Source organism: Lactuca virosa, chromosome 8, assembly GCF_052849685.1.
Source record: "Lactuca virosa cultivar CGN04683 chromosome 8, Lactuca_virosa_CGN04683_v6, whole genome shotgun sequence".
Classification (NCBI taxonomy): Eukaryota; Viridiplantae; Streptophyta; class Magnoliopsida; order Asterales; family Asteraceae; genus Lactuca; species Lactuca virosa.
The window spans coordinates 77,487,899-77,632,077 of record NC_136433.1 but is presented as its reverse complement, the minus strand read 5'-3'; the positions used below and the strand labels follow the sequence as shown (position 1 = coordinate 77,632,077).

Sequence of the window (144,179 nt, the reverse complement as noted above, 5' to 3'; positions counted from 1 at the left end):
CCCTTAAGTGTTTACCCCTCAATCGATGTGCCGGTTAACCACACACGCTCCATCGATACTATGATAAACATTAGGTTACCCTTTGCCTACCTTGTTAAATACGAGTTAGTGTGCCGGTTAACCACACACGCTCCACTAACCGACTTAAACAAAGTGCAAAGTGTAATTTCATGGATTAGCACCTTATTCACTTTTTCCTAAGTAACTAAGATTGGGTATTTATAAAAGGTTTAGTTACTTAGTATTTATCATTAATACTTTTAATGAAGGGAGAATTATAGTCCTTGTCCTACCCGTTCGGCTAACGACCCTCCACCGGTCAAGGAAGCGGTGGGTGAGAGTGGACACCCATTAAACTGCCATTTTATAGGCAGTAACCTTATACCCCCCTTATAGACCGGCTTCGTGAATGAGGCCTAGTAACGGTAAGACTGACTTTGTTCTTATACATATATATATATATATATATATATATATATATATATATATATATATAAGTATTAACTATTAATATTATAATAGTATAAGGGTGTATTTTAAACATTTAAAATACTTGGTGGTTTAATCTATTAATTAAACTATACTCTTAATTTAATTAAACTTAAACCATGTCTTTATGGAATTATTAACTCTTTTAATTAGACACTTTAATTAATTTAATGAAGTCCATAAAGTTTGAACTTTAACTTTTAAAATTCTTGGGTTTGGAATTAAAGTGTATATGGGGTTTGACTTTACAAATTCCAAAACTTGAGGACAAGTTTTGAACAATTCAAAAAACTTATGGTTTCCATAACTTATGAATTTTAAAGTGGTTTAATGGAAAAAACCCTTCAAGTTCCATAACTTGTAGACAAGTTATGGAAGACTTTAAAAGCATTAAAAATGTGACTCTTCATTTTTTCATAACTTATGGAATTTTTATGGGTTTTAAAATTCATAAATGTGACTTTTCATGTAACTTGAGGACAAGTTACAAAAACACATATTATGAACAACTTCAAGATTAATTTGGATTGAAAACAACTATCTCATAATTTTTCCTATTAATCTAAACAAACTCATAAACATGAACATTCATAATCAACATTTTTTCAAGCATCATATAAACATGTATAAAACTTGAAACTTTGATTATTATCCTTTATTTGGATGAGAATAAACATTACCATAGTATCAAAAAACAAATTTTATGAACAAAAACACTTTGCGGTAATGATTCTAATCCAAAACAGGCCAAAAAACTCGAAGATAAGTTGTCAGGGGGTCCAACTCGTCGAGTGCATGAACCAACTCGACGAGTTGGATGAATTTGTTCATGGACTCGTCGAGTCTGCTGTCCCGACAGCAAAAAATTCGATTTTTTTCAGTTTTTTTTTCAGCAACTTGCATCAAGTATAATTGAAAACAACCCATGGCTCTGATACCACTGTTGGGTTTTGGTATACTACAACATCCTATGGTGCACATACAACCCTAAATACCTTGGATCTATGTTTTCACTAATTATACATGCAAATGGTTTCCAAGGTATTAATCTTACAACTAGCATGCATTTAACATAAAATTATAATATACTAGTTAGCATGACATACCTTTTGATGGAGCTTGAATTCTTGGTGTATTTGGCCTTAAAGAGCTTAGCCCCAATAGTGTGGAAGCCTCAAATGGAATCACAACACACCATGGACAAAGGATGAACTTGAGAGAGAATTCCATGCACACAAAAGACACCATGAACTCTAAAAAGATACAAGTGGCGATTTTGGGCAATGAAGTATCTATTTATATGTGGGATTTCTAGGGTCATGGATATAACCCAAATCCATACCCATGGGTTTTATGATCCATGGTTCATGTGGCCCAACTCTTTATGTATCCATACATAAACTTGGTCCAACATGGATCATAAGCCCAACACATATAAATATAACTAATTATCATAATTAGTCCCCATAGATTTAATTAGTCTCTTTCGACCACTAAATTAATTCCAAATTAATTCTTGATCACTACTAATTAAAACATATGATTTCATATTAATATATTATTACTTATAATATATTAATAAACCATAAATAACCTTCTCTCAAAAGTCCATCCTAACAAATTGTCCTGATGATATGCAACCCAAATGGACCATGCTACTCTCGGGTCGAATCCATACCAATAATAGTTATGGGCTTAGACACCTAATCCAACATTTTTCACGAATAACACTGGAGCTCCCCAGGGTGATGAACTAGGTCTAATGAAACCTTTGTCCAATAACTCCTGAAGTTGCATCATCAGCTCCTTCATCTCCGTTGGTGCTAATCGGTAAGGTGCTTTTGCTATTGGCGTCGTTCCTGGTAACAAGTCGATACGGAATTCTACTTGTGGATCAGGCGGTAATCCAGGAAGATCTTCGGGAAATACTTCTGGATAATCACACACGACAGGAATGTTCTACACCTCCTTTTTCTCCTTCTTTGAGTCAATCACGAATGCCAAATATGATGTACATCCTTTGGCCAAACACTTTCTGGCTTTCATTAGAGAAATGATTCCAAAATTTACCCTGCGTTTGTCCCCATACACCATAAATGACTCCTTCCCTGGCGGGTTTACTTTTACTATCTTCTTCCGGCACAATATTTCGGCATCATTGGCGCTAAGCCAATCCATTCCCAGCACGATGTCGAAACCATTTAGTTCGATAGGCAATAATTCCTCATGGAACTTATTCCCATTCAGGTCGATTAAGATGTTTTTCATACGATGGCTAACAGGTACAAACTTGCCACTAGCAACTTCAACTAATAAAGCATTATCTAGTCTATCGACAGGCAAAGCTAGTTTTCTACCAAATTCATGCGAAATAAAAGGAGTAGTTGGCTCCAGAATCAAATAAAATTTGGGCAGGCAATTCGTTTACGAGAAAGGTACCTGAAGCGACATCGGCTTCTTCTTTAGCATCTTCCAGTGTCATCTGAAAGGCTCTCGCCTTTGGTTTTGGTGGATTGTTGGGTCTTGCTGCTTCCTTCTTTTTCGGACAATCCCTCGATATGTGCCCCTCCTCCCCACACCCATAACAAACTTTCTTGGTGAAGGTGCATTCGTTGGCATAGTGCCCTGGCTTTCCACATTTGAAGCAGGTGACTTCCCCGTCATATTTCCCATGATGCTTCTTCTTGCATTTGTCGCACCACTTCGCTTCGCCTCCTCCTCCTCTCGAACTAGACTTCGAGAATTTCTTTTTCTTGTTGGACCCTGAAGGCCCATCAAACTTCCTCTTCTCACCACCCTCTGATCTCTCTAGACCCTTCTCCCTGATCTGAGTCTCAATATTCTTAGCAGCCCAGATGGTGGCTTTCAATGTGGTTGCTTGCTTAACCATTGGACCATAGTCTGTTGGTAGTCCGAGGGAAAACTTATTGACCTTTGAGAGTTCTGTTGGAACTAGGTATGGGATAAGCTTCATCTTTTCTGTGAAACTTGCAGCATATTCAGTAACGCTCATTTTTCCCTTCTTCAAATTCTGAAACTCATTATTGATTTCCAGAAGCTCCTGCTCGCAGTAGTATTGCAATTTGAGTTGCACCATGAAGTCTTCCCAAGACATCTTGCTCGCTTCTCCCTTGGGCATAGAGTCAGCTAACAGCTTCCACCAACTCAACACGCCAGATTTTAACAAAGGGATCGCAAGAGCGGTCTTCTGCCTGTTGCTGCATTCGCAACTTTCAAACATTGTCTCAATTTCGGAGACCCAATCCATAACTTGCATCGGCGTCGGGCTTCCGGATAGACACGATGGCTTAGATGCCATAAAATCCTTGTATTTACATCCTCTTCCATCATTTCCTCCATCACGATTATTTTGTCTAACAATCGGTGGGTTGGCTTAACCAACAGTCCCACTGAAGTTTCCTCCATCCGACGGCTCTCCATTCACTTCGGGCTCTTCAACTTGAATTGAAAGTTCTTCACGATTTTGTTGAAGCAGACGTCTAGTTTCTTCCATCTGACGATCCAACATCGTCTGAATCATCAATTGTACACCAGCGATTGTCATTGGCTCGGGTGCTGCTGCTACAACAGGTATTTGCTCAATCACTGGTGGTTGAGGCCGTTGATTCCTGTTTTCGTCTGCGTTTCCAAAGCCACTTCTTGTTCTTGCCATCGTTGATCTATACACCGAACAAGGTGAATTTAGATCCTCATTCACGATAGATAATTATCCAAATCACTTCGAAATGTTTACATGCTAGTTCTAATATCGTCGACGCACGCTTAGAATCCTAAACACATAAGGTTTCCAGATCCGGTCGGCAACAGACCATAGATCCGAACAAATAATATCATATATGGCAAACATATAACATTTAGCACGTAAAAGCATCTTAGGCAACTTTCCTAAAATAAACTAGTGCTCGTGTCTTAAATATAACTGACACTCCTCACAATCTTCACTTAGCATTCTAAGTTTAAGTCTAGGAATCCTACAATTTCTAGTTCGATTAAACTAATGCTCTGATACCAACTGTGACATCCCCAAAATCACGGCCAGAAAAGACCGATTTAATTTATGCTTTTAAAATAATTTTCAGAGTAATCCTTTGATTAAAAGAGTTGCGGAATTTGTCCCCAAAACAATACATGATAAAATAAAGTTTTATCAAAGCATTTCTTAAAGAAATGTATTTTCATTAGATATCAAAACTCGGGATGTCATGTTCCGATACAGAACAAAAGCATAAACAATACAAAATAGACCTTACATTAGTTACATATAACTACTGGTCTATAATCCAAAAATATATTGACAATGTCATCCAACTTATGCTCTCGTGCCACTACCTGTAATACAAAGAAAAACTGAGTGGGTCAGGCCTGAGAGCCTGGTCAGCATATAGGGTTTTCAACCCACAATAAATAATTATATTTAGTTCATCAACCAACAATAACCCGATTACCTATTCCCGTTATCCTCACTTTATGTCCCTAAAACAACAACTATTACAAGGGACCTAATCTAGGATTTTCATCGGGACAGACATTAATGCAAAGGGGTTTCCTTAACAATAGATGTCCTAAATGCAACCATGAGGGGGATAGAGTACACCGGTGAACACATCGTTCACAACACCTACAGGTTATGAGCCTGCTAGTGTTCCACTGGACTGTCTAGAAAGAGTCTGTGGTCGTCATCCATACTCCGCTAGATGACTAGATCAACAACAACATCGAGGCCTCTCATCATTTTTATTTCATCACACACCAACTGTCTACCCATGTTCTACCCAACATATTAGTAGATAAAATATATACATTTATACACAGCTTAAAACCTGTACAAACATCCATTCAACAACTAGTTCAAATAAACAAATAATATATACACACATAGCACATATTTTATAAAGAATACTTCATATCTATGTGTTAGAAGAAAACGAATATACACTCACATGATCAGAAGATGATCGGACAGCACTACGACTCTAAGAGTAGTGTTCTTCGGTGAAACCGGGATGCTTTCTTGAAAACCGGGCTTTACGCGGGCAGAGTTTCGGCTCGGAAACTCTTTTCTTCTCGGGATCTTCGGGCTTCGGGACTCGCTTCGGGTCTCAGGATGATACTGGGGCTTCGTGGGGTTAAAATAGGGCTTAGAGAGAGTATTGGGAGTGAGAGAGAAGGGATAGAGCAACCAAAATCGGCTGACCCTCGATTTTTATTTATAGGGCCAACATCTGGGATTCACGCCGTGAGTTTCCAATGCTCACGTCGTGAGCCTAGTAGGTCGCTGCATTCGTCACTCGTCCACTTGCTCTGGAAGACGTCCATCACTTGCTCACGTCGTGAACACTGTGCTCACGTCGTGAGCTCCGATACAGCCTCGAATTTCGTGTTCCGAACTTCAGAAATTCATATCTTTCGCATACGAGCTCCGTTTTTGACGTTCTTTATATCCACGCGTAGGTGAGATCATGCTCTACAACTCTCGTTTAGACTCTGTTGGCTAATTTTGAATTTATTTTTATTATATTATTTTTAGTAGGCTGGGACAGGAAAACTTCGTTAGAAAATCATATCTTCTTCATCTGACGTCCGTTTTCGTCTGTCTTTTTACCGTTGCACTACTATTGACGAGATCTTCGATTCTCGTTTAGATTGTTTCGGCTAGAAATCACTCGATCTCAAAATCGAACTTAAGGCTGCATACTATTAAGCTGAAACTTAGAAAAATCATAACTTCCTCGTACGAAGTCAGATTTAGACGTTCTTTTTATGCACGCTCTTAGTTTAACGTATTCTACGACTTTCGTTTAGATCACTAAGGCTAAATATCGCTCTATCTTAAATTCATATTTTACGTCATTCAGCGTCGTGTCAGTTCTGTCGTAAAACTTCGACATGTCATAACTTCTTCGTTATAACTCGGATTTCGGCATTCTTTATATATTCGGAAACCTTGTCACGACCACTTCGTCTTCATGTATCGATATTGGTTCTATCTAATATTTCATTTTTACGCTTATTTTTATTCTTAATTCAATTAAGCATAAAACACATAATACTCAAATAATACATTCTTGTTATTTCAAAACGAGTTACAAAGGTTAACCTAGACTATTACATCAATATTAATGCCTAGCCTAGAAATGCGGGCGTTACAATTATTCAATTGTTATGATAATGTACATGAAAGTCATCCACCCCAGACGTTTCCGCAGTTTTACTCGGTTTGGGGGGTGTGACGTATTGTCATGACATGAGCCATATCATGGTCTTTCCTTGCCAAGCCCGGGGACAAAACCTAGGTCTTACAAATAAGTGCCAAGAGCCACTTCCTTGTTTTCCATGCAAGTATCACAAAGACAACTAGCATCCTACATATAACTGGCAGGGCCCGGACCCTGGTCTTGCATACAATTTGTCGGCAGCTATATCAAGGTCTTTCATATAATTTCCAGGGTCACCGCTATGTCTTCTTACATAACATAATACAGTCGGCCAACATTGGTGCATTCGAACCACGAGTACAGTGAGGAGACTCACCTGAACTATTCAACAGAAGCCTAACAGCTACCTCAGCAACATAACAACCAACCAAGCTTCCTAAGGACAAACTGGAACCAATCCTTAGTCAAATACTCAATTCTACCCAAGTTTGACCAAAAGTCAAACTGGTCAAAAAGTCAACAGTCAAAGCTAAGGTCAAAATTGCCAACAACAGCCCACCACGTCGTGGGCAAAAAATGCCAAAACATTCATTGATTCCCCAGCCGCCACGTTGTGGCAGCCTAAGGCCACACCGTGGGGACTGGTCTGAACAGGTCAAACGAGCTTAATCAATTTTCTTCCGATGTCAAGAGCTCCAAAGCTCATATCTAATCCTTTCCAAGGTCTTAATGGATAAAGTTTCTAACTTTATCCATTAAAAAGTTCCAAACCACCAAGATCTAGACTGTAAGTCTCAAATGGACCCAAAAATGCATCTTTCTTAACTTAATCTGTTAAGTCCAAGTCTTCAACCTTTAGATCTGAATCAGTATGATGTTTATATGGATAAACTTTCCAACTTTATTTATAACAAGGTCACAAACTTTCAAGATCTAAACTTTATGCACTAAAATGACCAAAAAGTGGCAATATGAAAAACGAGTAGTGTGAAACCAATGAGCAAGTTAGAAGCTTTTTACTCACAATGGTCCATGAATGATGTAATCTTGTTGGATCTATACTTGAATTCTTCTTCTATACACTTTGCCACCACCTTGTTCTTTAAGATTCAACCTTTCAATGGATAAATAAGCTCATAAATGATGTCAAGGCTTAAAAACAAGTGCGAGGAGGCTAGGGATTCTCAAATATTGATCTTAGGTGACGGACGTCGGTAATGAGAGGGTTTCCCATAAGTTAGAGCCCTTAAATAGGGCTCCAAACCGAAGATTTAGGGTTTTGATCTGCCAAGATTACGCCCTGCGTAACATAATTTACGCCTTGCTTAATTAATTAAACCCTCGTTACGCCCTGCGTAACTTTAAATTATGCCATGCGTAATCAAAAGTCTCCATTTTCCCTTCAACTTCAAACAACCATAACTTCTTTGTTTCAACTCCGTTTTTGGTGTTCTTTATATGCATAGAAAAGGTATTGAAGAGCCCCACAACCCTAGGAAGTTACTTTTGGTTTATCACATACCGAACTAAAACCATAATCCATGCAAGAAGCCCGATCTATAACTTTTCCCTTTCTACTCTTCGTTTCCAACACAGAATCAAGGGATTAGATATCACCACCACATTATCAACCTTCAATAAGGTCCAACTTTACTTTCTCAAGGCCTAAAGCCTTTTCATGATCGGATTTCGGTCCACACCCCCGAATTAAGAAACAACCCGAAACAGGGTGTTACAACTCTCCCTCCACTTAAATCAGATTTCGTCCTCGAAATCATTCCTTACTACCTCCACTGCCACACTAGTCGACTCTCTTCCAATACTACTATCAAAGCCCATTCTTAGCAGAAATCACTCATCCTGAAGAAGAAATGAACCTTATCATTTTTTCCTCAGCCAACGAAAGAAAACCCAAATGCTCTGCCCAAAAACTGAAAACCCTAAACAAGATCTGAATTCCCAACAGACAAAATCATCTCATCCTACATCCATAAAGACTCCAATTCATAACCTGAACTGAATGAAACACTTCCGACCTTGAATCATCTTGTTGATAACTCGGAAGAATAAGATCCCTGGCCATCCATCACTGCTGAAACCTAGCACTTGAATACAAAGTCGACTCCTAACACGAGTCTCAATCATTGGTGCCATGCCAACATAAAAACACATTCTGCTAACCAGCATTCGCATTTTGATTTATCCAAGATCTCCCAGGTCTCGTACTGACCTACCAATTAACTGAAGTATCATATTCCCAACCAGTTGTTGTAGCTGATGCCTCACATACGACAACACCACGAGACTCCAACCTAGAGTCTATCTGACAGAAATTATCCTATCCTGCTTGCCAATATAGCTCCAACAACCTTCCTGTTCGAACAAGGGACGACATAACCAACCATCACATGAACATTAGATAGTCCACTTCATTCTAGATGAATGCTACCAGCCTAGCCATAGTCTTACATCACATTCAACCCCAAATCGGCCTGCAACCTTCCTCAATCCCATGAATGTTGTGGCCCACTCACAATCTCCTAACCCTTACTGCCATGGTCTTACTCCACCTAATGAAGGCTACGAGCCAAATCGTAGATTCACAACATTCTCACAACTGATCATCGTCCAGGTGAATGTTACGGCCCATACCGCATTCTTATAACACTTCTATACTGCCTGCCAGCCTAGTGAATGCCACGACCACTCCACAGTCTTATAACACTTCCATACTGCCTGCTAACCTAGTGAATAATACGAACACCCCATAGTCTTACAAAACTTCCACTACTGCCTATCAATCTAGTGAATGCTATGGGCCACCCTACAGTCTTACGACACTCCCATACTACCAGGGCTCCAGCTCATGGTCTTGCCAGCTATCCATGAGAAAACTTAGCCATGAATCAATACAAACCGAAACTCTAAACTGCTGATCCTCAATAGGCATTCGGGTTGTGCTTCGAATCTCAAGGCCTTCATCAGATAAGAACTGATGGATTAATGTCTAAGTCCATAACTATATTTGGTATGTACTTGACCCGACCCGGCATGGTCCATTTGGGTTGCACTTCACCGGCACAATTTATATGGATAGTCTTTTGAGAATAGTATATTTATGATTTATATTAATATATTATAAGTTCTAATATATTAATATGGAATCATATTATTTAATTAGTATTGATCAAGAATTAATTTAGAATTAATTAAGTGATCAAAAAGAACTAATTAAATATGGACTCTTATATATATGGAATGGGCCAAGTTCATTTAGGTTGGGCTAGGCTTTCATGGATGGTCCATGGAGCTGTTAACCCATGGATCCTATGTAAATGAAAGGTCATGGGTATTAGGGTTTACATGGATGTAACCCTAATCCTCCATAATATATAAAGGGGTCCTTGGCTCACAAAATTGGCATAAGTGTGTGAAAATAAGAGTGGGCCGATTTTAGTGTGCATACATATTCTCTCAAGTTCTTCCAAGGTGTTTTGGTGATTGGTGATTCCATTTGAGGCTTCCACACTATGGGGGCTAAGCTCTTAAAGCTTGAAGACATCAAGCTACATCAAAAGGTATGTCATCTAACTAGAACTTTGTAGTACAGGTGCTTCATAATATGCTAGTTAGCATGAAACCTTGGAATAGTTAATATTTGCATGTCTAATAGAGAAAACATAGATCCAAGGTTTATAGGGTTGTATGTACACCATAAGAGTGTTAGAATGCTCCAAAACCCAACAAGAACAAGAAGAGATTTCCTAACACAACCCTCAACCTGAGACTAGCTATGAATTCGCCATGCGCCACTGTCGCTGCTTCATGCCTTTAAATGAGATAACCCTGAATCTTCAATCTTTTCTTCCATGGTTACAACTTACCACTGTCATTATCCCTTGCATAATCCTTTACTCATGCCCCATCCTAATTGGCTACTCATTTGTCCTTATTTATGGAATTCCATGTTGACCCTTATTTGGAAATATTTCCATTAATTCCCAAACTTTTCTCCCCCACTTGGATTCAACTATACTCTAATAGTCTTCATAACCATTCGAACTTCCTAGCCAGATCAAAACGACACCCATTTGATCCTTGACACCCGTTCCTACCTTTACTGGTCATAAGAGAAACTGGATTCCTCGAACAATCTCAACCGCTGAACAACTTCATGCAAAAAATGCATCACCCACACCCAGAAGTTGACAGATCACAACACAATCGATCTAACGAGCTAACCAACCCTACAACTGACATCCCACCTGAGCGACACAAGCACCTCTGGACTCTATCTCCATTGTCCCACAAGGGACAACTGACTACAACAAGATCTTTTCCTAAAATCCTACGATGCGAGGACCATATGCACATCCCTGAAAACATGAATCAGACAAAAACTCATCCTGAACCTGTGTGATGACCAATCCCTTATACCTCTCAACCTCGAAATATCCCAACCATCTCGAATTTCAGAATATGATGAATTTACACTACAACCACCTCCGGCCCATTGCGCCAACACCATTAAAATCAATCTGGTTATTGATCCTCCAAACTAACACTTAGTTCACTCCCACCTAGTGCTCACACCATTACTTACCATCACCTTTCGACCTGAGCAACCGGTTCAACCCGATGCATACCATCCGTGGCCTTCAGAATGTATAACACAACGCAAGATGATCCTACAGATAAAGTATAACCAACCTTAAATAGATGTAAAATCTCAGATGAAGACCTTGAAAACTTCCCAAGCATAACCTCCCCTAACACCAAGAATCCCTTGCAGATGCACAAGCAATAATTATGACGGTCCATTCACAACATCGATTCTTTATCTAAAAACAAATGGACTACCACACACCCCACCTATAAATCCCCAACAAACAAATCATCACAAGCATCATTCATGAATACCAGGAGCATCGTTCTCTTAGTCAAGACACATCAGAGACAACAAAATTTGTCTTTCCCAATTCACTTCCCTGATCACCTGAAACAATCAACTAGCACCTTACCTGACTATATTCAAAGAAAGCAGACCCTTGATCCCATCTCAAGGCAACCATACTACAAGAGTCCTCTTGTGCATTCCCACACTGCCATACATGCCACCAAAACCGTAACTATCTAGCCCCATGTTGGGTCTACATCCCTGCTCTGAAAATCACATGTCTACTCTCTTTTCCTCCGAACACGAAAAGCTAGAAGAACATAACCCCCTTTCATAGACAGTGACATCCCAATCCATCCATCAATCTCTCAGCCTCCGGCTGCAATACTCGAGCCGATCATCACAATCGCTTCCTTCTTGAGTCCTGCGACTCAACTGGCACTACCTCTTGCAAGGCCCTCGAGACCTCAAAATCATTAACTCATCTAGTTTTGCACTATTCAACCCAAGATGATATGACCACTAAGTCCCAAACAATTACCAGAACCATCCTCAGCCTGAACAACCATAACCAATAAACAAAATACGACAGAAACACATTGCAATGAATCATGGTGCTAAACCATACAATCTACCCTCAATCAGCTCCTTAGAATCCTCGAGATTTTCCTTGATTCAAGTAAGGATCCTATGCTTTCAGTAGTACGGTCCCAATACTACCTTCTACACTTATCCATACTTTCCTCAGGAACTATCATGAATCCTCTAAGTCACCATCTCAAGCTGGTACTACAAATACCTGCTAAACAGTGCATCCAATCCACTAAAAACATTTCCTAGGCCCTCTTAGATTCCTCACCTCACCCTGCCACCAACTGCTGAAGAACTCCCACTTATGTCAGTTAACTATTTCATAAATACAATTACATGCAACAAAGCTTAGATAATCATTCGACTAAAACACTAAACCCAACAATGGTTAGACTCAAATGAGAGTTGCGCAATAGGGCTAAATCAATCACTCTAAGATTATTTAACCTTTGCATCATGTAACTTAATGTATTCACTTAATAGTTAACTTACATCAACAAGAATCTCACAAAGCACAAAGCAAGAAACATTCATGAAGTAACACTCAAAAGCCACAGAACATAAAAGGCATCCTCCAAACTCACTTGCTACTACAATGCTAGGAACTTCCATTAACGTTGCCGGTTTCCTTATGCATGCAAATTATACACAATACTAGATCAAATAGACTGTCGAATAAATGATTCTACCCTAGGACCATAACCATATGAGGAATAGGAAATACGTATAAGTTAGTCATTATAGGGCTATATGATTCTAATCGTATACAATTTTAAAGCATACACTTAGCAATCACTTCCACCAATATAGATTCCAATTCTAACATAGCATCCAATTCCTCCTAGGCTACAAGGTATCACAAATCAGACCAATATATCATGCAATTCCTGAAGGTATCCTTAGCCTTATCCTAGCATGCAAACATTCCATATCATATAACATATTAACATGTATAAGTACTCTAGGAATCACTTACTTAAGCTTAACTGATTGCACGCATCAGACCCCCTTCTTATTTATAAAAAATCTTTTTAGAAAACTTATTTTCTTTCAAAAAGACTACCAATCCATTAGTTTGAGTTTAGACACACCCGAAAGTGTACCCGAATCCCTCAAACCAAGGCTCTTGTAACCAACTTGAAACGTCCAAAAAATTCATAGTAAAATTTTCATTTTAAAAACATTAAACCATACAGACGAGTTGTTCCAAAACCAATCAAAGTGAATATATCAATTAAACATCAAAGTAAAAATCACAAATAACCAGTGCAGAAAACTCTGGGGGAAACTGTGCAGTCACGACAGGCCCTTCCCTTTGGAACCGGAAGTAACTGAAACCATAAACATGAAACCGTAAGCACAAAGCTTACTGAGTTCCCCAAAATACCACATACCATACATAGAATAGAGAATGCTATGTGACAACCATAGTCTTATAATTACTGTCATGTCATGAGCATGGTCTTTCATTGCCAAGCCAGGGGCCAAGTGTAACGTCTCAAAAATCACAACCAATTTAAACCTTTCAAAACAACCAATTTACTAATAAAAGTGTTTACAAAACCATTGTTTCCAAAACATTATTTAAAACTAGAGTCTCCCACGATCAACAACATAAAATCCAAGGATGTGTATGGTCACGCCTTCGCCTTGCCATGGTCCTCAAAATTACCTGAAACAAAAATAAAACTGTAATCCAACGGTTAGTGAGCTCCCCCAGGGTACCACCACACAATACACATATCATATACAACCAAGAATGTTGGGTCCGATCGATCATCAAACTTGAATACCCACAGGTCCACAGCCATCGAGTTGGATTACCCCTGGCCCAATCAGTCATTGGACTGGAATGCCAATATAAAACAGGTCCACTCAGTCATCGGACTGGAATACCCCAGTCTGTTGACTCACGCACAACAGTAAAGTCTCAACCCAACACAATATGTCGACATATAACAGATAAAAAAACATATCCAACAGACAGATAATCATGCATACATAAATCATAGGTAGTCCTATAGATCTACCGATCTATGCATATGTACAACTATCATATAATCATATAGATCTACGCCATACTCAGCATATCATCAATCAAGGTATATTAGGATAACAATCCAATTGGGTCGGCCTTGGTGCCTTCGACCCACAAGTACAGTGAGTAAAACTCACCTCACAATCTGACGAATAGTTGATCAATACTCTACTCGTAAATACTAGCTTACTCAAAACCTAAATGTCAAAACATTATCCATTAATAATATTTTCCCCAAAATGCCCTTGGTCAAACTCATGGCTGTAAAAATCGGTCTAGGCGGCCGATTAATCGGCGCCTAGGCGCTTGGCAGACTCCAACCGCTTACGAATAGCTGTTATCGGGTAAGCTAGTCGGTCTTCGTCAATATCGGTCAAAGAAGGTCCAAATCGGACTAATTTTTCCCAACTCGGACCTAAAATCGGACCAAAATGACTCCAACCCGCCAGCTCAAAGGAGCCCGCTTGCCCAAAATATAGTTGGGTCGGGTTTTCTTAGCCACCAAGTAGTTGGGTTTGATTTTTTGAAGGAACTAACTCTCCTTTTATAAGATATGTGTGCCTTCATCTATTGTCCAACCAACGATGTGGGATACAAACATGAAACTTCCTTCTTCATTGGAAACATGAGTAATGTGGGATGCAAACACAAAACTTCCTTCTTCACAACTCCATCGAACACCCTCTACACCACCCTCCTTCCTCACTGGAAACACGAAACTTCCCCATGATTAGGTCGAGATGAAATTCGTCAGTTCGGAATCCAGGATTAGGTCGAGATGAAACTTCCCTAAGATCCGTCGAACAATCACCTTGAAGAAGATGATCGTCGGCCATGGAAGCGTGGTGGTCGTTGGGATTTTCTTTAATCGTTTATAGTCTAAATTCGATTTCGTTTACATGATTACATCTAATGCGTCGACGACCTGATTCCAACACTGCCCGCCTGTCGACCTGATTCCTGATATCCTCAACGACCTGATTCACACTTCACTGTGGCCTTTTGATGACTCTCTGCCCCCTTCAACCCTATTAGAAGATGTATTGCCTCATAAGCAAATCTACATAGAGCCCTATTAGCAAATTTGCTTTGTGGGTAAGCCATCTCTTACAAATTGGTTTTTTAATCTTAGTTTCATATTTCTTAGTTCTTCAATCTTGATACATATTAGTTTTATGTATGTATGGTGGTTTAGATGATTAGGAAATCGCTTGATTAGTGTATGAAACCATCTGCCCACCAAGTGTTCGATCAATTGCCTGAGTGAATCTTGTAGTCTCGATTATCAAAGCGAGGTATTGGTATTCATGGGTTCTTGATTAAAACTTTAGCAATATGTATTGGGTTTAACTATTGTTGCTGGAATATATGCTACATATAATAATGGATTGGTTATGCATACAAACAATGATAGAAAAAAGGTAATATGAATTGATTGGTGAAATCATGCCTCACAAGAACGGACTGTGCATTGCAGGACATAAGAATGGATTAGTTATGAACTCACAATGAACGTGTTAATGTTGATAAGGTGCAAAAACATGTTGATAAGGTGAAATCATGCCTCACAAGAATGGATTCTTCTTGTTTTCATTTGATAACTTAGATCCAAATGCAGTAGTTGGTTATTTAAATGTGATGTATTAAGGACCAAATGGGTTTTTTGTAATCATAGTTTGTTGTTATAATGCTAACTTTATTAGTTTTTTAATAAATTTTTTAATTGATACAGTGTTATATTTATTAATGTTGTATTTAATGTTATATTCTTAGGATCAATGTTATATTTATTAATTTTTTTAATAATTAATGGTCCCCGATTAATCCCCGCCTAGCCGATTAATCGCTTGACCTCAGTCCACCGCCGAGCGATTTCTGCAACCTTGGTCAAACTTGGTCAACGGTCAGAAGTCAATTCAACACCTGGCCGAGTCAACCCAGCCGAGCCAACCCAACCGATTACGATGGGCGTACTCTTCTGTACGCGGGGCGTACTCGGTGTTTGACTAGATTACGGGGCACTGACCGCATACGCGCAATGTACCACTTGGTACGCCTAACGTACGTGTGAGTTCAACCTTTTCCCCATTAAGAGCTTAATACTCCAAATCTTCACGTCTAAACTCAGATCCAAAACCAAAATACCCTCAAGAGTCATAAAGTTTCCAACTTTATGACTTTGCATGCCCATTAAGTGCTTAATACACAAAATCTCAACATCTTAATGCATTAAGACCTTCTATAGCATGCATGGAGCAAAACTAACCACTAAGACCACATTTTTATGACTTAAGACCCCTCATAAGGTCTGAAAGGACGATTTATTGGGTCAAGAACATGCCATGCTCAAGAATCACCATATTTAGGACCAAAAGTGCCCTAAATGAAGAAATGTCTAGATCTACAAGATGGAGTGATAAAGTTGTCAACTTTATGTTGGATTAATGTCTAAGTCCATAACTATAATTGGTAAGACTTGACCCGACCCGGCATGGTCCATTTGGGTTGCATGGCATCATGCATTTGGATAGACTATAATGAGAGAAATAACACTTAAGGTTGGTTAATATATTATAAGTTCTAATATATTAATAAGGTTATTTAATTAGTATTGATCAAGAATTAATTTGGAATTAATTAAGTGATCAAAAGGAGACTAATTAAATATATGGGTTGGTTGTGTAAATCATTCATTCTTATATATGTGGGCTTGTGATCCAAGATTCCTTATGTTGGACTAAGTCCATGGGGTGACCCATGGATACTCCATGGAGGTTAAAATCCATGGAGCATAAGGAATGGGTAAAGTTATGAGTTACATGGTGTAACCCTAATAGCCACCATATAAAAGAATCCCATGGCTCAAGAAATCATGCACTAATGTGTGAATATGAGGGCTAGACGATTTCAAGGAGTGTTCCATTTCTCTCAAGTCATTCCATGTGCATTTGGTGTTGTGTGAACCATTTGAGGTGTCACACTTGGGGCACTAGGCACTCAAGCTTCATGGAGACAAGCTACATCAAACAAAGGTATGTATTATATCCATTTGATTACCCAAGTATCAAGTATTGTATGCTAGATAGGGTAATACCTTGGAAAGTTCATAATTGCATGTATAATAGAGAAAACATAGATCCAAGGTATTTAGGGTTGCATGTACACTTAGGAGTGTTAGATTGCGCAAAACCCATCAGTGGTATCAGAGCCAAGGCTTGTTTTCTTGTTATACTTGCAAAATTAGCTGAAAAATCGAATTGTATTAGTTTAAAAGTTATGCTAATTACTTGAAAAAATTTGATGTGAATTATCTTTGTTCATATGAGTTTATTAGATTAATAGAAAATTTAATTGATTATGTGTTTTCAATCCATTTTAATCTAAGAGTTGATTCTAAAATGTGTTTTTGTAACTTGTCCTCAAGTTATATGAAAAGTCACATTTAAGTTTCATAAAACTCATAAAAAATTGGCAATGGTTACAAAAATGAAGAGTCTTGTCCTCATTAAATGGTTTTATGACTCCATAACTTGTCCTCAAGTTATGGAGGTTCAAGAGTCACTTCATTAAATGATAAAATGTGTAACCTTAATTAGTTCCATAAGTTACAAAAATAAAGAAAAGTTACATTCTTTTATTAGTTTAAAGTCTTCCATAACTTGTCCTCAAGTTATGGAACTTGAAGAGTTTTTTTTTTAATTAAAACTACTTTAAACACATAAGTTATGGAATTAATTAGTTTTGAATATTTTCAAAACTTGCCCTCAAGTTTTGGAATTTGTAAAGTTTTCCCCATGAATACTTTAATTCCAAGTTAGCCCTTAGAATTTTAAAAGTTAAAATTCAACCCTTATACTTTATAGTATTATAAGTTAATAATAAATATATGTATAAGAGCAAGTCAGTCTTACCGTTAGTAGGCCTCATTCACGAAGCCGGTCTATAAGGGGGGTATAAGGTTACTGCCTATAAAATGGCAGTTTAATGGGTGTCCACTCTCACCCACCTCTTCCTTGACTGGTGGAGGGTCGTTAGCCGAACGGGTAGGACAAGGACTATAATTCTCCCTTCATTAAAAGTATTAATGATAAATACTAAGTAACTAAACACTTATAAATTCCCAATCTTAGTTACTTAGGAAAATGTGAATAAGGTGCTAATCAATGAAATTACACTTTGCACTTTGTTTAAACCGTTAGTGGAGCGTGTGTGGTTAACCGACACACTAACCTGGATTTAACAAAGTAGGCAAAGGGTAACTTAATATTTATCATAGTATCGGTGGAGCTCGTGTGGTTAACCGACACATCGATTGAGGGGTAAATATTAAGGGTACCAAGTATATTTGCATGGTTACTTCACACCTTGTTTTGTGATCCTCGGCATCCCAGTCACAAAACCTGAAGGGCACACTCGAGATTGAAACATGCCATTGAAAAGTTCAATGAATCTCAAAAGATCTAGGAGTTTCAAATCCAATTAAAAACTTAATTACATTATTTCGTTTTTCATGGTGGAAATTGGTAAATCGTCATTTACCTACCTTCAACTATTTTATAACTCGGATTACGGCATCCCTCTTCCAGTTATAAATAGGTTGTTGGATCCTAGCCTTAATATTTCATATTGGGTGTTATATTAAGGACTTTAGATCAACTATCTTGAATATCTCCCAAAAGATGTCTAGTTCAGACATCTATGATCTTCCCAAATCTCTTGGAACTTTACTTCATCCACCTCCTCCAATTATTCTCCCTAACCCACAAGTTCAAGGTCACTCAAGCCCTAATGGCAAGCAAGGTCTATGTGTGATCACATCTTAGAGATGAAGTCACATATTGACAAGCTGGGAGAGTTGGGTGTCAAAGTCTTGAGAAAGTTGGATGTTCAATCACTTTCTAAGTCACATAGTGAGTTCCTTTGGGACTACTATGAAACAGACTATGACATGAACCTTAATGATCATATCTATTTGCTTGGTGCTGCTGAATCAGCAATGATTTGGAACGATAGTAAAGCAAATTTGATTAAAAGATCAACTTCCCAAAAACTTTATGGACGGTGACAATGGTGACACTGGAAATCCAGAAAAAGCATTCTCTTCCCAATGGAAAGGGATTGGCCATAGTCAACCCGGTTGACCAAATGGTAAAGAGAAAGGCTAAGTCTGAGATAGTCCCATTACCAAAGGGTCCATATGTTTATTTTGCCAAAGGAAGGGGCGTTGATTGCAAAGCTGCCAAGTTTACCTAAGGATGTTAAAGTCAATAAGTCTGACTCTACTTCAGGTAGAGCCTATTATCTAACTCTGTTAAGTTTCTATTCTAAGATCCTCATTACATGATGTGACTGGGTCACATGTTGATGTTTTAAGAATGAAAGAATAGAGAGAAAGCTTAAAGGAAGTATATGCTGATTCTGATCGCGTAGGTGAATTTCGATCGCATCAGAATTTTGAATCTGTTACTTAGGAGTTATGATATATTGCTTAGGAATAGATAACAACAAGTTTTTCCGTATGCATTTGCACTATAAGGATAAGTTTTTTCCGTAAAGTTTTGAAATAAAATAAAAGTTTTTAATTTTATATTTATTTTAAATATCCTTACAAGTGGCATTTGTGAAAAATGGTTGTTTATATGATTCCATTGATAGCAATGTTTGAAAAAAAAATGGACTTGATTCTTTCGTTTGTGGTAGTGCCATAATTTACCAAATAAGGAAAGATTCTCATTCCCAAGGCTTCAGTTGGATAGAAACTTGGAATCATGCAAGTTGAATAGTATGATGAATGAGAACTTTCAAGCATTGGAAAATTAAGACTTGTTCACATGGATGTGTGAGTCAAGTTAAGGACTAAAGGGATCGAGTACACATTCTTGTGCATTGGTCAAGTCCACCACAAAGCTCGTTAAGACTATTCGTCATGATTTACTAAATTTTAGTAAATATGGTTATACTTACAAGTTTAAGTATAATTCTGAAACATTGGAAAAGTCTCAATGTATGGCAGAACGAATGAGAAGAATCAAATTAGGCAGAAAGATAAAAGTTTTCTCAAATCTGAAAAGATGGGAGAGTACTTTAGTATCATGTTTTGTGATCATATTAATGATTTAAGAACCACATCACAATTGGTCCTCTAAAGGTCATCTTAGTGCATTATTATGACTAAGAAGAGGAGTCATGAATTGTTGAAATGGTTAGATCAGGAAGATGAGTCATACTTCGTTCCAAAACAATTCTTAGAGTCATACTCCAAGATTGTAACTTGAGTGACATATCTTAAAGAAAGGTTTAAAACACTTGTCAAATGTAAGAGTAAAAGTGTCCTACTCTTGTACATTTGAAATTGGTAAGTTGTGATGTTTTGGATAAAACAAAGACCAACTAAGGCCAATTGTGTGAAGTGTTTGTCTTGATAAAGAATCCGCACTATCTCTTGAATATTTGGCAAGATAGTCTTATATGTCAAGAGGATAGTGGGAGTCTTAAAGATCCTAAAAAGAATTTCAAGAACTAATCAAGAATAAAACCTGAGGTTCTTCACTAGCACACAACTTGAGGTTTATAACCTATCATGTTGACATATTCTGTGCCCATTCCAGTTAAAGTTGGCTTTGCATAGGAGTTCTGAAAGTTCTCAATTGGTTGCATAACAACTTGGAAGCAATGGCAGGCCCTGTACTGTCAGGTGGCAAGAAGTTAAGATTGCATAAGTTCAGTCCATATGAGTTTGGATTTGTCATTATCCTTGTCTTGTGACTATGGTTTTGACGATTCACATGGATAAGAACACATACACCATAAAATCTAAGGGTCATAAGGTTTCTCTCCGATTCATGAAAATGATGGTGAGGAAACACTTCCACCAAGTAGATTTGAAGCAGATGGCAAAAGGTCTAAACAATTGAGACTATGATTACGGCATCCCTTTTCATAGTTCTGAAATTGTTTAGACACACATGCATGCTATCTAAGGAAAGGTGTATGATTTTGATAAAGTTTTATCAAAGCATCTCGTATCAGAAATCTGAACTTTGGTAAGAAAGTCAATAAAGTATTGATTTGTAGAAGTCCAGCTGATTTCTGAGTACATGTCTAAGCTAGTGGGAGCATAAGTGTTATGCTAATAATCATCATGTTAGTGGGAGCATGATAATTATTGTTAGTGTTGCAAGTTAGCAATGTTAATTATAGAAAACAAAAGTTTCAATTCGTGAGGCTGCAGGGATTGAAAAAGTTGTTTTGCTATAATTAAGGGAGAGGATATACTTCATTTCAGTTCTAAAGGCTTAGATTGAGACCTTAATCATCTTTAGTCAAGAATATATATATGAATTTCATGTTGGATTGGTTCAACTTAAGGAAATTCTATATATTGCGTTCTCAAAATTCGATTATGATTACGGCATCCCTCTTCATAGTCAAATTTTGAAAACATGGCAAATAAAAATATTGTAGCAAAAGACTGGTCTATAATCATGTCTTTATGTGAGACATCATGAATCGTGTACCATTTGCTTTGGGTACAGGATCGATTGGATGTGCTATAATATTTGTTATTTCTAAATTTTTCCAAATGCCCAGAGGCATTAAGAAGGGAAAAGGTCTAGAATTGGATATGACTAAAATGATTAAGCAATTGTCGAGGACAATATGAGGTTTACCAAAGATTGGTTGCTCAGGGACAGTTGGAAGTATAGTGCTAATTTTGGAAGGACCATATTGACATATTCTGAAAAGAGGCATCTCTTATTCAGAAGTGATAGTCAAAATGAGAATATGGAGTTGTCTCCATAGGTGGAAGTTATCTGTGTAAGATTAGAAAACTTAATGCAAGAAGCATGTCCAAAGCAATGTACTTTGAATATGAGACTTACTTTCCATGGAGTTGATCTCCATTGGAATACCTTATAATGACTGTTGACAAGACTTTGTGACTTTGTACATATTCATTACAGGAAGGTCAGTGCATATAAGTTTAAAATCTAAACAGATTTCGATAAATGATAGGAATTTGAAATTCTCACATTTTTCGATAAGGATTTGGGAGTGTGAAATTAGAATCATTGAAATTATGTTCAATTGGTTTATTTCACAAAGTAAGGATCATAGACAAACATAGAGTGCATACTTGGTGTATGGCAAAGCTATTGTTTAAGAAAAACATAGTGTACATGCTTGGAGCATGAGACAACTAGTGTTTTTAATTCAAGTATAAAGTTGATAAAACCGAAACAATGAATAATGAGTAATCAGTATGGTGATAAATAAAAGTGTTTATTTATATTCATAGGGTTTGATACCATATTTGATTCATTTATTCTTGTGTTTCACTTTGCATGTTTTGACTTCCAGAATAACTAAGTCGCTCTTCCTAAATGATTAAGTTATTCAAACCATCCACAGTCGGTCATATGTTGGAAGTAGATATGAATCAAGACTGTCATGGGTTGGTTTGTAGAGGTCCAAGTTGGTGGACAAAGTGGTGCTACAACACTCATGAGTGCTCATAAGTTCTGAGTATTGGATTCAACCCGCGCTCATTTGAATCACTTCATGGATTTTATCACGAGTGATCATGAGACGATAATATCTTATATTCTTCAAACCTAGAGATATGAGTTGTTACTATGAGTTGGTTGTACATTGATTGCACGAAAATGCATTCGGTAACTCGAGGTTATAAAACGTGCCTTTGTGTATGATTCAACAAGTAGTAGAACAAGCCACATGAGTCGAAGTTTATCCATTCCTTTTACCTTCGGGATAAAAGCGATATCTGTGGGCCCCTCGATGATTTAAAGATGATACATGTGAGTGCTTGGCCAAGCCAGGACTGATTTGATTTGTTCAATCAGTCAGTCATCATGAATCGGAAATCGGGAAACAACAAATGGACAGAGAGAATGATTGATAATCCATGTCTCAGTCCATATGATATCTAGAATGGAGGAATATATGATCCCTTATCTAATGGACAAGTCATTGACAAAGGTCAGAGTTCATCGACAAGGTCAGAGTTCGACAGAAGCTTTTGAGAGCTACGATTGCTGATCGGTTCCTGAAGTCATACGCAATAATAGTTTTAGACTTATCCAAGTGGGAGACTGTTGGATTAATGTCTAAGTCCATAACTATAATTGGTAAGACTTGACCCGACCCGGCATGGTCCATTTGGGTTGCATGGCATCATGCATTTGGATAGACTATAATGAGAGAAATAACACTTAAGGTTGGTTAATATATTATAAGTTCTAATATATTAATAAGGTTATTTAATTAGTATTGATCAAGAATTAATTTGGAATTAATTAAGTGATCAAAAGGAGACTAATTAAATATATGGGTTGATTGTGTAAATCATTCATTCTTATATATGTGGGCTTATGATCCAAGATTCCTTATGTTGGACTAAGTCCATGGGGTGACCCATGGATACTCCATGGAGGTTAAAATCCATGGAGCATAAGGAATGGGTAAAGTTATGAGTTACATGGTGTAACCCTAATAACCACCATATAAAAGAATCCCATGGCTCAAGAAATCGTGCACTAATGTGTGAATATGAGGGCTAGACGATTTCAAGGAGTGTTCCATTTCTCTCAAGTCATTCCATGTGCATTTGGTGTTGTGTGAACCATTTGAGGTGTCACACTTGGGGCAATAGGCACTCAAGCTTCATGGAGACAAGCTACATCAAACAAAGGTATGTATTCTATCCATTTGATTACCCAAGTATCAAGTATTGTATGCTAGATAGGGTAATACCTTGGAAAGTTCATAATTGCATGTATAATAGAGAAAACATAGATCCAAGGTATTTAGGGTTGCATGTACACTTAGGAGTGTTATAATGCGCAAAACCCATCACTTTATACCTCCTAGAGGTTGCTAACAAGAAGATAATCTCAGATCCAAAATGCTTCCAAGCTCCAAGCTCTTCTCACCACCTTCTTATTCTTCAAGAACACCACCAAAACACTCAAACGGGCTCAAAATCCACACTTCTCACTTAGGGCTTGCTTGGGGTTATTTTTTCACAGAGGGAGGCTGATGAAGAAATGAGAAGTGAGGCTATAATGGTGTTTAAATATGGACCAAACCCTAAAAAGTAGGGTTTGCACTTTCTTCACGTATCCCCCGCGTACGAGGTGTATGTGTTGGATTAGGTGTCTAAGCCCATAACTATTATTGGTATGTATTCGACCCGAGAGTAGCATGGTCCATTTGGGTTGCATATCATCAGGACAATTTGTTAGGATGGACTTTTGAGAGAAGGTTATTTATGGTTTATTAATATATTATAAGTTATAATATATTAATATGAAATCATATGTTTTAATTAGTATTGATCAAGAATTAATTTGGAATTAATTTAGTGATCAAAAGAGACTAATTAAAACTACGGGGACTAATTATGGTAATTAGTTATATTTATATGTGTTGGGCTTATGATCCATGTTGGACCAAGTTTATGTATGGATACATAAAGAGTTGGGCCACATGAACCATGGATCATAAGATCCATGGATATGGGTTTGGGTTATACCCATGACTCTTAGAATTCAACACATATGTTATGACCTAAAACCGTGACCCCTAGTCACACCCTAGAGTGTGTGCATGTTCTTGGAGTTCATGAAGGTTTTAGAGTGCATGGAGATTCTCTCTCAAGTCCTACCTTTGTCCTTGATGTGTTGTGACTTCATTTGAGGCTTCCACACTATTGGGGCTAAGTTCTTAAGGCCAAATACATCAAGACCTCCAGCCACACAAAAAGGTATGTTACAATATCTAGCATTTTATGTAGTTTGTATGACAATTGCATGCTAGCTATAGGTTCAATACCTTGGAAACCATTTGCATGTATAATTAGTGAAAACATAGATCCAAGGTATTTAGGGTTGTATGTGCACCATAGGATGTTGTATTATACCAAAACCCAACAGTATGCCCAGCGTACTAGGGCACGCCATGGTACGTCTAGCGTACACAACATACGCTCAACATACTACTCCTAGACAAAATTACCATATTTCCACTAAGGGACAATTTGCAATCATTTCGAATCCAATGAATAAAATACAACATTATTCAAACATAGGGTTGGAATTGAAATTACCTTGACATCAGGATGTTACACCAAGACCCGGGTCTTACAAACAAGTGCGAAGAGCCACCTCCTGGTCTTCCATGAAAGTATCAGAAAGACAACTAGCATCCTACATATAACTGGCAGGGTCCAGACCCTGGTCTTGCACGTAATTTTCCGGGAACCATATCAAGGTTTTTTATACAATTACCACGGTCACCGCCTGGTCTTCTTACATAACATAATCCAGTGGGCCGGCATTGGTGCCTTCGAACCACGAGTTTAGTGAGAAAACTCACTTGAACTATTCAACAGAATCCCAACAGCTACCTCAACAATATAACAACCAACATAAGCTTCCTAAGGCTAAACCGAAACCAATCCTTAGTCAAATACTCAATTCTACCCAAGTTTGATCAAAAGTGAAACTGGTCAAAAAGTCAACGATCAAAGCTAAGGTCAAATTGCCAACAACATCCCTCCACGTCATGGCCTTCCTTGGCCACGTCGTGGGCACAAAATGCCAAAACAGTCACTGATTCCCAAGTCGCCACGCCGTGACAGCCTAGTGCCACGCTGTAAGGACTGGTCTGAACAACTCAAACGAGCTTAATCCATTTTCTTCCGATTTCAAGAGCTCCAAAGCTCATATCTGATCCTTCCCAAGGTCTTAATGGATAAAGTTTCTAATTTTATCCATTAGGAAGTTCCAAATCACCAAGATCTAGACTTTATGTCTCAAAGGGACCCAAAAATGCGTCTTTCTAAACTTAATCCATTAAGTCCAAGTCTTCAACCTTTAAATCTGAATCAATATGATGTTTAGATGGATAAAGTTTCCAACTTTATCCATAACAAGGTCACAAACTTTCAAGATCTAAACTTTATGCACTAAAATGACCAAAAAGTGGCAATATGACAAATGACTAGATCTATGAAACCAATGAGCAATTTAGAAGCTTTTTACTCACAATGGTCTAGGAATGATGTAATCTTATTGGATCTATACTTGAACTCTTCTTTCTATACACTTTGTCACTACCTTGCTCTTCAAGATTCAACATTCTAATGGAGAAATAAGCTCATAAAGTATCAAAAACAAGTGAGAGGAGGCTAGGATTTCTCAAGGAATGATCTTAGGTGATGGAGGCTGGTAATGAGAGGATTTCCCATTAGTTAGAGCCCTTAAATAGGGATCAAAATCAAAGATTTAGGGTTTTGATCGGCCCATACTACGCCCTGCGTAATTCAATAAACCCTCTTTACGCCCTGCATAACTTTAAATTACACCATGTGTAATCAAGAGTCCCCATTTTCCCCTTCAACTTCAAACAACCATAACTTATTCGTTGCAACTCCGCTTTCAGTGTTCTTTATATGAACAGAAAGGTATTGAAGAGCCCCACAATCCTATGAAGTTACTGTTGGCTTATCACATACCGAACTAAAACCATAATCCACGCAAGAAGCCTGATCTATAACTTTTCCCTTTCTACTATTCGGTTCCAACACACAATCAAGGGATTAGATCTACTACCACATTATCAACCTTCAATAAGGTCCAAATTTACTTTCTTAAAGCCCAAAGCCTTTTCATGATCGAATTTCGGTCCACAACCCCGAATTAAGAAACGACTCGAAACAGGGTATTACAATATGAAATAGATTGAATGATTCAAAAATGTAATTTTCTTTTTGCCTCCGACCGATTAAGAGGTGCTTGCAAGCCAAACATGTTATTGCTTAACGGTTTATACATAACCTAACCTCTTAACCGAATGGTTAAGAGGTGATTTAAACACACAATCGGTTAATTGTGTGTGTGTGTGGGGGGGGGGGGATGGGGTGATATGGGATGATAGTAAGGATGTTATTCGGGTCAGAACCAGAATAAACCGAATAAGATTAATTGGAGGAACCAAAAACCAGACTGATTAAACTAATACGAGGCCGGTTCCGGTCGAGTATTAATCGGTTTGGTTCGGTTATTACCCGAGTAAATCGAATAACATTTACAATATGCTTAGGGACCGAAAAGAACCGAATAAAACCGAATAAAGTAAATGATAGTTTAAAAAAAGCAGCTTTAATATCCCTTGTTTAGGAGTCTTTATCTCATTGAATATACAACCAAAAAATGCATGTAAACTATGTAAACAATAGTTTAAATTGAGAAATACAAGCTGGAAAAAATATTGGTAAATCGGATAAATAACGAATACGTTGTGATAGTTCTAAGTTGCTTTAAAATTCTGCAAACATGAAGAAACAAAAAACTCAGCTTCAATACCTCATGTTTAGGGGACTGTGTCTCATTGAATATATAACAAAAAAAATAACATATAAACTATGTAAAGTGTGTTAAATTGTGAGCTACAAGCTAAAAAAAATTAAGCAAATAACAAAGTCGCTATAAAAGTTCAAAGTTAATATAAAATTTTGCAAACATGCTGAAAAAAAGAAAAGAAATGGATAGCTTATTCGGGTCCGGAGCCTTTAGAACCGGTTAAACAGTTATTCGGGTAACCCGAACCGAAATACCCGAGGACCAAATAAGCCTAAAATACATACCTGCGAACCGAACCGTATAACTTATTTGGCCGGTTCCAGTTCGAGTATTCGGTTCAAACCTTCGCCCTAAATGACAGCGAATATCCAACAAAACTAAGGTCCTATATGTTTGTTTTTTTATTGACTCTTAATAAGAAGTCACTAGCGTTTGTTTACTTCTTACTTGAATCTGAAATAAACATCTTAACCGAATAAGACTTGGGAGGAATCTGAATGTAAAACACACACGCTTGACCATTAGGTCCTTACGCTTCTCCTTCTCCTTCAATCGACTCCACCACTTCATCTGAGCGAATCACACCTGCTTCTCCTTCCACCACCACCGGCCCTCTAATCCTTCAATTGATGGTCGGCGGCTCCTCTGAAATCGACATATCTGAAAAGACATCGCTCGCCATCTGTTGCCCTCTGCTACGCTCCTCCTTCAGTCACGCCTCTGCAATCATCTCCCTTCCAATCGACGCACAGATTCAGAGCCGACCCTCACCATCGGCGACAGCAACCACCGATCGCCGCCTTCCTCCGGCCATTCCCTGTCGGTGAGTTTTGTTCCTCCAATTTTGAAATCGATTTTCACAGAATCAAGTTTTTGAAATTGATTTTAACAGAATCTAGTTATTGAACTCGAAATAGAAATCGAAACCTGAAATTCGTCTGAAATCGAGATTTTGAAGAATCTATGGAAAAAAATTATTTGTATAAAAATTCCTAACATTGTTGTGTACACGTACCAAGTAGCGTAGGCGTTAAAACTCAAGCACGTCGCTTTCACGCGTTTCACGTGCAGGTGGCCATTGTTGTCAAATTTAGCGTAAGCGTTTAAACCTTTCTTCAATTGTTTGATTGATTGTAGATACAACAATGGTGAGATACGTATAATTAGGGTTCCAAATTTTCGGAGAAACCTCTCTCTTCTCTCGCAATTAAGTTTTCTCTCGAATTATTATAGAGAATTCATTGTAGCGCTAATTGATTGGTCCGATTTGTTACGAGCTAGTTTCATAGGTTGCTTTCTGATTGTTATAATTTGAAGCTCGGTACAAACAGTAAGTTCTTGATTTTTCTGGTGTTTTTCTATAGTTTTATTGATGAAATTCGATTCTGTTCAACTTGTATAATCGTTTCCGTGCTTTTGCTTCTGATTATTTGCCTATGTGTTTGCTAGTTAATTCTGTTTTTCTTGTAGAAAGTTAATGAACGATAGCTAGAATTGGGTGTAATTATGTTGATTCATACTTGATCGGTCCTTCCTTGCACTATTTTTGTGCATTATAAATGCTCATCTCTTCTCATAGAATACAGTTTGTCTATTTTGTGCCTTTTGGCTGTTATTGTTATTAATGATTCAGATGTTATTAATGATTCCTGCATTAATATATCGTCCTTTGAAGGAATGCTAGGTTTTAGAGACTTATAAGTATAAGAAATTTAGAAACTTTTTTATCGAAATGATGCCTGTTTTATAAATTTACAAACTTTTTTATCGAAATGTGAACTGAATTCAAAGTTTTTTATGGTAAATTTAATACTTATTTACTTCCACATGTTTCCATTTATTCTTCATTTTTCAATTCCATAAACCTATTTCATCAATACACTTGCAAATCACTCATAAAATTCAAGATATTCTTGCTCCTAGGAGCTGGTTTGATCATTGTGGTGCAGCTCATGGTTAGGTAATGAAGAATATACATGAGAGGACTGATTCTTCAAAAAATTCTTATACAAGTTCAACTGATTCTCCAGATCATAGAATTTGTGATTCTTCTTCTTCTTCCAACTATTCTGAAGCAGGATCAAGCACTCACAAATCCCCAAAATCATCATCATTGTGGTCAGGATTCTTGGGATCTGCCTTTTCAGTTTTTGACACCCAAAAGAAGGACTCCACCACCACCAACAACACTAGAAGCCATGGTTGGACTGCAGCTGTGAAGAGAGTCATGAATGGTGGCTCAATGAGGCGAATTCAAGAACGTGTTTTGGGTTACAAAACCAATGTTTCTAACTCAATAAGTGATATTTGGCTTCTTGGAGTTTGCTACAAAATTTGTCTACAAGACCCTTCTCAAGAACCTGTTCATACCACTGGATATGCTGCTTTTTCTCAAGATTTTTCTTCAAGAATCTTGATGACATACCGAAAAGGTTTCTTTTTTCACTTTATGGTTATTAAACTTTCTACATGATTACATATATAAAATATAATAGCTTTTCTTTCATCTAGGTTTTGTTGCTATTGGTGATTCAAAGTACACAAGTGATGTAAATTGGGGTTGTATGCTTCGAAGCAGTCAAATGCTTGTTGCTCAGGTTTTTATTTATTTTCATTTCCACTCAATTTTGAGCAAATTTGATACTTGATTTTTGTATATTTCTTTGTTAGGCTTTGATAGTACATCAACTAGGAAGATCTTGGAGAAAACCTTCACAGCAGGTGTGATACATATAAATATATGTATATATGTATATATATATCTAATCATTTATAAAAAGTAAAACCAGTGGAATACCATTTCTACCCTTACTCTTTTTGCTAATAATGCAAATGCAGCCATATGAAGAAGATTACATTTCAATACTACACAATTTTGGTGATTCAGAGGACTCACCTTTCTCCATTCACAATCTTCTTCAATCTGGAGAGGGTTATGCCCTTGCTCCAGGATCATGGGTGGGCCCATACGCAATGAGTCGCACATGGGAAACACTCGCACGTAAAAAAATTGACGAAAATAACCTTCAAGATAACTCCTTTCCAATGGCTATTTATGTTGTTTCTGGTGATGAAGATGGGGAACGTGGTGGGGCCCCTGTTCTTTGCATTGAAGATGCTTTAAACCAATGTTCTCAGTTTTCAAGAAACCAAGTTGAATTTTCACCTTTGCTTTTGCTTGTTCCTTTGGTTCTTGGTCTTGATAAAGTAAATCCTAGGTATGTAAATATGTAATGTTTCCTTAAATTTCAATAATTTTATATTTTTTTATTATTATTGTATTTGACTTGTTATGTAATTATGTAAACCAGATATCTACCATTGTTAGCAGCTACATTTACATTTCCACAAAGCCTTGGGATATTGGGTGGGAGACCTGGTGCTTCAACTTATATCATTGGTGTTCAGGATGATAAAGCTTTTTATCTTGATCCCCATGAAGTTCAACAGGTTAATTTTATATTATTTTAATAATCTCAAACATAATTTCTTGAATTTTGTATTTTTCTCTTATATACCTTTAGGCTGTTAATATAAGCAAGGATAATTTGGAGGCTGATACTTCTTCGTATCATTGCAAGTATGTATTTTTATTATATGATATTAAATATTAATTTATTATAACTTTTTATCCTTTTTCATAATGTGGCATGTGACTATAAATAAAATTGTTGATTCCAGTGTTGTACGCCAAATTCCACTTGAATCCATCGATCCATCACTGGCTATTGGATTTTATTGCCGAGACAAAGGTAGAGAAGGAATGGAATCAACGATTCCTGAATTCAATTTTTGAATTTTTTTTTGTGTGTGCAGATGATTTTGAAGATTTTTGTTCGCGGGCATCGGAATTAGCAGCGGAATCGAATGGGGCACCGCTATTCACAGTGACTCAGACGCGCCACCTGGCAAAGCCAGGTGGCACAAGCAGGGGTGAGGAGGTTGATTCCTTTGATGGAGTTGATGATGCCGAGGGCTCTGCGCAAGATGAATGGCAGCTTCTTTGATTCCGATTCCGATTTCGGGATTCCGATTCCGGGGTTGTGGAAAATGTATGTGGTTTTTCTCAACCCTGTAGGTAGCTCTCTGCTTTGGTTATTTTAAAACAGAAGTTGTACATGGTGCTTGTATGATTGTAAACCTCGGAGGAGTTGTTTTAGGTGTTGATTGTGTTTGTGTTTGTTAGAAGATATGTTGCTGCGATTTGGTGTTCATATTCTTTATAAATCTCAGATGGTTGCATTCTTTTATGTTTATAATAATATCACTGTTGATATAAATTCTATTGTTATTTAATTTCATATACAGTCTACTTAAGGTATTTTATCAAAAATCAAAACCACAAAATTTTGAGAAAAAGGGAAATATTTAATATTTTGTAAAAAATAGTGGCATAATCATCAAAATATCCATCATTTTGGCAGATGATCTGCGAAATGCCAATTAGCGAAATCACAAAACGATGTTATTTCAAAGAAAAAAGAATCTTGTAGATGCTATCTGCCAAAATGAAATAAATTAGTTTTCTATTTTTATTTATTTATTTATTTTTTGTGGTTAAATTTTTAAAGGCCATTTCGACAACAAAAAAGTTTTTTTTCTTTTTTCTTTTTCTAACAGCTAAACAAAAAAAATTGTTTTACGTTGTAGTTTTAATCTGCAAAAAAAGATCTACGAAAATTTTACTTTTTTATATATGATGTAAAAATTCAAAACTAGAAAAATTTACTTTTATATATATATATATATATATATATATATATATATATATATATATATATATAGTTCAATTGAGAAAATAAAAAAGGTTGAGAATGGGGGAATCATTCTCAGTCACTCATTTAATCTAAGCATAAAAAGACACGGTGACAAACTTATAAATATGATAATAACCTTCAATCTCAAATACGCAACTGTAATTGATCGTTCATCATCCAAATTTCTCCTCCAACCTTCAACAATCATCCAGATTTCTTCAATTAAACCATCATCAACACCATCCAGTGCTAATCAATCATCGATCTTCGTCAATAACATGTTTATCAACACGATTCAACAGTTAACAACAAAAATTCATTTTTGGTTCTTTTAATCCAACATTCAATTCTGCTTGAATACGATCAGATCTTCAACATCTACGATTAATTATACTCCCAACGTCATTAGATCAACATCATCGATAATCAACAAAAAATCCACTTCATATCATTCATTCAACATCGATTATCAAATAAAACTTCAAAATTGAGGTTAGAAAAAGATCAAATCGTTTTTTTTTGAAAAATTTCATATAATTCTCTATCAATCTACTATTTTGTAAGATTTAAATAGTCAAAGTATCATGTTTTTAACATTTTTAAAAAAAGTTAAATTATATGCACTCCAACTGTTTGATGAAATGTATAAACTAAATTACCACGTTATATTCATATATGAATATGTTTTCTCACCTGAATCAATATATGATATTAAAACAAAAAAACAAATATGCAAGTCTGTATGTTATTCATATGTGAATAACATATAAAAATTATATATATTTGTGAAAATACCTTGTAATATTCATATGTGAATATACTGTGTAATATTCATAAGTGAATATATCATCTAATATTCACAAGTGAATATACTATATAATATTCACATATGATATACCATGTAATACTACGTAATATTCAGATATGAAAATATTATCTAATATTCATAAGTGAATATATCATCTAATATTCACAAGTGAATAAACTATGTAATATTCACAAGTGAATGCATCGTCTAATATTTAAATATAAATATACTATGTTTATTATATGCTATATTCATATATGAATGATACTTAAATTGTAAAAAAATTAATCATAGTTTTTATTCATAAGTGAATAACGAATATACTGTAGTAAAAGCCTGATTCATTTTTATTCACTTATGAATAACGATAGCTGAAAATATAAAAAAAATAAATTTTTTATTTTATCTTAAAACTATATCAATATGGATGTCTATTTGTAGATAATAAAAAATCATGAATTTTGGTATATTTAAAATCATTTTTCGATAAAAATAGCTTCTTAAAAATTAAAAAAAACGAAAAAACTATGTTTTTGTATATATTAAGGTAATGCTTAACATAGTTTAAGGAAACATGTTTTGTTGGAAAACACATGTCTATTCCTTTCCCATTTCCGCTGGTACGACGGAGGCTTTTGCGCCAAAAATAAATGAGTGGTTGAGAATGATTCCCCCATTCTCAACCTTTTTTTTTCTCAATTGAACCCTCCTCTCTCTCTCTCTCTCTCTCTCTCTCTATATATATATATATATATATATATATATATATATATATATATATATATATATATATATACTAGTAGGGTACCCGCGTGATGCAGCGGCGCGAGATATTTCCTTTCGGTAGATAGTTTTCATCTGGCTATTTGTTTCCTTTTTCGTATCAGATAGTTCGTTTCAACCTTAACCTTTTGGTGGATTGTTTTGTATCGGATAGATCTTTTCGACGAAAAGTTTATAGATAGGTACGTAGATGTATTAACGACGAATGACGATGATTTGTTGATTGGCGGTGGTAAACTCCTCTTTTCGGTAGTAGAAGGGAAGCTCGTCCTCTTATTGTTTGTGTCAATACTCAACTTCGCCAATCTGGTTGAACAGCCTCCCAATGAGAGCGAGCCACGACTTTGCTTGTTGTTTGTGTTTGTACGCCACGACTGCTCAACCAACTGCTAAATCATGGGTTATAATCTCATTTCCTCTGGAAACAACCCTTGGCAACCCGATATTTAAGGAAACACAGCTAACCTAAGCGGGGGTAGAATCAATGACCCAAGGTTTGGGAGTCAAGGAACTGGAAGAAAGACACGTGATGGACTGATCTCTTAAGGCAAGAGAGGCGGTAGGAAGAGAGCCATTAGAAAAGAAAGAAATTCAAAATGTTCCTGATGGAAGTGGGCATGGGTAGCTAAAGTGTTTTCACTTTGATTCCCTTCCCTGTAGATATGAGAGATGGACATGGAAGTAAGTAAGAAAGTTTTTAAAGATCTGATCATATAAGGGACTGTCCAAGGGACTACACCTCCACAGATGCTATCAAAAATAATTTTTTTTCCTCACTCTCCACTGCTACTTTGGAGTAGCCTAATCTATAACAAAGCATCAGACCAAAAAGGGGAGCTTTGGCTTCTGCAAATGTTGGCACCTGGGACATAAAAGGTAGAAAAAGCAACCAAAGTGGAGCCCTTATAGTCCCTAATAATGTCACCACATGCTGTCATGCCATTCCTTGAAGAATCATCCATGTTCAACTTCAAAATACGAAAAGGAGGAGGAGCCATTTGATCCATTTTCCTTTATTCCTACTCAATTTGTGTGTGAAACTCAATTATGATTTTGGACAATTAAAGTCTATTCCTCCCTAATGACTTTTAACAATTAATCATCTTTGGCTTTCAATTTATATAGTAGTTTCAATATAAACCCTTGATTTTCAAAAAGGATTAATTCAAGGACCTAAATATATCTAAAAGTAGTTATTTTTATAACACATTATATTGTGAAATGCCTAGTTATAGCCAAACAAAATTTAAAATTTAAAAATTATTGACAAATTTGTTATAACTAAGAAATTTTGGTCATACTTAAAATGTCATTACTTTTTTATTTTTACACACGCAAATAATCATCTTCTAATGCTAAATTTGTATAAAAATATTAAGACTCTTATGATTTTTACGATTTCAAATCCCATAATTTCACATCCATCTTATTTTTATTTTTGTTCTCAAAAGTACTATTTCTAAAACATAATAAACATCATAGCCCAAATACAAGCAAAGTAGTTTCGATTAAAAATATAATGAACACATGGTATTTACACGAATGATTGCAGACAAATGGTATTTACACTAATGATTGCATCAAAATATTTGAAGTCTTTGGATTATAAAACTTCATATTTACATTAATGATTGCACGCAAATCAAACCCAAATGTTCCAACCACCATTTGAAAACACCATGAACCAGATGATAAAAATAAAACATATGCCTACAAATCAAATAAAAATATTTAAAATTGTGAAATCGTTCAAACCAAGAACATCTTCAAAATAGATAGTTCCCAACAAAATTGATAATGTTGAATATGTAACCATCACAGCCTACAAAAAGTAACAGAAAAATGAGATTCTACAAAATCCGCAACTCTATTTCCATGGAAAAACAAGAAAAAGCGGATAAAATTGAGCATTATGGCCATTGTATAACCTGATTCATCAGAAACCGTAAGTTATATTAAAAAACCTACATCAAAAAATGATCCCTCTAATTAGACGTACAGTCCATTTGTTTATCTTCACCATTGTGCTTCTTCTTCCTTCCAACTTTTCCCTTAAAATCACCCCAAATCCAGTCAAACAACATGCTAAAAACAATCCCTACAAACAAAATGTCAAAATGAGACTCAACTTCAACATAACATTACAAATCAATGGGTTCAAGAGGAAACCGAAAGACTTGACATGTTGTGTTAAGATGTAAAACAGTGTCTTTACTTGAAGGCCTTTCCTTAAAACAATATCTCTAACAACTGCAAAATAACACTTTAACTCGTTATTCAAAATTAAATATTGTATATATTAGCCAAATTAACTTAAACATAGGCAAATTAAAGTATTTCTTATTTCTTTTACTTCAGATCACTTGAAAACACCACCATTTTTCGGATTTATAGACAACTTTCAAGAAATGGCAGCTTCAGGTGGAGATTTACCTTCATCTGGTTTGAAAGAGACTGAGAGAAGGAGAAGAGGTGTGACAAACTCAACATATGGTCTTGCATAAAACATAGTACCCTGTTGCATCTTTCTTCTCCATCTCATTCTCACATGGTGTCGTCTTGGTTAAATCTTGACCTCCAAACACAGTTTTAATGTAACTTTAAGCAACTGTCATTCACTTCAACAAAAAAAATCAAGATCATAAAGAAAGAACGTAAAATTAAATTTAAAAAACATTGTTATTCTTGCTTACATGTAAAGACAGCGAACAATCGATCTCAACCAGGTTCATAGATCTTTTGATGCATACAACATTCTTGTCGATGCATTTTGTACCACCGACGATACCAAAGGAGACCTACTATCCAACCCTTTAACCAATAAATTCAGATCCAGGTCTCCAACTCAACATGGCTGGTCGTTTGTACCTTTCAGCACTGATGTTCTTGCAGCTTGGTGATAACTCAAGATCACCCAGACACAATCCCTATACATGAAAAGTGTTATTGAGTACAGGAAAACCTCACACATATATTATGTAAAAATACATTTAAAGTATTACATGAATATTAAAGAAAGGAAATATTAGTGAGAAGTGACCTCCAATCCTCCATGACTGATACGAAAAGGTAATAGGCTATAAGCAACAAACCCAACAGTCATTACACGTAAAACTATTTTAGGATCAGAAATGTCAAACTACCTTCTTACAACTTGTTGTCAACAACTTTTGACTACCTTTCTTCTTCCCATCGGTGTGAACTGCAACCTATCCTTGTGTCATTTACAATCATACTCAGATGACAATGTAAATCTATTATCTGTAAGATATTAGCCAAAAGCAAACACCTATTAGAAAGGGAAAATAGACCAACATTAACCCACACAACGCTTCCTAAATAAAAATTAAAAAAAATAAATAAATAAATAAAACACAAAATATAAAAGAAACCTTAACTATCCAGATGCTTTTCTTTTGATTCTAAACCTGAAAGGCGAAAACAAAGGGCAAACCAGTCACTTTAGCAACAAAATAGAGGATAAATTTGTCATTTAAGACGATAATCTACAGCGTACCGACATGATAGGAAAAATTGGTTGCTTCAGACGATAAAATGAAAGACAAATTTTTCACCAAGGCCTATAAAAAACATCAAAGTTGTGATCCTTTTGATTCTTAGCAGTCACATGTTGGTGAATCACATGCTTAGATTTTAAGTCTTGAGAACCAATCACCACATGTATAAATTTCAAGTACCAATTTTTTTTATTTCAAACAGGTATGGATGGAGTAGCATATCAACCACATTACATCATTAATGTTCAAAGAAATGCAATTCACTTTAGCAAATGCATCATGTCATAATGGGGTCAATTCTTTTTGTGATTATCCCTTAATAGTGGAAATAAAAACATAAATATACCTTCATTATACCACTTTACTACCATCTAATAGGTTGGGATCATGATTTTGTTTTTGATTTGCTTTGAATCATTTCTGATTTGGTCAAACATCAAGTCACAATTGAACTTCCAACTTCTGAACCAAGTTCAAGCCTTAATGAAGATTCTTACAACCATAAGTTTGCTTTCCTACAAAATGAAAAACCATAGTCATAAAAACTGCACATGAATAAACACTATTGTAAAGCCTGATTCCATGAAAGTTTGTTTTTACCTTAATGAGACATGAAATGGCAACCATATACACACATATGATACACACAAATATATGGAAAATACACACAGACCTATATGATTGGTAATAAACATGGTAGGCAAAATGTTTGATGTTAGGTGTTCTAAGCCTAAAAGAACCATAACCAAATATTGGACTCGTAGCAGGTCTGAAGGTGAGATTTAACTTTATTTACACAAAAATACAGAAAATAAATGAGTTGAAAAAATAACATTGTCAAAACCCAATGTAATAGAGAAATACAGATGGTGTGTGTGTATTTCTTCAAAGCGGAGAGTGAGAGAGAGATGAGAATATCTATGGAGGCGAAGGCGGTAGTTGGTGGTGCCGCTGTTCCATTTGTTGAAACCCTTGCACATGAAGCCACGATAAGTAAAAATAGAAGTCTGAATAAAAGTGATTCAAAACAAACATTAGACATATTCCAAGAAGGCAAGAACAAATAGGTAAAAGAGAGAAACCTAGATGGGCCGAGATTCTGTGGTTTATAGGCTTGGCTTTAGATCTGGGGTTTCTTGGGTTTCTTAGAGAGAACGGGGTGGTGTGTGGAGTTGACAGGAATAGATAAAGATAAGTGAAAGAAAGAAGATGAGTAAAAGCTTATGTGAAATCTTATCTGGAGGGTGGCTACCGGAACAGATGGAACTGACGAATGTGTCGACTTCACCTGAGTATTAAAAAAACAGTTAAAACACATATTAAAAAGAGACGAAATCAATAAAATCGATGATCGTGGTCGTCGTGGTGAAGGACGTGTCTGTGGTGGTTGTGTCGATGGGTCATCGGTAAGTAAAGAGAGAAGGAGAAAAGAGCTTCTGGTGGTGGCGATGGTAGCTAGGGTTTCCAGAGAGAAAAGGTGATTATTCAAATTTTGAAATGAAAGCAGAGAGTGAGGGAAAAGAGATGGTCGATCCGTGTGAGTGTCCGGGAATCCATCCTGGTCATCAGCTTTGGATCTTCAAAAGTCGGAAGAATGTTTTGAGAGAGATGAGAGGTTATGTTTTATAAGGTTTTCAAAAGTTTTAGTTCTTTTTAATCTTGTTCACCGATTCCATTGGGCTTTACCAATTTAATTAGCAGAAGTTAAAGGGAATTTGGTATTTGACCGATTCATTGAATTGTATTATTTTATTTATAATTAGTTGTACTTTAGGTTTAGAGACTTGAACGTCTTAAAAAAATAATATTATTATAATTAATCTAATTATAGAAATAATGAGATTTCTTTTTATAAGATAGTATATATATATATATATATATATATATATATATATATATATATATATATATATATATATAAACGTTACTTTAAATTCTACTATTTATATATATTTATTGCAAATTACATTTTAGCCCTAAATAACTTTAACCCTAAAACATTCTTTCTTCCGGCCGACATTGTAGACTTACATCCCGATCCTGAGTTGAAGCAAAGAAAAGAAGAGAAGAGAAAAGAAAGTAAGGAGAGAAAAGAAGAGAAAAGAAAATAAAACAAATTTGTCTTTTGTGCTCCGGAGTTGAAGAGAAATGGAAAGAAAGTTAAACATTTTATTCTTTCTTTTTAAATCCTCCCAAATCGGAAGGAAAGTTAGGAGAGACCTTCCATTTCCTTCCACTTTCTTCCTTCCTTTAATGAACCTGGGACCCATCAATCTCTCTTACTTTCCTGTCATTTCCGTCCATTTCCTTTCTTTTCTTTTCTCTCTTAAAGTTGAACTGGGGTGTTAAAGTATCGTTTCTATTTTTTTCTTTCCTGAAATCGCATACACCAAATGATGTGTTCGATTTCTACATTTCAAAGTACCGATCTCTTGTAATCGGAGATCTCATCGGCTTTGTAGCAGCCTTATAGCATAGCCACCCCACTATCTCCACTTCTTAACAGCATAACCGGGAATAAATATAGGGTTGAAATCCAAAATCGGAAGGAATACAAGTCCAATTTTGTAATAGATACTAAAGCAGAAAGATACCCGAAAGCGATTTCAGTCCGTTGCTAAAGTTATGAAGGAAAAATGGTGTCCTTGTGGTCTGATTTTGGAATATGTTGATTGTTGGATTTCAACGATGAAGAAGAGGTAAAATTACTAATTTCGTTTTTGTAGAAGATGTGATTCAATGTACTCCACATATTTATTATTTGAATTTTGATTGTATTTCAAAATTGAAACTTGAATTGTTATTGTTTAAGTGAGAAAGTTTGAAAGTTATGCTTCTCAAATTTCATTTTCGTTCATACATTCCTGCTTGTTCTCTTAAATCTATGTATTATTTTCAAATAATGAGATTTTAATGTTTATTGCCGCCTGCAACAGTGAAAATATGATGGGTGTAACATTAGGTTTTCTATTCTCAAATTATGTGAATGAAAATTGTTTTGTTTTGGTGTAAGCTTGCAAGATAAGTAACAAATTAGTGTATGTATTTGTGTGTTTGTAACATGTAATGAAAGTATATTGCAATTAGAAAATATATGAACAAAGAAGTAAAGGAACACATTTATAATAATGTATATGTTGTTATTGTAGCAGCAAATCTCCATAATCATAAAGCATGATGGTGGTTATTGAGTCAAGTGTTGCAGAGTATGTTGCATTCAACAACTTAGAGAATCTGCCATGATTCCTTTCCACATGTTATGAAAGGTATGTCCTTTCCACAAATGTATTAAAATCCATCAATCCAGCATAGTAAACAATTATACTATTAAAAGTACAATGTTATACTAAGTATTTAAAGAAACTGCATAAATTATTAATAACTTAATGGAAAAACAAAAGAAAACCATACCCAAGATTACCAATTCATCATATAAAACCATTATCTTTTAACTTTTGGTGTCAAAACCTTCATATTCTCTTCATTTCCTGTTGAAATACACAGTGATTATGTTAAATTGTCCTCGACATAAAAAGCTGTCAAACTTACAGATTACCTTTTAATAGTACAATATAAAAGGGCATATTTGTCATTTTTATAATATAAAAGGGCATAGTTGTCATTTTCTAATATAATAGGACAGAGTAGTCATTTCTAATATAAAAGGGCATAATTGTTATTTTCTACCTAAATGATATGTTTAATTTATATTTGACGGTAAAAAACATAATTAAAAATTATATAACCGATAGAAATTGATAAATGACCATATTTCTATTAAAATGGCATATTTGTCATTTTTATAATATAAAAGGGCATAGTTGTCATATTGTAAAAGGGCAGAGTTGTCATTTTCTTCCTAAATGATAGCTTGAATTTATATTTGACAGTAAAAAACATAATTAAAAAAAATATAGCCAACAGAAAATAAACAATGGCAGTTTTTCTATTAAAAGGGTATATTTATCATTTTTATAATATAAAATGACATAGTTGTCATTTTCTAATATAAAATGGCAGAGTTGTCATTTTCTAATATAAAAGAGCAGAATTGTAAAGACTGTTATGTTTTAGGATGCCGATCTATTTCAACCACTCTGAATGAATTTGCAATAATTAGTTTGAAATAAGTTACAAGAATGGTATTGTTTGGTTTTTTCACTTAAGCATTGTACTCAAGTATAGCTAAATTCTCTATATTCAACAATAACATCCTGTTTTAAAATGGTGGAAGTGACCAAATTTACAGAAATTATCATTGTTTAAATAAATTTAGAGAAGTAGTCCATGTACAAAGTACAATGTCATAATAAAAAAACGAAGGTAAAATGCAATTGACATTCTGACCTAAAAATGGTTAAAAAAAAACAAAAAAGAGAAAAAGGTCGAAATCATCATTTTTAGCGAAGAAATTATACCTTGGGTATATAGTTTTTAACATTTCATAAACCTTTTTAAAAAATAAAAACTTTCCATGTCTGGTACAGTAGTATATGTCCCTAAAACGTAATACATATTTTCTGAAAAACCTTGCATAGACCTGGTATTACTAAGAGTAGACATAACTTTTTTTTTTTAAAAAAATCATTTTTTAAAGTAGAATGCCATTTTGAAAAACCTTGCATATTTTCTTAAAAAACCTTGCATAGACCTGCTTCCATAAGTTTATGACATGAACTTTGAGACTCAAATCATCCTTGAGTACGTCTATATTTGCTTTTAAAGTAAACTTTGATGCAACCATATATCTGCAAATATATGAAATTATATAAGTTTGATGCCAATTAAATAGTTATTAGGCATTTTTAAGTACAAATAGGATGAACATAAAACAAACAATGAAAACAAATGGCAAGATTAATAGAAAAGGGCATACCTGTGATTTTCTATGTCAAAGAAATTTGACCTTTTTTCTTTTTGGCTAAAACACTGCCATACATAAAAGTTATTTGGTATAAAATTATATAAATATGAGAAGCAATGTACTTTTACAATGCTATAATTTTTAAAACATGAAATATGCTAAAGCAGTTATTTGCTAAAAAACTGCCATAGAAGACAAACCACAAAAAACGTAAGTATATGCAAAAGAATAATGCTCTATTAGGAATTACCTTATATTTTTTTATAAGATAATATAAAAGGGTATAATTGTCATTTTATATTAAAAATAGAAAGTTGACAGTTTTATTGTTTGTTGTTGGTACATGATATTGTCATAAGCATATTCAAAAGCAGGTTACCTGATGTGAACAAACATTTATTTGGTATAATATAATATAAAAGGGCAGAATTGCCATTTAAAAAAACAATAATTATAGTTTTATAAACGACAAATAAAAGAAAAGGTATATGTGCTATTACTTAGAAACTAATGTAAGTATCAATAAGTATCTATCACAATGAGCTAATTGAAATCGTGAACAGAATCAATTGGTATCTGTGTTATTTCTTAGAAATTAATGTAAGTAGAATGCTATGAATGGTCTAAATTTAAAAGTAGAACAACAATCAAGATATTTAAAATAAAAGACACATTAATGCTTTCATTTAAATCGTGAGTATAGTATGCTATTATGCTAATAGTTATAGACCAATCAACGTTTGTTCATATACTTTAACTTAATTTATTTAATGTGTGTGCCTATAAGATATTACATACACAAAGGAACAAACATAAATGCACATATATGTTTATACAATGGTACATAAGAAGGGTAATAGAAGGAGTAGAAGATAGAAATAATCAAAATAAGGAAAAATAATAAACAAATAAAAAAATCGACATAGCTGTTTGGAGGATGCTTTACCAGAATTGCACAGATGAAGAAGCAGATATGAATCAAATGAGAAAGACGACAAATGTTGGAAAAAAAATTTAGGGGTTCGGTATTTATAGGTGCAATGAGTAGGTGAAGATAATATTGTAATCTTAATTGCATTCCTATTGTGGTTGCTGTAAATTTGGTAAAAGATTAATGAATTCAAAATTATTGCTGATTATATGGGATATTGTTGATTTTGTTCCTTATATATGATGATATTTTTATAATGTATTTGAAATTGAATTTGAATGCAGAGATAATATGGTAACCGAATTGCTGATTAATAGGTGATGATCTCTATTCGTCAAAGAAGCAATGAGCGGGAAAAGAGTAGATAATAGAGCTGCAGTAATGACACGTGGAAAGATGCAGGTGTAAGAGGAGGACACGTGGCGCTTTAAAGAGTCTTTTATTAGGAAGATATATATATATATATATATATATATATATATATATATATATATATATATATATATATATATATATATATAGGGTTTTTTTTCTTTGTGGAGTTTTTACCTAAAAGAAATAAGAAAGTAAATGAAGACCGTTTCACAGTAAAATATGGTATTTTTGTAAGCCCAAAATGACTTTTTCTATGTCTCCTTGCAAATATATGTGAAATTATTGACTATTTAAGTGAAGGCTACTTTTGTTTTTGTTTTTTATCATAACTCTTTTATATTGTCTTTAGTAGTTAAAGGATTTGTCAGGAATGGTAGATGCTAGTTTCATAAATATCTATTTTAATCGATCATATTTTTTACATTTAAAATCCATAATTGCTTGTAAGTTGCATTTAAAAAAAATCAACTCATAACCAGTTTAATCATTACCATATGCTTTTGAGGATCGTAGTTGTACAAAATTGATAAATCGACACCCAATTAGGGTGGTAAAAATCGACATGACACGATAAAAATATATGACACGAAACGAAATTGAGACATAATCAAATTTCAAATTCATGTTCGTGTCATGTATAAGAAACACGATATTGTGTCCTTTTCGGATTTCGACACGATAACAGATGGAAATGTCATGTTCATGTTCAAAAGTTATGTATATTTAGTAGCATTCTATGATATTTTATGTTATTTTTTTGTGTTATTCATGTTCAATTTTTTTTACAAGAACTTATGCATAACATTATGCAAAAGGTTATTTTTTGCTCTTTTTGTGATGCTATTGTGTTTTCGTATTTTATTTAGTTGTGTTCGTGTTAACTAAAAAAACATTATCGTGTCGTGTAGTGTTCAGATTAAGAAATAATAATGTGTGTCGTGTCATGTTAGGTAAAAATATGGAACGGCTGCCCGATTTGCCACCCTACACCCAAGTGGTTAAATACGACAGTGTATCCATGGATACTTAAATTAACTTATCGATGCAATTTTATTAAACTTCAAAATAACTTTTCTCTATTTGGATATCGGTTCATGTTAAGAATTTTCCCGAAGCAACCAAGTTTTCTTGGGGAGGTAACGGTGATTCTCAAAAAAATGCATTAGGTGAAGTGAGATCTAGTGTTGGCTTCTAAGGAGAACAAAGGTCTTGGTATTGATAGCTTGGAATCTTTTAACTATGTTATGCTTCAAAAATGGAGATGTGGATTTGTAAATGAAGATGGAGCTTTGTAAGTGAAAGTGTTGAAGGTATTATGTGAAAGTGAATGATAGTGTTCAGATAGGAGGTTCCCTATTTCAAGGTCATGAGGTGTGGGCAAGAGTAGTGGCTTTTTACGTTTATGATGAATAACAAAGGTATTATCTCGTTTTCCAATCTTAAAAAAAGGGCTGGAAATATTGATTTTAGTAAGTTTTGAAATGATGTTTGGGTTGGTAACGTTACACAAAGTTGTATTGTTTGGAAATTGAAAACGAGTGATTGGTAAAAAAACGGAAATATTTGAAAGATGAAATTGACGACCCAAAATCTCTGGTGGGGTCGGCAACGCATCAAGAAGGGTTGGTGGGTCTTATTAAGGATCACAAACAATCTCACTAGTGATCGAGATATATGAATTTGGGAGTTGGATGTTTCGAATAACACTACAATAAATTATACTAGAAAGTTTATTGATGAGTATAATATAGTGTCCATTAATGGTGATATAAGGTGAAATCTCACTAGGGACTGGGGCTGGTGGGTCTTATTAAGGATCACAATCTCACTAGTGATCGAGATAAATAAATTTGGGAATTGGATGTTTCAAATAACATTATATAAATTATAGGGTTTTTGACACTGTAGCACATTAATGTTTAGCCAATTTGACACTGTACCGGCTAATTACCCCCTTATGCACCCGGTAAACGGAACAACCGGTGGTATTGCTTACATGGAATAAGTTTACATTATATATGTCATTTATTTTATCCACGTAAGATTTAGAAGTCAAAATAAACACATTTATTTAGCCACAACTACACTCATTCTTCGTTCTTCCTTTTTCTCATCTCACAGTGATTACGAAGCACTAAACCTAGGGTTCGAAGTCGTTTTCTCCGATCGAAGTCAGTGAGCGGTCAACCAACCCACAATGTCTAGCTCGACGCCAAACCCTGATGGACTCTACCCTATAGTGGATTTGAACTTCAAAGGTGTTTTTCTTAGAAATCCTTTCTCGTATAACCATGGTATCAATTTCACTTTCAATGATCACGATTTTTCTGGAATGACATACGGTGAATGTATCACCTTTCTCGAACGGTTCATGCAAGAAAGTATAAAGAAGTTATACTACTGTGAACCAAGTAAGCCCTTAATATCTGGGATAACTGCTATTGTTAATGATGAAGACTATGTTGGTTTCATTTTTCAATCATATTGGACAGATGGTAAAATTTGTATGTATGTTGACCATGATGGTCAAGGAATAGAAGATTGGTTTGGTTCTGACGTAGAAGAGGAGGATGAAGATGATTCATGCATTGATGGTGGTGAGAATGAGGACGAAATTAATAGCCTAATAGCTGTGGATGTGGACTTTAATGAGGACATAGTCACTATGAATAGGACAAAGGGTGATGAATTTCTAAATAGATTATGTGCCGAAGAGGAAGAGGGAAATGATAACAACATAGATGATGATGATGGGCATGAAGAGGATGCTAATGTAACTCAACAACATTCCATTTTTAATGAGTTAGTTCCATGGAAAAAGCAGTTCCCAATACTTGGTATAAGGTTCAAAGATCCAGCTCAATTAAAATCAATGTTATGCAACTATGATGTTGCAAATGGGTACCAACTTTGCTTTTAGAAAAATGATAGGAAAAGAATGTTGGTTAAGTGTTGCAAGGGTGAGTGCACATTCATGTTGTGGGCATCTTGGATGAGTGATGAATCAAGCTTCCAAATTAAGTCTTTAAAGCCAGTCCACAAATGTGCAAGGAATTACAAGTTAGGGTCCATGGTCACTTATGCTTGGATAGGGAGTCATTATACAAGAGAGTTCTTACTTAGACAAAAGATGAGTGTTAGAAAGCTAAGAACAGTTGTGTCACAGAAGTTTGGTATTCATGTTAGTGTTGGTCAATGCAGGAGAGCTAAGAATTATGCACTCCAACTAATAGATGGCACCTTAGTTGAACATTATGCAAAGTTATGGTCGTATGTAGAAGAGATTAGGAGATTAAATCCAGGTAACACTGTGAAGCTTGATGTAAATCATATGCCCGATGGGAAGAACTACTTTAGTAAGTTCTATGTTTGCTTTGATGCAGTGAAGAAGGGGTGGAAGGAGGGATGCAGGAAAATAATAGGTTTAGATGGTTGTTTCCTTAAAGGGATCTGCAAAGGAGAGTTATTATGTGTTGTTGAAAGGGATGCAAACAATGAGATTTATCCTATTGCATGGGCAGTAGTATGTGTGGAGAATAAGGAAAATTGGAGGTGGTTTTTGGATTTACTCATTAATGACTTGGGACTTAACTTAGGCTATGGATACAGTGTAATATCGGATCAACACAAGGTAATTTAATTGTTTGTAATTAATTTCCCTATCTATTTGCATCCTTATTCACTACATTTTCTATTTGTTAACAGGGTTTTATTGAGGATGTGAAAGAACTCCTTCCATATGTAGAGCACAAGCAGTGTGCCAAGCATATTAGCCAAAACCTTACGAAAAGGTATAGTGGTGCCCAATATGAAAGAATATTCTGGAAGGTATGTAAAGCAACAACATAGGTAGATTTTAAGGTTGCCATGAAAGAGCTTGAAGTGCTAGACCCAAGTGCTCATCAGTATCTGATGGACAAAGACCCCAAGAAATGGTCAAGGGCCTACTTCCAACCAGGAAGATGTTGTGATGCTGTGGAGAATGGAATGTCATAAAGTTTTAATGATGTGATTGTTGATGCTAGGAAGAAGCCAATTATCACCATGCTAGAGGAGTTGAGGATGTATATGATGGAGAGGGTGTTCAAGAAGAAATGCATGGGTCTAGGATGGGGCAACCAAATTTGTCCAACAATTAGAGAAATAGTGAATGAGATTAAGAAATCTATAAGACATTACCAAGTCTTACCTAGTGGACTAAATCAGTTTGAAGTAAGAGGAACTACAGATGCTTATGAGGTAGATCTTAAAGAAAGAACTTGCTCATGCAGGCTTTGGCAGCTTAACGGAAATGGTTGTGTTCATTCTGTTGCAGATATTAGTTATATGAATAGGGATGTAGAGTCATATGTGGACAAAATGTTTAGTAACATCACTTACATGAAGGCATACAAGTTTAGGTTAGCAACTATGAATGGAAGTAACTTGTGGCCTGCAACTGATTATACCCCACCTTTACCTCCTGTTCATAGAACTATGTCTGGGAGACCTGCAGCTAAAAGGAAAAGGGATGCAACAGAAAACCCAAACCAGTCAAGTAAAAAATCAAAGAAAACTACCCAAACACAAAACAAAGGTACGAAGCAGGTGAAGGTATCCAAGGCTGGGAAAAAAATGTAGCCTTTGTAAGATTAAACGACACAACTAAAGAGCTTGTACTCTGATAAGGCATCCTAAAATAAAAGCTAGAAGAAAAACAAAACATGTAAATAAGTATTTAAATGGTTAATCTTTACAATTTCTTTCTTAATTTCTAATAATGTTTCATATTGGTCAATCATGGTGGTGCTCAAGCAGTCAATGAGGGTGATGAAGGTAATGCAATGAATGCAGGTAATCAAGGTAATGCAATGAATGAAGGTGATGAAGTGAATGAGGGTGATCAAGCAGTAAATGATGATGGAGGAGCAGTAAATGATGGTGGAGAAGCAGACAGTGAGGTGCATGTGCAACAACACTATGATGAGGTGGAACTCACTCCTTTGGAGTTTGATGCATCAGGAAATGGAGAACCTAGTCAGGTTCATGTGTAAGAACAGGAGGCTAGAGAAACACCAGTTGCAACCCTTTTGAAGAAAATCGGGAGGATAAATCTGAAAGGATTATCAAGTTGAAGCTGGGCAAGAAAGTTGGTGGTGCAGATGCACCTGGGAATTCAGAAGCTAAACATATTACTCTAGAATAAGTTTAAGTGTTGGTTTATGTGACAACCCGTAAATTTCTATCTTGTAAAGTCAATCCAATCAATCAAAAGTCAGACTTGTTTCTATTACCTTTATTATGTGTTAAGGGTCTGTTTAAGAGTTTCTAAGCCTAGTACACTTAAGGATTGGATGTTGAGAAGTGTTAGCTTGGGATTAGAGGAAGGCAATCGAACCAGAAAACTCATCAAAGGGTGTTCACGGCCGCAAACTAGGTTCACGGCCGTGAACCCATGTTTGGTCGTGAACCTCTCTCCATATATGTACATTTCTTTCATTTATTCCTCATTTCGTCCATCCTTGGTCGTAAACCTCTCAAGTATCATCCAACAAAGGCTCTCATTTCACTCCAAAAACGTAAGTATCTCATCTCTTCTTGTTGTTCCTTGAAATCCCTTACCTTTCCATCTTGATTCATCATCTTTCCATCACTTTTCCTCAAGGATCTTCAAGTTTGGGTCGTGAACCCTTCATGTGTTCATCCTTGGGCCGTGAACCTCAAGTGGGCCGTGAACTATTCTTCAATTTGGGCTGTGAACCTTCATTGGGCCGTGAACCATTCAAGCCCAGCCGTGAACACCCTTTCAGCCTCCTACCTTGCTTCTAACACTCTTTTGGACCTGTTTGTGCCTCGGGACTTCATTCGTGGAACTTATCATCCTTACTCGAATCTTCAATTGAATCACCCACATAAAGGTGATTTCATACCCCTACAACTACACTTTTAAATGCTTTTTAAATGTTTTAGGGGGGAGAGTACAAGTATAACAGAAGAAATGTTGTGTTATGAAATAGAAATTGCTTATTTATGTCTTTGTACCAATGAACTGTATGTAGAACATGGAACTTTGAATAGAACATAGAAATAAGCTTATAAACTTTAATAAGTTTAACTTAAGGAACAAAATGATCTTTTTATAAACTTATATGTCAAATATAAAAAGGGTTTTCCACATTATTACTTGTAAAGTCGTTAATCCAACTTGTGAGACACGTCTTTGAGTACTCATATAAGTACCAGTGAAAGTCTACCCTTACGACCAGAGTCTCCTGGAGGGAGAGCGTGAGTTTGTGTATAGATCTATACGAGATTGACAATCCCACACCTCGCTGTTAGCTACAGCTGGATCGGCAGGTCTGCAGGTGACAAATGTCATATTCTTTTCGACGTCTACAATACGTCGTGGTTAACCGGTCCAATTAGTATGGTCGTAAAACTCACAATAGATAACAACGATATATTTACGTAGTAATATACTTTTCATGAACAAATCTCAAAGGATACTAACTATGTGATTACCCAATGTATACTTTAGGGTTAGATAAAGCTGAAGTCCGATAAACAGTGGAATGTGTGCTTTCCGCTTTACTTCTTGTTCCTTGTTTGGTTGTGGGGCTTATGGCAGATTCACTCATTCAACTGTCTATTCGATCTCGGTTATATGCAATTCGTATGTATTAGGTAATCATAGGAGGGTAGTATCGTCGTATCAGGTATCCAGAACAACCAAGTCTTTATTCAGTTTAACATATCAACAAAACTAGACATCATTGTAGTAAGTATAGGGAGTATACTTGTGCTTTTCAAACTTAGAACAACATGGACATCCAGTCGGTTTTTATAGAAGATATAGGATTTTCTATGGTAAACATCATTCTTTTAAGGTAAACAGTTTTCGATTGAACTTTCTGAAAACAATAGCACTTTTACCAAAAACAACATTTCACAATTGAGTTAGTGAAACTAGAAACTTATTTATAAAAGGGTTTAATACTTCTTATTAAACTAGTATAACATAAAGGACCTTAAGTGGTTAATTCTATAATACCTTAGTTTATACATCAGAGTTATATATAATTAATATCCGATAGGCAGTGGAATGTGTGACTTCCGCCTCATTCCCTGTTCCTTGTTTGGTTGTGGGCTTAGGGCAGATTCACACATTTAACTGTCCGTTCGATATTAGATTATATATAACTAGTATAAACTAAGTGATTATAGAAGGAACTATTGTGGTTACCATTTTACTAAAAGGAAATATATGATTTTCTTAAGGAATGTTTTCTTCAAATATGAAAGAACCATTACAGTTAACTCCGTAAGTACCAAATGAATACGCCAGGGTTATATACAATGAAAATCTGACAAACAATGGGATGTGTGACTTCCGCCTCATTTCCTGTTCCTTGTTTGGTTGTGGGCTTAGGGCAGATTCACACAATTTACTGTCTTTTTACTTTAATTTGTATATAACTTGTATCCATTTAGTACTCATAGAAGGAATTGTAGAGTCATTTTTACTTATCATTCCTCACATAAGAAAATATAGGATTTTCTGGAGGAACAGGCGAACTTTTCTAAAGAACTTAGAATATAACTTTTTGTAATAAAAATTCTTATGAACTCACCAGCTTAAATACTTATCTACTCTTTCAAAATAACTTGTATTCTCAGGAAACTAGTAGACAGATACGCGCACTGGGATTCAAAATATGGAGTATAGTAGCTTCATGTCTTGTTTTGTTATTTACTTTTGGAGTCAATCTTTTGTGAATCACATACATTGTAAACACTTTAATATTAATGCAATGGTTGTTTGTTACTTTGATTACTATGATGCACGTGTTGTGATACTAAGCAAGACGTCCTCCGCCCCCGAACGTTTCCGCCGTTCCGGTTTGGGGGTGTGACAGTTTATGTGATATGAACATGGTATGTAGTGTGAAATGATGTGTTTTGGTGCACTGTTGCTGTTTTTATGAAACTGCTGTCAACTATGTTTGTGTGTATGAAACTATGTTGGTTTATGTGATGTGTATTTTGTGTTAATTAAGTTGGTTGTTATTTTGAGCTTTTTGTTGTGTTAATTTGAAGTTGCATGCATGGCAAGGACTTGTCTGGTTAAACTGCATCGCAAGGGAATATATTTGCATATATAGATAATTTTAAATTGTCATTGATTATGTCCTTATATACCACATGTGGTCAGTGGTCCATATGCCCTTACTAGCCCTTACTTTTCCATATAAACCCCTGCACAGAACTCTAAACACAATGCACTTTTAAACGGACCAAGTGAAATCCTTATGGCCAACACTGTGGTACCCACACTTTAATTTTTAAAAGGAGCATATGCATATTATAAAATTTAGCAATGTATATAACAACTAGGATCTTTCATATCATTCATTGAATCTACAAAAAGTCATTACAATTGTTCCCATGTACTGCCATCCCATTACATCTATATTCCATTACATCTACCATCCCATACACACACTGATCAAACAAGCATTCAACCAAAAACTAACTATACATTACAACTAGGATCTAACCATGACCATATACCCATACACCCATACACTTCCCAAAAGAGCAAACAACTTTTAACATCCACCCATACACTTTCCAAAAACTGCTTGGAATTATATACCATCAACCATAAATACCTATTTGATCAGCTGCACTTTTCAAGGCCATTTCAACCACATGGCAATGACTACAATGACCATAACAAAGATCCCACACTTCAGCAGTCTGTTTTGCTTCATCAACTTCGTCAACTGTGTCTCAAACACTTGCTTATCTGCTTCCATAACTTGCTGCAACTTAACCAACTTCTTTTGAACCTTCGAAACTTCACTAAAGTCTTCTTTCCTTTTTCAGCTCAAACCTCATCTTGCAAAGCTGTTCTTTGTAGTAACCCTCCTCCATTTCTTTGTCTTTCCACATAAAAAACTTGCATTTTAGACCTTCAGCTGACTGATTAAAAAGGAAAACCAGAGTTAGGGTTAGGGTTGCAATTAATGAAAATGTGTACATCCCCAGCTCAAAATAACAAATACGGTGTAAGTAAACAAAAGGAATACTCACCAAAGAATTTTTGCAATTCCAAAACCTGCGAGCTACATTATCGTCGGTCCAGGCAATCCTTTCCATGCTTATTGCGTCTTGACAATCGCAAAGTGGACAGGGGTCATCATCATGAAGGTTTTCGACATGCAGGAGGTTGATCGATCGACTGGAGGAGGCAGGCATTGCTCTGGTTATATCGATTGAGTGTAGAGTATCGGGAGGGAGGCACTAACCTAATTTGGGGTAACAATGTATCGTTGATGGTTCAATATAAGGTTCAATTAAGGAAGGTTTCCATGTTAAAGATGACATGGTCAAATGGTTGTCCACATAAGCCAATACACGTCAGCAGCGACCCTTAAACCGGTAACATTTTCTCCCATTCCTTTAATTAGCCAGTATTTACTAACATTAAGGATCAATTGAGCACAAAAAAAACTTGTGACTAAATGTGCAAATTGACCAAACATTGATGTGCTATGGTGTTAAAAACCCTAAATTATACTAGAAAGTTTTGTATCTGGAAAAGGTAAATATATTAATTTTGAGAGTTTTGTAAACCGTCTCCCAACAAAACCTAATTTGCTCAATAGAGGAGTGGGCGTGCCTTCGTTAATGTGCCCAGTGTGTTCAAATTACATAGAAAATTGGAATAGTTGTTTATTGAATGTGAAGAGTCTCACTTCATAAACTCATAAACAACTATTCAATAAACATTTGACTTAGGATCGGATCGGTTTCAAATCGAGGATCCGGTTCTCGTGTGCATATCTAGGGACACTATTGATATTTTTTAAAGACACAATTTCATAATTGGTCATTGTGGTTTGCAAACTATCTCATTTTAAGAATTTTCATGGAGAACGTCACGCCACTGGTCCTTGTGTTTTGCAAAATTTCGAGAATGGTCATTCTGCCGTTAAATCTAACTTTTCAGCTGTTAGATTTTTATGAAAAAGACTATTTTATCCTTGTACCAAATTTGCAATATACTACAAACCTCAACGACTATTTGTGTAATTTTATAAATTTGAAATTTATATATATATATATATATATATATATATATATATATATATATATATATATATAGAGAGAGAGAGAGAGAGTGTGTGTGTGTGTGTGTGTGTGTTTGTGTGTGAGAGAGAGATAATTTCAACAATTTGATAATTTGTTTTTTTTATATTATTTTGACATTTTGTTTTCTATTTTTATGTTATAACTTTAGTTATTTATGGTTTTTTAATGTTCTTATTTATTTTTATTCAAGTAAATATACTTAAACTCGATAAACCATGTCGAAACCGTTTTTTCTTTAAATTTTCTTATTTGTGAAATGAAGCGTTAACGGGGTTTTTTATTTTTATTTTTATTTTTTTATTTTTAAGTTTATGCCGTTACTATTTATGTTTTTTACTTGGATGCTCCATAGGTAATATCGTTAGCAACTTAATGTTTGCATTTATCATTATCATTATTTCACTTTTTTTATAATTTTAGTTAATTATTATTCTTCTATTGTTTTTATTTATTTTAATTCAAATAATGAAAAAATAGAAAACAAAAAACAAAAACTCAAACACCAAAATTGTAATATACTCTAACATATTAATACATTTTACACTTTTCATCTTTTATTGGTTTTTTCGTATTTTTTTTAAAAAAAATTTCGTATTATTTTTTAATTTTTCCCTAATTTTTTTCGTTGTTTCGTTTTATTTTTCACCAATTTGATAACTTTTTTGACCTTTTTAAAAAATGTAAACTGTATGAATATATTAGAGTTTATTACAATTTTGGTGTTTGAGTGTTTTTGGTTTTCTATTTTTTTTATTTTGGTTATTTATGATTTTTGTAACTTTTTCTATTTTGATTCAAATAAATATAAAAGTTATATTTATATTTGTTATTTCGGTCCACTTTTTTTTCTTTATATTTTTTTCTTCTTTAGTGGTTATTTTATATATGTTACGGCAAATTAAAATTAAAAAAAATCAAACAATTTGTCTATTGAGAATTAATGTTTCAGTGTGTGATATTTGTGATTTATACTTATTAAAATAGAAAATTAGCTAATATTTTTAAAATGTAACTTGCAAATTAAATGCTATTTCTATATGAGATATAAATAGTTTAAATTGAAGATAATATTTTTCAATTTAATAGTAGACTAAATGAAAAAATAAGATTAATAATAAGAGTCAGACTCTACAAAAAAAGTTGTTACAATATTTTAAATTGAAGTTTTTTTTTATTTACTTGAATCAGAATAAATGTACAATGGTAAAATAGTTTTTTTCATAAAAATGTAACAGTTGAAAAGTTAGATTTAACGGAAAAGTTAGATTTAACGGCATGATGACCATTCATGAAATTTTGTAAACCATAGGGACCAATGACATGCTATTTTTCATGAAAGTTCTCAAAATGAGATATTTTGCTCACCACAGGGACCAATTATAAAATTGTATTTTTTTAAATTATTATAAAATATACTAAAAATAAGGATTTCGGAAAACTTGACGGTGATAAATATGTGATTTCAGAATTAGGTTAGAAAAATACGTTATTCCGATATTTAAGAAGGATATATACAAAATTTTTATTTTTTAATAAAGTAGCCATAAACTACATTTCTTGGATTCAAAACAAAATTATTGCTATTCGATTGTAATATCTCCCGTAACGTGACTAGTAAAATATACAACTTGTAAATATAAAAATATCAATTAATTTTTACTAATCGTTATATATATATATATATATATATATATATATATATATATATATATATATATATATATTAAGTATTAACTACATTTTAAAACTATCAACTAACTTAACAATTATCACTTGAATTTGTAATTTTTGCTAATGACAAAACGACCTATGAATGGAATCCAGCTCAGCAAAAAGCAACATCAGATCATGGAACCCCTTGTTGATCGTAAAGACACAGACACACTACAATTAAAATTACACTGACACACATAGGATACGTACTCCATAACTCCAACCGGATAGTTTTGTCATTTGTGCCGTTCCAAAGTTGTCTATCCACAGTAGGCTTACTGTGTATACCAGCACACACTTGATCTCAACCGTCCAATCTCTGCCAGCCACAGCAACCACATTATAGGTGGTAAAATTGTAAATACTTCCCCTCATATAGACATATACCACCTTATAAAATAGTATTTTTAATATATTTTACCCTTATATAGAAACAGTCGATAGTTTAACAAAAAGAACAAAACAAACATCTCTTATACTAGTAGGTAGGAGCGATTTTCATAAATAAATCACTTGAAACATATATATTATAAAAAAGTAGATGATGTTCCTTCTTTGATGTATCATATTCATAGCTAAAGATTTTATAAAAAAAGTAACACATGCAAGTGTAAAAAAATAACCAAAAAAATGGAGCTTTCAGAAAAATAACAAAGTATGCATGTTTTTCATTGGATTAAGCCAAAAGCATGGAATCTAGAGGAAACTCGAGACTTAGAACTTCTAGAAAGTTCATGATTATAACATATGGTATGAAATTTGAGCAATGCTAATTTCCTAGTTCTATAATTGAGCTAGAAGAGATGAGTCCTATCCCACATATATTTTTTTATGGGATCGATCATAACCTGATTAACCTCTACCAAATTTAATGACTTCTATGCCTCAAGCATCACAGATGTGATCAAATCAACTTAGCACAATAGATGAATCAAAATCAAGTATATTCCCTTGTGTCCTTGAAGGAAAAAGGAAAAAGTGTTAGTAGGCAAGTCATAAATGTGAAGTTTACATTGATGACAAGTTCCACACTAATAATTACAATTTTGTTCGCTGAAATTTTTATTTTTACTAAATGGTGTTGTATTAGCTTGGATGAGCACCAAGTAATACACAATAGTGGATTTTAAGATTGAAACTTTGAGTATATTGCATCTTTTCAAAATGCGAAGGAAACTATGTGAGTGAAAGAAATTCATTAGCGGCATCATTGTTGAAATTCAATCTTTGATGGTCCTATGAAAGTTCTTGTGACTATAAGGGTGAGCTTACCTGAAGCATAGATACCAAGTCACACAAGCTCACATGTCATATACTAAAGAAGTATCATTACATTGTTGTTCAAATGTGAAGACATCATTATTAATAAGATCATATCGGAAGATAATATTGCCGATCCATTCACTAAGCCAATGTCACCAACCAAGTCTGTTAGTCATAAAAGTTCTTGAGACATTTTATCTACAAATGAATTGGCTTAACCACTTGTGTTTGTTTGATTTATTTCAAAAACATATAACATTATGAATTGTAACCGTTTTGATGTTTATTTCATATATACTTAAATAAGCGCATGTGTTGCTATAGAAGTCGTGTTATTCATTATCGTGTTTCACTTTTGCATGTTTTGAAACCACTTCTAGAATGATAATTTTTGTTAATTATATTCAAAACTCCATAGTCGGTTGTACTCTCGGGCATGAGTATTGGAATTTAAGACTGTCATGAGTGTTAGTTGATTGGACCATACAAGATTGGACATTGCTATAACACTACACGTGTACTTGAAATGTATATTTTAAGTATTGGAACAACTCACACTTAGAGATTACTTCATGGATCTAGTCACGAGTAATTCTAAGAAGATAATTGAAGGTTTATGATGATCATATACACTTCAAGTATTAATAAGAAACGTAAAACTAACCTAAGCAAAATAATCAACAGAAAGTAAATAACACATAAGTTCTCCAAATTGTTCATTTCACAAAGAAAAGAGGTTTTTTCTTCACAAAGAAGACGGTTACAAAGATGATTGACACAAAGCCGTGTTCTATAACATTAGGGTTTTCCCTAATGTTGTATATATATTAATCTATACATGTATATCCCATGATTGACATGATCTAATCTATACTAAGAACCGATCTTATCACAAAGATACTGAATCTGTGATCTATTATATATTTATCTATATCATTACCTAATATACAAAGAATACATAGAATATCTATACTAAGTGATGACGCTGGTAAACTTGATACGATGGCGTTGTCGATGTGCAGAAGTTGACACTGATAGATCAACGTGTCATGTGTTTGACTCATCAGATCATAAGGTGTGACCTTACAATCTCCCCCTATCTGACGATGTCAAAACTCATCATCTTCTTATATATAAGTGGAATGCAGAATGCTTTTGGGTTGTGTCCCCCCCTGAGAATATGACTCATCAAACATTTATGAATTGCAGCAGGTGACGGACGAACGAACAAATAGATAATAAGTTGGAGCTGAGCTGAGAACGTTGACATCATCTTGACTCGACTCGACTCCCCCTTAGAATGTGCTTTTCTCTCCCCCTTTTTGACATCAGCAGCTAACTTCGAGCAGAATAGAGTTCCATCTTGTAGTCTAGTAAGATTGTAATGTCTCCTGATAGCGTGAGCTTAAACTACCATTCACTAACATAGTATTTCGAGATCTCATCAGCGTGTGGTGTCATACGCTGAATCATAAATCCCTTTTATTAGAAGAAAAATGGCAAGAATGGATAGGTGCGTGTAATATATCACATAAAATGATATATCCATCGACAAAAACTTTCAAACTTTTATCATCGTGTGGTTTTACATAGTGAATCATCAAGTTCTGTATAGAAGATAAATGGGAGAATGGATTGTTTCAGTCACGCTGAGGTGAAATCAACGTGAATCATTAACAATTTAACTCATCAACAAGAAGTGGTTTAAACTTCTATATCATAGAGTAAGTTGAAATCTGGAATCAAAGATTCACCGTTAATTTATAATGGTATTATGTCTACCTCAAACTAAGAGGTCAGGGACATGAATAACCCTATGTCATTTAAGGACCTGACAAGTATCTCTTATGCTGATGACTATACAATCAGGGTAAGCCATTGGGTTATGCTCAATGTTTCAGCAGAACATGAGACTTGATGCATACGACAAGCATGCTTCGAGGGACATGGTTTGGTAATGATGATTAAATTAAAAAGAAACACCCTATCCTTTTTATCAATTTTTTTATTTGGACCAGACGATCTCATTTTGAGAATTTAAATAGTGCTAAACAATCAGCATGAGAGTGTAACACCCAGTTTTGAAAGTGTTTCGCTGCTCGGGGCTGCGACCCAATTATCATTTCCATAGGGTTTAGGACCTTGGGAAAGGAAGGATTTGGCCTAGTTCGGAGGTGGGGGTCATGGCATGAGCGACCCAAGTATTCGTTTGTGTCTTCGGAAGCCAAGGGTATGATTGTAAACGAATGTCTCGGTCTTTTATGAGTTTTGGGTTTTATTCGGAAGGTTTTAAGGCTTGGGTGTGTTGTTACGAGCGTAGGGCTTCTTACCACCTTTTCGTGGATATAAGGTTCGTCGAAAACGGACCTCGGGGGAGGAAGATATGACACTTTGAAGTTATTGACAATTTTGGTCCCTAATGGAGATTTGTGGCAAGGCAGTCCCATGCATGCAAGGAATGCATGGGCGTGTTTGGCTGGGTACGTCCAGCGTAGATGGCTGTATGATCGCGGGTGGTTTGTGAGTACGCCGGGCGTACTAAGAGGTACGCGGGGCGTACTCTATTCAGACCAAAACCCTAATTTTAGGGTTTGACACTATATAAGGAACATTATGTCTCAAAAGCCAGCCTCCCTTTCACCCTAAAGCAGCTACTACGAAACCCTAATCCCTTGTTGGTGTGTTTTGAGCTTAGGAGATCATTTTGGAGTGCATCTTGGTGTTTTAAAGGAAGGTGGCCATTGTTGAAGCATCATCAAAGGAGCAAAGGCTTATAGATCCAAAACCTTATCAACATTTGGCATTCATATAAGGTATAAAGCTTTGAACTTGGTATTTATTTGCTTAGATCTCTTGAAGTATGGTTTTTTGGACCTTTTTTATCCCAAGGATGAAGCTTTATGGTTCAAATCTATTTCGTAGGCTTAGGGTTGCCACCCTTGGTGCTATTTGAGTCCCTAAGTCAGAAAGTTGCCATCTTGAAGGTATTAATGGGTTCATGCAAGAGTTAAGACCATTTTCATGGAAGTAGAATGCCATTTTTGGAGTTTGGTCTTATGTGGGGCATGCAAAGTCACCAAGTCAGTGACTTTATGGGTCATGGCGTTTAGTCGAGCTCATATCTGTAGTGTGGAACAGTTGTTGGGAGCATTAAGTGCTTAATGGTATAAGTGGCTTAACATAGCAGCACTTTGGGCGTACAAGTATGTACGCGCAGCGTACAAGCCAAAGAGCCTGTACGCACAGCGTACAGCCGAGTACCCCCTGCGTACTTAGTCAATGGACTAGTTTTGTTTTGGGCCTCGGTTTGGGCCATTCATTAGACTCCTTAGCTTTGGGCCTTAGTGGGCCATCAGAAATCAGATATTTTGGGCTAAGAATATGTTTGGGCTTTAGGGTAAGGCCCATTAGAGGCGTTAGGCCCAATTTAGAAAATTAGGCCACTAGTGGGCTTGGGAAGGCTAACTAGTAATTGGGCATTTGTGTGTGGATTTGGGCCTTAGTTATGAATCTTGATGGGCTAGGGGTAAAATTGTCATTTTAGCCCCAAGTATGGATTATGGATCATGGTTTGGACCCAATTGCTAATTAGGTAATATTTTGGCATTGATAGCTCGAGGAATTTTCAGGGCAGTAGCTAAGGATTTCGTGTAGTGAGATTCAGCATTTGAGGTGAGTTTCCTCCTGTTTGAACGGGTCGAAGGCACCAATGTCGGCCCGTATTTATGTTATATGTTTCCGGGTTACGATCCGATGTCGGGCGGTGCCCGAGGAATGTTGGTATGCTTTATGTCTTCGTGATTCTTGCATGTGTCTATATTTGTATGTTTCCGGATTACGGTCCAATGTTGGGCGATGCCCGAGGAATGTCTGTATGCATTCCGAATTATGGTCCGATGTCGGACAGGGCCCGAGGAATGTTTATATGTATGATTCCGGACTACGGTTCGATGCCGAGTGGTACCCGATGAATGTATGCATGTTTATTTATACTTATTGTCTTTGTGATACTTATATGTGCCTGGTAGGGATGTGAGTATGGGCGTGGTCCCATATCTCATCACTAGTTGAGTGTGGACGGGGTTCCATATCTCATCATTAGCAGAGTAGGGGCGGGGCCCATGATAGGCGAGGCCTTAGGATTGGAACATATAGTATTGTGTATGATTCTTTATGTGCTAGCATGATTATATGTTATTGTTTGTATGTGTATAGCGGGCGAGGCCCAGTGATAGGCGGGGCCTGGGAGAAACAGATCTGTATAACGAGCGGGGCTTGATGTCAGGCGGGGCCTGATGCCGGACACTGTCCGATGCCGGGCGAGGCCCGATGAAGGGGAGGGGCCCAGTATATGTGAATATGTGTATGGTATGTGGTAGTATGGGGAACTCACTAAGCTTCGTGCTTACGATTTTCAGTTTTGGTTTCAGGTACTTCTAGTTGCAAAGAGAAGAGCTCGTGATGACTGCATTGCACACACCATGATGTTTAGCATGAGATTTTTACTCTGATGTTTTGATTTGGAAACTCTAATAATAATGTTTTGAAATACTTTGACTCATATTTTGATGGAATGGTTTGATAACTATGGTTTTATTTAATGGTTTAAAATGAAATTTTTGGTCATGAATTTTTTGGATGTTACAGAGAAGGTGACTCAATGTTCTCAGCAGATGGTCTCGCTGATGAGAAACTTAGAGATATTTTGTCACATACAACAAGATGCTTCTAGGGACGATGATGTGTCAAAAGTTACATACTAGGCTCAAAATTGTCACCGTCATATTCCTTTTTTTTATAAAAAATGGTACAAGATAAGAATAAAAGAATTAGTCAAACAAGAAAATAGTTGAGATAGGGAAATATCGGCAGCTTTTTTAGAATGGTGATAAAGGCTCGTTCCATCAAATCTTTGGAATTGAATGGTCATTAATACACTTCCATTTTTTTGAGATATCTACCCTTGAAATTTCAGCTATAAAAGAGAACAAACAAGATCAACCATATCACACAATAACACAATTCACAATATATCACAAGTGATGAAGCCTTTTATTATTGACACGCCACAAATGGATTCCAAGCTTCATCAGGAGCAAGAGAGAAGTAGAGATTAGTCTTTGTAACCAACGAGTTAACTGAATTAAATCCATAAAACCATTGTATCCTCAAGATCAACACGAGAGAATTTGAGGTTTTATCGGATTATGATTTAGTAGATGAAAACAAGACTTACTGCATCGATGGTTGCTCTTTGCATCCATAACAATGAGTGAAGGAGAAAGAGGGTATCCTCAAGAGGAAAAGGACACGATGCCACTCTTTTTCTCAATACCAAGAGCATTTAGATCCTTCAAGACAACTCCAATTCTTACAAATTCTGAAGCAATAAGATGCAAATAAATCCTAGATAGGCTTGAAAGAAGTTACATGTAAATACTAAATGTAAGATTTTGCATTCATAATAAAAGAAGAATTTGTTTGTTTTTGAGTTCTTCATAAGACTGAAAACAGTTAATTAATGATTAAACCATAGAAAACATGACAAGATCTACAATTAATTTGTTCAAAGTCTTTTCATCCAATGCCTTGGTGAAGATGTCAGCCAGCTGATCAGTCGATGGAATATATAACAATTCTAATTTTCTGTTGTGAACTATGTCCTTGATGAAATGATGACGAATGTCAATGTGCTTGGTCTTGGAATGTTGTACTGGATTTTATATCATTTGAATAGCACTGGTGTTGTCACAGCAGATGGGTGTCTTAGAGAAATTTAAACCATAATCCAAGAGCTGATTATGTATCCATAGAATTTGAGCACAACATCTTCCAGAAGCAACATATTTAGCCTTAACGTTAGAACAAACCATTGATGTCTTCTTTTTGTTGGACCAGCTTACCAATCTATTTCCAAGCATTTGAGCTCCTCCTGACATGCTTTTATAGTCAATACGACACCCTCCATGATCGGAATTAGTGTATCCCACCAGCTTGAACTTAGAGTCACGAGGATACCATAACCCAAGATTGGGTGTATGTTTTAAGTACTAGAAAATCATTTTGACAACATGAAGATGAAATTCCTTAGGACTGGCTTGATAGCGATCACACAATATGGTGGCAAACATAATATCAGGGTGACTGGTTGTAAGATAGAGTAGAGAGCCTATTATTCCTCGAAACAGAGTTGCATTCACATCAGTGTCATTGGGATCAATACCAATAGACGCTGATGAATACATTAGAGTTTTTGACAGTTTGCAATAAGAAAACCATACTTCTTTAGCATATCTGCAATGTATTTAGCTTGAAAAAAAAATACAATCAGTTAGTTTTTTGACGTGCAAGCCTAAAATGAAAGTTAGTTCACCCATCATGCTTATCTCGAATTTCTTGGCCATGACCTTTGCAAATTCTCTACTTAACTTTTCATCGGTGGACCCGAAAATGATATCGTCCACATACACTCGAGTGAGAATGATATGAGATCTTGATTGCTTTATGAATAGAGTGTTATCAATCTTTCCTCGTTTGTATCCACTTGAGAGAAAGATAAATTGCCAACATGTCATACCATGCCCTAGGAGCCTGCTTTAAGCTATAAACAACTTTATCAAGAAGATACACATGAACTGGAAACTCTTTATTTTTAAACCCTAGAGGTTGTTTTAGAAAAACTTATTCTTAAAGATCTCCATGTAAAAAGGAAGTCTTGACATCCATTTGGTAAATTTTGAAGTTTTTGAAGGAGGAAAAGGCGAGAAACAGAAGAATTACTTCAAGACTTGCAACTGGAGCAAATGTCTCATCATAGTCCAATCCTTCAAGCTGATAAAGCCCTTGAGCTACATGCCTAGCTTTGTTCCTGATGACGATTCCATATTCATCCATTTTATTTCTGAAAACCCAACAAGTGCCAATGATAGTCTTTCCTTGAGGTTTGGGAACAAGAGTCCACCCACGATGATGTTCGAATTCATTTAGTTCATCTTGCATAACCTTAATCCAACCAGCTTCTTTCAAGGCATCATCAGTATTCTTTGGTTCGATCATTGAGACGAAATTTACAAACATGCAAAAATTATTGCTAACTCTGATGCAGTGAGAATTCCAAAATTTACATCTCTAATGATTTGAGATTCAGGATGATCTCGAAGGATTCTAGGATTAGTGCTTTCATTTGTATCGCTATAGGCAGAGACTTCCTGATTTGATGAATCAACTTCTTCATAGATAGTAGGCTGATATTTAGAGATAGGTTGAGAACTGATTAATTGATCAACATTGGGAACAATGGGACCAGCGCCATTTGACAAGGGCTCAAGAACGGGGTCTAAAGGACTGTAAATAAGTTCATTTAAAATTGACGAGGGGTGATCAACTCAATCATGAATGAATGAGTCCTCATCAAAGGTGACATGAATTGTTTCTTTAATAATTTGCCTTGAAATATTAAATACTCTGAAAGCCTTGGATACGCTGGAGTATCCTAGAAACACTCCTTCATCAACTTTAGCCTCAAACTTCGAACGCTGATCTCTTTGATTCAAGATGTAACAAACACATCCAAACACATGAAAATAAGAAATGTCTAGTTTTCTTCCTTTCAGTAGCTCATAGGTAGTTTTCCCATGACGTTTGACAATAATAGACCAATTTTGGGTATAACACGTTGTATTGACGGCTTCAGCCCAAAATAAAAATGAAAGACCTGCTTCAAAAACCATAGTTCTTCCAACTTCAATGAGAGTTGTAACGACCCAAAAGTCAAGGGTAAAAATTTCATTTTTAGTATAGCTAAAACATTGATACCATTTATCCCAACATTTCAAATCATCATTAAGTAAAACATTATCAGAGTTCATCCCAAAATCATTCGTTGCGGAATTCATAGGTGTGTGTACTGCGATCAATCTGAGCCCTTCCTTTCCAAACGATGATACCTGAAACCATAGACAAACCTGTAAGCACGAAGCTTAGTGAGTTTCCCAGAGCATACCACACACACAATTCACATAACACGCTAGCTATGAAAGCTACCTCTACCACATGACACATATCAAGTAGCTAAAATGCTGCCTCTACCACATATTGCATATCAATTAGCTATAAAATCTACCTCTACCACATAAGACATATCAATGAGCTATAAAGCTACCTTTACCACATAATGCATATCAATTAGCTGTAAAGCTATCTCTACCATTAGCCACAAAGGCTACCTCTGCCCTTATCCATAAAGGCTATCTATACCATTAGCCATAAAGGCTATCTCTACCATTAGCCCTGAAGGCTATCTCTACCATTAGCCACAAAGGCTATCTCTACCACATATCAATGCGTAACAATGCCACACACCTCTACACAACAAGTATACCAACTATCGTAAAATAGGTCGGCCTTGGCGCCGTAGACCCATGGGTATGGTGAGAAGACTCACCCCACGAATGCTAAACTGGTAAGCTGAAGTCGGTTACGTCCCACGCTACTTCTTCTTAGCTTCCTATAATCATCAAGTGATTTACTTAACACAACCCCATAATACCCTCATAATCTACCCTGTTCAAGGTCCATAGCCAAGGTCAACAGTCCATGTTAACCTCAACTCGCCGAGTATAACCAGCCACTCGCCGAATTCCTTGCCTAACTCGCCGACTCGCCGAATCACCAGAGTGACTCGTCGAGTCCCCTCCAAACATTCGACCGCAAACCCTGGCCGGAAAACCCATGGCCGTAAACCCTTAGCCGTAAACCTGACTCGTCGAGTTCACAAGGTGACTCGACGAGTTCCTTTAGCCCACTTTGTTTTCGGTCCTTTACTGTGGAATCTGGAGTCTCAAACTTCAGATCCAACCTTCTCTATCACAAATGCCACGTAAAGTTGCAAACTTTACGTGCATGCAAGGCCTCATAATTCTAGGAGGTCAATATAATGCTCTCAATAAGGTTTGTGTGCATGGGAAGGGTCAAGCTACATAAAAGGGAGAAACTTTATGACTTTGGGGACCTAAAAAGGTTCAGATCTGAAACTATATCCCAATGATACGTCCAGATCTAAAATTGGACTCCATTTGTCCCAAAAATGGACATGAACTAGAAAGGGGAGAGATCTAAGAATCTACAGATCAAGGTAATGACTTTTTACCTTAAAATGATGCCCAATGCAGTGTAGATGCCGGATCTACTACTTCCCCTCTTGTTCCTTCTTCTATATCTCTTCTTCAACACTCCAAGCTTGCTAAACCAAGCTTTTACTCTCACTCAAGGGGGTTCACAGCCACAAACGTCCTTCTCTGGGATAATAAGGTGCTATGGGAGGCCCCAAGAGCAGATAATCATCCTTATATAGGGTGCAAACCCTAAGAACTAGGGTTTCCTCTTACAGCTCTTACTCGCCGAGTCGGGACTTCCGACTCGCCGAGTAGGTCCCGATCCCGTGTCCGCAATTAAATGACCCCACTCGACGAGTTGGACACCAAACTCACCGATTCCATGCATCCCAAACCCTAAAAAATTGCATCCATTAAACCATTCCCGGAACGGGTGTTACAAGAGTTTTGTTTCTTCTTTCTGCAATACCGTTTTGTTGGGGAGTTCTAACTGCCGAAAAGTTCTGAGAGATTCCTGAGACTGAGCAAAAATCTTTTAGAAAAGAGTTTATGAATTCAGTTCCATGATCACTACATAATTGCTTTACTTTGTGATCATAGAGGACTTCCCATTGCTTAATGAGAGCAATGATTTCATCAGTGGCATGACTCTTCTTTCTTAAAAATACTACCCACGTAAACCTTGAAAATTCATCTACAATGACAAGAGTATATTTCTTCCCAACTCTTGACTTGATCGGAACTAGTCTAAAGAGGTCCATATGAAGGAGATGAAGAGTTTTGATGATTGAAGAACAGGACTTTGGCTTGAACGAAGACTTGGTTTTCTTCCCTTTTTCACACGCTGAGCACAGTTTGTCCTTGACAAATTGCATCTTAGGAATTCCTCTCACAAGCTGATTCCCTGCAATCCTTGAGATGTTCATGAAGTTCAGATGCGATAACCTTTTGTGCCACAGCCAATTTAGATTAAATTGAGCACGAAAGAAGAAGGAACGATGAAGAGAGTTGTCAGCGGAAATCATATCCAGAACATAGATGTCATTTTGTTGATTTGCAGTAAGAACGGTGATGTTCTTTTGATCAACAACTTTTCCTTCTTTCTTGTTAAAGAGAACTTCATAGCCAACATCACACAGTTGACTGATAGAAATGAAATTATGCTGAAGACCTTTCACATAAGAGACATTCTTGAAAACAACGGAATTGCACTTGATGGATCCATATACCTCTATAGCTCCCTTAACATTATCTCTATATGTGATTGACATACCATCATTCTTTATGAAATCTTCCATGAGGGACTTGAATACCGTCATATGTCATGAGAAGTCGCTGTCTAAATACCAAATATGCTCTTTACCCTGAAACTAAGATGTACAGTAAGTCTGAAAAATATAGACTAAACATACACTGAATATACACTGACCCACTTGCAAAGGATCACTAAGAAAATATGTTATAACACTCATTAGGGAGACAGTTCAATGAGTTTCCTTTTTTGATCCACTTATCATTTCGAGTCCTAATATTATCATCATGAATGGTGTTCTTTTCAAAAGTGCATTCGCTGACTTTGTGAGAGGTATCACCACATCGATAAGAAACTTTAATTCTAGGATTCTTTCCTTTAACATTTGATTTTGATTTCTTTTCAACTGATGAATCCAAAGAACTTTGATTATTTGATTTAAGAGTTTTTGATTTAGCTCTAGAACAAAGAATGTTATCAATGGTATGCTCATATACTACCTTGTCATGAGACTCATGATCCTTTGAAGAGTTATCAGGAGTAGAAGGCTTTGATTGCTAGATGAGCACTGAGGAAACATGCTAATAATTTTGTTTATAGAATGAACTTCACCATTACATATAGGAAACTTTAGCAAAGTTTTAGTAGATGGAAGAACATACTCACGAGGAGAAGGTTGGAGAGAAGGATCAAGAGCAGATAATTTGGTGACACATTTAGTAATGCCATTAGAATCAGTAGAGCAGTGAGTATTAATTAAGGTTTGATTTATAAAGTAATAACTCACAAATCTACTTTTAAAGTATTCTTTTAAGCAGTTAGCTTTATAAAAGGTTTGTTTAGTTTTGACTTTGGTTAAAGAAATAACACCTTTTATAACACCTCCAAGAATTTTATTACATTGATCCGGAATCTGAGCATTAATGATTCTTGTGAAATTAAAGTGAGAGGATGCCCAGAAATTCAAAATAAGTTGAGTGCGATTAGCATGATCAACAGATTTTTATTTTTCAATGTGAAGAAAATTATTAGTAAGCGAGATACAAGTGTTTTCCTTTTTTAAAACAGAAAGAGATTTTTCTAGAGAAAGGAGTTTTTCTTTGAGAATCTTTAGCTCAAGACTAAGAGAAGATTTTTCTTTATTTGAGATCAATAACTTGAAACGTAAGAGATCGATCGTGTCATTCTTTTCAATATTATCAATAGAGAAAAGATTAACATGATTTTTTACCTGATGCACTGATGCATCGTCCCATTCTGACTTGAGGTCATCAGCAGTGTGAGAAGAATCAGCGTTAAGGATCCCAACGCTGTTATGTGAAGTGTCAGGATGAGATTCAACAACCCGAGCCATGAGACACTTAGCTTCATCGTCTGAAGAGTTTTCCTTTTCAAAAGTATATGGTAGAGTGGTCATCATCTCTTGAGCAGCTGAGCAGTTTTGGACCAAACGATAGACAGAAAAAGGAAGTGAGTTTCCAATAGCAATTCAAGCCTTTACATCGAGATTCAACATCCTTTTCTCTTCCTTGTTATAACAGGGAACAAATTTCCCTCTCAGCTTACTGTCAGACGCACCATTATTGGATGACTGATGCATAACAACTATAAGACCTTTGTTGACGACGTCGAGCGTATCGAGATCCATGAACTCTAGAACATTCATGGCCTTTGATTTCTAATAAGAGAAATTGTATTTGTCAAACAGAGGGATCTTGTTACAGACAAATGAATTAGGAACAAAAGAGGTCGACATAACTACTTGAGTGTATCACAAACTTGATCTAATACCAATTGAAGATTTGTAATGATCAGATACACTTCAAGTATTAATAAGAAACGTAAAACTAACCTAAGCAAAATAATCAACAGAAAGTAAATAACACAGAAGTTCTCCAAATTGTTCTTTTCACAAAGAAAAGAGGTTTTTTCTTCACAAAGAAGACGGTCACAAAGACGATTGACACAAATCCATGTTCTAAAACATTAGGGTTTTCCCTAATGCTGTATATATACTAATATATACATGTATATCCCATGATTGACGGGATCGTATCTAATCTATACTAAGAACCGATCTTATCAAAAAGATACCAGATCTGTGATCTGTTCTATATTTATCTATATCATTAACTAATATACAAAGAATACACATAATATCTATACTAAGTACTGACGCTGGTAAACTTGATACGCTAGCGTTGTCGATGTGCAGAAGTTGACTCTGATAGATCAGTGTGTCATGTGTTTGACTCATAAAATCATAAGGTGTGACGTTAAAATAATATCTTCTATCCTTCAAACTGAGATGCATATGGGGTTTTGTTTGTGAAATTTGTTGTGCATTGGTGCACTCTAAAGCTATCTGTAACTGGTAGTCATAAATGGTATGTCCATGTAAGATTAGACTAGTTGACAACAACTATGTAGTCTAAGTTCATTTGTTCCTTCTGCCTTAATAGGAGAAGCGATATCCTTGGGCTCCCTGATGATTTGGTACTGACATATGATGTGCCTGACCAAGTCCTGACTAAATTGATTTGTTTGATTTAGAAGTCAAATGTGATTTTCAGAAATCTTTATTAGGAAACAAAATTTTGAACACTAGGATTGAACATTATCCATGTCTCATGTTCATACGGATGTCTATTACAAAGGAATAAACAATCACCTATCTAAGGGCTAAACTTGATTAATCAAGTGTTTGGCAGATGCATTTGATGACTAACTCTCTGTTAGATTTTGAGAAGTATTCAGACCTTAAAAAGTTAATGACTTGTCTTAGTGAGAGAATGTTGGAAATAGTGTCCAAGGTCATTCACTATTTTGACAATATTTTTAAATAATAACAGGGTCCTTTGGGATTGGCCTCATGACATAAATGGTTGGCCTCATGACGCAAATATCATTAAGGAAATGGAGAAAATAAGTTGTTAATTTATTAATGAATTAATAAATTAATTAGAAATTATTTTGGTAATTAATTAAATAGTTTTAGTTAATTAAATTGGTTGAATGGTAATTAAATCCTTGAGATTAATTAGAATATTATAGAACCCTCAAGAAAGATGAAAGTGGATATTTTATCCTAAAGGATTAGGATAAGGCAGGTTTTTGAATGAGGATAATTATTGTCCTTTGGATTCTGACCAACTTAAGAATTTATCTGCTACATATAAATAGGGATGCATGTGTAATTAGGTAATCATTTAATTGTTCTGCTACCTTTAGATAGTGTACTTGATGCAATAAATCCCCAACAATATGATTATAATTTTAATATGTGATTCATACTAGTTGTGAGTCTCATGTATTACATGGGTTAATTTAAAAAAAAGTTAAATATAAAGGTCAAAATATTTAAGAACTTTGAATTTATAAGAAAATAAAAAAATAATGAATTATTATAATTGAAATATTTTTTATATTTTAAATTTAAATAAATAAACAAAAGAAACTAATGAGATTTAATTTGAAAATTTTGAAATTAAAATGTAAGTTTATTAATGAAATTGATATCCATTTATTACTACATTTATTGCAATTATTACATTAAAATATTATGTGGAATTTAATAAAATATAAAAACTCATAAAATGACATGTGGAGAAAAAATTAATCAAATTAACCACAAAATGACATTTGGCAAATTGAATGAGAGAGTGACATGTGGCAAAAAACTTTCATTTATTAGAGTAGATGTGAATAATATATAACCTTGCATATTTAATCTACACTATTAATAAACATATATTGGTTTGTGTATGAATGTATAATCATATATGGACATCACATGATATATCATTTTTATATGGTATATTACACACACATACACCAACCCTCCCCCCCCCCCCTTTATATATATATATATATATATATATATATATATGGGTTGGTGTATGTGTGTGTATGTATGGTATATTAATGCATGAAGGTATGTTATTTTATATGATATAATTATATATGAATGAATATTTATATTTTAAATATTACAAAATATATTTTATTTATATTATACATTGACATGTGAACATAATTTTATATGTTATATGTTATGTTCACATATCCATATTACATGATATATTTATAAGTGAAGATAATCTATATAATATTCATATGTAAGTAAAATATAACATTGTTTGTCTACTTTGTGCTCTTAGTAACTATATATTATGAAGGTATATTTATATTTATAAGTGAATATTACATGGTATATTTTGATTATTTTACCAATTCATGTGATTAATGAAAACTAAAATACAACATTATATAAATAATAAGTTTTTAAAGATAATGAAAAATAAAAGATTAAGATTTAGATGGAAAAAAAATGTTTTTTAAAAGATTATTTTAAATTATTCTAGTGACGAGTGTTTTAATCAACTAGCTTAAGGACATCTTCCAAGAGTGGGCTAGACAGGAATGATATGAGGCTGTAAAAGCTCTAGTAGGATTCAAGTTGTCAGAGGAGGTAGCATCACTTTTGAATTCTTGAAAATAAATGCGTACATTTACCAGTTGTGGAGGTTAGGATTTCCTATTAGTTGGGAGTTAGATCAAATAATTTATTCTCAACTTGATAAGTAATTTATATGATCAGGTTTTTAATAACTACAAACATGAACAACATGGATCTTGGGATTACATGCCATGCTGAAAATGGAAGAGTCAAACATGACCAAATCCAAATCCTTTAGCAAAACCACTATAAAAAGAGGTGCTAAGAGGAAGAGGGATAACCTTATTAAGGGCAAGGGTAATCCTAAGATACCTCAAAATAGGAATCACAAGGAGGTAATTATATGTCTAGTACAAGAAAACATGACATATCAGGAGTAATTGTCTAAAGAGACGAAGAAGCTAAAAGGCAATGGGTCTGACAGTTCAGGTATATTTATAACTCCATATTACTTATACTTCTAACATCTAAGTATTGGACACAACATGCGTTACTCAGATTTATATTATTATACATGTACTAAAGGGAAAAAATAAGTTGATAGTTTGAGATCTAGACCTGATCATGGGAAACAAGCTCACAATTATTGTCGATGAGATTGGGAACTATAAACTTGTTCTTTCAAGCGTTTTATTTATGGTTTTATCGAGTAGTTGATATTTTCTTAATATGAAAATAAATATTATTTCATTTCATGCTTCATATGGAGTTGGCTTTGACTTTGGATTTAATAATGAGTTGAAATTAGTTTATAAAAATGATGTTCTTTATCTTAAAGTAAAACCTTATCATGGAATCTATGAAATTATTATACTTGTATAATCATAAGAAAAAACAATTGTTCAATCTTTAATGTTGATTTAACTACATCTAAAGAAGGTTTGGATAATTCATATATGCGGCATTATTATCTTGGTCATATAAACAAGAAATACATCGCCAAACTCTAATAAGAAATGATTATGGAATCATTTGTCGAAAAGTATTATAATGAATGTGAGTATTGCTTATTAAGACATATGATAAAAACACCATTCACATGAAACTATATGTGGGGCAAGGATCTGTTGGATCTCGTATACACTAATGAATGTGTACCGTTTCTATTGTCTACAAGAGATGCACAAAGACACTTTGTTACCTTTACCGATGATTTAAATAGGTGTGGTTAAGTTTTTCTGATTAAACATAAGTGTGGAACCTATGCGGTATTTAAGACATTACAAAATAAGTAGAGAATCAACTAAATAAAAGATTAAGATTCGCATATACGATAGGGTGGTGAGTGTCTTGGTTTAGAGTTTAGCAACCATCTATGGAATTGTGGAATTATCTCACAGTTGACTCCACTCAGGATACTATAACACAACAATGTAGCTAAGAGGTGAAACCAAACATTACTAGATATCTTTTGGTCCATGATGAGTTATGTTATGCTTCCAATCAATTTATTGGGTTATGCCTTGAAGACTTCTGTAAAATTCCTAAATGTTGTACCAACATATAACGTTTTCAAAACATCTTTTCAAATATGGAATGGGGAAGGTCCCATCAATGACATATATAAATGTATGTGGTTGCGAGGCTTATATTTGTCATCAAGCTCAAGAAAAATTAGAACATAGATCAAAGAAGTGTTATTCTGTTGTATATGCTACCATATCTTTTGGATATTTCTTTTATAATCCTTTTCAAAACAAAGTTTTTGTTGCTCGAATGATAGTGTTCCTTGAAAAAAAGTTGATATAAACAAGAGGTTGAAAAACTTGTTGAGCCTCTACAATGAGTAAACGAGGAACCTTAACATGACCGACCCTTAGATTTCTAAGGTCCCATACAATTTAACAAAAAATAGGTCCTAAAAATTTAAGCAAAAAAATTATAATTTTCCATACACTACTACAGAATCAAAAATAAATTACGGCATATATAATACGGGTTATAGAGTAATTCGTATTATATAATGTTAAATGGCTTAGAAAAGATTTAGTATACGGTTTTATGAAAAGAACAACCGTACTCTATTTGGTGTAGTACATGAAAAGGGGAATAGAATACGCTAGAATACACTTAGTCATTTATAACCGTATTTTATATATAACGTGATAAAGAGTCTTATATTTAAAATCTAATACCTAAAAATTAGGCACCGCTACAGTAGGTCCACATCCATATCCTATACAGCCTCTTGTACAGGTATGTTTTTAGCAACTATACTCTGTTTCTGCTTCTTGCTTTCTGTCATCTGTTAAATCAATTTCCAACCATATGATTTTGCAATTTATGCATTAAATAGTTTGATTGATTCTATTTGATCAAAATAGATTATATTTTTTCTTGAACGACATTAAAATTGAAAAAAACAAACCCCCAAATCACAATTCCATCATCTCTTTTTTCGTTTCAGCTTCCTTGTTCCTTGTTCTTCCCTTCGCTAGTTGCAATACAAACATAATCATCCCCAATTGACTCCCGCCCCCATCCATTCCCCGCATCGCCAATTACTAAGCTTCACCTGCGATTTCAGTTTCCCCTCAAATCCAACTATAAACCCTACCTCGATTTTTAGCAACTATACTCTGTTTCTGCTTCTTGCTTTCTGTCATCTGTTAAATCAATTTCCAACCATATGATTTTGCAATTTATGCATTAAATAGTTTGATTGATTCTATTTGATCAAAATAGATTATATTTTTTCTTGAACGACATTAAAATTGAAAAAAACAAACCCCCAAATCACAATTCCATCATCTCTTTTTTCGTTTCAGCTTCCTTGTTCCTTGTTCTTCCCTTCGCTAGTTGCAATACAAACATAATCATCCCCAATTGACTCCCGCCCCCATCCATTCCCCGCATCGCCAATTACTAAGCTTCACCTGCGATTTCAGTTTCCCCTCAAATCCAACTATAAACCCTACCTCGATTTGGATTGAACATCTTCCATTGTCGATCATGGACGTTGACTCTTGGATGCTGTCTATATTCTACATCCAAACGTTGGATCTTCAATCCCGATCGTCTGATAAACATCAAGATTTAATTCATGGTTTCTTATAAAAGATCACAACAAGAAATCTCACCGGAAGTAAGCTTTGACGCTACCTTCTTGACATCCTCTATGCTAGACCGACGTCTTCTTTACTTTTTGTAATTTTCTCGATCCATCAGGCTGCCTTTCTCTTCTCTACATCGGGCGTGACCCCTATGTTGCTGATAAACCAGGAGCAAATGGATAATAAGAATCGGATCGTTATTAGTTTTTTCTTATATTTAATGTTGTTTTCTCTAATAAAACTCATTTATTTAATAATTTTCACGTCATGCATTAGTTGATAATTAATACTTGTCACACTTTTTTTTGTTTATTAAAAAAAAAAAGATAGTAGGTAAATTAAGCATTCTTGAATGAAATCAGGTTTTATATGTAAAACCATTATTTATTCATTTTGTTAAAATTATAATTTCATTATATAAATAATAATTATTATTAATATAATTAAAAATCTTAGGTGCTATATTTTCTGTTAAAAATCCTACAAAATACACCTAATATCGTCCCAAATTTTTTTTATTATAGATTAAATTGCATATTTGTTCTTAGTTTTGTTAATTGAATTTGGTTATAATTTATTCGTGTTTTGTTTTTATCTTGTAGGGTAGTTACCCATCAACAAACTTTAGAAGGATCTTCTTCAGGTTCTTTTCTCCGGCTATAAGGTATAGTTACTTCCATATGGTTAAAGAAATATCGTTGGTTTAGCTTTAAATACTTAATTTATTAATAAATGTTCAAATATGAGACAAGTTATTTAAAAAGTGATTAGGAGTGATAACTTACAACCACAGTTGTTGTATATTTATCGTGCATGTATATTTGATAATAACTAAATTTCTTGAATTATAGATGGATCGTGATACTTGGATGTATGAATTACAACGTCATGACAAAGAATACCTGATCAGGTTGAAAGATTTCCTTAAAGCTGTTGAGGATCATCGAGTAAAAAAAGGAGAGAGTCAAATTTGGTGTCCTTGTAAAAAGTGTCACAATTGTAAAATGTTTACCGATTCAAAGTTAATTGAAGAACATCTTATATGTGATGGGTTTATGAATGTGTATACTCGTTGGTCACGACATGGTGAGCTATTAATTGATCGTAATATGATTGATACCGAAACTAACGACGACGAGACTGACGATTTTGACAATGACAATTATGATCAAATAGATGACATGTTACATGATATTCAAGATGACATTTCTAATAAAGATTTTGAAAAATTTCAACAACTTTTTGTCGATGCGGAAAAACCGTTATATGTTGGGTGCACAAAATTTACCTAACTTTCTGCTGTGCTAAAATTATTTAACTTAAAAGCGAATAATGGTTGGAGTGATAAAAGTTTCACAAACTTGCTAGAGATTTTGCATGAAATGCTTCCTGGAGATAACGAGCTACCTGTTTCATTATATCAAGCAAAAAAATTGGTGTGTCCAATGGGTTTGGAAATCGAGAGAATTCATGCATGTCCAAATGATTGCATGATTTATAGAGATCAGTATGCTGGTCTAGATAAATGTATTACATGTGGTAAATCGCGATATAAACAGAAGAATCATACGGAAGAAGACGACAATGTGAAAAGGAATGCAACCCCTGCTAAAGTATTGTGGTATTTTCCCATCATACCAAGACTAAAACGATTATTTGCAAACGCCAAAGATGCAAAGTTGTTGCGTTGGCATTTCGAGAAGCGTAGCACAGACGGAAAAATAAGACACGTGGTTGATTCTCCTCAATGGAGAAATATTGATTATGAATTTAAGGAATTTGCTGCTGAGATTAGAAATATCCGATTCGGACTTAGTTCAGATGGAATTAATCCATTCGGAAACATGAGTAGTCAACGTAGCGTATGGACAGTGCTACTATGTATATATAATCTTCCACCTTGGCTATGCATGAAGCGAAAATACATCATGATATCATTGCTAATTCAAGGCCCGAAACAACCCGGCAACGATATTGATGTGTATTTGTCTCCGTTAGTTGAGGACATGAAAAAATTGTGGAATTTGGGCGCTGAAGTGTATGATGCATATAAGAAGGAGTATTTCCAACTACGAGCCATGATTTTTTGCACTATAAGTGATTTTCCAGCTTATGCAAATTTATCAGGGTATAGTACGAAAGGAAATAAGGCATGTCCAATCTGTGAAAATGATACACACCGGTTATGGTTGGAAAACTGTAAAAAAAAATGTGTATATGGGACATCGAAGATCGCTTCCAATGGATCACGAATATCGTAAACAAGGAAATTTGTTTGATGGTAAAACAGAGAATGGTAAAGCGTCTCAACCAATGAACGGAAGAACTACGTTTTCTCGGGTTGAAAATCTAAACATTGTGTTTGGAAAAGGTGTTAAAAACAATTGTCCGGATAATTGGAAAAAGAGGTCAATTTTTTGGGAATTACCATATTGGGAAAAGTTAGATGTTCGACATTGTATGGATCCTATGCATATAGTGAAAAATGTTGGTGAAAGCTTGATAGGATTGTTGTTGAACATTACTGGAAGATCAAAGGATGGAATTAAGGTTCGAAGGGACATGATTAAAATGGGAATTCGACCCGAGCTTGCTCCTATTCCGAAAGACGAAAAACGCGCGTATCTACCACCAGCTTGTTATACCATGTCTAAAGTTGAGAAACAATCATTTTGCGAATGCTTGCATGGTGTGAAGGTTCCATCCGGCTATTCTTCAAACATCAAGAGGTTAGTATCATTGAAAGACTTGAAATTGAGTGGTATGAAGTCGCATGATTATCATGTTTTACTTACACATATGATCCCCATTGCAATTTGTGGTATACTACCGGACCATATTAGGCACACAATCACAAAACTTTGCTTATTTTTTAACATGATTCATTTAAAAGTAATTGATCCCGAGATTTTAGATTCATGGCAAAATGATATCATCATCACTCTCTGCCAGCTTGAGATGTACTTTCCTCCTTCATTTTTTGACATCATGGTTCACCTTGTATCCCATATTATAAGAGAAATAAAGATTTGTGGTCCGGTATTTCTACGTTACATGTACCCATTTGAGAGATATATGAGTTTTCTTAAGGGGTATGTAAGGAATCGACATCGACCCGAAGCCAATATTGTTGAAGGATATGCTACAGAGGAGGTTATTGAATTTTGTACAAATTATCTAGAAGGCGTGCCAAGTATTGGAATACCACAATCACGACATGAAGGTAGACTTGAAGGGGTTGGTATAAGTGGGTTGAAAGTGGTTATTCCCGATCGAAATGAATTCCATCTAGCACATTTTACAGTCTTACAACACATGACAGTTGTTGCTCCATACATAAATGAGCACATGGGAACCTTAAGAACAACCCATAATAGAAGGACACAAAAATGGTTGGCTAACAAGCATATGGGAACATTTCCACAATGGTTGAAAAACAAGGTGAAAGAAAGTTTAGGCACAAGCAATGTTGATCCATTAGTGAAAATATTGGGGTATGGTCCACTAAACGCGGTGTCAACATATCAAAGTTATGATATTAATGGTTATACGTTTTACACTGAAGAACGTGATAGAAAGAGTACAGTACAGAATAGTGGATTCACGTTAATAGCCACATCGATTGACTACTCTAGTGCGACTCATGAAGGAAGGTCAATTATAGCCAAAGACTCGTATTATGGTGTTATTCAAGAAATTTGGGAATTGAAATATGATTCCTCCACTATAGTGCCCTTGTTCAAGTGTAAGTGGGTCGACAACCGACGAGGTGTTAAGGTTGATAACGACGGTTTCACACTTGTCAACCTTTCCACAGAGGGTTATGCAACAGAACCCTTCATTCTAGCCAAACAAGCGAAGCAAATATTCTTTGTTGAGGATCCGAAAGATTCGAGCTGGCACGTTGTCCTACATGGAAAACGACGTATACTTGGGGTTGAAAATGTTGAGGACGAGGAAGAGTATGACCAATTTGACGAGCTGCCTCCATTTTCCATTGGTATTCCATCTTCAGATGTTAACATTGATAATAATGTTTACTTAAGATCAGACCATAATGAAGGGGTATATTGTTCAACCTAATGATGAAGGTATTAAACCATCTATTTTTTTTAAATAATGTTTGATTATAAATGTGTAGTGATATTGTTTTATTTATTTATTTATTTTTTTTTTGCAGGAACACAAAATTGATGAGAGTATATGACGAAGAGAATATTTTTTAGTTGATTCGTATTTATTTTGTTTCAAGACTATCAAGCCTTTATTTATTACCATACTTATACTCAAATTAAATTAAGTTACAATGGTGCTCTTTAATGAAATTGAATTTATTTTATTTTATTTATTTATTTTTTGAATGACATAAAATTGAGTTATAACTATACTCTTTGTTGTAGTTCAATGGAATTCAGTTATTATAATATAGTAATAAAAAGGGAAAATGTCTCGGTTCAATGGAATTCAATTATTATAATATAGTAATAAAAAGGGAAAATGTCTCAGGGTAACAAATTATTGATTTTGTTTATATTCAGTCACTTTCATTTTTTTTGTACGCCATATACCATCCAACTTGTCGAACCTATTCACATTTTATCCTTGTGACCTGCTAGCATAGGTAAAAGGGTAATATGTGAACAGTTCAACAAGTTGAATGGTATATAGTGTACAAAAAATGACCAAATGTGAACAAAAAAAGAACCTCCCCCACGACCTCCAACGACCTCATCTACCACCAAAACCGCCTCTACCACTTCCACCTCCGCCACTGTCACCACCACCTCTACCACAACCACTGTAACCACAATTACCACCTCCATCGCCGCCTCCGTCACCATTATCGCATCAGTTACCACCTCTATATTCACTTCCACCACTGCCTCTTTCACCGCTGCCTCCACCGTCACTACCTCCACCACCGATGCCTCCAACCTCTACTACCACCTCTACCTTCGCCACCACCACCACCACCTTTAACCACCACCATCACCGCAACAACCACCACCACCACCACATCCACCGGAGCTGGTGGTTGTGCTGGAGGCGGTGATGGTGGTGGTGGTGGCGGAGGTGGTGGTGATGGAGGTGGAAGAGGTGGTGGTAGTAGTGGCGGTGGAAAAGGTTGTAGTGGTAGTAAAGGTGGTGGCACTGATGGTAGAGGTGGTGGTGGTGGCTATTGTAGGCGCTTTCCGTGACGATGGTAGAGGTGGTGGTGATGGTGGCGATTAGGCAGGATCTTGAAGCACCAATTCGTTCCAAGCTTGTACAACTACTTCTCCTTCTTTAAAGAACTCTAAATGCCCACCAAACCCCTCTCCTTAAGCTCAAAACTCTCACACACAATACCACAGCTGAAATGAAACATCCCAAAAATACAAGCCAAAAATTTCGTTTGAAAACATTACTAAAACCATAATATCCAAATATCATATAAGAAAACCATAAGTCGTGTATCTCAAAATGTCATAGAATATGTCTCATATCAAAACTGATGTCAAGATCATGTCAAAAATATCAGAGTCCAACTCCCAGGCTGAAATTGTGGTGTGTGCCATGCCATCAACCCGAGCCCTTCCCCTTGCTAGCCGAAGTACCTGAAACCAAAACTGAAACTGTAAGCACGAAGCTTAGTGAGCTCCCCCAAACTACCACATACCATACAATAACATATAAAGCACATACTGGGCCTTACCCACTGCATCGGACCGAAGTCCGAAACTGACTGATCATAACATAACATAATCATAACATATAACATAAACACATATACTTCATCCTGCATCGGACCGCAGTCCGTAACTCATAGCGCATAGACATGCCTGAATCACAAAAACATCAAGCATACTGAACTACTATTATCTAAACGGGTCGGCATTGTGGCCGTAGACCCATTCCTACTGGAAGGAAACTCACCTCGTAAGGCTGCCTGCTGAAATGCTGATCGGGAAAATGTCTGACTGGTGCTCCGGTAACTCCCCGGCTACAATTCCCATAAAGACACTTAGTCAAACACTGCTAACTAATCTTTGGTTAAAGTGACTATTTTACCCATGGACAAAGTCAAAGTCAAAGTCTTGGTCAAAGTCAACTTCCAGTTGACATGACTCGCCGAGTGGGGCCGCCAACTCGTCGAGTCCCTATCCTTTCTTCTGCTCCCTACCCGACCCTACTCATCGAGTTTAGCAAAGACTCGACGAGTTCTCCTTCTACTATCTAATCAACCTTCATCTGACTCGCCGAGTTGTATGAACAACTCGTCGAGTCCTCCTTCATCATATGAACGTGTCCGGTCTATGACTCGCCGAGTTGCATGAACAACTCGTCGAGTCTGTTCTTGAGGTTAAGAAGATTGCCTTGGACTCGCCGAGTGTGTTCTTACACTCGTCGAGTCCCATGATTTCCAGGTCATGGCTATAATGGATCACTCATTTGGACTTGTCTGGACCTGGATAACACTCAACTGGGTTCCTTTGAACCACAACAAAATGGGGACACTATGTCCTTGACTTGCAACTCACTGAACCAGAAATCTAGGGCTCGCGACCTGACTCGCCGAGTCCTTTGCATGCAGTCTCTATTCAGTCGATTCTAATCAGCTTTAGTGCATCCAATTCATAGATCTGGGTTTCCAAGGCTATCTGAACACGTAAAGTTGCTAACTTTACGTGTATCTATGATGCAATGAAGCAATAACACTAAAACTTAGCTATTATAGACGTTACTTGACTAGAACAAGGTCATGGCTGCCAAAAGATGGCCTTCTTGAGCTCCTGGAGCTCAAGAGAGATTAGATCTGATCTATGAATCGATAAAATTTCTTCATCACTAAGGATTTATGGTTTTTGAGCTCAAAACCATCAATTTGGGGACTTTTAAGATCTAATACATAAAAGGATCAAGTTGAGAACTTGATTACCAGAAAAGGTGCACGAAGGAAGATGGCTTCTGGATCTACTTTGCCCTCTTCGAATCTTCAACTTCTCTCTTCTTCTTCTAGCCTTTAGATGCACCAAAAAAAATATCCTTCACAAGGTGAGAAACACTCAAGAACACTTATGGAGAGGCTAGGGTTTTGGAAAGAACGTTCTAGAGGTGATGGGGGCTGGTTTGGGGGCTATAATGATGCTTAAATAGGGTACAAACCCTTAGAATTAGGGTTTCGTCCAAACTGGCGGACTCGCCGAGTCGGGAATAATCGGACTCGCCGAGTTGGGAATGTGGCTATTATGTGTTGAAATGGATGCGTGAATTTGTCATGTATCGGCAATATGCATTCCCGAATGTAAGTAACTTTTGTAATATTGTTTTTTCATTTTGTCTATTGCACCAAACTGTCTCTTTTGTTCAATAAGAGTTTTTGTTTTATTCTGCATATAGAACCTTTGGAATGATATAAACCCCATTCCTGAAAAGTTGTTGGACGATGTGGTCAATGCGTGGATGACTACTTTTCAAAGTAAATATATGAAATGAAGCCTATGTTTAATGGTTAGTTCTATTTTCTACACTTGTTATTATTGGATTTATTTTGATTAACCTTCTATGGTTTAAACAAAGTCATGTATCATATGCTTTGTTTTTACACATAAAAATATAAAATCTTGACTCATCTTTACTTTTGGTTCTTGATTAGTTTTTCATTGCGGATGGTTGGTTCGAGTCCACTTTAAATAATGGAGCCACATTGAATAATGGAGCCACAGTAATCGGAAAGGTGCAAAAAGACAGAAGAAGTTTCTTTGTTTTTTTACCTTTTTTAGGTGTCATAGGTTTGTAATGAAAACAATTGTCCTTCTCCTTTGTCGTTTGAGTCTAGCATGATTGTGTCTTAGTATTTTATTTTTAACTACTATTTTGTTATAGTTACTTTTTATTATTTGGAATGACCAATTATTATTGTTCGTAAAAGCTAATGTATTTATGTTTATTTTTTATTGTAGTTGTCAATTTTATAATTTCTCATGACTAAATTTCTGAACTTTATAAACACACATATCCATGTATCAAACGGAAGACCAGTATAATTGGTTTCGAAACTATTTAATATTTGATTTTTTTATTAATAGACATATACATTACGGTTCTACAACCGTATTCTATTTCCTAGATTAACGTACTAAATCTTCTCATATATTACGGTTTCGCAATCGTATTCTATTACTTAGATTACCGTACTCTATATTCTTATAGATTACGGTTCTACAACCGTATTCTATGCATAGTTTATCGTATTATATCTTCTAAATAGAATACGGTTCTATAACCGTATTTTATTGCTTCTTCAAATAAAACACGTTCTATTAGAATACGCTTCAATGTCCGTATCTTAATTGCTTTTTTAACCGTATTTTATTTTTGATTTTGTAGTAGTGATATTATGTTACGAAATACATAAAATAAACGTTCATTCAAATAATACGAAAAAAAAAAGAAATTTTCTTCTATTTAAAAATAGTCATCCTTCTAATATTAGTTGAAATAAACTTTTCAATAGCCTCTTTATAAATAACTTTATCCAAAAGATTTATCTCAATCATCATCAAAACCAATCCATTAAATCGTTCTTGTCATTGTAGATCGTATGTAGAACTTCAATATGCAAATTGGTAAGTAGCTTCTTGGTTCTCAATTCTGAAAAAAAAAACTTGATTTACTTATAATAAAACTGTAAAAAATCAAAAATGAAATCAACAAGTTACATAATTAGAAAAAAAAAACTTTGAATTGCTCCTAATAAAATAACCAAAAATCAAAAAAGTTACTTTCTGATTTTCGACATATCAAAAAAAAAATTGAAATAAAAAATTTCTAAACCTCAATGCTTGATTGACAGTTAACAAATTGTTGCTTCAATGCTTCTAAATTTGAGAAATTAGGAATAAAAAATAATGAAAGAAAAAAAAACTGATTTACTTCATAAATGAGAAACTTGTCAGAATAAAAAATAAAAAACGAACTTAAAAGGAAAAATATAGATTTTAATTTGCTTGTATAACTGTATCTTCAAAAATCAGAAATTGATTTCCTTTTTCCTTATGATTTTCAAAATTGATTTCCTTGTGCCTTATGATTTTTGAAATTGATTTGCTTGTACATTAAAAAAAAACCAAAACTATAGTTCAAAAATGAACTTGCATAAAAACGAACTAGAAAAAATATAAAAAAAATGAGAAATTTCTTACCTTCTGATTTCGAAACCTCAAGCAGGATAGATTTTGGGGCTTCTAAAATTTGATTTTCAAAGAGAAGCAAGAACGATTGTAAGATCCATTTATTTTAGAGATTTTAAACATAAAGCACTCAAAACTGATTTTCGAGAATAAAGTAGAATTGATTCTTCTGATTTTCGAGATGAAAGAAGAATAAAGTTGGATTGAAAGAGCTGAGAGCTCCTGATTTGCCTCTGAAATCGCCTGATATTAAACAAAAATAAGCCAATTGTCAAGGATTGGAGACGATTCACTGGACATCACTAATTTTTTTCCCATGCGTAAAGTTTCAAATTTCCCACTCACTCCTTGCTCTCTCGTCTTACATACCTGAGAACTAAGCGATTGTTTGATTTCGGCCTAAAATTAGAAATAGGCTAATATACATGCTAAATATTTTTGGACCCTATGATTTAGTGGGCCCTATTCATGGGTACTGTTTAAACTCCCCATGAGTCGACCCTGAATTCCAACCACTTTCTGTCTGTATGTCTGATAAAGTTGGTCTTGCATTGAAAATATATGGTTTACTCTTTTTTTATGGTGATTAGTATATGGTAGATCCAAATAAACCTACCATGTATTAGGAATCCATGATACGCCCTAAGCATGCAAACTATAAGATGTTATAGAAAGAGAGATGCAATCCATGCATGATAATCAATTATGGCACTTGATTGATCAATCACATCACTATAAAATACTTGTGTAACGATCGAATTTCGAGGTATAAATTATTTAACTGTTCTTAGATTATAATTGGGCCAAGTATGGATAATAGGAGTATTGGATTGGACTTATGCACTTGGACCAAAGAATTGGGTCGCCCAGGAGACTTACGTTGGGCGTAGCCTGGGCGTACGCGGGGCGTAATGGGCCGCGTTTAGAATCGGGGGCGTGCACACGTACGCGCAGCGTACGTGCACAGATAAGGAAAAACCCTAATTTGAGGGTTTAAGAGCTATATAAACCCCATTATAGCCCCCCTGGTTTCTTATCAGCCTCCTCACCCACAAGAAAACCCTAACTCGTTCTTATCCCGTTTCATTGTGTGAAGTTGCTTTTGTGAGTGCTTTTAGTGAAAGAAAGTTGTGAAGAAGGAAAGGAAGGGTTGGAGAAGAAGCTTGAGCTCAAGGATCTGGACTAAGCTCACTCTTTTGTCACAAAAGAAGGTATAAAGCACTTAACTTTCTCCCTCATATTCTAGATCTAGGGTTATGGAAGTTTTGGACCACTTTAGGACCAAAGGTTGGACCTTGACATTGTGAATCCGTTTGCGAGCTTGGGCTTCCCATCCTTGAGGCTCAAAACACTATCTTAGCAATAAAGGTTCAGTCTTTGAGGCTTTCATGAAGCCATGCATGAGATCTAGCCACTTCCATGGAAATAGATTTTTGTTTTTAGAGTTTGAGCTGATGTGAGTCTTGCAAGCCATCAAGTAAGCAACTTTATGGTTTAAGGCATGGAATAAGACTTGGATCTAAGTTTGTAGCTTCTGACTCGGAGTATTAAGCACTTAATGGAAAAGTGTCTTAACAGGGGGATTACGCTGAGTGTACGTTCAGGTACGCCCATCCTACTCACTAGCAGACCAGTACGCTTAGCGTACAGTGGAGTACGCCCCGCGTACTCGGCAGAGTTGGGCTTTGTGCTATTGAGCCTCGGTGTGGGCTATGTTTTGGATTTTGGACCTTGGGCCTTAGTGGGCCAGTAGGAGTCAGAGTATGGGCTAAAGGCATTTTGGGCTTAAGTTGGGCCATATGAGGAGTTAGGCCCAATTTAGAAAATTGGGCCATTAGTGGGCCTTTAGTGGGCCATTAGTGGACTTAGAAAGAAATAAAGGGTTTGGGCCTTGATTATGGCCCACACCATAGCAGGGGTAAAATAGTCATTTCACCCATAGAAGGATCCTCGTTTTGATTAAGGGTTTTATTGGTCATGATAGCCGGAGAGCAGCCAAGACAGCAGTCAGGGATCTTTCACTCGGATTTTCAGCAGTCAGTTCTTCGAGGTGAGTTTCCTTCCGGTAGGAACGGGTCTACGGCTACAATGCCGACCCGTATAGATATCAATAGTTCCGGACTGCGGTCCGATGCCGGGGTGGTCCCGAGAAGTAGTTCAGCATGCTTGATGTCTTTGTGATTCAGACACGTCTATGTGTTATGTGTTCCGGACTGCGGTCCGATGCAGTATGCAGTATATGTGTTATTGTTATATGTTATGATTATGTTATGCTATGTTCAGTCAGTTCCGGACTTCGATCCGATGCAGTGGGCAAGGCCCTAGTCAGTTCCGAACTTCGGTCCGATGCAGTGGGCAAGGCCCTAGTCAGTTCCGGACTTCGGTCCGATGCAGTGGGCAAGGCCCTAGTTAGTTCCGGACTTCAGTCCGATGCAGTGGGCAAGGCCCTAGTCAGTTCCGGACTTCGGTCCGATACAGAGAGCAAGGCCCTAGTCAGTTCCAGACTTCGGTCTGATGCAGTGGGCAAGGCCCTAGTCAGTTCCGGACTTCGGTCTGATGTAGTGGGCAAGGCCCAGTATGTGCTTTATATGTTATTGTATGGTATGTGGTAGTTTGGGGGAGCTCACTAAGCTTCGTGCTTACAGTTTCAGTTTTGGTTTCAGGTACTTCGGCTAGCAAGGGGAAGGGCTCGGGATGATGGCATGACACGCACCACAGTTTTAGCCTAGGAGTTAGACTCTGATATTTTTGACATGATCTTGACATCAGTTTTGATATGAGACATATTTTATGACATTTTGAGACACACGGCTTATGGTTTTCTTATATGATATTTGGGTATTATGGTTTTAGTAATGTTTTCGAACGAAATTTTTGGCTTGTATTTTTGGGATGTTACAAGTTGGTATCAGAGCCTTGGTTTGAGGGATTCGGGCACACTTTCGTGTGTGTCTGAACTCAAACTAAGGAATTGGTATAGGAATTTTCAAAAAGAAAATAATTTTTTTTATAAAAGGATTTTTTTAAAATAGAAAAGAACTTTGAAAAGAGAAAAGGGTGTGTGCATGCAATCAGCCGAGCTCAAGTAAGTACTCCCAAATTACCCATACAAGATTATGTTATGTTATGATTATCATCTTTGTTAGAACAACATGCTAGATTAGGACTAAGGATCTAGGAAGGATGCCTTATATGCCTGTTATATGTGTTCAGTTTTATGAGAACTGCATGCTAGTACAGATTAGTTAGTATGATAGCCTGATTAGTATATGTTTGATTTTGTGCACTCGATGTCCGAATGCTGCTTGCTTTGTGCTATTAGGAGTTCTAGCTGTCTTTCACTAACTAGTAAACAAATATATTAAGTTACATATTGCAAGGACTAAATAATTTCAGAAGGTTAGGTCTGACCCTATTTCGCAGCTCTTGTCTGAGTCCAACCGTTGTAGGGTAGGATCTCTCATTCGAAGAATTATCTAGTCCGAGTGATATGTAATAGTATTTGCGAGCTAGTTAGGGGAAGAAAGCAGGGGCTTCTTACGCAGTTGATGGCGGAGAGTGGGTCGGTGATTACCCTAGGGCAAGCCTAGGATGAGAGTAGCAGAGATCAGTAGCGGTAGAGGGGACTTGGTGGAGTCAAGGCAGTTCTTGAGGAAAGTACGGATAGATGTGGAAGGTAGTATAGGCCCGTACTACTGAAAGCAGAGGATCCGTACTCGAATTGAGGAAGGCTGAGATGTGGTAAATATGATTCCTCTAGTTATATCAGTGTTTCTGATCATCGTCATTGTGTGTTTCAGAATGGTGGTTTTACGCCCTAGACCAGCAGTCGGCGGTTCAGGTGCCGGAGAGGGATCAGGTTCAGGCTCGGTAGCCGAGCATTTGGATGAGCAGACCAGAGAGTTCATCTCTTCAGAGGTCACACGCAGCATACTAGACCAGACTCCTGTGATTTTTGGATCGGTCAAGGAGGGTATCCTAGAGCTTCTGGATGAGAAGCTGGGCGCGTTCTGTACTAAGATAGCGGCCATGATGGGATCGCGCACATTGACGTTCAAGGAGTTCAGAGCTTGTGGAGCTCCTGACTACCATGGGGCCCGAGACCCCATTGCGAGTACCAGATGGTTGGCTGATGTTGCCAACGCTTTCCGCACTAGCAGATCTCCCGAGGGGGACAAGGTCCGACTTGCATCCTGTCTTCTGAAGGGCAGGGCACGTGATTGGTGGGAGGATTTCGGACATGTCATCGGGGATGATGCAGCCCTTGATGCTATGACCTGGATGGATTTTACGACCAGGTTCAGAGCCGAGTTCGCACCTGTTATTGAGGTGCATCAGCTTGCCAGGGAGTTTCAGGATCTCCAGCAGACAACGGAGACAGTGGCGGAGATTACCGCCAAGTTCAGGGAGAGGGCTCTTCTCGTTCCTCAGTACGCGCCAGATGAGGAAATGAAGAAGGCCCGATACCATGAGATGTTGAGGAGTGATATCAGACAGTTTGTGAGCCGGTCCAGCTGTAAAACGCTGGACGACATTATTGCGAAGGCTCGTGAGAGGGAGATTGATTTAGAGATGGAGAGGAAGAGGAAGCCAGAGGTGGTATCTGGCACAGGGAGTTCGGGCAAAAATCTCAAGGTATCAGATCACAGATCTAGGGGACAGCAGAGCCACGGTCGGTGTGGCAAGTGTGGGAGTTGCACGATGGGGTGTGCAAGGGAGGGAGTTCTGGTTGCTACAAGTGCGGTCGGTCTAGGAACATGAGCAAGGATTGTACAGCTACTACTATGACTCCCACCTCAGCATCTGATATGATTTGCTTTCAGTACAATCAGAGGGGCCATAAGAGGTCCCAGTGTCCTAGCTTAGCAGCAGCAGGGAAGGTGGCGGCACCTGCCCCTGCTACATTGAGGATTACAGACGGCCGTCAGGGTCGGACAAAGGCGCCAGTGGCGAAGAGTAGAGCGTTCCAGTTGACAGCAGAGGAGGCGTGAGCGACTCCTGACGTGTTTGACTCGGGGGCTACCCAATCATTTGTCTCGCTTGCGCTTAGCAAGCGGTTTAGCAGAGCTCCAGGGGAGCTGGATTGCCCACTTGAGGTTGAGAGCTGATGACAGGACCGTCAGGGTCGCGAGAGTACATAGGGGATGTTCGCTGCGGTTATTTGATGAGTAGTTCTCAGCGGATTTGGTTCATATTCCTCTGCGAGGGAATAAGGTTATAGTGGGTATGGATTGGCTGAGTTCCAATGGAGCAGTGATTGATTGCAAGCTACAGTTGGTGAGGGTTCGCACTCCTAGTGGGGGAGAGATAGTGATTCAGGGCGAAGGGCCACAGCGCGGACCGGTTCTTTGTTCAGCAGCGAGGGCGAGACGCTAATTTCAGCAAGGTTGTGTGGGATATGTTGCTTATGTCATGGATACCCGGGATAAGGGTAAGGTGACAGTCGATGATGTGCGAGTAGTACGAGAGTACCCGGACGTATTCCCGGAGGATTTTCCCGGAATACCTCCGGAGAGACAGGTTGAGTTTCAGATTGATCTAGTTTCGCTGGGGTCCTGAGTAGCAGGCAGCCTTTGAGACGCTCATGCAGCGATTGTGCGAGGCGCCGATTCTTACCCTGCCAAAGGGGGTAGATGACTTTGTAGTCTACCGTGATGCTTCGATCACAGGTATGGGAGTAGTGTTGATGCAGCGGGGGCATGTGTTAGCCTATGCCTCGAGACAGTTGAAGCCTCACGAGGCTAACTACCCGACGCATGATTTGGAGTTGGGGGCCATAGTATTCGCCCTCAAGATTTGGCAGCATTACCTCTATGGGGTCCGGTGTACTATTTACACGGACCACAAGAGTTTGAGGTACCTCATGGATCAGCCGAATCTGAACATGAGGCAACGTCGGTGGTTAGACGTGGTAAAGGATTACGATTGTGAGATCCTCTACCACCCGGGTCAAGCCAACGTAGTGGCTGACGCCCTGAGCCGCAAGGCGGTAGCAACTCCGATTCGAGATATCTGCTTGAGGATGACAGTAGTTACTCCACTGTTGGAGAAGATTAAGGAGGCGCAGGTTGAGGGCCTGAAGGAGGAGCGCCAGAAGTGCGGAAGGGTAGTTGGCCGAGTGGCTTCGTTTGATTATGACAGTCGGGGATTGTTGACCCTGCTGGGGAGGATCTGGGTGCCGTACTGGGGCGGAGTATGGCATGTATTGATGGATGAGGCCCACAAGTCTCGGTTCTCCATCCACCCAGGGGCGACGAAGATGTACAGAGATCTTCGACCCGATTACTGGTGGCCCTGGATGAAGTGGGACGTAGCTTGGTACGTGGAGAGGTGCCTGACCTGCAGGAAGGTCAAGGCGGAGCACCAGAGACCCCACGACAAGATGCAGCCGTTAGATATTCCCGTGTGGAAATGGGAGGATATAACCATGGATTTCATTACTAAGCTTCCCAGGACCGCACGCGGAGTGGATTCGATTTGGGTCATCGTGGATCGGTTGACCAAGAGTGCGTATTTTATATCGATTCAGGAGAGCATATCGGCTGAGAAGCTAGCCGATGTTTACGTGCGAGAGATAGTGGCACGGCATGGAGTGCCTGTGTCGATAGTGTCAGATCGAGACGTCCGGTTCACTTCCAGGTTTTGGAAGCGGTTTCACGACGAGATGGGTACTCGACTTCATTTCAGCACCGCTTTCCACCCTCAGACGGACGGATAGAGCGAGAGGACGATTTAGACTCTCAAGGACATGCTGCGGGCATGTGTCCTAGATTTCAGAGGCAGTTGGGATACGTATCTTCCGTTAGCGTAATTTTCGTATAACAACAGCTATCACTCCAGTATAGACCGACCTCCCTTCGATATGCTCTACGGGAGGAAGTGCAGGACCCCAATCTGTTGGGGTGAGGTCGGTCAGAGAGTCATGGGGAGTACGAAGGTAGTACTCAAGACCACAGAGTTGATACAGAAGGTCCTTAGCAGGCTCCAGACTGCTCAAAGTCGGCAGAAGAGCTACGCCGACAGGAGGCGTTCGGATTTGGAGTTCCAGGTGGGTGATATGGTCCTCCTGAAGGTGTCACCCTGTAAGGGTGTCATCAGATTCCGGAAGCGGGGCAAGCTAGGCCCCAGATTCATAGGACCGTTCAGGGTTTTTGGCCCGGGTGGGTCGGGTTGCTTACCGTTTGGACCTTCCAGCAGAGCTTAGTCAGATCCACAACATGTTCCATGTATCTCAGTTACGGAAGTGTTTGGTGGACGAGTCAACAGTTGTACCATTGGAGGATATTCAGGTCGATAGCAGCCTAAATTACATCGAGAGACCCATTGCGATCTTGGATCGGAAGACGAAGACCTTGAGGAACAATATAGTTCAGCTAGTAAAGGTGCAGTGGCAGCACCGGAAGGGTTCAGAGTGGACGTGGGAGTCCGAGGAGGAGATGAGGGAGCATTATCTGGAATTGTTTTCAGATTCAGTAGCAGCATACTTCGAGGACGAAGTCTGATTCAAGTGGGGGTGATTTGTGACGATCGATTTTTGAGGTATAAATTATTTAATTGTTCTTAGATTATAATTGGGCCAAGTATGGATAATATGAGTATTGGATTGGACTTATGCACTTGGATCAAAGAATTGGGCCGCCCAGGAGACTTACGTTGGGCGTAGCCTGGGCGTACGCGGGGCGTAATGGGCCGCGTTTAGAATCGGGGGCGCGCACACGTACGCACAGCGTACCAAAGTGTACGCGCTGCGTACGTGCACAGATAAGGAAAAACCCTAATTTGAGGGTTTAAGAGCTATATAAACCCCATTATAGCCTCCCCCTGGTTTCTTATCAGCCTCCTCACCCACAAGAAAACCCTAACTCGTTCTTATCCCTTTTCATTGTATGAAGTTGCTTTTGTGAGTGCTTTTAGTGAAAGAAAGTTGTGAAGAAGGAAAGGAAGGGTTGGAGAAGAAGCTTGAGCTCAAGGATCTGGACTAAGCTCACTCTTTTGTCACAAAAGAAGGTATAAAGCACTTAACTTTCTCCCTCATATTCTAGATCTAGGGTTATGGAAGTTTTGGACCTCTTTAGGTCCAAAGGTTGGACCTTGACCTTGTGAATCCGTTTGTGAGCTTGGGATTGCCATCCTTGAGGCTCAAAACACTATCTTAGCAATAAAGTTTCAGTCTTTGAGGCTTTCATGAAGCTATGCATGAGATCTAGCCACTTCCATGGAAATAGATTATTGTTTTTAGAGTTTGAGCTGATGTGAGTCTTGCAAGCCATCAAGTAAGCAAATTTATGGTTTAAGGCATGGAATAAGACTTGGATCTAAGTTTGTAGCTTCTGACTCGGAGTATTAAGCACTTAATGGAAAAGTGTCTTAACATGGGGATTACGCTGAGTGTACGTGCAGGTACGCCCAGCGTACTCACTAGCAGACCAGTACGCTTAGCGTACAGTGGAGTACGCCCCGCGTACTCAGCAGAGTTGGGCTTTGTGCTATTGGGCCTCGGTGTGGGCTGTGTTTTGGATTTTGGACCTTGGGCCTTAGTGGGCCAGTAGGAGTCAGAGTATGGGCCAAAGGCATTTTGGGCTTAAGTTGGGCCATATGAGGAGTTAGGCCCAATTTAGAAAATTGGGCCATTAGTGGGCCATTAGTGGACTTAGAAAGAAATAAAGGGTTTGGGCCTTGATTATGGCTCACACCATAGCAGGGGTAAAATAGTCATTTCACCCATAGAAGGATCCTCGTTTTGATTAAGGGTTTTATTGGTCATGATAGCCGGAGAGAAGTCGGGACAGCAGTCAGGGATCTTTAACTCTGATTTTCAGCAGTCAGTTCTTCGAGGTGAGTTTCCTTCCAGTAGGAACAGGTCTACGGCCACAACGCCGACCCGTATAGATATCAGTAGTTCCGGACTGCGGTCCGATGCCGGGGTGGTCCCGAGAAGTAGTTCAGCATGCTTGATGTCTTTGTGATTCAGGCACGTCTATGTGTTATGTGTTCCGGACTGCGGTCCGATGCAGTATGCAGTATATGTGTTATTGTTATATGTTATGATTATGTTATGCTATGTTTAGTCAGTTCCGGATTTCGGTCCGATGCAGTAGGCAAGGCCCCAGTTAGTTCCGGACTTCGGTCCGATGCAGTGGGCAAGGCCCTAGTTAGTTCCGGACTTCGGTCCGATGCAGTGGTCAAGGCCCTAGTTAGTTCTGCACTTCGGTCCGATGCAGTGGGCAAGGCCCTAGTTAGTTCCGGACTTCGGTCCGATGCAGTTGGCAAGGCCCTAGTCAGTTCCGGACTTCGGTCCGATGCAGATGGCAAGGCCCTAGTCAGTTCCGGACTTCGGTCCGATGCAGTGGGCAAGGCCCTAGTCAGTTCCGGACTTCGGTCCGATGCAGTGGCCAAGGCCTAGTATGTGCTTTATACGTTATTGTATGGTATGTGGTAGTTTGGGGGAGCTCACTAAGCTTCGTGCTTACAGTTTCAGTTTTGGTTTCAGGTACTTCGACTTGCAAGGGAAAGGGCCCGGGATGATGACATGGCACGCACCACAGTTTTAGCCTGGGAGTTAGACTCTGATATTTTTGACATGATCTTGACATCAGTTTTGATATGAGACATATTTTATGACATTTTGAGACACACGACTTATGGTTTTCTTATATGATATTTGGATATTATGGTTTTAGTAATGTTTTCGAACGAAATTTTTGGCTTGTATTTTTGGGATGTTACAACTTGGGTGAAAATGGGTCTTTAAGGATAAGAATGGCATACATGGCATGTTACATACATATAAAGCTAGACTGATGACAAAGAGTTACTTGCAAACTTATTGTCTAGACTAAGATTAAACTTATCCATCAATGGCCATATTAAAGTTTATCAAGATACTGATTTCCATAACAAAATTTCATGATTATGAAATATGAATAATGGATGTAAAAATTTCCTTCTTAAATGGAAAGCTTTACGAGGTTGTTTTTATGTCACGACCTGAGGTTTATATACATTATAAGTATCTTAATTAGAATATATAAGCTTTATAAGTTCATTTATGGACTCCAATAAGAATCTTGTAGTTGGAATCTTTATTTCGATGAGAAAATCAAAGAGTTTTTCCCTTTATCTAGGAGTAAAGATGAACCACATATACATAGACAAAGTCTTGAATAAATTCAAGATTTAGGACTATGCGAAAGTGTTCATATAGTTGCATGAAAACTGTATGAACATATATGTAACATCTATATTCCAGGTAAAAGTCTTTTATATTTCTAAGTAGAGGTTTTAGGATTTTAACGCAAACTGCACGGTAAGGATCAGACCACAACGCATGACAAATTGATAAATGGCAGCACTATGGGGGTGCTCATCACGACGTGGTGGCGGTTGGGGTTCAAATCCCCAAAATTCGGGTCTTGAGCCCTATTTGAGGGCTCTAAATTCTAGGGTTGCCTGATCTGGCAACCCCCTTTCTCTAAGAACGTCGCTCTTCCAAACCATATCCCCATACTTGATTCATGAGCTCTTTTTCTTGTTTTGGTGGAGCTTGAAGAATAAGGGACTCCATTTGGTGCAATGGAGTCTTGTTCTAGGCTTGATCTTACTTCTACATTAGATTTATGGTCCTTAGGATGTATAAAGTTCTAACCTTGATCTTGGCTTTTTCTAGATCTAGGTTTATGCATCTTTTGGGTGGTTTGGAGTCCTTTTTTCTAGTTATCCTTGGAGTTGAGCAACTCCGCGACCTTTTAACTAACCCAAATGATTTCTGGAATGAAGTGTTGAAAGAAAGGTGTGTTTTCATGCTTCCTCCTGAGGGCAAATATGAGTCTTGGTGCATTTTAGAATTAGGTTTAGAGTTTTGGTGCATTTGAGAGATGAGAATGGGTAAAGTTAGAAACTTTATCCATTAAGACCTTTGGATCTATAATATATGAGCTTTTGAGCTCCGTAGATTAAATGTGAAGTGCTTAATCCATTTAAACTGTTTTGGATGCTCCCCACGACGCAGTGAATGGGTGGTTGTGACGTGACATTGGGGTTTGGTCGCATATGTTTTTTCATATAGTTACCACAACGTGAATATGGGGTTGGCTACGGTGCGGTGGGTCAACCGTTGACCATTGAATTTTGACCAATTTGACTTTTGGTCAAACTTTAGGGGTTTAGGTCATAGAATGAGATTTGGCCTTTTATTGAATGTTTAGGTGGTTTGTAGTACCAACCTTTACATTTCATGTGAGTTGTGGTGTCTGTCTGTTTTGACTATGAGGTGAGTTTTCTCATTATATTATGATTGGACACAAGGTGTGGTTGTATGTTTGTTGTCTTTGTGACTCTTAGTAGTATATTTATATGCTTGTGGGGCGGGGACTTTTGTTATTATATGTCGGGCGGGGCCCATTACTCAGGACGCGACCCATAATTTATCACGGGGTCCATTATTCAGGGCGAGGCCCATTACTTGTGTTGTATATGATATTTGGGGGAACTCACTAAGCCTTGTGCTTACGGTTTAAGTTTTAAATATTTCAGGTACTTCTGGTAGCAAAGGGAAGAGCCTGACCTGATTTAATCACATCCACCGAAGATTTCTCACTATCTATTTTGTTATTAAACTCTGATATTGGTTTTGAATTACAAACTCATGTTTTGATTATCTTGTTTTGAATGATGTTGAATGATTTTTACTTATTTCTAAAAATGAAAGAATTAATCTAATTTTCGGGATGTTACAATATAAAAAAAGTTTGAGAAAATTTTAAGTTACGTTTAAAACGTTGTATTAAAAAATATAAAATAAGTATATATATATATATATATATATATATATATATATATATATATATATAGAGAGAGAGAGTGAGAGAGAGAGAGAGAGACAGAGAGAGCTAGGTTATAATGTGGATGGATAACTATTGTGTCGACGTCTGGACAATGCTATTCAATGAGAATTACAAAGATAATAAGTTGTTTAGTAATGTGAATGCGTTCAACCTCACACAATTATTGTCATTTTCATGCATTCTAACGAATTCTTATTCAATTTTATTCTCACACAACGTTTTTCACTCATTTTCATTTTTACAGAATACGACTCAATAAACATTTCGACAACAACCTTACAAAATGAGAATAATAAAAAGAAAAGTTTATAATAACCTTATAGACAGTTTAATTAGTGAGAATGTGTGATAATGACTATAGTTATGTAAGATTGAATGTATTCACACTATCAAACAATATATATATTTAATTTCTTTGTCATTCTCACAGAATAACATTGTCAACACGTCTGCACAATAAATGCAATCCACATTTGAACCTAACTCTCTGTCTCTCAGTCTCTCTCTCTCTCTCTCTCTCTATATATATATATATATATATATATATATATATATATATATATATATATATATATATATATATATATCAGGTAAGATTTTTTTTGATAGGAAGGTAAGATGTTTTTTTTCGACATTTTTTTTTGGCGAAAAAACAAATGAATCACTAGACGAAAAAAAATAACATGATTCACAAAAAAAAAAAAAATCCTAAAAAGACATTTCAATGATTCATTTTTACGATGATTTTGTTGATATTAACATGATTCACCACCCCTCGAGTCGAGTCATGTCTTGGATTATGATATTCTCTAGAGTGCTTAAAGAACTCTTCAATGATTCTTTTAACTTCAGCCGTATTTTTCTTCGTTAACGGGACTTGAGAGTCAAGCAGTTGTCTAGTGATGACATTTACTCCATCATAGAAGGTCGACGCTTCTTGTTGCACATTAAGGTCATTTTGTGGGCAATTCCTTAGTAGACCTTTGTAGCGCTCCCATGCTTCGAATAAAGACTCTCCCGCTTGTTGCTCAAAATTGGCAATGGCCTTCTTGAGTTTAGCAATTTTAGATGGTGGGCAAAATTGTTCCAGGAACTCCTCACGCATCTTAGCCCATGTAGTAATCTCTCCCGGTGGTAGTGCTTTTAGCCAATTCTTTGCAGCCCCTTTAAAAGTAACAGAGAGCATCCTCAATAACACCGTCTCTCTAGGTACATTTGGAATGTTGAAGTAGTCGGCGATGTCATTAACTTCATCAAGATGCTTGTATGCATCTTCATAATCCTTTCCGGTGAAAGGAATCTCCTTCAATGCAGTAAGGATGTGCCCCTTAAGTTCAAACGTGGCAGTGGCGGGTATCGCGGGTTGCACAAGCCCCGGACCGGTGTCGTCTCAAATCCTCTTTTTGTATGCCTCCATCGAGAGGTCGGCAATGTCGGCCATGGTGTTGTCGGGTTCTTCTTCGTGATCACTTTCTTCAAAATCGGTAACACTTTCCTCCTGCCCGGTCTCATACTCGGTGCCTTCTTTCGTGTTGCTGGATTCCCCCACTTTCTTTCCCTTCTTCTTGCCAAAAACTGATTTAAGACTCTTAAAAGGCGACTTCTTCGGTCTTGTCCTTGTTCTTGCGAAACGATGATTCCGGGTTTTTAAGTGGTGGAATCAAAGATGAATTTGATCCACGGATCATAAACAATCTGCAAGAAACAGAAAAACGCATAAAAAGAACAAAACAAACTGAAAAACGAAACTGGAAAATTTCCTTGGACTCGTCGAGTCGGTGCGAATGGACTCGACGAGTTCAAGGGTAAAACAGAAAAAAGTTTAAAACGAAATTTCAAAAAGAAAAGAAACTAAAACTTAAATCTAATTAAAACTTTTCCTAAAGCAGTAACTTTGTGCAAGAAAATCTTACACAAAGGATCGATAACACTAGCAATTAAAATTAATTTTAGAACCGTTCCCCGACAACGGCGCCAAAAACTTGATGTGTGTGGAATGCACTAGTTTTAATCCTACTTTTTGAATATACATTAAACACACAAAAGGCAGTGAATATGTCGATTGGTGGTATAGTTTAGCAAGCAGGGTATCGAACACAGGGAACGACAATTAAGCTAATTACTAATATTATCTAAAAAACAAGCAAATAAAGAAAGGGGTTTCTCTAGTTTTACAAGACTAGAAAACTAAAGTACTTAACTAATAGTCAACTAAGCAAATGAAAATCAACTAAATTCAATAATAGGAAAGACTTCTGTTTAGGTTTTGAATCGTTTATTCCTATGGTTGATTTTATGACAGGAGCAATGGATTAATTAGCATTGGCTACCGATTAGTGTGATTAGGTTCACGTTCGCTATTACTAATCCTTAGAAAACAGATTAATTTAAACAGTGGACAAGTGATTAAACTAATAGATTTCGTAGTTTATTGGTTCGGGTTAAGTAAGACTTGTAGTAACTAATCAAATTGCTAATTCAATTAACCTCTTGTTGATGGTTCGTCACACAAGCTCACACATTAATTTTCCTATTTTCTAGTTAACCCTAGTTTCACGTTCGCTATTCCTAGGCATATAACAATGTTTTCACACAAATCATATGAGATTAGCAATTAAGAGATGTTCATGCAACTTAATATGATGGTTAATTAACAGAAAATAGTTGTAATTAACACATAAGGTTCTTTAACAAGCTTAACAAAACAAAATCACCAAATTAAATTAATCCAATCATAAAATCAAACCATATTCATAAAGTCATCTATCCTAAACAGAAGTTATGAGTTTTTAGCTCATAATTAAAGCAAAAAACAACTCAAAAATGAAATCAATTGATGCAAACATAGTTTAAACAAAAGATTAAGTAAAGAGTACACTTGAATTGCCTTGATCTTCCCAAAATCGAATGATTAGACTTGATCTTCGAGTTCCAGAGCTCCAACAACAACTTGAATCGTAAATTATCCTTCAAGGGTTCCAGAGAGAGATCCCAAAATCGTGAATTAAAGCCATTTATATAGTTTCTGAAAACAGGGGCTACTCGTCCAGTCCATATACCGACTTGACGAGTCCACCACTTAAAATCCGTATACGATAAGGAATCGTATTTATTAGCGAATCTTCGAGCCTACTCGGCGAGTAGGCACCCAACTCGCCGAGTTCTTTAGGGTTTTTATTTCTTTTCTTTCTTTCTTCAATTCCCGAGCTTCCTATCGCTTTTTATGCTTCCTTTTGCTTCCGAGCTCATCTTTTAGGCTACAAATACATTTTAAACATATTTAAGTACCTTTTGTTCATAATTTGCGATAAAATAGCCAAAAAGTATTAAGATTTAATACAAAATATATGACTAATTATGCACATATCAAAATACCCCACACTTGACTTTTGCTTGCCCCAAGCAAAACTGAATTTTAACATACTAGCATCACATAAAGTAATTCCAATCAAACCCAACCATTATGCGAAGACCGCAACGCATGCATTTGTGTCTAAATTTTTCCTAAGGACCCCGCTAATTCTAAATACTCATAATCCTCATTAATACTCGCCCACTGCTTTTGAACAACACTCATTTTATGCATCCCTCCGAATCCATCCGCAGAAAACTTTCTAACGTCAAGGTATTTTTGGTCCAGCAACCCAAGCACACATAATCTAAAAAATTACAACTTTTTGATACCACAATGGAGCTCTTTGGAATTCTTCACTTCTTTGATAATTTGATCTTGATTTCTTTGAATTCACCACCTTGTTGTTTGATTTTTGGTATCTTCAACTTTTTTAATCTTCTAAACTTTGATCTTTTAATCTTCACTTTGATTGCTCCCAAAATTCTTACAATTTTTTATTGTAATTCTCTCTTTTTTTTAAACATGTATCTCACTTTTTTTTCACTCAATGCCTACATGCTTAAGCAATGGCACTCAACTTCAACCTTTATTGGTTAAAGTATTAGTCTTCCTGGATACATTTCAAGTACACGATGCTAAACATATTGCGATCCTCAAACTAAGCGATGTTGTGTTTTTGTCCCATGATTTCACTAGAATAAAGGAGGCCATAAATGCATTATAACGTATATTGGCTCAACCAAACATTTGGGTTCTCATAAAATCATCAAACATAATACTAGCATGATTCCTAATTGCTTTTACCAAAATTTTCTAAATTAGCCCTGACAATTTTAATTCAAAATTTTCAAAATTAACTAAAATTTTCAAGATTTTCGAAATTTAACTAAAATTTCAACAAGTGTAACCAACCCCCTACCCCACACTTAAGTTATGCAATGTCCCCATTGCATATTATGCATGATAAAGAATAATAAAAGTAAAGAGATAATTGGAACAAACTCCCCTGGGATAGTAGTGGCGAGGTTGATCTTCTTCATTTTAAAGCTCCTTCTTCATTTGACTTTAGACATGGGAACAACTCATCCATGTCTTGGGTGTCAAAATCTCGTGTGGTACAGCTCCAATTATAAGGGGAAAACTTTTGGAAATGATCGGAAAATGATCTTTCAAAGAAAAGAACCAATGCTCGTATCAAATGTGGTCAAATTTCGAACTTGAAAATAGAATTAACGAGTGACTCGTCAAGTAGATATGCTAACTCGCCGAGTTGTAGTGTGACTGGCAGAAAAATCATGAAATTTCACATGGACTCGTCGAGTAGATATGATGCACTCGACGAGTAGACCGCTGTGTGGAAAAATTTGTATTCTGCCCAGGTCCGTTTCTGATGTATGGGGGTAATATAAACTAATATTTCCCCCGTTTTTCTTCAGTAAATAAATACTCTATAACTCTTCTATCAATTGTACTCATAACTTGACTCAAAACTTCATTTTCTCTCTTGCCTAGACTCGACCTCTTGCTTGGTTAGCCTTGACTCTATACCCTCGCATGTAATCCTAAGCCTCAAACTGAAAAGATCAAAGCAAACACAAGTGATAGAAAACAAAAACATCCTACATAATCCTAGCTACCATAAGTTCAAAACAATCAAAACAAACAAAAATAAAAATTATCTTTAACCAAACATATCAAAATAAATTTAAATCAAACAAAACGAAAAAACAAAAAGAAAGCAAACTCTAGATATCGGGTTGCCTCCCGAAAGCGCTTCTTTTTTAGAAGTCGTTAGCTGGACTCCTTCCCACTCTACGTTTCAACGGCTTCCTCCAAATCTAGTCGTTCCTCAAGTCTTTTGTCCCTTGGCATTCCTTCTTCATATCTCTTCACCCGATGCCCATTAACCTTAAAGCTTGACCCGTCTTTGCCCCATAATTCAATTACTCCATAAGAATAGACATGTTTTATTGTAAAAGGCCCGGTCCAACGAGTGCGTAATTTTCCCGGAAAGAGCTTTAATCTTGAATTGTACAATAGAACTTTTTGCCCTTCCTCAAACTCCTTATTACCCCTCAACCTTGCATCATGCCATCTTTTGGTCTTGTCCTTATAAATTAATGAGTTAGTATAAGACTCATTCCTCAATTCTTCCAACGCATTCATTTGCAAAAGTCAATTTGTACGCAACTCATTTGGCTCAAAATTACATGTCTTCAAAGCCCAATAAGCTTTATGTTCAAGTTCCACGGGTAAATGACAATTCTTACAATATACTAGCCTATAGGGTGTGGTTCCAATGGGTGTCTTGAATGCGGTCCTAAATGCCCAAAGCGCATCATCCAATTTGTCTGCCCAATGTTTTCTATTATTCCCCACCGATTTCTCCAATATTCGTTTAAGTGCCCTATTCGTAATTTCAGTTTGCCCATTTGATTGTGGATGGTAAGGTGTTGAAAATCTATGGCGTACCCCATATTTTTGCAACACTCTTGCTAGTTGATCATTAGCAAAGTGGGTTCCCCTATCACTAATTAATGCCTTAGGTACCCCAAATCTTGAGAATAATTTCCTTAAAAATTTGACCACAACCCTAGCATCATTGGTTGCTAATGCTTGCGCTTCTGCCCACTTTGACACATAATCCACCGCCACTAGTATGTATTTGTTGCCTTTGGATGAAGGAAATGGTCCCATGAAATCTACACCCCACACATCAAAGATTTCACAAACTTGAATATTCATTTGGGGCATTTCATTCCTTGCCGATATATTACCCGTTCTTTGGCAAACATCACATTCCCTTATGTAGGTAGCAACATCTCTAATGATAGTAGGCCAATAGAACCCCACATCAAATACTTTTTTAGCAGTGTATTACACCCAATGATGTCCTCCTACAGGTCCATTGTGACAATGCTCTAAGATGTCCCGACTTTCCTTGCCAAACACACATCTTCTGATGATCCCATCTGCACAGCTCCTAAAAATATATGGCTCATCTCAGAAATAATATTTAATATCTGAGAAGAGCTTCTTCTTTTGTTGATGAGTAATACCTTTTCGAATGTAGTCGCCAGCCAAGTAATTTGCAATGTTTGCATACCATGGTTCTTCATCCACGATCAACATCAAGTATTCTTCCGGGAAGCTATCTTCAATGCCCATATTATCTATCTCTTCCCTTTCTGGATTTTCTAACCTAGAAAGATGGTTAACAGCTACATTCTCCATTCCCTTTTTATCCTTGATCTCGATGTCAAATTCTTGTAGTAAAAGTACCCATCGGATCAATCTTGGCTTTGCATCCTGCTTGGCAAACAATTACTTAATAGCAGAGTGGTCAGTGAAAACAGTAGTTTTAGATAAAATAAGATAAGGGCGAAATTTGTCAAAAGCATACACCACAACTAATAATTCCATTACGGTTGTGGTGTAATTTTCTTGGGCAGGATTTAATGTCTTGCTGGCATAATAGATGGGTCGAAAGTGCTTATCAACCCTTTGGCCAAGCACATCTCCTAAAGCAAAGTCGCTCGCATCACACATTATTTCAAAGGGCAGGTTCCAATTCGGGGCGACAATGATCGGGGCATTAGTTAACTTTTCCTTTAAAACTTCAAATGCAGTTAAACACTCTTTAGAAAAATTAAAAGGTGCATCTTTTAAAATTAATTGAGTTAGAGGTTTAGTAATTTTTGAAAAATCTTTTATGAAATGGCGGTAAAAACCCGCGTGTCCTAAAAAACTCCTAATGCCCTTCACATTAGTTGGTGGGGGTAATTTAGCAATTGTATCAATTTTTGCCCGATCCACCTCAATTCCCTCCTTGGACACTTTATGACCTAAGACTATGCCCTCTTTAACCATAAAGTGACATTTTTCCCAATTTAAGACTAGATCGGTCTTTTCACACCTAGCAAGCATCAAGTCAAGGTTAGTGAGACAATCATGAAATGAGGAGCCAAAGACAGAAAAGTCATCCATAAACACTTCCATAAACTTCTCTACCATGTCATGGAATATTGTCGTCATGCATATTTGAAAGGTCGCGGGCGCATTGCATAACCCAAAAGGCATGCAGCGATAGGCAAAAGTCCCACTTGGGCAAGTGAAAGTAGTCTTTTCTTGGTATCTATAGGGATTTGAAAATAACCCTAGAATCCGTCTAAGAAATAATAGTAACTATGGCCAGATAATCGTTCAAGCATTTGATCGATAAAAGGAAGGGTAAAATGTTCTTTACGAGTGGCATCGTTTAACTTCCGGTAATCGATGCACACTCACCAACCGGTTACCGTTCGGGATGGTATGAGCTCATTCTTCTCGTTTGTGACAACGGTCATCCCTCCTTTCTTAGGCACCACTTGAACGGGACTAACCCATGGACTATCGGAAATATAATATATGATCCCTGCATCCAAAAGCTTGACTACCTCCTTCTTTACCACTTCTTGCATGTTCGGGTTCAATCGCCTTTGATGTTGCACTACCCGTTTTGCTCCTTCTTCTAGGTTGATCTTGTGGGAACAATAAGAAGGGCTAATCCCTTTAATGTCGACAATGTTCCATGCAATAGTATTCTTTCTCTTTTTTAGAACTCGGACTAAGTCTTCTTTTTCAGATTTAGTAAGGTCAGAAGCTATAATTACAGGTTTTTGTTCACCTTCTTCAAGAAATACATACTCCAGATGATTAGGTAGAATTTTCATCTCTGATTTCGTGTTCTTCATGCTAAACACATCGAGTCCAGGGAAAAATTCGCGTCTGGTCGTGTTTTTTCAAACGGACTCGTCGAGTCAGAGGATGCTACTCGGTGAGTCGGGCTTTCAGCATTTCTGTTCAATTCATTATATTCAGCTTCTTCAAGAAATCTCTCTGTCTCCATCAGATCTCTTTCAGCATCAAATTTATCTTCAAAAGTAAATGGTAGACTTGCTTGGTTTGTCTTCCTTCCACTCTTCCATTAACTCCTCCAACATATCAACCGAGAACGCCGTGTCATTGTTAGATGTCATTTTATGCATCTTTTAGGGTAGTTTTCATTATTATTTAGTATCATATTTTGTACATTTGCATTTCATTTATTTAAATAATGTTCAACTCATGTAATTCGTAAGAATTCCCGTACTGCTCATGTTTTTATGTCAATTTCAGATAGTTTTATTGGAGTAGTGCTTTGGGAGCAGTTGGATGCGCGTTTGGATCTTAAAATGGAGCTTGGAACTTATGGAGTATGTTGTGGAATGATTGGAAGATGCTTTGGTCAAGAAACATTCGATCGAATTGATCACACGAAGATAGAATATGCAATCTAAAGTTAAAGGATGTTGCTGGCAGCTTTGACCCCCTGTCAGTATTTTGACCATATCTCATGAACCGTAACTCCGATTGAGGCAATTCAAAATGATCTGAAAAGTAGACGAAATTTCGGACGTCTTAGGCATAACATACGATCGCAGGTTGCCTTTATGCGATCGCATGGGGCCTTTATGCGATCGCAGGTTGGCCAAAAAGTTCCAAAATAGCATCCTACTTCATTAAAAAGGCACGAGGCGCGTTTTCTTCAAAACCTGCGATCACAGGTTGTCTACATGCGATCGCAGGTTGCCTTTATGCGATCGCATGCACGTCGTTTTTGCTGTTGGACGTATAAATAGACCCTGATAGCATTCCAGTAACCTAAGTTGGCGATTCTAGAGGTTCCAGACGACAAAAATACGATTTTGGAGGCGTTTCTTCTCCGATTTCAACGATTTCTGAAGATCTGGAGACTGTGGATCATCTCCTTCAAGTAGATTAGTAAGATTAGTTGTTTGATGTCTCTTTTCATCTGTTTTCATCAGATTTTGGCCATGTCTGGCTAAACCCTAGTTTTCAGTTCTGCATAAGACAAGTACTTTTCATGTGATTGATCATTAGATCAGGTTTTGATTTGTGTTTCTATCTAGATTCTTCAGTTTTGTTCTTAATGAATGTTTGATTTTAATTCTTGTTAGTCTGATCACCTAGCTAGGGCTTTATCATTCCTGTTAATCAGTCAATAGAATACGTAATTGTTCTTGTCAACTGGTAAAAGTAACAAGTAATAAATCGGTTCCGTGTTTGGGATTTGACTTTATTATAAACTGAAAAAATCATATCTTTACGCTTCCGAGCTTGTGAGAAGTATTGCGTATTGCTGGGAATTTTACAAAGAACTTAATGCAACTTTTCTGATCTTAATTAAGAGCTTGTTTGATTAGACAGTAAAAAGTTAGGGTTAATTGAAGAGATTGTTTTGATTAACTAGTTTAGGTAAAAGAGAAATTACTAGAGCTTGTTAGTTTTTCTCAGTACCAGCTTAGATAGAACGCATCTCAAATAATCAGATCTGGATCAGTTGCATGATTAGGAAAGTCACAACAGAACTGGAATTATTTTTATTATCGATTTTCGTATCATTTAATATCACTGCATTTTTAGTTTTTAGTTTAATCAAAAACTCACCTTTTATAATTTATGTTTTGACTAGATGTGCCTGATGCAAAAAGGCATTGACCATTAGGCTGTGTCCCTAAGGATTTGACCCTGCTTCCCTGTGCTATATTTTTAGTGCATTCCAAGCAGTGATAAATTTATTTGTTTAATACGTGCGCGACAGCGGGTTAACAGTCATCACTACACCTTGCATGCTTCATGGCTTGATCTATTCCAAATGTAACTGATTCTTCCCTCACCCGAAGGGTAAGTTTTGAATCTCTCATATCAACTATAGCACTTGCGGTGTTAAGGAAGGGTCTTCCAAGTATAATCGGGACTTGAGAGTCCACTTCCATATCTAACACTATGAAGTCTGCGGGAAACACGAATTTGTCAACTTTTACTAATAAATTCCCGAATTGGCAAGGCAAGGTCAAACTACTCGGGTCACCTTTCTTCTTAGGTAATTTGTTCAACATGGCGGATGAACAATTTTCATTTAGAACCAACTTCTGCACCTCTTCCATCTTCTTCTTATTTGTAATAAGCTCCTTTAAGGACTTGGCATACTTAGGCATTTGTGCAACCGCCTTGATGAAGAGCATATTGATTTGAAGGGCTTTGATGTGTTCCATAAATTTTTGATAATCAATATCATTCTTATCTTGTTTAGCTCATACTGGAAACGACAGTGGAGGCTGATATGGTTTAACAGGAGGCTTATTATTCTGTTCAAGTGGGGGACTCGTCGAGTCCATGTCTTCGACTCAGCGAGTCGCATCGGGTTTCTGCGATTTTTCAGACTCTTCCTCTTGCACCCTTTTTGGATCTTCCTTCTGTATAGGGGTCAGAGGAGTAATAATCTTCCCGCTCCTAGTTGTTACGATGTTTATATGTGCGCCCTTCGGATTGTTTTCGGTATTACTAGGAAGCGCACCCGGTTGTCTCTCGTTTATTTGTAGTGCAAGTCGGCCTAGTTGTTTTTCAATGTTGAGGATGGAAGCTTGCTGATTTCTCATCAAAGATTGTTTCTCTTTCATCATGAGTTTTTTGTTCTCTTATTGCAGCATCGGTTTCGTTGTGTCGTTTCTCGGACGCAGCTGCAAGTCTCATGAGCATGTCTTCAAAATCTAGCTTCTTCTCTTGTACTGGTTCCTCTTTTTGAAAGAAACCTCTTGTATTCATTTTATATTTCTCATCCTTAGCCTTTTTGTGCTCATCATAAGGTAGCCATGCTTTCTTTGGTTTTCGCCAATCTTCATCGTATTTATCGCCACTCGAGTAACATACTTGCACTTTCCGGTTCCCATTCTCGTCAAGATCGCAATCCTTTGTAAGGTGAAGCCCGCTACAGTTTTCACACTCCACTCTAATGACATGGATGGATTGGTCCATCTTAGTCATCCTTCGCTCCATAATCTCCAATTTGTCCATCACGGCTGCCATGCTATCATTCACAGAGTTCACCACCCCTCGAGTCGAGTCATGTCTTGGATTATGATATTCTCTAGAGTGCTTAAAGAATTCTTCAATGATTCTTTTAACTTCAACCGTATTTTTCTTCGTTAACGGGCCTTGAGAGTCAAGCAGTTGTCTAGTGATGACATTTACTCCATCATAGAAGGTCGACGCTTCTTGTTGCACATTAAGGTCATTTTGTGGGCAATTCCTTAGTAGACCTTTGTAGCGCTCCCATGCTTCGAATAAAGACTCTCCCGCTTGTTGCTCAAAATTGGCAATGACCTTCTTGAGTTTAGCAATTTTAGATAGTGGGCAAAATTGTTCCAGGAACTCCTCACGCATCTTAGCCCATGTAGTAATCTCTCCCGGTGGTAGTGCTTTTAGCCAATTCTTTGCAGCCCCTTTAAAAGTAACAGAGAGCATCCTCAATAACACCGTCTCTCTAGGTACATTTGGAATGTTGAAGTAGTCGGCGATGTCATTAACTTCATCAAGATGCTTGTATGCATCTTCATAATCCTTTCCAGTGAAAGGAATCTCCTTCAATGCAGTAAGGATGTGCCCCTTAAGTTCAAACGTGGCAGTGGCGGGTATGGCGGGTTGCACAAGCCCCAGACCGGTGTCGTCTCAAATCCTTTTTTTGTATGCCTCCATCGAGAGGTCGGCAATGTCGGCCATGGTGTTGTCAGGTTCTTCTTCGTGATCACTTTCTTCAAAATCGGTAACACTTTCCTCCTGCCCGGTCTCATACTCGGTGCCTTCTTTCGTGTTGCTAGATTCCCCCACTTTCTTTCCCTTCTTCTTGCCAAAAACTGATTTAAGACTCTTAAAAGGCGACTTCTTCGGTCTTGTCCTTGTTCTTGCGAAACGATGATTCCAGGTTTTCAAGTGGTGGAATCAAAGATGAATTTGATCCACGGATCATAAACAATCTGCAAGAAACAGAAAAACGCATAAAAAGAACAAAACAAACTGAAAAACGAAACTGGAAAATTTCCTTGGACTCGTCGAGTCGGTGCGAATGGACTCGACGAGTTCAAGGGTAAAACAGAAAAAAGTTTAAAATGAAATTTGAAAAAGAAAAGAAACTAAAACTTAAATCTAATTAAAACTTTTCCTAAAGCAGTAACTTTGTGCAAGAAAATCTTACACAAAGGATCGATAACACTAGCAATTAAAATTAATTTTAGAACCGTTCCCCGACAACGGCGCCAAAAACTTGATGTGTGTGGAATGCACTAGTTTTAATCCTACTTTTTAAATATACATTAAACACACAAAAGGCAGTGAATCTGTCGATTGGTGGTATAGTTTAGCAAGCAGGGTATCGAACACAGGGAACGGCAATTAAGCTAATTACTAATATTATCTAAAAAACAAGCAAATAAAGAAAGGGGTTTCTCTAGTTTTTTACAAGACTAGAAAACTTAAGTACTTAACTAATAGTCAACTAAGCAAATGAAAATCAACTAAATTCAATAATAGGAAAGACTTCTGTTTAGGTTTTGAATCGTTTATTCCTATGGTTGATTTTATGACAAGTGCAATGGATTAATTAGCATTGGCTACCGATTAGTGTGATTAGGTTCACGTTCGCTATTACTAATCCTTAGAAAACAGATTAATTTAAACAGTGGCCAAGTGATTAAACTAATAGATTTTGTAGTTTATTGGTTCGGGTTAAGTAAGACTTGTAGTAGCTAATCAAATTGCTAATTCAATTAACCTCTTGCTGATGGTTCGTCACACAAGCTCACACATTAATTTTCCTATTTTCTAGTTAACCCTAGTTTCACGTTCGCTATTCCTAGGCATATAACAATGTTTTCACACAAATCATATGAGATTAGCAATTAAGAGATGTTCATGCAACTTAATATGATGGTTAATTAACAGAAAATAGTTGTAATTAACACATAAGGTTCTTTAACAAGCTTAACAAAACAAAATCACCAAATTAAATTAATCCAATCATAAAATCAAACCATATTCATAAAGTCATCTATCCTAAACATAAGTTATGAGTTTTTAGCTCATAATTAAAGCAAAAAACAACTCAAAAACAAAATCAATTGATGCAAACATAGTTTAAACAAAAGATTAAGTAAAGAGTACACTTGAATTGCCTTGATCTTCCCAAAATCGAATGATTAGACTTGATCTTCGAGTTCCAGAGCTCCAACAACAACTTGAATTGTAAATTATCCTTCGAGGGTTCCATAGAGAGATCCCAAATTCGTGAGTTAAAGCCCTTTATATAGTTTCTGAAAACAGGGGCTACTCGTCGAGTCCATATACCGACTCGACAAGTCCACCACTTAAAATCCATATACGATAATGAATCTTATTTGTTCGCGAATATTCGAGTCTACTCGGCGAGTAGGCACCCAACTCGCCGAGTTCTTCAGAGTTTTTCTTTCTTTTCTTTCTTTCTTCAATTCACGAGCTTCCTATCGCTTTTTCTGCTTCCTTTTGCTTCCGAGCTCATCTTTTAGGCTACAAATACGTTTTAAACATATTTAAGTACCTTTTGTTCATAATTTCCGATAAAATAGCCAGAAAGTATTAAGATATAACACAAAATATATGACTAATTATGCATATATATATATATATATATATATATATATATATGCGAGATAATGACTTAAAAGGTAATGTACTTTTTGATTTATACACATTTTGTCATTGAGTTTTTTTTTGTCAACATTTATCCCTTAAACTTGTTTAACCGTACACATTTAGTCTGTATGACCGACTACTGTAGGTAAACCGGAAAAAATGACTTAATAGGGTAATATATTTTCACTTTGTACACATTTTGTTTTTAATATACTTTTTGAACATTTAGTCCTTAATATTTTTTTGTTGCAAAGTAAGTCTTTGTTGTTTTGTACATATTCAATACTTATGATCGATTTCTTTAGGTATTTCTCACGGCATCTTATGTGAGACAATCATTAATGAGGTGTTTGAGGCTATTGATGCTTATGGGCATCACGGCCTCATGTGCTTGGTTACTTAGGTCTTGTGTTGTGGACGTCGTAACTTCTTCATACGATCTTAGATTTTAATGATCTTTATATCCACGTGTTCGTATTTGTTGTGTTCTGAACGTTGTAACTTATTCATATGATCTCAAATTTCAACGATCTTTATATCCACGTGTTCGGATTTTAACGATCTTTATATACATGCGTTTATGAATGTATATATGAATGTCTTTTTTTTTTTAAAAAAAATCGTAAGTAAAAACATATATTACTTTTTAACATGATTAATCTAAACAAAAATTACAGTAGACTCAAATACAAATGTATGAATATAAAGATCGATAAAATCTGAGATGGTATGAAGAAGTTATGATGTTCAGAACACAAGACCTAAACACCAAATAATCGAGGCCGCAGTGACCATAAGCACGAACATCTCCGAACACCTCATTAATGATTATCTTATGTAAGATGCCGTGAGAAAAATTTAAAAATACTGTTCATAAGTATTGAATGTGTGCAAAAACAACACATACTTATTTTGGAACAAAAAAATATTAAGGAATAAATGTGCAAAAAAAATATTAAGGACTAAATGTACAAAAAAAATATTAATGATTAAATGTGTATAAAGTGAGAAATATATTCGTCTATTAAATCATTTTTTCTGACTTACCCGAAGTAGCCGGTCATAAAAACTGAATGTGTACAACTAAACAAACTGAAAAGACAAATATAGACGAAAAAAGCTCAATGACAAATGTATAAAAATCAAAAAGTATATTATATTTTGAAGTCATTATCCCTATTTTAATGATACTCCTGTTTTGTTGGTAACTAACAAGTTTCTTCTCAAATTCAGCATAATTCTTTTAAATATAAGTTTTGTAAAATGGTATGATCATAGATTGTAGATGCTTTTACAAAGGGTTACCTTTGAAAGTACAAACTAATTGAAGGGTTCCTATTGTAGTTCTACAATCAAAATGCCCTCCTGCCTCCTCCGGGTCCTCCCTTTCTCTCCCTCTCCACAACATTCTGTCCCACCCTCACTCTTGGTTGGCTCTTCGAATCCTCAAAAAAGCCTCCCCACTTTTTCTAAATTTCCCACATGGGATCTTGATATCGAGCTTCCATTATTGATCTTCGTAGGTTCTCTGAAGTTTTCTGCATCAAGATCACAATCGGCTCTTTACTCTCTAAAAACCCTCGCTACTCTCTCTCTAAATTCCCACGTGCCTTCTTGAGGTTGCGAGCTTCAGTTCTGTCACTAATCTGGAACGATTCTTTGAAGATTTGCGTATTCATCAAGATCTAAATATCTATGTCGGTTCTTGATGTTGAGCTTCCATTACTGAGCTTGAATGGTTGTTTAAAGATTTGAGTGTTCATCAATAATCAATATTACAAATGGTCATCAATATCTAAACTCCTTTATGGGTTCTTGAGATTAAGCTTCCATTACTGACCTTAAATGGCTGTTTGAAGATTTGGGTGTTAATCAAGATTACAAATGGTCATCAATATCTTCATTATTCTGCTGCTTCTTCCTTTGGCTGTTTCAGCTGACCAAGGTCAACTCTTTTCTCCATTGACTTGTTTGGTTTTTTATTTTTCGGGTAATCGTATAAACTTGAGCTTGATTCTGGTTTCAGACAATCTTGTGAAACATTTTTAATGATTTCATAATAATTTTTTTTTTTTTTTTTTTTTTTGTAAAATTTGTACACAATGTTCTTTAATACCTTTGTTCCTTGTACCCTTTTAAGCAATTTCGATAAAGACCCGAAACATGACTCAATCAATCTAGTCTAGACAAGTCTCATAAGTCACAACCCATTTAATATTTTAGAATCTAACCATGTGACTGCGTCTATAGAGTGACAATAATTCCGTTGTAGTAAATTTATAATTAATATACACATTTATTGTTAAAGTGACTATACATATTAACATATAGAAAGAAGAATGTGTGTGTACACATGTCGATAAGTATCATTTTTGGACTTCTTTCTTGAATCAAAAAGGTTTTTACCTTTCCCTATATTCTGTTTGGTAGAAGAAATTATTATTATTATTATTATTATTATTGAGTTGAAGATATTATTATTATTTTTTATATTTTTTATATTGGTATGTGTATAAGTCTCCGTGTTTTGCATTCAGACGTTATATTTGACCAAAAAATGTGCAAATATCATCCACTAAATATTATATAAAAATTTACTTTAATGAAATGTAAATCGATACATTACATCAAACTTGATGTTTTGTTATACTTAAACATAAAGTAATTCATTTGAACCATTATGATCAATGAAACTAAGTTTGTAGGATTTTAATTAAATCACATAATTTATTAATGAGAACATCAAAATTATATCAAAATTATGGAAAGGTTTTAACAAAATGGCCATTGTTCACTTTTTACACAAATGGCCAGCTATTTGTCGCAAAATTGTTTTTTAAATGTTTTCAAAGCAAAAAAACTTCAAAAAAGAAAAAAGAAAAAAGATTAAAATATATCACTTTCGCAAATCGCAATGATATGAAAAGTTTAAGAATGCTATGAAGAATTTCACAATTCTGTGATTTTAATTTAAAGATAATCATCCACAAAAAAATTCGCATAAAAAAAGTAATTTCGTAACCATACATAGGGACATTTTTAAAAAGTGAAAAATATAATTGATTAAATAAATTTCTCTACTTTGGTCAATTTTGTGATACTTTTATTATTAATATAAAGAAATAAAATTAATTTACATAAATCCATTATTTCAGTATCTCTATTTTCAATGTTTGAAGATTATTAATATTACTAATTTGTTATATTGTCCTTTGGTGCTATTAATAATTTTTCTACTCTATCGTCTTATTGTAACGTTCTTTATTTTAGAATACTTAACCGTTAATTACTTAATTCCTTAGTTTGTTGGTACTAATTTGTTTACGTATGTGGCATCTTATTATTAACTAATGATAACATGTATTTGTTTATTCAAAAAGGTCAAAATCTATAAACTATTTGATTATGTTTATGGTTTAATTTTTATTTGATTGTTTTTATGGTTTAATCTTTATATCTTAGTTATGCTAACGAAATTCACTTAAGTTTTTTAATGTTTTATTTAGCGAGTCATAATATAGTTTTCAAACTTTTTAAATTGTTATGTTTGAGAGATCAAAAAAATATCTTATAAACTAGTTTTTTAAAAAACTATATAGACTAGTTTTTTAAAAGTTTTTTTAAATTTCCAAATACATCCTTAATTAATTATAGAAAATATATTTTTTTAAATACATTTTTATGTCATTTTATATCTTTTAACTCGTTTATGAGCTAGTTTTATCCAACATTATTTTTGATCAACTAATTTGCTATCCGCTAGTTTTTCAGCTAATAACTAGCCATTATGTCAAACATAATGAAAATTTAGTTGCTTTAGTGAATTATTTTGAGAGTATGGCAAACATAATTTAGCTTATTTTTGAGCTAATTACAATTTAGTAAAAATATTTATAAACCAACTTTTTAATAATCTACTTGATCTAACATAAGAATCTGTAAAAATAAAATCTGGTCTTCATAAAACGTATACTTCATGTGTTTTTGATTGCAGATGCCTTCGTCGGAGTAAACATAGGCACCGCCCTCTCCGACATGCCAAACCCAACCCAAGTCGTAGTCCTTCTCAAATCTCAACAAATCCGCCATGTCCGCCTCTACGACGCCGATCAGGCCATGCTCCTAGCCCTCTCCGGCAGTGGAATCCAAGTCACTGTCACCGTTCCCAACCAACAACTCCTCGCCATCGCTCAATCCAACGCCACCGCCGCCAATTGGGTATCCCGTAACATCCTCCCACACATCACCACCACCAACATCACCGCCATTTCAGTCGGAAACGAAGTCCTCACCACCACCCCAAACACGGCATCGGTCCTAGTCTCCGCCCTAAAATACATCCACTCCGCCCTAATCGCCGCCAGTCTAGACTCCCAAATCAAAGTCTCCACCGTCCATTCTTCCTCCATCATCCTCGATTCCTTCCCTCCCTCTCAAGCCTTCTTTAATCGGACATGGGAACCTGTAATGATTTCATTACTAGAATTCCTCCAATCCACCGAGTCGTACCTCATGCTTAACGTCTACCCGTATTCCGATTACATCCAATCAAACGGCGCAATTCCGTTGGACTACGCCCTATTCCGCCCTCTCACGCCGGAAAAAGAAGCCATCGATTCCAACACCCTTTTACACTACACAAACGTCTTCGACGCTGTGGTGGATGCAGCTTATTTCGCGATGTTGTATCTAAACTACACAAACATTCCAATCGTTGTAACGGAATCCGGTTGGCCATCAAAAGGTGATTCCAACGAACCAGACGCCACCCTCGATAACGCCAATACCTACAACAGTAACTTGATCAAACATGTTTTAAACACCACCGGAACTCCAAAACACCCCGGAGTAGCCACCAGTACGTACATCTACGAGCTTTATAACGAAGATTTGAAACCGGGATCGGTGTCGGAAAAAAACTGGGGGCTTTTTTATTCAAATGGGAAGCCGGTTTATGTGCTTCATTTGATTGATTCTGGGTCTGTGTTGGCGAATGACACCACCGACGAGACTTATTGTGTGGCTAAAAAAGACGCCGACAAGAAGATGTTGCAGGCGGCGTTGGACTGGGCTTGTGGGCCGGGGAAGGTGAATTGTTCGGTGATGTTGCAGGGTGAACCGTGTTATGAGCCGGATACGGTGGTGGCACATGCGACTTACGCTTTTGATTCTTATTATCACCGGATGGGCATGGCTGACGGAACCTGCAACTTCAATGGCGTCGCTACCATTTCAACCACAAATCCAAGTCGTGATGGTTGTACTTTTCCGGGAAGGTAAAAAGAATAAAAGATCATCTTTTTATTTGTTAATTCGGTTGTGTGATTGTGAAAGGATATAAATACGTACTTACAGTTTTCTTTTTGATGTTTTTTAGTGGCGGGAGTAATGGAAGCTTCATCAATGGAACATCTGTGGCTCCGTCTACGAATTCTACCACATCGGTCGGGTTTTCAGTGTTGGATTCTGTTTCTTTCGTTCGAGTTTTTGGTGCATGTCTCTGGACGATGGCATTCTTGTAAATTGTACGCTTGTAGTTTGTAGAGACAAGTGAAGCCATGCAAAAAATGTACTTGCTTTTGATGGTATTCGATTCTTGCTAACGTTTTACTAGATTAGATAGTTATCAGTTATGTCGACATAATTACCTGAGTCACATAACATTAATTTGGGATAATGTACTTGCTTTTGAAATTGGTGGGACTTCTCTTGTAGTGAGAGATGTATTAATATAAGTCATAAGAGGTCAATTCATTTTTGTAAGAAAATAGTGTTGCTTGAAAACTGTTTTAAATTGGGTCAAATAATTGTCGATCACATTCTCTTTAATTATCACTTTCATCATCAAACAACTGGTTTAACAATTTCTCATATATTTGTCACAAGAAACAATAACATTTTATATAGTCTCAACATCATAATTTCTGTAAGACAAACAAGAATTTTGAACAACTCTTCTAACAAAAGAAGTGGGATTCCGTCAGGTTAGTTTCTCTTGTTCATAAACCACAACAAAGAAATAACTCTTCCGTTTATATGAAGTCAAAGGTGTTATCAACTGTACCAATCTCGTAATTTTATACAAAGTATATATATATATCCCAAATCATAGTCCTCCTATTTTGGAATGAAATATCTATGTAAAAGATCATCATGATTAACAGCTATCCGCTTTTAGATCGTTTGAATTTATACATTTTATTACCATATATACTTCTTCTTAAGTTCTTCACTTTTAAACAAAACTCATCATGTTGTTGCAATACACTAGCACACCGACTTAAAGAAACAAGTTTAACACCACTGTCAATTATGATTAGTCTATTATTATGTTCTACATTCGTCTTTTTAAAATACAACTTTAACTGGGTGTTTTCAAATCACATTTACAAATCTCCTTGTCCATAAATGTTTGGTTGAAAAAAATTCAATGCTCCTGTTAAAATCATTGATTATACTATCAATATAAGATTTACAAATATCATACCCCTAAATATAAGATTTACAAATATCATACCCCTAAAAATGCTCCTGTTAAAATCATTTGTAGTTTTACACTTTGCAATATATATAAATGTAAATGTCTGGAGGAATATTGTACAAGAGCTAACGTAATTTTCCCCTTGCATCATTGTCTAGATACATTTGATGAGTTGTGTGTTTAAGTTTCTCATAAGTTTGAAGAAAGATTGGAGGTGTACTTGGTCTTGTAAGAGTATCATCTTGATTTGTACAACTTCATAAAATTTTCTCTTAATATAGCATCTATTACTAGCTTCAGGGCTACCTAGGACCACAATTAATAATGTCATATTCCCATGTCTATTTCTTGTGGAATATATAGCTTAATAATTGCGAACATTCGAATTGCAAAACACAAGTGGAAGTGTTGATTGTTGAACCAAGCAATACCATTCATATTCATGTTGGTTAGATAGAGAACGCGAATATGAATATCCATCAGCCCCATATAAAAAAAGACGGTGGATTGCTTTTCTAATTATACATTAATATTCTTGTTTGCTTCTCAATCTGTTAAAGTAAATTGTAGATGGCTCTATATAAAGGCCTAGGGGAGGCAAGAGTTTTTCTCATCACAAAGCTTTTACCTTACAATCTTGAGAGCTAAAACATTTTCTTGAAAAATGGGTTTATCTGGGAAGAAGGTGGCTCAAGTGGATATCAAATGCAATGCAGATGTATTTCTTGGACTCTTGAGGTACAGGCCAAACAACTTGTCGAAGATAGCCCCAGATCATATTCTTGGATGCCAGTTGGTAGAAGGCGAATGGGGTACAATCGGATCCATAGTTATCTGGAACTACAAAATTGGTACGTAATATTCGTTCCTAATTTCGGAAAACATTTGAAGTTGGAACTTATCACGCTCAAGCTATCACCATGTCAGAAGCTCAAATATCATTTAATGTGAAGATACGATAATAATATGAAAACCACACACTTTATATATATAACTGAATATATGAACTAGTTACGATTTCAGTTTGTACTATGGTTTTTCGAAAGAGAAAATGACAAACTAGCCATATGTTTTAATTATTTTTCATTTACTAGTCAAAATTTTGCAATTAGCTAAAAATAGCCAACAAAACCGTAGCTAAATTAAGACGCATGTGGTTTCGGGTAAAGTCTATGGCTTCGTCTCGTATAATAAGAAAAAATTCATTTTTTTCGACAAAACCGTAGGTGATTTACTCACCTACCGTATGCTCTAAACAAAACTATTGTTTGGTGTTTGATGAGCATCAAGAACAAAACCCTAGCTGGCAGGTGTCATATACTGTCCTCCTTCAAATAACCTACTTTTTTGTTATTGGGATTCAATTACTTTTTTCGATCAAACTACCAATTAATACAAATAATATACCACATAATAAAACTATATTATTATACATGTTAGAAAAAGAAAAAACAAATTAAACACTGCAAACCATAGATGTGGTATGCCATTTACGGTGTACAAACTGCTAATGCAACATTCTGTGCATTAGTAGCTTATACACCGTATGTGGCATACCTCACCTACACTTTCAGTCTTTCTTTTTCTTTGGTTTTTGCAATAAAAAAAACTATACACAATACTATTAGATTTTAAGGTAAACTATAGAAAACAAATAAAAAACGAAGTTTACGACAAAAAACTAGTTGTTGATTCGAGTCGCCACAGAGAACGTTTCTTTAGCTTCAAACACTAAAAAATGACCTAAATAGAAATTTTTAACTTTATATATTATGGGCTAATGAGCTTCAAATATGTAGATGGGCTCCAAAACCATAGCATATTGCCCATAAACTATATGTAATTAGCCTAGTATATGACCAAACCGTAGGTTATAAGAAGAAAACCATAGGCTTCGTTAACTGTCTAGTGTTTCGTTGGCTATTTTTAGCTAAAGACTAAGTTTTGACTATTAAGTTAAAACTCATTAAAAAACATAGCTACATTTGTAATTTTCTCTTTTCTAAAAACATTCCATGCATGCATGTTTGTCTTAGGAACCCTAAAATTTCGTTAATTAATAATCCTTGTTTAGTGGTTTGTACAACTGTTTAATTAAAAGATGTCTATCTATAACCTTTTTTAATTTCTACGACGAATCAAATAGCCTCGATTCTTTATTGTGTTTCTTGATTATTTATAGATGGAAAGTTGCTATCTTCGAAGCAAGTTCTCGAAGCTGCAGATGAAAAAAACAAATCCATCACCTACACGCCGTTAGAAGGAGATGCCATGCTGCAGATTTACAAAAGCTTAAAAGCACACATTCACTTTAGTGAAAATGGTGAAAACAACTTTGTGACATGGACGCTTGAGTATGAGAAGATAAATGAAGACGTCCCTGACCCAGATGCACTCATTGATCTTGCTTACAAAGTTACCAAAGTTGTTGAGCTTCACCTTCTCAAGTGATCCTGATATTGATCAAATGATGGTGAAGACTACAAGAAGTAGAACTATATGACAATAAAAATATTGGGTTACACGTTACTCAATATGTATGGTTTCATTCTTATGTTCCTTATCTAAAGGTGATGCTTTCATGTATATTTATGGGCTTTAATTAAAGTGGTGTGTATTAAACTTAAATGCAAATGTGATTGTTGTTAATATAAACATATGGACACTGTCATATAAATTAATAGATATAACTGAATGTTGCTATTGTTGTAGATATAGCGACATATTTTGTGTTCTCCTTTTGATGCAAGAATATCCAGGTAAGATTCTGCTTAGGCCATCTCCAATGTATAAGTGCTTAGGCCATCTTCAATCAGCATTCCACTATAACACTATCATTTTATTCATTTAACTCCACACTCCATTTAATTCTATTAAAGTTTAATTGATCACCAAATCACCATTTTATTATATTTTTTATTTAAATAATATTAATACATAAAACTAAAATGTTAAAATAATTCAAAATTAAAAGTTACATCTTTTATTTAAAAAGATTGTTTATATTTTTCCACTCTTTATTTAGACAATTAAAAAGTAAATTATAAAACAAAATTTAATTACTTACAAAATTAAAATATATCATTTTAATTGAATATTACTGAATAGAAAATAATTTAAATTATAAATAAAAAATAAATCAAAATATAACAAATATGTTGGTTATATAAAATAAATTAAATAAATATATTTTAAATGTATATATATAATCCATACCACCGGTTCAATCTCCATTAAACTCAAATTTATTAAATTTGGGTTGCAATGGTGGGTTCAATCAATTGGACGACCACATCGTCACTTTTTCACCATTAAACTCCCCACTCAATCCCCATTGGGGATGACCTTAGGTCATCTCCAATGCATTGAACTCTTAAGAGTTCAATGGATTGCCACATCAACGTTCCACTAACAATATCATTTTATTCATTAAACTCCACACTCCATTTAATTCTATTAAAGTTTAATGGATCGCCACATCACCATTTTATTATATTTTTAATTAAATAATAGAGTAAATTACACGAATGGTCCCTATGGTTTGGGGTAATTTGCGCGTTTGGTCCCTAACTTATTTTTTTAACTCGAAAAGTCCCTACTGTTTGTTTTTGTTACACGTTTGCTCCCTACTGTTTGTTTTTGTTACGTGCTTGGTCTCTGTCTTACCTAAAAAGACTATTATTTAAATAGGGAAAAATGGTGGGGTAGGTAAGGTAAGGTGAGGGGGTGGGCTTGGGGTGTGTTTATTTAAATAAATTGAAAAATTAAGGGCAAAATAGTTTTTTTAGGTAAGACAGGGACCAAGCGCGTAACAAAAACAAACAGTGGGGGACCTTCCGAGCTAAAAAAATAAGTTATGGACCAAATGCACAAATTACCCTAAACCATAGGGACCATTCGTACAATTTACTCTAAATAATATTAATACATAAAACTAAAATGTTAAAGTAATTCAAAATTAAATGTTACATTTTTTATTTAAAAAGATTGTTTATATTTTTCTACTCTTTATGTAGACAATTAAAAAGTAAATTATAAAGAAAAATTTAATTACTTACAAAATTAAAATATATCATTTTAATTGACTCAATATTACTGAATAGAAAATAATTTAAATTATAAATAAAAAATAAATCAAAATATAATAAATATGTTGGTTGTATAAAATAAAATAAATAAATATATTTTAAATGTATATATATAATCCATACCAACGTTCAATCCCCATTAAGCTCAAATTCATTAAACTTGGGCTACAATGGTGGGTTTAACCAATTGGATGGCCACATCATCACTTTTTCATCATTAAACTCCTCATTCAATCCCCATTGGGATGACCTTATAGATAGGTTAACAATTAAAATAGTAAGAGATTGAACGAGATGTTCGTAAAACTTATATATATATATATATATATATATATATATATATATATATATATATATATATACCTTAATAAACATTTAACCTCAAATGCTAAATTCTAAGAGGTATAATTCTTAATGCACTATATACAATCTCTTTATGCATTACAAAATCATAAATGTTATCCGATCAACAAGTTTCAGACTTTGAATAAGTCTCCTGCTCTCATCTTCAAATTGAAATGGTCAAAGACGAAGAAGCATTCATCACGTTCGACCAATAATTCCCCAATATTTCGCCCATTTTGTTATGATAATCAATATTGAATTGCAGCTTCGCCTCTTGAATCTTGCCTCCTTCTCCTATATATCGTGCCTCGCCTTCCTTATGCTCCCCCGTTCTCTATAAACCCTACACTCGACTGCCACCACCGCTCAATCCTACCGTCATGTCAACCATTTGTAAGCTGCACCACTTCCGTTGGATGGTTTACTTCCAGACCTCTCTTCTTCTCCCGTTTGCGATCACATATAAACTTGCAAGAGGTATCTCTCCTTCTCTTTCTGGTTTTTAATCACATACAAACACACACTTCTATGTTGTGTTTAATTTTAATTTCTTCTCACAATCATAAATAAGAAATACAAACTTGGGTTTATTTTTTGGTTGAAATTTGTATTTCCATGTGAACCCAGTTTGGGTTTTTTCTTCTGAAGCATAGATGGTGGCCAAGGATTTGAAAGTTTAGTGGAAGAGGTAATTCCGTCCACAATTTAAGGTATGACTGCTCCTTCTTCTTTCCCATTCTTTCATATGACTGCTCCTTCTTCTTCGCAAAATCAAAGAGATATCACAAAACAATCCAAAACCCCAAAATCGGTTGACAGAATACCATGGAAATTTTAGATAAATTGGCTTATTGGACGGTTGAATCTCTATGATTCTCTATAGAATTACTAAATTATTGAATCTATTTTTGCCATTTAAAGGGAATAGTTTCAACATGGTTTGTTCTTTATGATTTTGAGATGACCCCTTGCTGCGATGTGAGGAAAAAACTTTTTTTAAAGCAACAACAAACTGTAATGCATCAACGAAAAGACTTTTTTTTCTGGTACCGTCCCTTTTTGTAGATTCTATCTCTTTGTAAACTTTCGTTGATTTAACGATTTTGGGTTTTTGTTTTCGTTAATGTAGCTATATTGACTATTTTACTGGAAAAGATGAAGAACATCCCCTTTGTAAGCCTAAAATGTATCAACTATCGGAAGCTTAAAAACTGGTAAAAACTTCTTTTTTCTATTTTCTGTTTCATATTTGCTTAAGTTCTTCGGTTGATTATCATAAAGACACGGTAATATTGTTGTTTCTCTTTCTCTAATATTAGAACTTTTGAAATGAAGACAAGGGAATAGTATTTGCTTTCGGTTCATTCTTCTACACACCCACTTTATAGGTTCCTTTGTTTCTGTTAGGTGTGCTAAAGCCAACAAATAAAGGGGTACAAAATGACTCCAAGAACACTGTTACTTTGCACTAAAACGTAATACAAGATAAGCATGGTCGATCCACAGAGACACGGAACAAGTGCTTATACCTTTTTGCGTAAGGTACAAATGTGTCACATAAATTGGGGGGGGGGGTGGGAATTTATATCCAATGATTTAAACAAGATACTAAAGCAATAAGTAAATGATTGATTAAATAAAAAAATTCAAGATTTGTAAGGACTCCAACCCTATGCAAGACAAATTAGTAATGTGATTCGATGGATGAAATGATATTTGTTCAATTTTATCTAAGTTGGTACTTGGAAGTGCTAACAAGCTCTAGCACTTCCCATTCACCACATTAATTAACCAAAATAAACGCTTTGATTAATCCTAACCTTACCAATCTAATCTAAACAAGCTCTTAGAGTTAGATTGAAAGATTGCATAAAACTTTATGTGAATATTCCCAACAACATTCAATACTCCTCACAAGCTCGGGAGCGTAAGAATGTGTGAATATGAAATACACTAGATTTATTCTAAAGAATTCAATTTAGTGTTTGTTACTTGCTCTATTTTACAAAATAATTACAGATTTTGCACAATAGATAACTTGAATGGTTTAACCCTAATTCAAATGACCAATAAGAACTAAAATTAAAATCAAACATTCAATTAAAACGAAATCAAATTCACTAGATAGAAATTGGAAACAAACATCAAATCACGTGATTGAAATCACAACTAAAAGTCAAGACATAAAGTTGGAGAATCTAGGGTTCTAGCTACACATGACTAGAACAAGAACACAAATCTAGAAAATGAAGTTAAAGTTCTTACAATATGAAATCCAAATAAAATCCAAGTGTTTCCAAGTGTTAATTGACTCCAAAATCCTCCAGAAAGCTCCCAAAATCGACAAGACAAAAGATGAAATCGGTTGCACCCTTTAAGAAAGATGAAAAACTACGTTTTAACCCACGTCCACTGTGACATCCCCAATTTTACGGCCAGAAAAGACCGATTTGTTTATGCTTTATTTGAAAATCAGAGTATTCATTTTTAAAGAATAATATTGCAGAATTTGTTCCAAGAAAAACATGATAAATATATTATCAAAGAATTTCCGAAGAAATGTATTTTGTTTATATTAAACCTTTGGGATGTCATCGTCAATACGGAAAAACATAAGCATAAACAGACCTTACATTCATTTACACTAGTGATTTACATCTCCTTTAATCTTTCAGTGCAATGTGTCTTCGTATTGATACATGTGATACAAATAGACTGAGTGGGTCAGGTTGGGAAACATGGTGAGTACATAGGGATTTCAATCCCACAATGTTATATGATATATATATATATGTGTGTTTTAGAACATCACAACATATACAAATTCGCCTCATATAAGCAATTTACCCCACCTCGTCGACCCTCACAACGACACAGTCTATACTCTCGGATCTAAAATCTGTCTCTTTACCTAATCCATACTCCCGGATCTAAAATTACCTCTTTACCTAATCCATACTCCCGGATCGGGTATGTCTGATCCATACTCCCGGATTAATAACTATGCCGATTCCATTCTCTTGGACTAGGGACAATTGACTTATGTCTAATCCATGCTCCCAGATTAATGACAAGTTTTAAAGTTCTACCTTCCATGTATATCTCACTCGTACTCATAAGGAGATACTACCCAATATTCTTCTTAATTAACTTAGGGTTACTCTGTATCATCATATAATTATTAGATATGCTCTTAACACGTATTTCAGGCAATATCAAATATTTCACACACAAATATATATTTAATACTTTAATCAATACTTGTATTAATATCATGTTCATGAAATGAACTATACACTCACCTTAGTAGCGTGATTTGATAGAATTTAACTAGAACCGGTCAGAGGCTCGTCGTTGTCAGGCTCGGGAAGGGAAACAGTCTTTCGAAAACGAGAGAGAATGAAAGAATTTGGTGTACCGATTGAATGAGGCTTGATCGCTATTTATAGGCTGTTTTGGGAACTCTCACGTCGTGAGAAATCATTGCTCACGTCGTGAGGCCGGGCTGCATCACCTCGTAGACTTGCCATTTGCGTTTCTAGCTTCAAAAGGTGTCCATTTGACTTCTCACGTCGTGAGAATGCTTGCTCACGTCGTGAGACCTAAACTTATCATTCCGTAGGCTTGCCATCTGCATTCTAGCCTTGAAAAGTGTCCGTTTGACTCCTCACGTCGTGAGAATACATGCTCACGTCGTGAGCCCTGACAGATTAGGGTTTCTGCCATGTGTCATGCTCTAAGACAACTACATCTTTGGAAGGTCATAACTTTTGCATACGAGCTCCGTTTTTGACGTTCTTTATATTCACGCGTAGGTGGAGACGCACTCTACAAATTTTGTTTATATCACTAAGGCTAAAAAGTACTTTATCGTAAATTCATTTTTTTACGATTCTCGATGTCGTGCCTTTTTGTCGCGAAACTTCGACATGTCATAACTTCTTTGTTATAACTCGGATTTCAGCGCTCTTTATATGTACGAAACCCTTGTGACATATATTATAACTTAGTTAAGATTATTTATTCTAAATAATATTCCATCAAAAAGTCATTTTTTGACGCTTATTGTCTCTAAATTGGCTAGCCCGAATCTGTGGGCGTTACATCCACGTTTACATTGCCCGTGTAAATTAACACTGTTGTTTACACGACCCGTGTGATTAAAGAAGTACACTGCTCAGATTGGCTAGGCTTTCAAAGTACGTTGCTGGAGTATGCTCGTTTACACGGTGCGTGTAAACTCAAGGCTATAGTTTACACGACCCGCATAATCTCCTGAAGTGCCAAAATCTTCAATATCTTCATCCCCGGTGCTCCGCAAGTCCTGAAATCTTGTCCACATCTTTTATTCACCTCCTCAAGTGAGATCCCACCTCCAAAAGTCCCTGAAATATCACAAAAGTGTGCGAGTGAAATAGTATCATGGAAAATCCCGAAAAACATGTAAAATGCATGAGTTTAAGCCTAGATGCAATGCACTTTTATGAAATAAAGCTACAAAATGGGTGCATGAAATGCACCTAACAGTTTCCTATAGCTTCACTCAATTTTTAATGTTTGGTTATTGTTGTAGCCTATGGTTCATGACTGTTTGTTCATTTATTATAGGTAATAGTGTCCGATTTCATGAGATTCATGGCATTTTTATGGTAGAAATAATTAAATGATGAGAGATGTTGTTAATTATGTGTCATGATGCCATTATGCCTAACAGTTGTTTGATGAAATGCCTAGAAGAAGATGCATGGAGAAGGGCTAACGATGAGGGTCGTTTCAGTTATTGTTTCACTTATTTGCTTGAATTCCTTTCTAACTGGCAAGTTTGATACAAACAACTGCCAACATTGAAATAACAAGTGGTTCTGGTGTTGTCATATTTCAAAATTAGGTATTGAATGCAAAAGAGAGACGATTCCTTGATGTTATATCGTAGAAAACATAACAAGTTTCTCCAGGTTCCTTTCTTTATATATATATATATATATATATATATATATATATATATATATATATATATATATATATATATATATATATATATATATATATATATGTATGTATATTTCAGTTTTATATGTTTTTTTTTTGTTGTTTTTGGATATGGATTTTCTAACTAGTTATCAAGATGATGTGATTAAGATGGTGAATATGACTTGGTGAAGATGAAAGGATGTGATGAAATTAAAGCAAAGCCACGTGTAAAGGTACAATTATCCTGAAATAGGATCATCTCTTTAACCAAATGAAATCATATATTTATGTATTTGACTTTTTAATAATTGCTATAAAAACATAAATTGAAATAATTTCTCAAGTGTAACCCAAATCGTTATCTCTATAGAAGCCATATGTTCAAATTGGGTGTCCATCAAAATTCTTGAATATCAAGAATATCAAAAGCATAGGAGTAGCTTTTTATGTGCCATTTTTTCAATTTACTTGAATAGAAATCAATGACAATCACTTGTGTTGTTAACTTAATCTGTTATTCCACCGGGAAGAAAGAACTTGAACAAAACCGATTTTCTTTCTGTTTTCTTACTCGAGGTTTCTTTCGTTGCTTATTTATATTTTGCATTTGATGTGGATGTATGCAAATTAGAATAAAACAAGGTAGTTGATTGATTAGAATGAAAAGTCATTGAAAGTAAGTTGCTATTACAACCTATTATTATTGTCTTTGACTTCTATCCCATATTTCTGATGCATTCTGATATCAAAACTAGAAAGTAGAATCTTAAGTATTTTAGTATTTTTATTGATTTTAATCAAAGTGTGGTGCTAGATAATTTGGCAACCTAGGTTCGTTTGAGGATGCACTTATGAGATTCTTGGTTTTGGAAACTCAAATTCTTCCATCATTTCAGAGTTGGTTGCATCTTGATAAGTGTAATAGATGTTTGCACATTGTTTATATGGTGATAATGGTGGTGTTAATATACTTATTTGTTTTTATTTAGATGGTTCGTTAAACTTAAAAAAAACAAACTTTTTTAAAAATATTTTTTTGACATTGACATTATTTATGCATTTATTATTCTATTCATAGTACACAAAACAAAAAACATAAACAGGTAGGGTTAGGTAAAATTATGTTTTCTCATATCAATATTTGTTTTGTAATGAAAGAAAAATTTAATCAATAAAATTGGTTTGGTGAGTGTATTATATCATTCAAAAATTGTTTTCATATATATATATATATATATATATATATATATATATATATATATATATATATATATATATATATATATATATATATATATATAGATTTCTTTAAAAATATATCGTTTATAAGAAATATTTATAATTTTAAATATAATATTCATAGTTTAATAAACATAATAATTTACTAATACACAATTTAATATTTTCTTGCATACCTTCATTTATATTTTAACACAAAATTTATATAAAAATATATAACTTAATGCATTCCATTTTTAGTTCATAAAATTCACAACATAACATAATACAATTCATTATACACTAATTATATATTCAAAGAAGTCAAACCCAAACTCTGTCACCACCACCAACTACAACCAAACGCCACCACCAACCATATATGCCACTGTCATAACCAACATTCTTTCCAAATCAGATCTGTATATAAAATCCTTGATTGACAGCTTAAATACTATATTCACAATTTAATAAACTAATTAATTCACTTATTAGGAGTTTAATGCAAAATAATTATAACAACTAATACATTCTTACATATTTATACAACACAAAAAATAATTATATTCACAAAAATTGAATACAAAAATTCATACATTAATCATTCATATTTTAATACAAAATTCATTAGAAATCCATAGTTTAGTACAATCAATTCACGTCTTAATACAATCAATTTATAGTTCAGTATACAAAATTCACAACTTAATATAATAAATTCATAGTTTAATGTACAAAAATTACAAATTCATATTCTCAACTTAAAACTTACATTTATACCTTTAGATCTATAAGGTAGTGCTACTTTCAAAGTTTATTTACACAAATATTTACAGTTTAATTTGTAGATACTTTATTCATAATTATATAAAACCATAATAAATCATGCATTCACAACATAAAACTTATGATTTTCATTAAAGGAATCATATATACATAAAAATCATGCATTAACAGCTTAATACTTATAAAAAACACGTACATTCACAACTTAAAACCTTTGTATTTTATTGAAATAACCATATATGTATAAAAAAAATCATGTACTCACAACTTAAAACTTATAAAAAAAATCACGTATTCATAATTTTAAACATATATTTTCTTATTAATAACAGTTAAAACTAACATTGACATAATTAAACAATAAATGAAACATTAAAACAATACAATTCATAATTTAAAAAACCTAAGTTAACATTATTTGAGAAAGTACTAATATAAGAAAGTATAAAACTTAAAAAAAAAACATGTATTCACAACATTCACATTTTAAAATTTATATTTTTCACTGAAGCACTCATCTCTGTATAAAAAAAATCATGCATTCACAACTTAAAACTTATAAAAAAACCATGCATCTATATCTTAAAACTAATGTCTTTCATTGAAAAAAAATCATATTTGTATAAAAAACCATGCATTTACAGCTTAAAACTTATAAAAAGCATACATTTGTAGTTTAAAACTTATAGAAATCATGCATTCATAGTTTAACACTTATAAAAATGCATGCATTCACGACTTAAAACTTATATTATTAATAACAATTAAAACTTACCTTAGCATAACTAAAGAATAACTGAAACATTAAAACGTTACAATTAACAACTTAAAAACCTAAATCAATTTATTTTAGAAAACACTAACATAATAACACACATTCTAAACTCAAATCACAACATAAAAACCATAAAAAATAAGCTATGAATAAAAATTGTATGCAAATATTATAAAAAAAACAGACTTAGATTCACCACTTAATAATAGTTAAAACTAATTTAACAAAAGTAAACACCAAAAAAGAGATTAAAACATTAAATTCACAGCTTAACAGAAGGAAAAAAACAAAAACAAAAAAACAACGTACCTGATTCATAGATGTGGTGGTTTTCACCGGAGATCAGAGAGAAAGAGATGGATACAAGCTGATGGTTTTTCACTGGAGCGGCGAGGTAGCAACTGTGATGGCGGTCTCAGATCTCGTCGGAGCTCATAGATATAGAGGCATAACTCGTAGATCTAGAGAAAAGTACCATAGATTTGTCATCAAAGATCGTAGATCTATCACAAAAGAAGTATAATATGGCTTTTTTTAGTGTTCCAACAAAGAAAAATGGCAGATCTGAAGGCAGAGGCGACACTGACGGAAAATACGTAGGCAACGATTCTAGATCTGACCAGATCTGGACTAGGAAGAAGACCGTGGATGAGACAAAGCACCAAAATCGTTTAGATATAACCATATCTGAATAAGAAACACAAAGAAAATTCGTAGGAATCATGTTAATTCGACGATGATGGAGGTGTTGTAGGTGTTTTCATTTGATCTTGTCAGATCTGTGTTTTCGTTGGTGGTGGCATAGCAACAACGGAGAGGGGATTCGCGGTGGCATCGGCCGACAAAGTTGGTGTATTATCGCCACTCGCTGGAGCTCGTAAATACAGAGGTGAAAATCATAGATCTAGAGGAGAAAAACATAGATCTACGGCTGGAATCGTAGATTTGGAACCGCCAGAGCTTGTGGAGTTGACGACGGCGTTCGACGGTGGTAGGAGGCAACAATTGTTTTTTCGGCAGTAGGAGACAGCAACAGTACATGGTGGTGGTTGGTGACAACTGGTGGTAGGTTATTTGTGTTCTTCAAGTTAGTGGTAGAGCTTGAGAGAGTTTGAGATATTCATTTCTAAACTATGAGACATTGTTTAAAAAGGTGATTTAGATTTGATACATATAAGTTGTCTTAATGTTTATGTTATTAGAATGACTATACTACCCTTATTGTTTTTTGTTTTTTTTTTGTTTTTTTGTTTTTGTTTTTTTTTCTATTTATCAAAACATAGAAAAAAATTAGATGTTTGGATTTAACAAAAAAATACACTTAATATAAGCTAAAATAGGGTGATTCTTAGAGTTCTTGATTTTTTTTTGTTCTCATTTTGATCTTTTACCATATATATATATATATATATATATATATATATATATATATATATATACTAGGTATGAGACCCATATATTAAATGAGTTTATTTAAAAGAAAAAACTAAATATAAAATTCTAAATATTTGAGAACTATGAATTTATAAGAAAAGTAAAAAATATTGAATTATAAAAATTAAAGTGTTTTTTTCCTTTTAAATTTAAACAAATAATTTAGATAAATAAATAAAGAAAATTAATGAATCTTTAATTTAGTAATTTTGAAATTAGAAGAAAAGTTCATTAATGAAATTGATATGCATTTATTATTGCATTTAAATACTATCTAAACTTTAATAAAATAAAAAAAAAAATCATAAAATGACATGTGAAATAAAAATTAATTTAAAATAACCACAAAATTACATGTGGCAAAATAAATGAGAATGTGACATATGACAAAAAAAATATTTATTTATTAGGGAGGATATATGTATATATATATATATATATATATATATATATATATATATATATATATATATATATATATATATATATATATATATATATCCGGTAAGAAATTTTTTTTGGTGGGAAGGTAAAAGTTTTTTTTCTACATATTTTTTTGACAAACAAAATAAATGAATCACTAGATGATTCATTTGTAAGATGATTCACAAGAAAAAATTCCCAAAAAAACATCTTTATGATTCATTTTTAAGTAAATTAAGAAAAAAATCATTTTTATGACAATTTTAGTGAATAACAACAAAATCATTGTATAAATGAATCATCGAGATGTTTTTTTGAGAATTTTTTCTTGTGAATCATCTTACAAATGAATCATCTAATGATTCATTTTGTTTGTTCGCGAAAAAAATATGTAGAAAAAAAACTTCTTACCTTCCTACCAAAAATTTCCTTCTTATTTGATCTTGACTCTCTCTCTCTCTCTCTCTCTCTATATATATATATATATATATATATATATATATATATATATATATATATATATATATATATATATATATATATATATATGTGACATCCCCTAATTTCTCGGCCAGAAAAGACCGATTTAATTTATGCTTTTTAAAATAAAATCAGGGAAATCTTTTCAAAAGATATTGCGGAATAGGTCCCCAATATAAAACATGATAATGTTTATCAAAACCTTTCTTTAAGAAATATATAATTTCCTTTTATATTAAAACCTCGGGATGTCATGTTCCGATACAGATCAAAAGCATAAACAAGATATTATAAGCCTTACAACAGTTATTTATAACTACTGGCCTATAATCCATAATTCACTCATCATCATCATCCGACTATGCTCGGGGTCCACTACCTGTAATCATAAAAAGCTGAATGGGTCAGGCTTGGAAGCCTGGTGAGCATATAGGGTTTTCAACCCACAATAAATAATTTATTATGCTTAAACATCAAACAATCAACCCAATTACCCAATCCCCATTGTCTTATTTATTTCTTAAGGATTTACCCTAAGAATCAACTAGCACTCATTCCTAAGGATTCATCCTAAGGAATAGGCACGAAGTCCATCGTTGCCCAAGGCTTATACTACAAGCACTAACAACGTTGATCCCCAACATACTGATCCTATACAATGATCTTACTAGATCTAGCCTAAAGGATCGATATGAACAACCAACTAACGAAACTGCTTCGGAAATCCCCTAGCAGCAAACACGGATCGATAAAGATATCGAATGAATGAAATACGTTTAACCACGAACCTTTGTTCGTAAAAGAAAGAACCACAAGATAATTAAGTCAGGGGTAGATATCAATGCCTAGGCTGTGGTCTGAATATCGTGGGGTATGTAGCCCCCAGACGCACCCTATCCAACATCGAACTTTGCCTAGGCTGTGGTCTGAATATCGTGAGGTATATAACCCCCAGACGCACCTTATCCGGCAATGGAAACGCTGACTAATACCTAGGCTGTGGTCTGAACCCCCAGACTCACCCCTATCCAACATTGGAAATGGAAACACTGACTAATGCCTAGGCTGTGAACCCCCAGACTCACCCCTATCCAGCATTGGAAATGAAAACACTGACTAATGCCTAGGCTGTGGTTTTAAACCCCAGACTCATGAAGCTCGTCCGATCACTTCATAGAAGAAACAAAGGCTCCAAAGCTCTTCAAAATAAGAGTACAGGGAAAATACTAATAAAGTACTCCCGTACGTTCCCGTACCTCGACACATAATAGTGTCAAAAAGAAGAACTATCGGATTAACACATAGTTCAAAAACACCTAATGAACGTATAGTTCGAGAACACCTTATGAGTATATAGTTCAAACATACTTACCGATTACAAGTCTACTAACGTTCCACTGGACTATCTAAAATAGTCTGTGGCCGTTGTCTATACTCTGCTAGATGACTAGATCATCTTAAAGATCGGTACCTCTCATCACTTTTATTTCATCACACATCATCTAATTCATCTACACATGTTTTACCCAACATATTTGTAGATAAAAATACATATACAGTTTAAAACTTGTATAAAACATCAATTCAACAGTCACATCAAATAAACAATTAATATATTTATACATAGCACGTATTTCAAGGTAAATACGTCATATCTCTGTGTAAGGTGAAAGTAACTATACACTCACCTGATTTAATGAAAATCGGGCAGCAATTCGTTTCCTAAAACGACCGTTTTTAATAAAACCGGGAGTTTTATTGAGAAACCGGGCTCTGCGAAGGGTCGGGCTTCGAAACCGAAAAGATAAATTTTACGGGCTTCTCGGGCACTTCGTGGCGTATTCCGGGTGTTAGAATCTATACCGGGGCTTCGGGGAATGTTAAGATGAAGAAAATTATGGAAAAAGGGGTTAAAAGTGGCAAAATCCCAAAAGTACCCGGGAGGGTTCGCATACCCTTCTATTTATAGGGTCCGAAGCTGCTGATCGGACGGATGAGAAGAAGCCACGCGTCGCAGATCCGAGGTTCGCAGGGGAAGGCTCGCACGTGGGTTCGCACATGGCTGCGCATGCGAGGGCCTCGCTGGAGGCTTCTGATTGGACCTCTTCGGACAGCTGGTGCGACACGGGTCGGGGCGAGGTAAGGCGGCTTCGGATGGAGGAGTTACTGTACACGCGTCGGATGTGCGAGGGCCAAGGCTTCGGTCGAATCCGGAAGTGACACTCGACTGCCAGCTGATTGGATGACTCGACCATTTCGGACACGTGGCACATTTTGGGCGAGGGTGACGTGGCAAAAACGTGACTATGCGAAATTTCTCGGTTTTTGCGACAAAACGTCTAAAATCCATAACTTTCGCATACGAGCTCCGTTTTTTACGTTCCTTATATACACGCGTAGGTAAAATTACGCTCTACAACTTTCGTTTAGACTTCGTCGGCTAATTTTGATTTTAATTTTTATATTATTATTTTTAACAGACCGGGACAAAAAATCTGTTAAAAATTCATAACTTCTTCATCCGACGTCCGTTTTCGTCAGACTTTTTACCGTTGTGCTACTAATGACGAGACCTTCGATTCTCGTTTAGGTCGTGTCGGCTAAAAATCACTCGATCTAAAATTCGAGTTTTTAGCTGTCTACTGCTATGCTGAAACTTCGAAAAATCATAACTTCCTCAGACGAAGTCAGATTTGGGCGTTCTTTTTATACATACTCTCGGTTTAACGAGCACTACGAGTTTCGTTTAGATTACTAAGGCTAAAAATTAGTTTATCAAAAACTCACTTTTTACGACATTCGGCACCGTGCCGGTTTATCTCGAAACTTCGACAGGTCATAACTTCTTCGTTATAACTCGGATTTCGGCATTCTTTATATATCCGTAATCCTTGTCATGCCCACTACAAGTTTCATAATAGATATCGGCTTTATCTAAAATTTAATTTTTGACGCTCATTTTTATTCTTAATTAATTAAACCCTAATAATTAAGCATAATTCACATAAAATTCACATAATTCCTTTTCATTTCTTCAAAATGAGTCACAAAGGTTAACCTAGACCATTATGTCAATATTAATGCCTAGCCTAGAAACACGGGCGTTACAACTCTCCCCCCCTAGGATGATTCCGTCCACGGAATCACACAACGACAAACAACTACGGGTAGCGACTCACCATGTCACTCTCCGTTTCCCAGGTGAGATTTGGCCTATTTATATGTTTCCAACGCACAAGCACTAAATCGACTATGTTACGTTACAACTTCTTAGTCTTACGGTCAACGATTGCCTCAGGTTCTCCAATTAACCTCTTGCTCTCATCCAACCTTAATTCAGAAATGGGAATTATGTCGGGCACACCTCCCGTGAACTTCCTCAAATAACACACATGAAATATGTTATGAATACCCTCCAGTTCTTTCGGTAATTCTAGATTGTAAGCTTGATTCCCGATCCTCCGAAGAACTTTAAATGGTCCAATAAACCTTGGACTCAACTTTCCCCTTCTACCAAATCTTATAAGTCCCTTCTACGACGAGACTTTAAGTAAAACCTAATCTCCAACTTCGAATGATATCGGTTGTCTTTTCTTGTCAGCATAGCTCTTTTGAGCAGCTAACATCCTTTCCCTAATCACTTTCAACTTTCCAGCAGTCTGATGGACTATTTCAAGTCCCATAAGCTGCTTTTTCCCAGCTTCCAGTCACCATGACGGCATTCAACACTTTTCCCCATACAAAGCGTGATAAGGTGCCATATTGATGCTTGAATGGAAACTATTACCCTAGAAAAATTCTACTAAAGGCAAATGTTCGTCCCAGTTACGTTGGAATTCCAGGGTACAGGTTCTCAGCATATCCTTCAACGTTTGAATCGTTTATTCGCTCTGACCATCGGTTTGCGGATGGTAAGCCGTATTCAAACACAACTTGGTACCCAATTCCTCTTACAGACTCCTCCAACACCTTGAGGTAAAACGGCTGTTACGATCGGATACAATCGTTAACGGAACACCGTGAAGCCTCACAATTTCTTTCACATAAGAATTCGCAAGTTTATCCATAGACCATTTCTCGTTGGCTGCTATGAAATGCGCACTCTTAGTGAAGCGATCAACGACCACCTAAATCATGTCGTGACCATTCCTTGTTCTGGGTAGTTTAGTCACAAAATCCATAGTGATGTCTTCCCATTTGCCCATGGGTATAGGCAAAGGTTCTAAACTCCCATACGGTTTCTGATGTTGTGCCTTAACCCTAGCACAAGTTACACACTCGTCCACATACTTTGCAACATCGAGCTTCATCGTTGGCCACCAGTAATAGGGTTTTAGATCCCTATACATTTTCGTACTACCGGGATGAATCGAGTACATGGTTTTGTGAGCTTCTTCCATCAGAAGACCTCTTACTCCTCCCGCCTTAGGTACCCAAATACTATCTTTGAATACCTTCAGTCCTTGACCGTTTGTATCAAACACCAACGTTTTGCCCAAACGTTCCTCCTTTCGGCCATTTCTCTCTAAAGCTTCCTCTTGAGCTTTCTTTATACTTTCCACAACTGTCGAGACAACTTCAATTCTCAACGCTCTTGGCCTTTTCTTTTCAAGATTTACCTTCCGACTGAGAGCATTAGCAACAACATTTGCTTTACCAGGGTGGTAAAGTATCTCATAGTCGTAGTCCTTGAGTAACTTTAGCCAGCGCCGTTGCCTCATGTTCAATTCCTTCTCCACACCTTTAAGGCGAATACTACCGCTGCCAACTCCAGACCATGAGTGGGGTAGTTCTTTTCATGCTCTTTCAATTGCCTCGATGCATACGCTATCATTTTATCCCTTTGGGTCAGAACACAACCTAACCCAACTCCAGAGGCATTACTATAAAATGTGAAGTCATCAACTCCTTCAGGTAACGAAAGAATCGGTGCTTCACACAACTTCTTCTTGGACTTCTCAAAACTTCCTTATGCTTCTTATTCCAAGTATAGACAACTCCTTTGTGGGTCAAATCTGTCAATGGAGTCGCGATCGAAGAAAAGCCTTGGATAAATTAGCGATAATATCCAGCTAATCATAAAAAGCTTCAGATCTCCATAGGACTTTCAATCGTAACCTTCGAGTTACAAAATAAATCCTTATTGAGGACTCCTTCTTCTTCTTAGAATAAGTATTTTCCTTCGTTTATTGTAACAGACCGATGGGTCATGTTCTAATGATCTCTCATTGTATACTGCACTACTTAGACTCAGATCTCCTAGGGACAAATTTCGGAGCAAACTATACCTTCCTTCATGTTCTAATGTGATACAATCACAGTTCAACATGTATCATTTCTAACTACCTATTTCTTTAACAATGAGTGCGATACTTCTATTGATCGCTTTAATCATTTCTCACTTCAATCTTCTGGCTTAAGTCAAATACTACATCGAACTTGGTTCTCTGAACCACATAATAAACTCATCTTAGTCGGACTCGATTCGATATGACCTCTAAGGTCGGAATAACAATCATCTTCTTAGTCATTACCGAAACGATGGTAACGACAAACTAGAATAACATGGAATCAATTACTAGTTTCTTGGTAACCTTGTGACTTTCCCTGATCCAAGTGTGAGTCCTGTGCTTCCAGTAGTATAGATCTCTACTACTATTCACACATACTCATACTCGTCCCAAGTACGGTCTCGCAGTCCCCAAGTCCTAAAATCACAAAACAATTTAACACATACGAATGTGTCCAATTAATCATAAAATTTTCCTAGACTCTACTAGGACTTCTTCCATGCGTATCTTCAATCATCAATTCTGCTTCAACTTGGTTGGTGATGGAAATTCCAGACGATGGAATAACTTCAAGAATTACACCAACCATTTCCATCATCCTGCCAATCGAAGGTGTACTTCAGACGTACCGTACCCCTCTAAACGTTCCGTTATTTTATTAGACATATTCTAAAGGCAAGATACCACTCTTATGATATCTTCTGATAGGTATCATTCACTATCATAAGCTTTTCATTTCCTCCATCTACTCCATTCTCTATGAGTCTCACCATAACATTTTGTACACCCAAACAGACGTTCGCTGTATGGGGCGAGAATTTAAGATAGGAAAGCTTTATTTACGATAGACGTATAAATCTCCTTATCACTTCGAAACGTTTACATGTTAGTTCTAATCTCGTAATCATACGCATAGAATCCTACACACATAAGGTTTCCAGATCCGGTCGGCAACAGACCATAGATCCTAACAAATAATAGCATCATTATAGCTATAATACAAAACATTTAGCACATAAAAGCATTTTAGGCATCCTTCCTAAAATAAACTAGTGCTCGTGTCAATTTAGGTGTACTACCTAAAATATAATAGACACACTCAACTCACAATCATCGCTTAGCATTCTAAGTTTAAGTCTAGAAATCCTACAATTTCTTAGTTCACTTAAACTAATGCTCTGATACCAACTGTGACATCCCCTAATTTCTCGGACAGAAAAGACCGATTTAATATATGCTTTTTAAAATAAAATCAGAGAAATCTTTTCAAAAGATATTGCGGAATAGGTCCCCAATATAAAACATGATAATGTTTATCAAAACCTTTCTTTAAGAAATATATAATTTCCTTTTATATTAAAACCTCGGGATGTCATGTTCCGATACAGATCAAAAGCATAAACAAGATATTATAAGCCTTACAACAGTTATTTATAACTACTGGCCTATAATCCATAATTCACTCATCATCATCATCCGACTATGCTCGGGGTCCACTACCTGTAATCATAAAAAGCTGAGTGGGTCAGGCTTGGAAGCCTGGTGAGCATATAGGGTTTTCAACCCACAATAAATAATTTATTATGCTTAAACATCAAACAATCAACCCAATTACCCAATCCCCATTGTCTTATTTATTTCTTAAGGATTTACCCTAAGAATCAACTATCACTCATTCCTAAGGATTCATCCTAAGGAATAGGCACGAAGTCCATCGTTGCCCAAGGCTTATACTACAAGCACTAACAACGTTGATCCCCACATACTGATCCTATACAATGATCTTATTAGATCTAGCCTAAAGGATCGATATGAACAACCAACTAACGAAACTGCTTCGGAAATCCCCTAGCAGCAAACAAGGATCGATAAAGATATCGAATGAATGAAATACGTTCAACCACGAACCTTTGTTCGTAAAAGAAAGAACCACAAGACAAGTAAGTCAGGGGTAGATATTAATGCCTAGGCTGTGGTCTGAATATCGTGGGGTATGTAGCCCCCAGCCGCACCCTATCCAGCATCGAACTTTACCTAGGCTGTGGTCTGAATATCGTGAGGTATATAACCCCCAGACGCACCCTATCCGGCAATGGAAACGCTGACTAATGCCTAGGCTGTGGTCTGAACCCCCAGACTCACCCCTATCCAACATTGGAAATGGAAACACTGACTAATGCCTAGGCTGTGGTCTGAACCCCCAGACTCACCCCTATCCAGCATTGGAAATGAAAACACTGACTAATGCCTAGGCTGTGGTCTGAAACCCCAGACTCATGAAGCTCGTCCGATCACTTCATAGAAGAAACAAAGGCACCAAAGCTCTTCAAAATAAGACTATAGGGAAAATACTAATAAAGTACTCCCGTACGTTCCCGTACCTCGACACATAATAATGTCAAAAAGAAGAACTATCAGATTAACACATAGTTCAAAAACACCTAATGAACGTATAGTTCGAGAACACCTTATGAGTATATAGTTCAAACATACTTACCGATTACAAGTCTACTAACGTTCCACTGGACTATCTAAAATAGTCTGTGGCCGTTGTCTATACTCTGCTAGATGACTAGATCATCTTAAAGATCGGTACCTCTCATCACTTTTATTTCATCACACATCATCTAATTCATCTACCCATATTTTACCCAACATATTTGTAGATAAAAATACATATACAGTTTCAAACTTATATAAAACATCAATTCAACAGTCACCTCTAATAAACAATTAATATATTTACACATAGCACGTATTTCAAGGTAAATACGTCATATCTCTGTGTAAGGTGAAAGTAACTATACACTCACCTGATTTAATGAAAATCGGGCAGCAATTCGTTTCCTAAAACGACCGTTTTTAATAAAACCGGGAGTTTTATTGAGAAACCGGGCTCTGCGAAGGGTCGGGGTTCGAAACCGAAAAGATAAATTTTCCGGGCTTCTCGGGCACTTCGTGGCGTATTCCGGGTGTTAGAATCGATACAGGGGCTTTGGGGAATGTTAAGATGAAGAAAATATGGAAAAAGGGGTTAAAAGTGGCAAAATCCCAAAAGTACCCGGGAGGGTTCGCATACCCTTCTATTTATAGGGTCCGAAGCTGCTGATCGGACGGATGAGAAGAAGCCACGCGTCGCAGATCCGAGGTTCGCAGGGGAAGGCTCGCACGTGGGTTCGCACATGGCTGCGCATGAGAGGGCCTCGCTGGAGGCTTCTGATTGGACCGCTTCGGACAGCTGGTGCGACACGGGTCGGGGCGAGGTAAGGCAGCTTCGGATGGAGGAGTCACTGTACGCGCGTCGGATGTGCGAGGGCCGAGGCTTCGGTCGAATCCGGAAGTGACACGCGACTGCCAGCTGCTCGGATGACTCGACCATTTCGGACACGTGGCACATTTTGGGCGAGGGTGACGTGGCAAAAACATGACTATGCGAAATTTCTCGGTTTTCGCGCCAAAACTTCTAAAATCCATAACTTTCGCATACGAGCTCCGTTTTTTACGTTCCTTATATACACGCGTAGGTAAAATTACGCTCTACAACTTTCGTTTAGACTTCGTCGGCTAATTTTGATTTTAATTTTTATATTATTATTTTTAACAGACCGGGACAGAAAATCTGTTAAAAATTCATAACTTCTTCATCCGAAGTCCGTTTTCGTCAGACTTTTTACCGTTGTGCTACTAATGACGAGACCTTCGATTCTCGTTTAGGTCGTGTCGGCTAAAAATCACTCGATCTAAAATTCGATTTTTTAGCTGTCTACTGCTATGCTGAAACTTCGAAAAATCATAACTTCCTCAGACGAAGTCAGATTTGGGCGTTCTTTTTATACATACTCTCGGTTTAACGAGCACTACGAGTTTCGTTTAGATTACTAAGGCTAAAAATTAGTTTATCAAAAACTCACTTTTTACGACATTCGGCACCGTGCCGGTTTATCGCGAAACTTCGACAGGTCATAACTTCTTCGTTATAACTCGGATTTCGGCATTCTTTATATATCCGTAATCCTTGTCATGCCCACTACAAGTTTCATAATAGATATCGGCTTTATCTAAAATTTAATTTTTGACGCTCATTTTTATTCTTAATTAATTAAACCCTAATAATTAAGCATAATTCACATAAAATTCACATAATTCCTTTTCATTTCTTCAAAATGAGTCACAAAGGTTAACCTAGACCATTTTGTCAATATTAATGCCTAGCCTAGAAACACGGGCGTTACAACTCTCCCCCGTTAGGATGATTCCGTCCACGGAATCACACAACGACAAACAACTACGAGTAGCGACTCACCATGTCACTCTCCGTTTCCCAGGTGAGATTTGGCCTATTTATATGTTTCCAACGCACAAGCACTAAATCGACTATCTTACGTTACAACTTCTTAGTCTTACGGTCAACGATTGCCTCAGGTTCTCCAATTAACCTCTTGCTCTCATCCAACCTTAATTCAGAAATGAGAATTATGTCGGGCACACCTCCCGTGAACTTCCTCAAATAACACACCTGAAATATGTTATGAATACCCTCCAGTTCTTCCGGTAATTCTAGATTGTAAGCTTGATTCCCGATCCTCCGAAGAACTTTAAATGGTCCAATAAACCTTGGACTCAACTTTCCCCTTCTACCAAATCTTATAAGTCCCTTCTACGACGAGACTTTAAGTAAAACTGAATCTCCAACTTCGAATGATATCGGTTGTCTTTTCTTGTCAGTATAGCTCTTTTGAGCAGCTAACATCCTTTCCCTAATCACTTTCAACTTTCCAGCAGTCTGATGGACTATTTCAAGTCCCATAAGCTGCTTTTTCCCAGCTTCCAGTCACCATGACGACATTCAACACTTTTCCCCATACAAAGCGTGATAAGGTGCCATCTTGATGCTTGAGTGGAAACTATTACCCTAGAAAAATTCTACTAAAGGCAAATGTTCGTCCCAGTTACCTTGGAATTCCAGGGTACAGGTTCTCAGCATATCCTTCAACGTTTGAATCGTTTATTCGCTCTGACCATCGGTTTGCGGATGGTAAGCCGTATTCAAACACAACTTGGTACCCAATTCCTCTTACAGACTCCTCCAACACCTTGAGGTAAAACGGCTGTTACGATCGGATACAATCGTTAACGGTACACCGTGAAGCCTCACAATTTCTTTCACATAAGAATTCGCAAGTTTATCCATAGACCATTTCTCGTTGGCTGCTATGAAATGCGCACTCTTAGTGAAGCGATCAACGACCACCTAAATCATGTCGTGACCATTCCTTGTTCTGGGTAGTTTAGTCACAAAATCCATAGTGATGTCTTCCCATTTGCCCATGGGTATAGGCAAAGGTTCTAAACTCCCATACAGTTTCTGATGTTGTGCCTTAACCCTAGCACAAGTTACACACTCGTCCACATACTTTGCAACATCGAGCTTCATCGTCGGCCACCAGTAATAGGGTTTTAGATCCCTATACATTTTCGTACAACCGGGATGAATCGAGTACATGGTTTTGTGAGCTTCTTCCATCAGAAGACCTCTTACTCCTCCCGCCTTAGGTACCCAAATACTATCTTTGAATACCTTCAGTCCTTGACCGTTTGTATCAAACACCAACGTTTTGCCCAAACGTTCCTCCTTTCGGTCATTTCTCTCTAAAGCTTCCTCTTGAGCTTTCTTTATACTTTCCATAACTGTCGAGACAACTTCAATTCTCAACGCTCTTGGCCTTTTCTTTTCAAGATTTACCTTCCGACTGAGAGCATTAGCAACAACATTTGGTTTACCAGGGTGGTAAAGTATCTCATAGTCGTAGTCCTTGAGTAACTTTAGCCAGCGCCGTTGCCTCATGTTCAATTCCTTCTCCATATCTTTAAGGCGAATACTACCGCTGCCAACTCCAGACCATGAGTGGGGTAGTTCTTTTCATGCTCTTTCAATTGCCTCGATGCATACGCTATCATTTTATCCCTTTGGGTCAGAACACAACCTAACCCAACTCCAGAGGCATTACTATAAAATGTGAAGTCATCAACTCCTTCAGGTAACGAAAGAATCGGTGCTTCACACAACTTCTTCTTGGACTTCTCAAAACTTCCTTATGCTTCTTATTCCAAGTATAGACAACTCCTTTGTGGGTCAAATCTGTCAATGGATTCGCGATCGAAGAAAAGCCTTGGATAAATTAGCGATAATATCCAGCTAATCATAAAAAGCTTCAGATCTCCATAGGACTTTCAATCGTAACCTTCGAGTTACAAAATAAATCCTTATTGAGGACTCCTCCTTCTTCTTAGAATAAGTATTTTCCTTCGTTTATTGTAACAGACCGATGGGTCATGTTCTAATGATCTCTCATTGTATACTGCACTACTTAGACTCAGATCTCCTAGGGACAAATTTCGGAGCAAACTATACCTTCCTTCATGTTCTAATGTGATACAATCACAGTTCAACATGTATCATTTCTAACTACCTATTTCTTTAACAATGAGTGCGATACTTCTATTGATCGCTTTAATCATTTCTCACTTCAATCTTCTGGCTTAAGTCAAATACTACATCGAACTTGGTTCTCTGAACCACATAATAAACTCATCTTAGTCGGACTCGATTCGATATGACCTCTAAGGTCAGAATAACAATCATCTTCTTAGTCATTACCGAAACGATGGTAACGACAAACTAGATTAAGACGGAATCAATTACTAGTTTCTTGGTAACCTTGTGACTTTCCCTGATCCAAGTGTGAGTCTTGTGCTTCCAGTAGTATAGATCTCTACTACTATTCACACATACTCATACTCGTCCCAAGTACGGTCTCGCAGTCCCCAAGTCCTAAAATCACAAAACAATTTAACACATACGAATGTGTCCAATTAATCATAAAATTTTCCTAGACTCCACTAGGACTTCTTCCATGCGTATCTTCAATCATCAATTCTGCTTCAACTTGGTTGGTGATGGAAATTCCAGACGATGGAATAACTTCAAGAATTACACCAACCATTTCCATCATCCTGCCAATCGAAGGTGTACTTCAGACGTACCGTACCCCTCTAAACGTTCCGTTATTTTATTAGACATATTCTAAAGGCAAGATACCACTCTTATGATATCTTCTGATAGGTATCATTCACTATCATAAGCTTTTCATTTCCTCCATCTACTCCATTCTCTACGAGTCTCACCATAACGTTTTGTACACCCAAACAGACGTTCGGTGTATGGGGCGAGAATTTAAGATAGGAAAGCTTTATTTACGATAGACGTATAAATCTCCTTATCACTTCGAAACGTTTACATGTTAGTTCTAATCTCGTAATCATACGCTTAGAATCCTACACACATAAGGTTTCCAGATCCGGTCGGCAACAGACCATAGATCCAAACAAATAATAGCATCATTATAGCTATAACACAAAACATTTAGCACATAAAAGCATTTTAGGCATCCTTCCTAAAATAAACTAGTGCTCGTGTCAATTTAGGTGTACTACCTAAAATATAATAGACACACTCAACTCACAATCATCGCTTAGCATTCTAAGTTTAAGTCTAGAAATCCTACAATTTCTTAGTTCACTTAAACTAATGCTCTGATACCAACTGTGACATCCCCTAATTTCTCGGCCAGAAAAGACCGATTTAATATATGCTTTTTAAAATAAAATCAGAGAAATCTTTTCAAAAGATATTGCGGAATAGGTCCCCAATATAAAACATGATAATGTTTATCAAAACCTTTCTTTAAGAAATATATAATTTCCTTTTATATTAAAACCTCGGGATGTCATGTTCCGATACAGATCAAAAGCATAAACAAGATATTATAAGCCTTACAACAGTTATTTATAACTACTGGCCTATAATCCATAATTCACTCATCATCATCATCCGACTATGCTCGGGGTCCACTACCTGTAATCATAAAAAGCTGAGTGGGTCAGGCTTGGAAGCCTGGTGAGCATATAGGGTTTTCAACCCACAATAAATAATTTATTATGCTTAAACATCAAACAATCAACCCAATTACCCAATCCCCATTGTCTTATTTATTTCTTAAGGATTTACCCTAAGAATCAACTATCACTCATTCCTAAGGATTCATCCTAAGGAATAGGCACGAAGTCCATCGTTGCCCAAGGCTTATACTACAAGCACTAACAACGTTGATCCCCACATACTGATCCTATACAATGATCTTATTAGATCTAGCCTAAAGGATCGATATGAACAACCAACTAACGAAACTGCTTCGGAAATCCCCTAGCAGCAAACAAGGATCGATAAAGATATCGAATGAATGAAATACGTTTAACCACGAACCTTTGTTCGTAAAAGAAAGAACCACAAGACAATTAAGTCAGGGGTA

At 36.1% G+C, this 144,179-nt stretch overlaps 8 protein-coding genes, 1 long non-coding RNA gene and 2 other non-coding genes across 21 annotated transcripts; 8 read left to right on the top strand and 3 right to left on the bottom strand.

Annotated features, from left to right (window-relative positions):
* The first annotated feature begins 28,027 nt into the window (after positions 1–28,027).
* LOC145129564 (cysteine protease ATG4-like) lies at positions 28,028–31,856 on the top strand. Of its 10 annotated transcripts, none has more exons than XM_079064317.1 (9): positions 28,030–28,399; positions 29,537–30,008; positions 30,088–30,173; positions 30,247–30,297; positions 30,415–30,794; positions 30,888–31,026; positions 31,101–31,156; positions 31,258–31,328; positions 31,393–31,856. In XM_079064317.1, the coding sequence occupies exons 2-9, from the start codon at positions 29,540–29,542 to the stop codon at positions 31,581–31,583; spliced, it is 1,443 nt and encodes a 480-aa protein (XP_078920443.1). In that variant the 5' UTR covers positions 28,030–28,399; positions 29,537–29,539; the 3' UTR covers positions 31,584–31,856. The 10 variants fall into 10 exon arrangements, with proteins under 10 accessions (XP_078920444.1, XP_078920443.1, XP_078920439.1 ...); XM_079064313.1 differs by having other exon boundaries at positions 29,526–30,008; XM_079064314.1 differs by having other exon boundaries at positions 29,500–30,008.
* Positions 31,857–39,756: 7,900 nt separating this feature from the next.
* On the top strand, positions 39,757–43,691 carry LOC145129035 (uncharacterized). Of its 2 annotated transcripts, none has more exons than XR_013717252.1 (3): positions 39,757–40,141; positions 40,592–40,708; positions 43,522–43,691. It is a non-coding gene; the product is annotated as an uncharacterized LOC145129035 (long non-coding RNA). The 2 variants fall into 2 exon arrangements; XR_013717251.1 differs by having other exon boundaries at positions 39,758–40,141; positions 40,595–40,708.
* Positions 43,692–46,742: 3,051 nt separating this feature from the next.
* On the top strand, positions 46,743–48,645 carry LOC145130514 (uncharacterized). Its single transcript, XM_079065299.1, has 4 exons — positions 46,743–47,243; positions 47,318–47,403; positions 47,638–48,188; positions 48,410–48,645. The coding sequence occupies exons 1-4, from the start codon at positions 46,743–46,745 to the stop codon at positions 48,643–48,645; spliced, it is 1,374 nt and encodes a 457-aa protein (XP_078921425.1).
* A 14,767-nt stretch (positions 48,646–63,412) lies between these two features.
* Positions 63,413–63,781, bottom strand: LOC145130513 (putative mitochondrial protein AtMg00820). The gene has a single exon (XM_079065298.1). It carries the CDS (start codon positions 63,779–63,781, stop codon positions 63,413–63,415), a length of 369 nt encoding a protein of 122 aa, XP_078921424.1.
* A 12,203-nt stretch (positions 63,782–75,984) lies between these two features.
* LOC145130511 (uncharacterized) lies at positions 75,985–79,582 on the top strand. Its single transcript, XM_079065297.1, has 4 exons — positions 75,985–76,730; positions 76,834–78,667; positions 78,783–78,801; positions 79,305–79,582. Exons 1-4 carry the CDS (start codon positions 75,985–75,987, stop codon positions 79,580–79,582), a joined length of 2,877 nt encoding a protein of 958 aa, XP_078921423.1.
* Positions 79,583–96,568: 16,986 nt separating this feature from the next.
* LOC145135311 (small nucleolar RNA R71) lies at positions 96,569–96,675 on the top strand. Its single transcript, XR_013719773.1, has one exon. It is a non-coding gene; the product is annotated as a small nucleolar RNA R71 (small nucleolar RNA).
* A 4,473-nt stretch (positions 96,676–101,148) lies between these two features.
* LOC145130510 (uncharacterized) lies at positions 101,149–103,706 on the bottom strand. The gene is made up of 3 exons (XM_079065296.1): positions 103,272–103,706; positions 102,033–102,282; positions 101,149–101,675 (listed from the first exon to the last, which is right to left on the bottom strand). The coding sequence occupies exons 1-3, from the start codon at positions 103,704–103,706 to the stop codon at positions 101,149–101,151; spliced, it is 1,212 nt and encodes a 403-aa protein (XP_078921422.1).
* Positions 103,707–105,620: 1,914 nt separating this feature from the next.
* LOC145130509 (uncharacterized) lies at positions 105,621–106,070 on the bottom strand. The gene has a single exon (XM_079065295.1). It carries the CDS (start codon positions 106,068–106,070, stop codon positions 105,621–105,623), a length of 450 nt encoding a protein of 149 aa, XP_078921421.1.
* A 1,013-nt stretch (positions 106,071–107,083) lies between these two features.
* LOC145135302 (small nucleolar RNA R71) lies at positions 107,084–107,190 on the top strand. Its single transcript, XR_013719764.1, has one exon. It is a non-coding gene; the product is annotated as a small nucleolar RNA R71 (small nucleolar RNA).
* Positions 107,191–110,842: 3,652 nt separating this feature from the next.
* On the top strand, positions 110,843–115,286 carry LOC145129978 (glucan endo-1,3-beta-glucosidase 3-like). Its single transcript, XM_079064813.1, has 3 exons — positions 110,843–111,463; positions 113,513–114,794; positions 114,896–115,286. Exons 1-3 carry the CDS (start codon positions 111,403–111,405, stop codon positions 115,038–115,040), a joined length of 1,488 nt encoding a protein of 495 aa, XP_078920939.1. The 5' UTR covers positions 110,843–111,402; the 3' UTR covers positions 115,041–115,286.
* A 1,313-nt stretch (positions 115,287–116,599) lies between these two features.
* Positions 116,600–118,627, top strand: LOC145133773 (kirola-like). Its single transcript, XM_079068732.1, has 2 exons — positions 116,600–116,850; positions 118,182–118,627. The coding sequence occupies exons 1-2, from the start codon at positions 116,664–116,666 to the stop codon at positions 118,448–118,450; spliced, it is 456 nt and encodes a 151-aa protein (XP_078924858.1). The 5' UTR covers positions 116,600–116,663; the 3' UTR covers positions 118,451–118,627.
* Positions 118,628–144,179: the final 25,552 nt, after the last annotated feature.

Excerpts from the sequence above, each read along its gene's own strand:
- LOC145130511 (XM_079065297.1), top strand. The coding sequence starts at position 75,985 with ATGCTTCCTGGAGATAACGAGCTACCTGTTTCATTATATCAAGCAAAA. Across the intron at positions 76,731-76,833 it reads GCTTATGCAAATTTATCAGG|ATCGCTTCCAATGGATCACG; the intron begins GTATAGTACGAA and ends GGGACATCGAAG.
- LOC145130509 (XM_079065295.1), bottom strand. The coding sequence starts at position 106,070 with ATGGAACACATCAAAGCCCTTCAAATCAATATGCTCTTCATCAAGGCG.
- LOC145129978 (XM_079064813.1), top strand. The coding sequence starts at position 111,403 with ATGGTCATCAATATCTTCATTATTCTGCTGCTTCTTCCTTTGGCTGTT. Across the intron at positions 111,464-113,512 it reads GGCTGTTTCAGCTGACCAAG|ATGCCTTCGTCGGAGTAAAC; the intron begins GTCAACTCTTTT and ends TTTTGATTGCAG. Across the intron at positions 114,795-114,895 it reads GGTTGTACTTTTCCGGGAAG|TGGCGGGAGTAATGGAAGCT; the intron begins GTAAAAAGAATA and ends GATGTTTTTTAG.
- LOC145133773 (XM_079068732.1), top strand. The coding sequence starts at position 116,664 with ATGGGTTTATCTGGGAAGAAGGTGGCTCAAGTGGATATCAAATGCAAT. Across the intron at positions 116,851-118,181 it reads TATCTGGAACTACAAAATTG|ATGGAAAGTTGCTATCTTCG; the intron begins GTACGTAATATT and ends GATTATTTATAG.
- LOC145130513 (XM_079065298.1), bottom strand. The coding sequence starts at position 63,781 with ATGATCGAACCAAAGAATACTGATGATGCCTTGAAAGAAGCTGGTTGG.
- LOC145130514 (XM_079065299.1), top strand. The coding sequence starts at position 46,743 with ATGAGTGTTAGAAAGCTAAGAACAGTTGTGTCACAGAAGTTTGGTATT. Across the intron at positions 47,244-47,317 it reads TAATATCGGATCAACACAAG|GGTTTTATTGAGGATGTGAA; the intron begins GTAATTTAATTG and ends ATTTGTTAACAG. Across the intron at positions 48,189-48,409 it reads TACCCAAACACAAAACAAAG|TCAATGAGGGTGATGAAGGT; the intron begins GTACGAAGCAGG and ends GTGCTCAAGCAG.
- LOC145130510 (XM_079065296.1), bottom strand. The coding sequence starts at position 103,706 with ATGAAGAACACGAAATCAGAGATGAAAATTCTACCTAATCATCTGGAG. Across the intron at positions 102,283-103,271 it reads AGCTCATACCATCCCGAACG|GATGCAAAGCCAAGATTGAT; the intron begins GTAACCGGTTGG and ends TTTGCCAAGCAG. Across the intron at positions 101,676-102,032 it reads TGGCGACTACATTCGAAAAG|ATTTCATGGGACCATTTCCT; the intron begins GTATTACTCATC and ends TGTGGGGTGTAG.
- LOC145129564 (XM_079064317.1), top strand. The coding sequence starts at position 29,540 with ATGAAGAATATACATGAGAGGACTGATTCTTCAAAAAATTCTTATACA. Across the intron at positions 30,009-30,087 it reads CTTGATGACATACCGAAAAG|GTTTTGTTGCTATTGGTGAT; the intron begins GTTTCTTTTTTC and ends TCTTTCATCTAG. Across the intron at positions 31,157-31,257 it reads ACTTCTTCGTATCATTGCAA|TGTTGTACGCCAAATTCCAC; the intron begins GTATGTATTTTT and ends TGTTGATTCCAG.